The sequence below is a fragment of the Podarcis gaigeae genome (assembly GCF_964106915.1).
Source record: "Podarcis gaigeae genome assembly, chromosome: 7".
Lineage (NCBI taxonomy): Eukaryota > Metazoa > Chordata > Lepidosauria > Squamata > Lacertidae > Podarcis > Podarcis gaigeae.
In genome coordinates, this window is record NC_139683.1 from 63758762 (window position 1) to 63880313 (window position 121552).

The 121552-nt window shown below is 43.3% G+C and overlaps 3 protein-coding genes and 2 long non-coding RNA genes across 10 annotated transcripts; 2 read left to right on the top strand and 3 right to left on the bottom strand.

Moving 5' to 3' along the window:
• Positions 1 to 10588: 10588 nt before the first annotated feature.
• LOC310848459 lies at positions 10589 to 15655 on the bottom strand. Of its 2 annotated transcripts, none has more exons than XR_014566418.1 (3): positions 15202 to 15655; positions 13624 to 13700; positions 10589 to 11494 (listed from the first exon to the last, which is right to left on the bottom strand). It is a non-coding gene; the product is annotated as an uncharacterized lncRNA (long non-coding RNA). The 2 variants fall into 2 exon arrangements; XR_014566419.1 differs by lacking the exon at positions 10589 to 11494 and adding an exon at positions 12317 to 12761 and having other exon boundaries at positions 13620 to 13700.
• A 1594-nt stretch (positions 15656 to 17249) lies between these two features.
• On the bottom strand, positions 17250 to 36975 carry RIOK1 (RIO kinase 1). The gene is made up of 18 exons (XM_083747321.1): positions 36838 to 36975; positions 35497 to 35613; positions 33702 to 33900; positions 33134 to 33224; positions 31151 to 31220; positions 31024 to 31066; positions 30469 to 30561; positions 28840 to 28952; positions 28639 to 28719; positions 28103 to 28189; positions 26598 to 26735; positions 25648 to 25751; positions 24914 to 25020; positions 23797 to 23862; positions 22895 to 23014; positions 21263 to 21316; positions 19591 to 19740; positions 17250 to 19310 (listed from the first exon to the last, which is right to left on the bottom strand). The coding sequence occupies exons 2-18, from the start codon at positions 35565 to 35567 to the stop codon at positions 19200 to 19202; spliced, it is 1698 nt and encodes a 565-aa protein (XP_083603447.1). The 5' UTR covers positions 35568 to 35613; positions 36838 to 36975; the 3' UTR covers positions 17250 to 19199.
• A 174-nt stretch (positions 36976 to 37149) lies between these two features.
• Positions 37150 to 58389, top strand: CAGE1 (cancer antigen 1). Of its 4 annotated transcripts, none has more exons than XM_083747168.1 (16): positions 37150 to 37287; positions 38685 to 38822; positions 40031 to 40127; positions 41481 to 41929; positions 42450 to 42653; positions 43698 to 44909; positions 46568 to 46690; positions 47491 to 47640; positions 50488 to 50598; positions 51662 to 51742; positions 52055 to 52162; positions 52987 to 53091; positions 53950 to 54020; positions 56318 to 56386; positions 57526 to 57568; positions 58256 to 58389. In XM_083747168.1, exons 2-16 carry the CDS (start codon positions 38739 to 38741, stop codon positions 58367 to 58369), a joined length of 3021 nt encoding a protein of 1006 aa, XP_083603294.1. In that variant the 5' UTR covers positions 37150 to 37287; positions 38685 to 38738; the 3' UTR covers positions 58370 to 58389. The 4 variants fall into 4 exon arrangements, with proteins under 4 accessions (XP_083603294.1, XP_083603293.1, XP_083603296.1 ...); XM_083747167.1 differs by lacking the exon at positions 37150 to 37287 and adding an exon at positions 37801 to 37923; XM_083747169.1 differs by lacking the exon at positions 37150 to 37287 and adding an exon at positions 37817 to 37923 and having other exon boundaries at positions 38685 to 38847; positions 39988 to 40127.
• A 2475-nt stretch (positions 58390 to 60864) lies between these two features.
• Positions 60865 to 75528, top strand: SSR1 (signal sequence receptor subunit 1). Of its 2 annotated transcripts, XM_083747424.1 has the most exons (9): positions 60865 to 61263; positions 65839 to 65957; positions 67802 to 67889; positions 68008 to 68270; positions 69305 to 69381; positions 70306 to 70384; positions 71332 to 71425; positions 72082 to 72096; positions 74112 to 75528. In XM_083747424.1, the coding sequence occupies exons 1-9, from the start codon at positions 61176 to 61178 to the stop codon at positions 74177 to 74179; spliced, it is 891 nt and encodes a 296-aa protein (XP_083603550.1). In that variant the 5' UTR covers positions 60865 to 61175; the 3' UTR covers positions 74180 to 75528. The 2 variants fall into 2 exon arrangements, with proteins under 2 accessions (XP_083603550.1, XP_083603551.1); XM_083747425.1 differs by lacking the exon at positions 72082 to 72096.
• A 1632-nt stretch (positions 75529 to 77160) lies between these two features.
• LOC310848434 lies at positions 77161 to 81062 on the bottom strand. The gene is made up of 2 exons (XR_014566377.1): positions 79603 to 81062; positions 77161 to 78903 (listed from the first exon to the last, which is right to left on the bottom strand). It is a non-coding gene; the product is annotated as an uncharacterized lncRNA (long non-coding RNA).
• Positions 81063 to 121552: the final 40490 nt, after the last annotated feature.

Sequence of the window (121552 nt, forward strand, 5' to 3'; positions counted from 1 at the left end):
AAAAAAAAAATCCCTACCAATTTTGGGGAACACAAATGAAAAGGAAGAAATGAGATAACACCAAACAATTAAGCAGGGTGGAGTTGTGAGTGGATCCCCAAATGCCTTGGAGATCAGCCTCTGCAATTAAAAGTGGAAGGTGCGAAAAAGCTAATAAAGGTACAAGCAGAATGGGAGAGGCATGATTTACAGTGACACCAGGGTTCCAGCAAAAATGTGGAGGGTAAATTTATGGGATTAGGCTAAATAGGAGATCACCAAAATAAAACAAAAATTTGCTTCCCCCTGAAGGTTTGAGGCAGGGTGTTGCCATCGTGACAAAGGTGCGTACATGCTATATACTTTTCAGCAGTGGCGCTTCTGTGAGGGTTGCACTCCTTACATTTGCCATCTTCTCCTCAGGACTGAGCTTGGGGAAAACCATTCCACATCTTTGGGGCTGAAACCAGCTGTGCATTGTACTGATTGGCCAGAGACCTTTGATGTCATGATGCATGAAGCTTTGATGCCCTCAACTCATTCCCCAAAAGCAGGTTTTTTGTTTTTTTACATTGTTCAAAAATGGAGGCTGAATGCGCAGTCTTGTTTACTCTGCAGACATCACATCGCCACTGCTCGTTTGGGAAGCAGGGTACACACAACACTACAACCCACATCTATCCTGTAATTTCTTTATCAAATACTGTGCTTTGATGCATTTCCCCCCCAAACCAGCCTCAATCCAAATTAAGAAAAATAACATCTTAGGTGCATTTTCAGCTATATAGTATGCACATAGCCTTTCAGTTGTTGTTGTTGTTGTTGTTGTTGTTGTTGTTGTTGTTGTTGTTGTTAATGTTATAACGATGATGTACCCAAACCATTAAATGGCATTAAGGTGCAAGCAGTACTTTGAGAAGTTATCTTTCAGACAACTCCGCCTGAAGGATGGCAGGAGGCTGGATACATATGCTTTCTGTCAGTGCCAATAATTATGTCTGCCAAATAATTGTGTAGACATTAAGAAGCCAGGTGAAAAAGACATTAAGAAGCCAGGTTAGCCCCACTGGGGTGAGGGGAACTTCACTGAGTCCTCTCTTTAAGATATGACTGTATGCACAATATATAGTCACCCTTTTCAGCACCGACAGTTAAAATAAATTTGGTTACAGCTCAGCATGATCTGCACTTGTGGGAACTGTTCAGAAACACATCCCTCATCCATCACCTGTTGTCTGGTCCAAACACAGATCTTGGCCATGCACTTATTGTAGTAATGTTATATATTTGATGGTGCTGTGGGTTAAACCACAGAGCCTAGGACTTGCCGATCAGAAGGTTGGCGGTTTGAATCCCCACGACGGGGTGAGCTCCCGTTGCTCGGTCCCAGCTCCTGCCAACCTAGCAGTTTGAAAGCACGTCAAAGTGCAAGTAGATAAATAGGTACTGCTCCGGCGGGAAGGTAAACGGCGTTTCCGTGCGCTGCTCTGGTTCGCCAGAAGTGGCTAAGTCATGCTAGCCACATGACCCGGAAGCTGTGGACAAACGCTGGCTCCCTCGGCCAATAAAGCGAGATGAGCGCCACAACCCCAGAGTCGGTCACGACTGGACCTAATGGTCAGGGGTCCCTTTACCTTTACCTATATATTGGATGTTAGCCATCCTGAGCCTGGTTTCGGCCAGGGAGGGCAGGATACAAATAAAAGTTTATTAATTATTATTTTTATTATTTCCTGTTTGGTTTACCAGAGAGTAACAAAGCCAGGAACGCTCATTCATGAGCTTCAGACAGTCTAGATTCAGCAGACACTGAGATCAGCATATGTCATTTTATCTGTGCTGACATCATAAAACAAACATTCGCCCTTGATGACAGCATGACTCTCTGTGAGCAACAGAACCTCTAAATAATAAGTGCAAATACAGTTTATGCCCTATGGGTCCAGCTTTGTCCTATATTCCATCAGTTGCATTACTCAGAAATGTGCAAGCACATGTGGCTCAGTAGCACAGACAAAATAAACATGGATGTGCATGATCAATAAATGATTTGCCTCTCATTTCAGGCAGATGCATGCTCTACATTTAAAGCATATTCAACGCACATTTAAAGGGCGTGAGTTTCTCCAAAGAATCCTGGGACCTGTAACTTGTTAAGGGCACTACACATAGTAGTTTTGTGAATGGGGGAACTATAGTTCCCAGGATTATTGGGGGAGGGGGGAGTAATGCACTTTGAATACAGTTTAAATGTATGGTGTGCATCTGCCCATAGGAAGCCAACATAGACAGGGTGACTGTACTTAAGTGTTGCATCAAAAAGAAGGTATCTATTTCTGCTTCTGTACTGGGGATCTCCATGAAAATCAAAAGGGTCTTAATAACAGAGCCTTAAGGATAAAACCACCTGCTTGCAAAGTCCTGACTGGCTTGCGCCTGATCCTGTTTTTTGGGTTTGAGCTCAGCTCTAAAGTGTGCACATATTGATTAAAAAAGCGAAATATATCTGAGCACATGTGGCTTCTTTTTTCCAGCACTACTGTGTAAACACAGCAGCCATTCCACACTGAAAAAGAATAGCTACGCTAGCAGACATCCTTCATTCCAGGAAAACTTGAGCCTTCTTCCCCCATCAGCACCTCTGATTTTGGAAATTAAGCAGCAGGCCCCACCCTAGCCTCAAATTCAACACCGGTAGTACAGCAGCTGCAGTTGGTACAGCTGCTTTTCTTTCCCACTGCCCTTTGGCCCTCTCTGGGGCAGAAGATGTGCCATGAAAGGCTTAAGGGCCAACCACACAAGATGATCAGATATTTGGGAGTTTTCTTTCCCATTTTAAAGCAGCTGTGCTGGATTTTGATCAGAGCAATGATGCCCTTTGCCATTTCCCATATCAAAACCTCCCACTCTGAAATATTTATTTTAAAAATGGGGGGGTACCATACAGACATGGTATAGGTACCTGCATTCCCCCCTCTGTTTCAGAGCAAATCATAATTTTTGGGAGTGTAATTTACATCAGGGAAATGGGTTAAGTACTCCTCAGAGCCACTTCTTCAGTCAAAACTGAAGTCCCTTGAAGCGGCTTTAAATTAAGCAAATGAAAAACAACATCACTGAAGATCTAATCGTGGATCTTCCGTGTCTGGTGAGGTTTGGCCACCAGGAAGTTTTGCTGGAACAGGGTAAGGGTTCCTCAGTCACTTAGATGAATTTCACACTGAAATTCCACACCTGGATTCACTGACTTTCCAGAGGTGCTTTCTGAGTTCAGTCAGCCTGCGAGAGCAGCCACACCCAAGGAATGGCTTCGAGTTGCCTGCTATCTTCTGGAGAAGAAAAGGCTAAAGAGTAAAACCTACATAAATCCAGAATGCCTTGCATGCCTTCTTCCAGCAGCTCCTGCAGCCAAGCCGGTGCCAAGCATATTGTTCTGCTTTCCTTTGGACTACATCAGCGAGGTCGAGAAAGGATTCTTGTCTCCTGGGCAGCCCAGGACCTCCATACACGTTGCCCAGGTTTGCGCCCCTGGGAAGTCACTTTGGTGCTGCTAACACAGTGGTTTGACTTGCCCCCAGGAGGGCACTCCTTTTTCTCTTGAGATAGATGGATGCTAACAACAAAAAGTCTGTTTATGTTGGTGAGATCCTGGCCGAGCAGGATATAAAATTAAGCATTTAATAAAGGACCTTGTATATTGTGACCTTGTATACTGTTCATTCTTTCATGTAATTTAAAGTGAGAGGAATTGCTCGGGAAAGTATGGGGTAGGTAAATGTAAAATTAAACCAATCGGTGCTTGTTCACTTGTACCTTTCATCTTCCTTCTCCCTGAGGGTGTCTGAATAGTCACTCCGACTCATCTTGCAGGTTTCCAAGTTATAGTATGTGTTGATGCTCAGCCTGAAGCAGAGGCAAGGCAGATGATCCCTGCATTCCATAGAGATGTGCCAACTTTTTTGACCACAAGGTACTCCTGTATCCTTAATAGCTGCATCGCAGGGAGACGTTTGATGGCTCCACCTCTGTGGATCACAGATTGGGAACTCTGATTTTTACATCATAGGAAGCTGGATTCCAACAGGTCAAGCTATTAGGGTGCAACCCCAACCCCTGGCTGGCAGCAGTGGAGCTTGATGGAGCAGTGTAGGCAATGCCACACCTATAGCCCCGGCACTTGTACAGGTCAAGGCAGACTGTGGAGGGACAGGAAAAAATGCCCTGTTGCTGCACTAACTCCCAGGCTGACACAGTGAGGAGACTGTCATTGTAGGACAGCATCAGGATCTGTCAAGGATCCAGCAAGTCCTTTGGTGCCTGAACTGCCAGCAAGAATGCCACTGGCAGTAGTTTCTCCCCACTGTTAGGGCAGGCTCATTGGGGTGCTCCTTGGTGTCAGGGCTTCCCTACCTATGGTAGAGCTCCCCTGCCACCAAAGGCTTGTGGGGCTGGAGAAAATTGAGCAGAGGCACCTCCTCTCCATCCAAATCCCTTTGGCACAACAGATCAGGGGTCTGGATTGCTCTGTTAGGCCATGTAGTTCAATATTGTCTACTCTCCAGGGTTTCAGGCAGTGTTTTTTCCACATCAAATCACCTTCCCTATCCAGTCCTTTTAACAAGATATGGCGAGATAGAACCCAGGACGTTTTGCATGCAAAGTACGTACCCTCCCATGCTCCCCCTTTGTCTTGCTTCAATGCTTCCTGGTTGTTGTATGAAGAGCATTGCTCCCATTTCCTCTGCTCATCCTCAATGTGCTCATTCTTAACTATTCCCCAGACCCTGGATAGTGTCTGTCCAATAAACAAGGTTGCTAAAGTTTCATTTATTTGGGGGGGGGGGTGATTTAAAATTAAAATTAATCCGAGAGTGGAGTACAATATAATGCATTAATAAAAAAGCAATCTTTTAAAAATAAACTCAAACCACAGTGACAACAATAAATCAAAGTTGCATCGCAGCACCAGAGAGCAACCAAACATCTCCTCCAGCCAACTTAGCCAAAAGCCTCAGTAAATGACAGTAGCTTTTTCAGACAGTTAAAACCCATCAATGTTGGCGTCAACCAAATCAGTGAAGGTGTTACACAACTGGAGTGCCATTGCAGAGAATTCCGTCTCGCGTGTCACCACCATCCACAAATGCAACACAGCTAAGAGGGAGTTTTCCCTTTATCTCAAGGATGAGGCTGATGCAAAGGGGAGTAGGTGGCGGCAGCCTAGCAAATACCTAGGTCCTAAGCCTTTAGTTGTGCCTTTAGTGAGAGACCAACATGCATAGACTGAATATCCGAGCAAAGTTGTTGGTAGCATGGAGATAAGTGGTGGGGAGAGTTTCACCTGCTAATTGTGGGTGTGTCGAGCTGTTGCTAAAAGCAAAAGGGCAGGGCCATGCGGGGAAATTGCAACCCTCACAGTGTCATTTGTGTGTCCTGTTCAGCACCTGCAAACACTGGTACTGGTAAGAGGCTGGGGAAAGGTGGCACCAGTAGGTGCCTGCTTGCTGATGCTATCACATCTCATCTTTAAAATGAAATCTTCCCAAGGCACTTGGCTCAGGCCCTTGGCATTCCAGGTTGGTGAGGTGAGGATCTCATAACCAACTCACATTCAGATGATTTCATGGAGAGGCCCATGGCAGCAATGATCCTACCTGACAACACATATTGTGAGCAGAGCACCCAGCAGGGTTTGGAGGGAAGAAAGATGGGAGAGAGCAGTTTTTTATATGGTCGACAATAAAATCAAACCATTGGTCCTAATATTCTGTGCTCATGCAAAAGGACCAAAAGTCCCATGGGCACTCTTGCATATTGACCACCAGACAGAATAGTACAGAGAATTTATATTTTTTTGAAAATGAAGTGTTTGCAATTAGTTCCATTCTTTGAAAAATGTGTTTAAAGACCCAGGCTTTCTCTGGTCAATAGTGGGAGTAGCTGTAATCCAAATGAGTAATATAGATGTCAGTCTGCAAACAGAAAGATGTGTTAGGGATTCCTTTGATGCATGAAGTAGTCTGCTTAATCTCTTCTGCCTCAGCACTGCTTGTTCTCTGTGACCTTTCCTACATAAACACAGGAGAGCCTGAGAATGAGATTAAAACCATAGCCCATTCTAGTTAACAGTCTCAAATCAAGACACGGTGGCTACTCAGAAACCTGAAATTTAGGGTGATGTTTCATGGGGTGAATTGGGGATCAGTTTCTGCTGTCAAAATGAAAAATAGGGGTTGGGGAATCAGAGCATGACCGGACCTAGACCTAGACACAGTTTTCACAGACTGAAAGGAGCAATTAGCTATACAAATAGATAGCTGGTAAAAAGACAAGAGTTTTGTGCCACTTTAAAGACTAAAATATTTATTATGGCTTAGGTTTTCAGATGCTAGAGTCCACTTTATCTAGACCACCTGCCGGTTAAGCTTCACTAAAGACAACTGGACTTACTTCTGAGTAGACATGTCCAGGACTGCATTGCAGATCTGTTAGTCATTAAGGTGACAGAACACACCCTTTTATTCTCTGCCTTTAGTTTCTTCTAAGCTCTCCTCTTAGGGATGCTCCATAACATAATTTAAAAAAACACCCAACATATATTTAAAGCACAAAGACGTCTTCCAAAGAATCCTGGGAACTGTAGTTCCCCCTCAGAGAGCAACAATTTCCAGTACCCTTAACAAACTACAGTTCCCAGTTGGTTTTATACATTTTTATTCAAGAAGTTTGCCATCGTCTAGGCCTAATCCACACCATATTTTTAAAGCACTCTTATCGCACTAACAGACATGACTTCTCTATAGAATCCTGTGAACGGTGAGCTAGGATGGGATGGGGGGGAAGGTTGCAATTTTGTAAAGCTGACAGTCTGTAAAACGCACAAGCTAGAGAGCTATGGCTGATTAAAAAAATAAGAATAAAATCCAGGGCTGCAGCTATGGGAGAAGCAGGATGCTCTTGGAGTGCTAATGCTGTGAGCACCTCCATCGTGGGCTCAGGTTGCATATCTGTGTAAATAAACCAGCTATCATAACAACACCACAGTCTCCTCATTTTCCAAGAGGAAACATGAAAACTGGATAAGCGTACCTAGAACCCCTGTAACATCACCCCGACAGCTCGAAGATTGGGGTAGCAAGCAACAGCATACACTAATCTCACAGCAGCCTTTTGATAGCAGCACCCAGCTTTTGACAAAACGGGTTGCTGCAATCTATTTAGCATAATGTGACTTGTGCAGAACTAACTTCCTAGTTTGCTCCAGTTGTTTTAGAACAATGACAAACACTGATTGTGCCCATACTTCATTCTTGACAAATGACACTTTTTAAAATTTGATGCATTTGGGCTTGCAAAAGACCTTGCTGCTGTTTCCTACGCCTGCCTCACTTACTGGGCTCTGTGTCAGTGTGGGAGTAGCATCCCACACGCCCATATTTACTGCAGTCACCAATGTTCCCCAACACAGATTAAGGTCTTATTGTGTCGGCCTCAGCCACTTTACAAACAAGTACACAAAAGCTAGCTGTTGCTGCACTCTCAAGGAAACAGCTTTTGCTGTCATTGGCTCCCCTGTCGAGAAATGAGCAGGCATCCATTTAGATGTGTGATAAAAAACCTAATGTGTAGATTTCCTGCTATAATAGGCTTGTTTATTACTTATGGAGAACTATAAACTTTATTTATGGGGACAACATGTTCATGTAGCAAACATCAAGAATGGTGGTTGTTCACGGAAAGCCCACACTTTCAAATCTCTCTCCTAGGACTGCTTGACATGTTGCACGTCAAACAGCATGTGCTTTTGTCACCAGTAGGGAACGGAAGCCAAATCCAGATGCCTGGTAGGTGCACTTGTTAGAAACATAGGTATGGAAACAGGCCTGCTGGCATTTTATAGAAACAAGTAAAATGGCTTACTTTTTAGAAATGTTATTTTTACAGTTCTATACATTTAAATCAGGAAGATCGTAAGAAAAACAAGCATGTTAGCTATATTTGGTGGCAATCTGCATTAAGAATACGGACTAACTGTTTAGTAACTCAGTTCTTTACATATGTCTAAGGTGCAGAAAATGTCTGGGGAATAAAAATATTCCCAGAAGTGGCACCCCATCTGTGGAATAATCTGCCCTAAGGAAGAACCCACTTGGCAGTCTTTGGGTGCTATGCGCAGACCTTTATATTTTCCCCAAACCTCCTTAAACCTTAGTTTTAAATCGAAGACCTGTTCAATCTATTTCTTGCTGTTGTTGAAAGGTTTTGTTCTTGCTATACAGTCATACCTTGGATCCTGAACGCCTTGCGAGTCAAACATTTTGGCTCCCGAATGTCACAAACCCGGAAGTAAGTGTTCTGGTTTGTGAACGTTTTTTGGAACCTGAACATCCAACGCGACTTGTGTGGCTTCCAATTGGCTGCAGGAGGCCACGCTTTGGTTTCCAAATGTTTTGAAACCCAGACTTCCAGAATGGATTCCGTTCCACTTCCAAGGTACCACTGTACTTATTTTCTGCTTGATATATATTTGTGTATTCTTTTATGGTTAAGTCACTCAGATAATTTTGTTATTGGGCAGCATATATTGTTATGTGCAATAACTTCATAAGTACCCAGTGGTTTCCAAACCTAGCTATGGTACATTTGAGGGCTTTTCATAAATCAAAGTCTTTGCAAGCCACATAAGGAGTGTGGTGTGGGATACACCTTCCACAGGTACTCAGGCTGCCTTACCTGCTCATCCAGTGTTGCCCAAAAGCAGTTAGGCGGCAACTTTCATTTCAGCAATTAACATAGCTGGGGGCACGCCTAGGCCTGGAGCTCTGCACAGTTTTGGGTTATTCTGATGAGTATGTGGCTAAAGCATTGCAGAGGGGAAACCTATTGCTAACATGATATTCCTGCAAGCTCACGTTATGGTGACTTTTGCAACCCAGGAGTTTGAAACAGCCTCTTTAAGCCTGGGATGGTGACTATAAAACAAGGAGGAGGAGCCTATGGCTTTGCAGATGCCTGTTGAAATACAGATCCCATCATCCTTGTTCATTGGCCATGGTGGCTGGGAGATGGAATCCAGCAACACAAATGTTAATAATAAGAATGCATTGTATTATGCAACATTGCTTACAAATACGTTAGTCAAAACTGCATGCGTTAGTCAAAACTGCATGCAAAAAAAAAGTGTATAATAGACATCTGCACTAAAACGCTGTCAAGTTTTGATAAGGGTTTTTATTATTATCACAAATTGTTGTGAAACTGCAGAGGACTGAATTCAAGGCAGGGGAAACCAGAAACTCGGAGAAACAAACTTTGGCAGATCCATCCATCCCTATTAAGAGCTGTATTGCACCAGCTCCTTCTGTTGCAATCAGAAAAGTCAATGAATAAATGAACAGAGACTGTCAGGTATCTTTTCACAACAAATGGAGTGTGTGTGTTTGTGTATTCTTTGTAGAACTGACAGGTCTTGGCAAATCTCAAAACACTGAACAGTTGGATCCCAAATACATTCCAGTAGATGCTTCCATACTGGGGGTTGTAGTCACCTAATACTGTAACATGAATGGACTTGTTAATTTTAATGAGTCTACTCTGAGTAAAAAATTGTTTGAATAGAATTCCTAGGTGGAATTCTTCCACTTATGGTTATATATTTGGGATGAAATTTGCCAGATTAGTGTAAAGCCACCTTTGCAAATTATGAAAACGTTCAGTTCATATCACCCAAGTACGGAGCTACACCAAAGCGTTGATGGAAAAATAGGTTTCACTTTATATAGGAATACATTTCCCTCCCTCAGACTTGCCTGTGCCTGTCTGAAGAAACTAACAACCTGCTGGGAACACGAAGATCTGGAAAGCGGTCCAAGATCGTAGCTCACACCCAGATCTGAGGGAGTCAGAAAACATTTCGGAATACTCGCTGGTTCCAGTGGACCACCTACAGTCTACTGGTTGCTGGGGGTATTGCGAACCAATACTGGACCCTGGGCTGATCCAGCAAAGCACTTACATCCTTCAGGAAGAGTTCATACTCAGGGTGACTTAGTCCCACTTAGTTACCAGTATACTTTTAGGTATTGATGCTTTTGAATTATGGTGCTGGAGGAGACTCTTGAGAGTCCCATGGACTGCAAGAAGATCAAACCTATCCATTCTTAAGGAAATCAGCCCTGAGTGCTCATTGGAAGTACAGAATGTGAAGCTGAGGCTCCAATACTTTGGCCACCTCATGAGAAGAGAAGACTCCCTAGAAAAGACCCTGATGTTGGGAAAGATGGAGGGCACAAGGAGCATGAGTTTGACCAAACTGCGGGAGACAGTGGAAGACAGGAGTGCCTGGCGTGCTCTGGTCCATGGGGTCATGAAGAGTCGGACACGACTAAATGACTAAACAACAACAACAAATGCTTTTAGGTATTGAAACTGGTAGGGCACAAAACGGAGGGGCCAATTGTAGGTGCAGCCAGAGCCAGTGACAGGCAAAGCTGTCTAATGCTAGTTTTGCCCAGTCCTCTCTACTGAGTTCTATAGTGGCAAAGGCTGAGACTTAGAAGGAGGAAGCTGATAACCAGTGCCACCTCCTGGATGGAAGGCAGGTAAGAAGGCAGAAATGTGGAGGCCACTAAGGGCAGACTGGGGCTTGTTGGAGCACTATTTCACTTGCCAGAGCAGGCTAGTCTCTACTGTTTGCTCTTGTGTAATCCTGAGTGCGCTATGTCAGCTAAAGAGGAAAACACCTTAGCCTCCATTTCTAACTTTCAGAATGGAGCTGAGCAAAGACAAGCTTTTAATACACACACAGCCAAACAGGATATCGCTAGATGTTGTTTAATCACAAAAGGAGTGTGGCAAAGGTGAAGCATGTCTCTCTCTTTTTTTTTTTACAAGTCCACTTTTTCTACACTTGCGGCTACAGAGTCCACTCCATGTGAGAAAAAGAGGAGGGAGGTACACTTAATCTTACTATCTCGGCAGATACGCCTGCTAGTTGAGACAAGAGATCTAATTCCTCTGATTCAGTTCCAACTTCCTCTCTTGCCTATCGTGTAAGGAATGTGATGATTCTTCAGTTTCTCACATGGAGGGAACAGTTTAATAGACAATCTCAGTGTTCCACCAGAGTACCGTGGTACCTCGGGTTAAGAACTTAATTCGTTCTGGAGGTCCGTTCTTAACCTGAAACTGTTCTTAACCTGAGGTACCACTTTAGCTAATGGGGCCTCCCGTTGCCACCACACAATTTCTGTTCTCATCCTGAAGCAAAGTTCTTAACTCAAGGTACTATTTCTGGGTTAGCTGAAGCATCTGTAGCCTGAAGTGTCTGTAACCTGAGGTACCACTGTATTCCTTTGAAAGAAATATGAGGAGGGAAATTACTGAACAGCTTAACTGGTGCTATTTTTCTAGGAAAAGAGGTGCCAGGGCTCACCATGAACGTCTCCCTTGTTCTCCTAAAGTGGCACTGACTCCCACCTGAGAGGTGCCAGAGCTGAGCTCCTGTGAGCTCCGGCTGAAGAAAGGAAAAAGCCCTCAGCTTAACAACGACTCCCCACTAATAATGCAATCCTATGAATATCTACTCAGAAATCAGTTACACCAAGTTCAGTGGCTCTTACTCCCATATAAGGTATACAGTGGGGATCCAGGGCTCTCTGTCTGAGTGGTTGATGGAGTGGGGCATTTGAGTGTATGTAGAACAGAGGCAGACAACATGGTAGCCTTCCAGATTTTGTGGCCTACACCTCCCATCAGCCTCAGCCAGCATGGCCAGTAGCCAGAGATGGTTGGAGTTGTAGCCCAAAACATCTGGAAGGCACCATGTTGGCTAAACATGGTGTAGAAACTAGTGTATTGTACAAAGGTCAATTTTGCATTTGTTGCTCTGTCCACCTTTGCCTCTGACTATGCTCACCCCTGGCATGTGGCCCTTGGAAAGGAAATACAACCCTTGGGCTGAAAAATATTTCCCAACTGTAGTGTACAAGATCACAGCCTAACACTGTATTTATATGCTTCTAAGCCCCACTGCAAGGGATGCGGGTGGCGCTGTGGATTAAACCACAGATCCTAGGACTTGCTGATCAGAAGGTCGGCGGTTTGAATCCCCGCGACGGGGTGTGCTCCCGTTGCTCGGTCCCTGCTCCTGCCAACCTAGCAGTTCGAAAGCACGTCCAAGTAGATAAATAAGTACCACTCCGGCGGGAAGGTAAACGGCGTTTCCGTGTGCTGCTCTGGTTCGCCAGAAGTGGCTTAGTCATGCTGGCCACATGATCCGGCTGTACGCCGGCTCCCTCGGCCAATAAAGCAAGATGAGCGCCGCAACCCCAGTCGGCCACGACTGGACCTAATGGTCAGGGGTCCCTTTTAAGCCCCACTGCATTGGCTGTGGGTCTTGCAGTCCCAGGTCAAGTGAGTAGAGGACTGCAACCTGGATACCCACACACATCCCCCCACCACAACACAGGGTTAGGGCTGTCATCTTTGGCACCGTTTCTGCTCCTTGGGGTTCAACATCAGGTCTAACAAACAGAAATGTAGAGATGCCACCTGCTATGTTTCTGTGCTCCTGGCTGCTATTAAAGGTGCAGCAGCCATAAAGAAAGAGATGACAAACAAATGAAGTGGTCTTATATCCAGTCTACAAACCTGGACTTTGTATTGTGTTTGGCAGAAGTTGAATGAAGAAAGGAAGTCATAAAGGGTATGTGTCCTCTGGTGAGAGTTGCCACCTTTTCCTGGCAGGGCCCCTGAGCACAACAAACACAAATTGAGCAGTTCTCCCCGACAAGAGAAATTAGGTAGGTGAAAGTTTTCTTGTCCTAGAGATACTAGCGGCAGTGCCCGGTGCTGGCTGGGAATTCATAGAAATCAACAAATATTGTGATTTTTAAATGGATAATGCAGTTTGTGAGTTTGGATCTGTCACACCAAAGTCATGTTTCGATCCACCATCTTGATTTGAAATGACAGCCGGTGTCCAAATGCCATTGAAGACTACTGCCCCTAGCTTAGGAACCATCGTGCTGAGTTTGGTGATGATATTCCAATAGGCGTCTAAACTTATAGAGTACAGATGGGCAGACAAACCAATTCTCAAAATAAATAGTTCAGAGCAAAGAGATAAATCTACCTGCTGAAGCTATGCCACCCATACAAATGTTGTAGGCATAAGAGCAATGCTGGGAGCAAAAATATCACAACATTTCCTCAGGCTTGGGAGAGGCACATGTAGCTCAGAGGCTGCAGCTTCTCAAATTGCTCCAACATCACTAATTTTAGAAATGAACCAATGATCTGCTCACACTTTCATTTTTATTCTCTTCCTCCAGAGAGAGGTATCGTCTGAAAATATTAACCTATCTTGACATTCAACAGTATTCGTTTCTACTCTTTACTGTTATTTAAACTGCAAAAGTCAGGTCTTCTTAAAACCAGCCCTTTTCATAAACCAAAAGAAACAGGACAGAAGACCTGAGACAGAGAGAAAGGAGAAGACAGAAGACCTGGGAGAGAGAAATGAGAGGAGCAAACAGATGTTCATCACATATGCATAGATCAATGGAAAAAATAACTCAGCCAAAGCATGTGCTGTCATTGCTGTGGGGCAACAGCTTTTTCATATGCCAACAAATAACTTACTTTTTGTTTGGTTTTTATAATCTCTGAAGTTAGTTGCCAACTGTCATGGGATGGTGTGAGTCTTGCAATGTCTTAGGCTAAACAAAAAAAAAAGGGATGAGGAATTAACACATTATATATATGAAATATCCAACAGGTATCAGTACCATTGCAAAAAAAGGGATGAGGAATTAACGCATTATATATATGAAATATCTAATGGTATCAGTACCATTGCAACTCTGCTTATTTTTGAGTATTGCTTTGCTTCTCAGGCCTGCTTCCTCTATAAGTAAAAAGTGGCTTTAAATCAGTCTATAGGTATTAAAATGCGGCCTTCCAGAAACCAGGTAACCAATTTCAAGCAGCACATCCTAATACATTCATTTAGAAAGTATAAAGTAATTGGTTTACAATGTCCAGGAGGTCACCAACCTTTCTGGGCAATGGGCGCATTAGGGATTTTGAGGACACCAGTCCCAAATGGGCTGGTGCGAGGATATGCTATAACATAAAATGGCTGCTTTGGGGATGTGGAATAACACCAAGCGGCTGCCACATAAGAGCAGAGAGAGAGAGAGGGCCACAAAACTGTGCAAGCATCCCCAGCCAGCCAGCCAGCCAGAGTAGCAGAGAACCTCTCCTCGTTCCAAACAGACGGGATGGTGGGTGCTGAATTCTGGCATCCATTGAAATGTGGGCCTGTTTACAGGGCCATGTTCAATGTTGAGCCAGCGCAAACAGGAACCAAGCAGAAAAAGCAAACAGTCTCCCATACGTTGTGAGTGACTAAGGGGCTGTTTAGTGAGACCTTTTTGTAGGCACTTTTGGGCACACTGTTGCTTGCATGGTGCTGCACTGGCAACCCGTCATGAAGAAATACGTGAACCGGCCTAAGTTTTTAAAGTTGCCTTCAACCTTTTTGGAACTGGGCCACGTGACACAATATCTGTTGCAGGACCCCAGACTCTCATGCTGGAAGGAAGGTGTTGAAACTTTTGTCTGATTTAAAGTCAGGCCTACCCAGTAAACAATGGAGAATCATGTCAGCCACATCAGGAGAGCAAAGAAATGCAGGCAAGGGGATTAGCGAAGATGCAGAGCATGAGGCAACACAGCCGCCATCTTGTTATGGTACCTCAGGGCTCTCGCAAGTAGAGGCAACAATTCTGGGCGAAGGCCGAATAAAATAGCTATTGAATCCTGCCGTTAGATTAGTAGTAGCGGATACTGTACTAATTAACAAGGAAACTGTAATCAAGACAGTTGTAGTCTTTCCCATTAAATATTGCCACGTAGGCTCTTCCAAGTAGGAACCAAAGTGTCGCAGCAGAAGTTGCAGCTTGGGAGGGTGTTGTGGAGACTCCAAGTACAGGATACAAGGCCAATTTTAAAAAATAAAATGAAATACTAAGCCTGAAATCTTAAAAACACACTAGGGACTAAGCACTATTAAATACTGTGGGGCAAATGGTTATATTTTCTTTTCCTTTCTTTCTACAAAGGACGTGCCACGTCAAATGTTTTTTACATTAAAAGTAAGCATCTTTTTATGCCCTCTTTATTTGGTACCTTTTTATATATTAGTTTTCAAAAAACTTACTAATCTCAGTATCTATTTCTAGTCCTTTTTGTCCTATGAGGATGAAATTGAGGCTCCCTCTAGAGGCTGTGAAATGTATAGCTGATAATTAAAATGCCTTCTCCCAAGCATGGCTTGTAGGGGTGGGTCACTTTCCCCCTCATTTGGTAGCCCAGTTTTTGTGCTTGGCTGCAGCAAAGGAACAGATCGCTCTGTCCCTCCTCCTGCAGCAGCAGCAGCAGGCTTGGTTTCTGTGCCGGCAGCTGAGGAAAGTTTATGTTTCTCCTCTGCCAGTGCAGAAACGCAAAGCAGGCTGGCAGAGAAAAACAGCAAACCACCCCTCTTTTCTTTGCCCACAGTATTTCCATGCCAGCCTGGTTGGTGGGAGCTTTATACTCCCTTCATGGCCAATATACAAATCAGGCAGTTTTCCTGAAGTGGGATAGAGAGAACTATTCCTCTTCCACCAGACCTACTTATCTAGAGGACATTCCATATACAGTGTGGTACAGTGGTACCTCGGGTTATAGACGCTTCAGGTTACAGACTCCGCTAACCCAAAAATAGTACAGTACCTCGGGTTAAGAACTTTACCTCAGGATGGGAACAGAAATTGAACAGCGGTGGCGCGGTGGCAGCAGGAGGCCCCATTAGCTAAAGTGGTACCTCAGGTTAAGAAGAGTTTCAGGTTAAGAACAGACCTCCAGAACAAATTAAGTTCTTAACCCGAGGTACCACTGTACTCCTCTGCAATTCATTCCCTGTAGCCTACGACAACCAGGTAAATTGTTAAAAAGTTGTGGTTGCTGAGGTGAAGAGGAAGAGTGAATAAAAACCTAGTTTAATTCTAAGAGGGGGCTGAACATTCAAATGATGCAAACTGGTTGCAACGCTGTGTACAATTAAGTGCACACATCGCATCAAATGAAGTGAGGCTTAGCAACGCGGAAGTACAGTGGTACTTTGGGTTAAGAACTTAATTAGTTCTGGAGGTCCATTCTTAACCTGAACCTGTTCTTAACCTGAAGACCACTTTAGCTAATGGGGTCTCCCGCTGCCGCTGCGCGATTTCTGTTCTCATCCTGAAGCAAAGTTCTTAACCCAAGGTACTATTTCTGGGTTAGCGGAGTCTCTAACCTGAAGTGTCTGTAACCTGAAGCGTCTGTAACCCGAGGTACCACTGTATATAGGATCAATGGCACTCCGCAAAACACAAGTTAGAACACGGAACCGGTGGATTCCAGGAACATGACCTGAGCTTTGTTTTCTACCCACAGTTCTGCGAGTATTCAAAAGAACCGAGTGAGAGATGCTCCTGACATTTTTATCTCCGCTCTCTGAAATTAATAGTGCTTTTCCTCCAAAAGCCTGATTTAGAAGGGCAATAAACAGTCCTGTCACCATCTATTACTGGCTCAGAAGGCAAGTCTCTGCTGATTGCAGGTGAATTGCATACCAATTGTCAGCTGTACATCATACAGAGGCACATTTCTCTGAAAAGGCTCAGTACACCCAAGACTAAAATAGTATGTGTGTGTCTATCTCCAGGTTTGAGAAATACTGATTTAAGACCACTGACACATGTGTGAACACCTTGCTTCCAATTAAGGATTAAAGCAAACGCTAGATTTTTATTCAAAAGCCAGCAAAGCCAGCTTTGTGTGCGGAAGCTGGTGACGATGCAATATTTTGATGAATGAATGCTACATTAAAAAGGATAAACTTCTTTTACTGTTGGGAAATGACTGCAAGTTTGCTTCTGGCACCTATGAATTGAAACATCACACCAAATATGCATGAAACTGTAGACTGTAATACAATCCATTTTACTTCAGGACAGTCTCATTGAAAACACTGCAACTGTTCTGGAATATGTGAACAATCTAGTCCATGATGGTACTGGCATTATTCAAAGGTTTTTAGGCTATCTGTTCTATAATTTATTTTTTATTTTAAAAGTGGTGTAAACTAATGTTATTGGGCTCAGCCCTCATCTCAGAAGCAATTATTTTGTTTGACTTCACAACTGCAGTGTTATTCATATTTTACAGCAAAACAAAGAGGGTTTTTTTTTTAAAAAAATGAACATTTATTGGGATTGAATTCGTTATTGGAATCCACAGTGCAACTGGTAGCCCATGAATTTATTTAGCCCTCTAATTATAGACTCAGTACCCATACAGAGAATATTTTCAGGTTTATTTTAAAACAGAAGGGCACCATCGGTAAGGTATACAAAACATTATTGTGTGCAGCTGTCTGAGCACTCTGGCTCCTTAAAAGGCCGAACCAGATAAATATACCACTGTAGTTATAGTTTGCATTGCATTTGTTTAGCCTAAACACTGTAGGCACATCTGCAGAATTTTGCCCCAAACAACACAGCAGTGCTTGTTCTCTGAACTCTGATTTCAAATATTTTGAAAACAAATGGTAACACTTGCACAACGAGATCCAAATAGATTATTGCTCTTACGTATCACAGATCTTCAGTCTGCACGTATCCACTCTCACTGAAGATGGGAAAAGCTGCTCTTCCAAGTTTTACAGTGGTACCTTGGAAGTCAAATGGAATCCATTCTGGAAGTCTGTTCGACTTCCAAAATGTTCAGGAACCAAAGTGCAGCTTTCAATTGGCTGCAGGAAGCTCCTGCAGCCAATCGGAAGCCGTGGAAGTTGTGTTGGACATACGGGTTCCAAAGAACTTTCGAAAACCAGAACAACCACTTCTGGTTTTCGATCGTTTGGGAGTCAATACGTTCGACTCCCAAGGCGTTTGAAAACCAAAGTACGGCTGTACTTCTAACAACCAGGAAGCCGAAGGAACAAAAATTTATCACAGAAGAATTAAACACAAAAGCAAGTATCACTGGCCCAGTTTGTACATAATGCTAAACCAGATTAGCACAAATGCTTCACCATGAATGATCAAGTCAGAAAATGCTGGCCATTCCATTTGGCCTCCTGTACAGCTGCCATGCTATCAGAAGCAAAGCCATGGTTTGCCATAGCATTATATTCAAGCCTGAACTCATGGTAGTTTCTCAAACAAACCAAAAGTTCCTATGTAACACTAAGCCAAACCATGGCTTACTTCCTGGTAGTGCAGCAGGAGCATGGAAGATGTCATGATTTTCTCATTGCATCAGCACACCTTATTTGCTTATGCTACTGTAAGCTATAATTTGGCTTACTGTTATGTCCGAATAAGGTCACTGAAGTGTCACAAGCCGATCGAGAAATAAATGACACATTTCCAAAAGAGAAGGCGAGGATTTAATTTAGCTGTCCAGTTAGTAGAGCTTTGCTGGTTTTCTCCCATCAGGCAGGAGGAGGATCCCACTCTTTAACCCTTCACTTGCTGATGAACGACAGGAACAAGGTACTGCAATAAGCACTGCTATTCCTTCCCATAGTCCATCCCATTCTAGGCCAACACAAATCCAGACACAGCCAAGAGTGAGGATGATCAACCACCTTTCCAAGCTTGGCTGTTTTCCTTCCCTACCCTCTTCCAGCACACCATCAATACTGTGGATTATGATGAATGGGTAGACAATTTTCATCGCTGTGCATGAGACAAACTGCAGCAGTTCCAATGTAACGGTTAGTTTTAATTAATGAGTATGCATATTCCTCCCTATACACATTATTATTTACATATGCATGTGAATCTGCTTTGGAGCATGAAAAAAGAATCTGGCATCCTTCTGGCTGTTCACACTACTAAACTGCAAAATATAACTTGCATAAATTTTTCTGGACTGGCCAACTGCCTTAAAAGGATTCCATTTGTTTTTATTTATCCACCAAGAAGACTTTCCTGGTGTGAGCTATAGACTATATGTATGGGTACACAAGCAAATCTCGGTGACTGGTAACATTATGTCCCTTTCACATTGTTCCTTTGGTGGCCACCACAATAAATGGCCCATGGGGTTTATTTTACTATCGAAACAGCGACCCATTAAATCACGAATGGCTAAGGCTGCCCATTAGAAATGGCAGCCATGATTTATTTGCCCTTTTTCATCTTCGCAGTCTTCTCTTTCCGTTTCTTCACATGCTTTGGGGTCTTGTTTTTCCTCTTCTCTCTCTGAGCCTCTTTGGCTATCTTCTTCCGTTCCTGGAAAAAGAGAGTATTGTGAATAATAGGCCTAAGTGACCAAGTGGACTCATAGAACATTACTGGTTTTATTTATAAATGTTTATGTTTTAATGCTGCGTAATTGGGTTTTTAATGCCACTGGCCCCATCAAGCCCGGTATTGTCTCAGCAATGGCTCTCCAGGCATTGAGATGAGGTTTCTCCCTCGCCCTAGCTACAAATCCCAAAGACTGAACATGAAATCTTTAGCACGCACAAAGCACACACTCCGCCACAGAAGATGCATCTGAACAACTAACCTTTTTATCCACGCTGGTTTCAGCAGGTCGATCTTTAGGATGCACATATTCTTCTTCCTGCTCTTTGCAGCCCAACTCTGAATGGTCAGAACTGTCATTGTCCTCTGAATCAGATTCTGCCTCCTCTCTGTTTTCAAGGAGAGCAGGCACCTAAAAGGAAGACAACATAATTGTGTCGTTCTAGTTCTGGACTTCAAAGTGTCAAGAAAAGCTCCATAGGAAATAACGCTGGACGCACTACAATTCTAGAAAATTCTTCTTTGTTCTCACTTAAATCTAGTTGTTTTTGTAAGTTCACAAAGGAGTCAACGTACGTTGCTGAACTCTCTCTTTCTTCACATACCTATTTATACAATTGCTGTACTTTTCCCTCAGAGAATATATATATATATATATATATATACAGTCATAATGACCTGGAGCCCTCCAGATATTTTGGACCAAAACACTCATTATCCCTAGCCATGCTAGCAGGGGGCTGATGGGAACTGTAATCTAAAATATCTGGAGAGTATTACATTGGGGAAGGGTACTCTAAGCCAGGGTTTCCCAAACTTGGGTCTCCAGCTGCAAGCTAGGATTGATGGGAGTTGTATTTCAAAACTAGCTGAAGACCCAATATTGGGAAACCCTGCTCTAAGCTAACTCTTAAGCCAGGAATGAAGAATCTGTGGCCCTCCAAGCGCTTGTTGGGCTACGATTCCCATAAGCCCCAGCCATCATGGCCAATGGTCAGGGATGATGGGAACTGGGAGTCCCAACAACATCTGGAGAGCCTCAGGTTTCCTATTCTTGCCTCAACAGCTGGCTGAACACATGGAGCATCAATGAACCATCACAAATCTACCCTCACAGCCAAGTTTTTGTATCTGCTCACATTGCCTCAAACACAGTGATTTTTTTTCCTGTGAAGTCAGTTGCGTCATCAAGCATAAAGTAATCAAGTAATGAACGTGAACAAGCAAACTAGGTATTATATATCATCACAAGAAGAACTGTTCTAGTACTTAAAAGGTCACTGTAAAGACAATATACAATTTTATTCTAGTGACAGCAAAGCAGCCTTAGGATGGAGACGACGTAACCATTTCTAAACTTGGAGATTAATTAGGCAAGGGTACAACCTGCTCAGGAAAAGCTGGAGATTTGGAAGAACAATTCCAATATCAAACTAGGGAATCCTGCTTTTTACGGAGGAAGAGGCTAGATAACTCACAAGGCTTCTTCCAGTTCTACAATGGCATGCCAATTCATGGTGAAAGGGAGGTTTGCTATGGTTTGGAAATATGTCTGAATTTACAAACTACGGCTTGAAATGGGTTTGTAAACCATTGCTAGTCAGTGTCACTCATTTGTGACAAATCACAAACCACAGCCCTACCTCCAGAGGTTGCTGCACTATGGAGAGGAAAGTATGGATTTATGAAGCCGAGGGCTGGGAAAATGAAGGCAGACAAACAGATCTAAGCCATCATCTGCTGATTGTGTATTGTTTGGTATGATGTTTGACATGAGCTTATGATTCCATAGACTAGGATATTTCAGCTAACAGAAACAAAACATTCCATATTTCCATATTTACCTAATACATACATACAATGCAAATTTAATCTTCTGAGAAGCTTCAGACAAAGTGATCTTTACACACGGAAGAATACAATCTCAGACTTACCTTCTGGACACCTGATAAATCCTTCTTTAACCCTGTCACAGTCTGGTAGAGAATCTGCATAGGAAATAAATATAAGAAACATGGAATAAACGTTTGCATTTATATAGTACGTTTCAAATGTCCAAGGGCTTCATATATATTATCCTGGTAATCCGTCTCAATGAGCCTTTTGGGGAAGCAGCAATATGAAGCTGGGTGTCTCCAGTCTATGTCCCTCAGCCTACCCATTACATTACATTGGCTCAGTTGACACAAAGCACTGATCACTGTGTCAAGTACAGTGGTGCCTCGCAAGACGAAATTAATCCGTTCCGTGAGGCTCTTCGTATAGCGGTTTTTTCGTCTTGCGAAGCAAGCCCATTGACAGCTTAGCGGATTAGCGCTACAGCTGTCAAGCGGCTTCCAGCGATCAGCTGTTAAGCGGCTTATCAGCGGAACAGCTGATAAGCAGCTTAGCGGCTTAAGAAAAGGGCGAAAAAAGTGAAAAAAACCCACGGGGGGGATGCAAGATTTTTTTCGTCTTGCGAAGCAACCCCATAGGGGAATTCGTTTTGCGAAGCGCCTCCAAAACGGAAAACCCTTTCGTCTAGCGGGTTTTTCATCTTGCGAGGCGTTCGTCTTGCGGGGCACCACTGTACTCAGTGTGCCCATTAACACCCTGCTGTTCTGTGAATACAGGCAGGCATACAGATTTATAAACTGATTCATAGCCTCAAGCCATTGAAGCAGTGTCCAAATGAGATAAAACAGACACAAAAATCACAAAGTCTTTATGAAAACTAAAGCAATTTCTACAAACAACGAAAAACCTTTTTACAAGATAAACAAATAATATTGTGAGTGTGTCACCCCTTCAGGGAATGCTTTCATAGACAAAAAACACACACGTTTGCAGTAGATATCTGAAGGTAAAGATGCTAGGCGCTTGTCCGATTTCAATTGGTAACTTTTTTTTTTTATTCCCCACTTCCCCTTATCTCCCCCCTTCACTCGCTCTCCGAGACGCAGATCCGCCTGCGCTCTACAATGCAACACCGGAAGGACGATTTCAATTGGTAACTTATTCCAGAGGGAATGCATTCCCAGAGGGAATGCAGCGGGAATGCTAAAAGCCCGTTTCTAGTACAAACAAAGCATAACTCTGGGGCACTCACTACTCTCAGCAGTGCGTTATCTGAGTAGCAATTACCGTATTTTTCGCTCTATAAGACACACCAGACCACAAGACGCACCTAGTTTTTGGAGGAGGAAAACAAGAAAAAAAATATTCTGAATCCCAGAAGCCAGAACAGCAAGAGGGATCGCTGCGCAGTGAAAGCAGCGATCCCTCTTGCTGTTCTGGCTTCTGTGATAGCTGCGCAGCCTAAATTCGCTCCATAAGACGCACACACATTTCCCCTTACTTTTTAGGAGGGAAAAAGTGAGTCTTATAAAGCAAAAAATATGATAACAGGCAGGGATATATAGGATGAAGCTGTCCCTTAGGTAACCTGCCCCAGTATTTACATCATGACCATCCCTTTTATAGTAATAATCTACCATTTCTGAGACCAACTGAGGCTGTAATTGTGGAACGAATTAAGTACTTAACCCAAGGCAACCTCAAATTCCACATAGTCCAAGAATACTTACATTATCTTGCTGCACATTTAAGGCCGTCTCTTCCTCCTTCAGCTTCATCATTATGTCAACATCCCTCTCGTAGTTCTTAACGTCAGTCAGAGTTCTTGGGATATACGCTTTCTTGAACACCTAACAAGATGAAATAACCACAAGCATTCATTCAGTTCTGCAATGCCGAAGTTTTAATAAAGAGTATATGACTAGATCAGCAAAAATCGTCGACCTCTGATATTATGTCTAGTTTGGTTCTCAGGAATATGTTTACGTGGACAAGTAACATGGAAATCAGATGGCCTAGATTTGGCCAGTAGCAATTGTTGTAATTATGTCAACACATTTAGCAGCTGGCGTGATTAGAAACCTTATTTGTGATCATTGTGTTCCTACACTGGTCACATTACCACATCATGCTAAGCCATGGTTTACCACAAGCTTCAGCAAACCCTGGACTCGTGTGCCCCATTCCCTCTCCTTCTCCTGGGGGAGTTAAGAAGCTTTCACCTCCAGTTAATGACAGCTTGTAGTGTTATCTGGACCCAGAACTGTGAGTAACACAAAGTATGGTTCATTTTGATGACCCAACCTGTGGTTAATGCTGGCTTTTGTGAAACCAGCCATGGTTAGTGTTAACCACTTTGCCATACAGACAACAACAGGAGAAACCATGGTTTGGCATGATGCGGGAACACTGCCATCGTGTAGTCCACATGAGGGGCCACTTAGGAACAGGTGGAAACACTCAAGTATAGAAAGAGAAAGACTGCAAGGCCAATAATCTCACGGGCATTTAGATACTGTAAAAACATTTATAATAAAGACACTGCAGAACATTGTCAAATTACTGAGGAACATTTCACAGAAGAGACACAACAGATACAGAAGCCAGGGAGGAAATCCAAGCTCTGGCTTACCTCTTCATCCACATTATCCTGATTGGACCTTTCCTCCTCTGTCCTCTCACATGATATTTCCATTGCCTACAGGATATAATGCAAGACTTTTAACAGTGACTCAAAGGCCGCCAAGACCTAAATGCTCTCCATGTAGCCCTCAGAAATAGCTCTTCCTATTTCAGTGACCGCTACCTCTCCCAGAGGGGCTGCCCCTCTCCCAGAATAGGCTTTCTACAAGGGACTTCCTTTAAGAACAGATGGGAAATTTGAATTGGTCCAAAACGTGCAGGCCAGACTTTTGTCCAGAGCATGTAAACTCCTTATTCTTTCTCAAATTCACTGGATGCCTGTTTCGTCTGGGCTCAATTAAAACTGCTAATTTTGCCCTTCAAAGCTCTAAATTGTCCAGGTTCTGGTTACCTTAACAACTCTCACATCTGATACAGAACTTCCCATGCTTTAAAATCAGCTTTGGATGTCTTAATACATGTCCTGTGGAAACACATTCTCTGTGCCTTCTTTTCATTGCCTCTTAAAACCTATTCTAATTAAAGAATTATAATCCTTTAAAGGTTTGACTATTGCTGTCTTCATATTACATTTGTGTTTTTTTAAAACTTTATTATTAGCATTTTTAATGTACATGCTGTACTTCTGTTGTGCATTTTATGTTGTACAGCCACTCCATATGCCATATGAGTAGAAGAATACAGTACAAATAAGCAACTGACTGAATCGAGTGGTTAAGTCTTCAACCTTATATAGCTCCAACCAATAGCAGCCAGGTCAGAGATAATTGGAGCTGTAGTCCAAAATAACAGGAGGGCACCAGGTTGGGGAAGGTTAACTCTGAGAATTAGTGTAGAGTACTAGACCAAGAATGCAGGCATTGTGAGTTTGTGGGAAAGGACCAAAACGGACACACTTTTTTTCACCTTTCATATTTGATTAGCAGTGCATGTGTATCATACTTCCGTATCTATAGCAGGATGCAGAAACCTTTGCAAAAACAACATCGTTGCTATTCACAGTAGCTAAATCAGCTTTCATTTATAAAAAGAGAATTGTAAGAAAGCTGAACCTCTATCTTCCCTCCTAATGCTTTCCCATAGAGGCAAAATCTCTAAAGCTTTACCTTTTCAAGGTAAGCATCCATGTTCTCGTTTGTAATAGATGGATCTGTAACGAATTCAAAGAGTTCTCTCACCGTCATCACCGCAACATTGTACTTCCGGAAAAAATCTGCCAGAAAGGACCAAAGGCAACATAAGATATTAGTACCTATGCAAACCAAATGCAGTGTGGAATATCTGAACTCTTGTAAAATAAAAAAAATTACATCTTTCTGCAGGGCCTGCAAGACAAAGCTGTTCCACCAGGCCTTTGGCCAGGGCAAAGCCTGACTCCCTCCTTTGGCAATCCTCACAGAACTTCTAGCCCAATGGTTGCCATTAATTTGATTGGAATTAATTTTAGAATGAAATGATTTTAGAATGTTTTATCGTTTTACTGTTGTTAGACGCTTTGAGCCCGGCTTCGGCTGGGGAGGGTGGGATATAAATAAAATTTATTATTTTTTATTACTAGAATAACTCTGTTATTTGGTGGAGTCCTCAAGAGTTATCCTGGGCAGTTGATGTTGAAGCAACCAATCTTCAAAGCATATCTGAGTCAAAATATCGTTCGAGATAACTCAATAACATTTTTAATTTGCAGGAAAATTTACACCAGCGCCCATTCAACATTTTATGTATGAGCAATCGGGATCAGATCCATGCATGCAAATCTGTCAAGTGACAGGGGATTAAATCATGCACACAAAAATATTCAAGATATTCAGGATGTTGATGTTCCTTAGCTGGAACTCACCATTGATGTTAGAGCAATCTTTCCTCAGGAATTCTAAAGCATGTGGGTGGTCGTGTTCCACAGACTGGGACACGTCTATGATGTATACCTCACCACTGTGATACCTGGAGAAGTGGGAATAAGCAACATGCTATCGTTAGTACTGCTGTTTCTGAAAGTTTACTAGAGACTTTTTACGGAACGTTCTACCACTTAGGGTGAAAGAGGGAGGTCATTAGAATTTCAGCTAATGTAAAGCACAAGTCATTTCTGCAAAATAAGGCCACTGTATGCCCTACGACTGTTATGTTTACTTAAATTAAAATGCATTTAATGATTATTATTTTATTATTTTTTTCTACTTGAAAGCTGAGGGCAGATCAGAAGATACAAGGCTGATCAATGTGTTTTAGTTATTTTCTTAATCTCATTTCTTATTTCTCGCCATAAGCCTGCGTACCAAGGAAGGAGAGGCGGGAGAATCTAAGCGCAGATGCCAGAGGTGTCTTTAAGATCCATGAAAAGCTGGATATAGACTTATGAAAGATACTTGACCAAGGTTTTAACTTTAGGGAAACCTTGGAAACAGAGACGAAGGAGCATGTCAAACACCTGAATCTTAGGATGGCAAAAGATGCTTGATCTAAGTCCAATTGCATCTCTTGCTCTACATATTTATTTTTATACTGCAGAAAGATAGCCAACCTTCACTGAACCCCCAAAATGGAGAATAGAAGCTCATTTACATTTGACACCATATTGTAGGATAAATTCAGCTTTTCATTTTTTATTTTGTTTCTTGGAAACGGCACCAATTTTTAAAGAGCTCTTGTGTAACAATGACACAAATCATCTTTCAAATTCACAGGCTGTGGAGCCAGGAGGACAACACCCTAGCTCCAGGGCAGAGTTGTGCAAGGTAACATATACGGATGAAAGATGTATCAACGCTCAGCTTCTTTAAAACGTACAGCATGTTAAATTCACTGAGATCTGCATGAACGAGCTTGGCATCTTGGTACATTCTTCTCATGTATTGGATGACTTGCAGATACAACTCCCGAGCTTTGGATTCCGAAAACTGGGCATTTTTCAACAATGGAGCAGGCCTTGGATCAAAAGGAAAGGGGGAGAGAGAACAAAAAACACCAGAATATAATCAACAGCTGTCCTCCTCCTTCTCCAATACCATACCCACTTTGGCTAACAGAATGCGAGCTCTGCTGAGTCAGGCCAAAGGCCCATCGAGTCCAATGTCCCATTTCCCACAATGGTCAACCAAATGTCCATGGGAAGCTCATAAGCAGGGCCAGAGTGTTACAGCACTCTCCCCAATTGCAGTTCTCAGAGACTGCTATTCGGAGGCATAAGCTATTGGAAGAAAGGGTCAAAGACAACACCTCCCCTTGTAACCTATTTTCAAATACAGTGGTACCTCAGGTTACATACGCTTCAGGTTACAGACTCCGCTAACCCAGAAATAGTGCTTCAGGTTAAGAACTTTGCTTCAGGATAAGAACAGAAATCAGGCTCCGGTGGCGCGGCAGCAGCAGGAGGCCCCATTAGCTAAAGTGGTGCTTCAGGTTAAGAACAGTTTCAGGTTAAGTACGGACCTCTGGAACGAATTAAGTACTTAACCCAAGGTACCACTGCACCTGACTTCTGAATAACTCTCCACTGCATTATACACACATGCACACACAAACACACACCTATTCCCCTCCCTTCCTCTATTTTTTTCTTCTTCTTTCCTTTTCCCCCTTCTATGGCATCTTCTATCTATCTATCACAGTTACTATTATTATCACTATTTGTTTTATTTCAGTAGACATCTCTCTCATTTTCTTTGCACATGTGTTTTTTGTATTTGCTTATACTAATGTAATTTCTAACGGGTGGGGTAAGCTAATCAAGTATGTATAGTAGTACCTAGGTTTTCGAACGTCTCTGTTGACAAACGTTTCGGTTTTCGAACGCCGTAAACCCAGAAGTAAACGCTTTGGTTTTCTAACCCACCTCGGAAGTCGAACATGCCACGCGGCTCCCACTGAGTGCATATGTTATTTTTCTCATATTTGTTTATTAAATTTGCAGACTACCCGTTGCGCCTCGGTATTTGAACATTTCAGAACTTGAACGGTCTTGCGGAACAGATTACATTAGAAAACCAAGGTACCACTGTATTCACATCTAATAAATTGTATCAGTTATTTGCATCTAACAAATTATATTATTTTTCTCCCCGTTTGCTTTCAGATTTTTATTATTTAGGCTCCCCCCCCCCAACAATGATGAGACAGCCCTGTCTGAACTACATGACAATACAAGAGCATTTTTTTGAGATAGACAGATGAGAAAACTCAGCAACAGAGCTATGGACTTGCTTTTGACTAGATACAGGACTGAATTGCTAATAAAGTGATTTCTTTATATAAAGAAATACACAAACACGGACAAAGTTTCTGAGTATACTTACATGTCATTTTTGCCAATAAAGCTCATAACAAGAACGTGACTTCTGAGCATAATAGGTTCTGGGCATGGAATTTGGGCTGTATGTAACCTACAAAAAAAAGCCCCCCCCAAAATGATATTATCCAGCATGAAGGGTTTTTTAAAAAAACACTTGTAACACTTACTAAAATGTTCTAAGTGTAAAAAAATAAAGGCCCATTAATAGTTATAGCACAAAAAAGACTCCATTTATCTGTCAGAAAGGTAAGCATGACTTTTGGGGAAATGGGAATGTTCATCTATGGGAGAAGGGACTGGGGTTAGCAAAATTCTCGTCTCTTCAAATCCTAGGATTCTATTTTAATTTCCCAAGGGAGCCCATTAAAATGTTCATTTGATCCACTACAAAATGGAGCATAGCAGCCTTTGCAAAGGTGTTCTGGACTACAACTCTGTGTGCCTGATGGCTGTTGTAGGCTGGAACAGATGGAGGGCACCAGGTTGATGAAAGCTGGCGTATGGGAACAAAGTCTTGGCCAAATGTTTGAAAAAGGTCACCTTGTTAAATTCCTCATTTCTTTTTCTGCCCACGTCTTGACCATTTTTCTTGGGTTTCCTTTACAGTAGCCATGGCGAAACCTTGAGATAACAAGAACAGGCAAATGCAATGATAAAAAAAAACCCAGCATGGAAATTATTGTTATGGAAAATGTCAAGTAAGCCTGTACACATAAGTAAAAATTAAAATCTCAGACTCACCTGAACTCTCCACTCACATACTTATCCCGATCTTTAAACATCAGTATAGACGTTTTATAAATCTTTATGGCTCTGTTCTCTCCATTTGCTGTGTTGGCATGATATACATTAGCCTAGCAAATTGCAAATGGGCAAAACAAAAATGTATCAAGGTATGTATCATCTGATCTTTATTCAAGGATAAAGACCCTGTTGCTAAAAAAAAAGTCCCATAGTTTTAAGATTACAATCCAAGGAGATCCTATACTACAAAAGTCTACTTAATCCACCAAGCTAAAGGCAGCCCAAGAAACCAATAGGTTCTACTGCCTACCTGGTCTACAAAAAACAGGTTATTACGGACTAAGCAGACTAAAATACAAGGCTAACAGGTCAATACAGTGGTACCTCCGGTTATGAACGTAATTCGTTTCGGGGTCCGTTCCCAAGCCGAAAACGTTCTTAAAGTGAGGTGCACTTTTGCTAATGGCACCTCCCGCTGCCGCCGCCATACAACTTGCGCTCGCATCCCGGGGCAAAGTTTGCAACCTGGAGCATCTACTTCCAGGTTAGCGGAGCTCATAACCCGAAGTGTTCGCAAGGAGGACGGTACATAACACGAGGTTCCACTGTACCTGTGCAGCCCTATTCCAGAAGGCACCTGCGTAGAACCACATTTCTGTTTACATTTGCAGTCCCCAAACATGAACAGAAGAGGCAGGTGGGGGCATACCTGCATACTTCTGCATGCATGTGCAAACCATGGCGCCAATGATGCACACAATTTGCATGAAGCACACAGAACAAGATTCCTTTCATGAAAATAATAAAGATGGATGTAAAGTTCTCACGAAATGAATCCTGTTCTGCTACACTGCTGTACATACCAAACCCACTTTTTACCATATTTTTCCACCTATAAGATGCCCCCATGTATATTTTGGGGGACTCAGATTTAAGAAAATGGGGGGAGATGGCCCCGTGTATAAGACACCCAGTGGCGTAGCGTGGGTTGTCAGCACCCGGGGCAAGGCAAGTAATTTGCGCCCCCTAACCCGTGGATTTGCACCACCTAACCCTAACCCCCAGATGTTGCGCCCGGTGCGGCTGGTCCCCCCTGCACCCCCCCACACTACGCCACTGAAGACACCCCCTAATTTTTGACATTTTTTTAAAGGAAAAAAACCTAGTCTTACACACGGAAAAATACGGTAAATAAGATCAATCATCTAGCACTGGGACTTCTAACTGGCAGCTTGCAAGCTGGATCTGACCCTCCAAAAGGTAATTATTTTTAAAGCTCAGAATTCATAGGCTGGATTACATTATGTTCTGTATTACAATTACCAGGATTCAGCTTCTAATCTTCTCACAGCATTGATTGAAAGTAGAAGGAAGAAATCACACAACTGCAGCTCACCATCGTAACACTAAAACATTGTTTAGTGTAGTGTACAACCTCTCCATCGTTTTTGCATGCTTATACTGTATAATTGTCTGCTGCTTATATAATAACTTGAGTTTGAACTAATTTGGTTTTTATTTATATTTTGAAAATGTGTAGTGTGTTTAATTGGGACCCTCTTTTTGGTCTAAAACCATGAGACTAAACAGCTTACTACAGCTGGCTCTTTTTGCTGTGAAACCAACCTCTTTTCCTGTGCTGATGCAGCCATTGATCTCCGATATGACACCTCTGGTTAGCATCTTGAACAGAATCATTCTAGTCCTTGGATCCAGAACCTCAGGAAAGCAACAAAACAGCCCTATGAAATGGCATTACTTGGAACTGCTGTCCAGAAACTTTTCTCTTGCATTTATTGGTCCCGTCTATATTCTTGCATAAAAGAGATTATATAAAATAATAAAAACACAAAGAGAGCTAAGAGCATGGGGGGGTGGAGTTAGGAGCTAAGTGTTAGATTAGTCCAAGCCAAGAACCAATTAGAACAATAAATCACAGTAAAATGGTTGATTAAAATGGTGTAAGTAAATACCAAGATTAAGCAAAAGTGGAAGATAATAGCACAGTAAAAACTACAGAGCTATGGACACCCACCAAAGAATTCTTCAGGACTTACTTCTGAGTAAATGTGGTTGAATCATTTTATTACATCAGTTCACTTTTTTAAAAAGGTGAGGACTCTTTAATTTTTATTTAAATGGGGATTTTTTTGCAACTGTCTGATAATTTGCGTGACTTACTTGTTCCACTGTCGCTCGGTCTGACTTGTCTTTCACCCGGTACCTAGTGGAAACAAAGGAATTTCATGGTCCACTATGCTTCATTTGGATAATACTGAAATACAAATGGGTCATCCTCACTACTTACATTTCTGCGTCTCTCTGCCTGGACTTCTCAGTAACTTTATTTATAACAGAGTCAGCAAAGTGTAGCCTGTCTTGAAGAGGGGAAAACACACAAATATAAGGAAATTAACACCAATACATTCCTCTTCCGCCTACCTGCACCTCTCAATTTAAAACTAGCTTCTGACTTTGCAGCCTGAAAATGCGTCACACTCCTTATTCAAGACACATCAAGAAAAATGTCCTTGTTGCAATGTTTGTAAAATAAAGCCATTACCCACAACAAAGGTACTACGTCTGGCTTCTTTTTAGTCCAAAAATCATTTAAACACAAGTACAGTGGTACCTCGGGTTACAAACACTTCAGGTTACAGACTCCACTAACCCGGAAGTAGTACCTCGGGTTAAGAACTTTACCTCAAGATGAGAACAGAAATTGCGTGCCAGCAACGTGGTGGCAGCCGAAGGCCCCATTAGCTAAAGTGGTACCTCAGGTTAAGAACGGTTTCAAGTTAAGAACGGATCTCTGAAACAAATTAAGTACGTAACCAGAGGTACCACTGTAGTTTCAGGTCTGCTATTTCGGCAGAAAGTGAACAATACAGAGAACTAGGCCAGACTGTCAGAGACTCCTCCAACACTCTTCTAAGGTTTCAGACAATGGCACACAAAAGGGAAGTCTATTACATTGCTCTCACATAGGTATGGATATACTGGGGTGTTGAAGAAGAAATCTGGTACGAATAATGTCCTTCTCTCTCCCTGTGGCCAAAGGAACTTAAGGTTAGCTCCAGAAGTAACTAAGGGTGTGCTGTGGGATGCAGGACCTCCAAATGGAGGAGGGTTCAGTGATACCTGCCATCATGCAGACAGAGGAGAACGAGCTGTATCAGAATGAGAGAACTTGCAGCTCTCCCAATGTTGTTGGACTCACAACACTGATCTACCCTATCCAGTATTACCAATCATCAGGGATGACAGGAGTTGTAGTCAAGCAACATCTGGAGGGCCACAGCATCCCTGTCCTGTGACAGCCATAGTGTGCCATGTGCTACACAGAAAAAATGATTAAAAAAGAATAGCTTAAAAAGAAAATTTCAAGTTATTCCCCCCCCCCCCCAATGATTACATAGCACATGATATACAGGGGGGAAATATGGTAAAAAGATAGTTTGATCATTAATTCTTCATCCGTTAGAAGGTAGTGGGTGGTGTAACAGGTGAAACAAGAGTATGGAGCTTTCTAGATGTACTATGGAAATTTGTACTATGGAAAGCACAGGGTAGTTTAGATTGAAGTAACCAGTGGCAATTAGTATTTATATAACACTTATCTAATTGCTCAGAGCAGTTCACACCTGATATCATAGTAACTAGGCTAGGCTAACAATGAGGCATGTCTGAGGAGGCACAGATTTGACAAGCCACCCATGCAATTCCTAACAAATACCATATCAGTAACTGTGTGCCCATGGCTCCTCCAGTGCAGCTAAAAAGACAAGTTCAGAAGCCTCTGTTTTTGACCAACCGCAACTCACTGTGACATTCAAATCTAGATACAATATGATTAGACTTAACTATTGCTAGTGAGGAAAAATTCAATCAAACCATTGTGGTATAGTCTTCCCAAGTAGGGCTGGTTTTCAGCATCATGGTATATCAGCAGCTAAATACCATGATATGCTGATATATTTCTGACTCTGGAATGTGTCTTGACCGTTTCTGCCTCCCCACCAAGACACATCAGCCAGCCCTACAGCTGATCAAGCCCTGTGCCCCCTTGCGTGAGCTGGAGGCAGGGTGTCCTCAAAGGTGCAGCCACAGAGCCTGAGAAACATATTTTCAGGCTGTGTGTGCCTCTCTGCAGTTCTTAAACTCATGCTGATGAGTTACATTAGGGAGTGTGACACACGTGGATTCACCAACTTCAACCCAGCAAATATGGCTGTACGGCACGGTCCTTAGCAAATACCTATTTCTAGAAAACAAGAATGACTGCTCTTACCTAGATTGATTTTATTCTCAAACTTTCTTAGGGCCTTATCTGTAGGAGTGGACATTTTGGCCGCGTTGCAGCTAGGAATTTGCTTATTGGCCTGAAACAAAAACAAAAAAAGAAACCCTGTCACACAATCGTACTCCCGATCTCATAACCAGAGCTATACAATCCGGACTCCATGCTTGCACAACCCATCCCTTCTCATGCAGATTTCACAGACCATCCACCTGGGTACAAAAGCCCAATCAGCATGTGAAGTCAAGCTCTGATAAACACTTTAACTATGGTTATGCCTGGGAGGGAGGGGTATATTTGCACCAGAGGAAGAGGGAGCGTGCGATGCTGCAACTCACTCCAGATCCCTCATTAAAGAGTTACAGAAAATGGGGTTGAAAGGAACCTTGGAGGTTATCCAGTCCAGGCATAGGAAACCTGCTTCCCTCCAAAGGTTGTTGGACTACAATTCCTATCATCCCTCCAGGTGTAGCTAGGATCTAAACCTGAGGCCATCTAAAAATTCACTTAAGAGCAACAACAAGTTGACACCCTCAAGCCACACATTCCTTGAACATACCTGAGGGTTTCTGCCTGCAGATAACGGATTTCGCTTCGTGAGCTTCCCCATGGCATCATCCCAGTCCCAATCACTGTCGTCCTCCTCCTCGCCACTGTCATCCAATTCACCCTCGTCTGCTTCCTCACACAAACGTGGCTGCTGCGTTATAAAGACCGCCTTCTCCTCTTCAGCTGCTTTCGAAGCCTGTGTGCGTTCGCTAACATATGTATTTTAAAAGCACGTATTTAGTAAAATCATGGTAAACTCATCAAGTTGCGCAAAGCCAGCAACACAGTACAACTAGCTCCCTGTCGTCATCATAATCATCAGTATTATTATTATACTGAAATAGTACCTTGGAGCACAGATTAATTGCTGCTTTGCTGTTAGCCGTCCCAGGTAAGTCCACTGACTATCTTCCAAGCTTCCTTGAGGCTCAGTTTCACACCTGGGAGATTCCCCCTTGCCCCTCTTGTGTACAAGAAGGGGGACAAGTATCAAGGGGACCTGCAAGCCTTTCCAAGGTTCATGCTCAGCAAACCCTGCCCCTGGAAGACTGTGAGGGAATGCCTCTGCAAGGACTGTAAGGCTCAGTGGTACAGCATCCGCTTTGCGGTTCAATCCCAGACATCTCCAGAAAACGTCCCAGTTTAAAACCCTGGAGATCTGCTGCTGTTAAGTGTAGAAAATACTGTGATAGAGGAATGAATGATCCTGTTCAGTATGTGGCAGCTTCCTATGTCCATGCCTCCAATGCCCACATCTGTAAAAGATGGGCTTAGGCACATCAACTATGTGAATACGCTTTCACACAACTGGAAACCTTACGTGAAGAGGATTCTCAGTCTTGCAGCAATGTGTCCATGGTTTTCTTTTGCAGACACCCACACTGAGCACATGGGTGTCAAGGGGCAGGCAGGATGACCCAGCAGCCTCTTCTGCATGCTGTATGTGCACAACAATTTCTGAAGAAGGCTATTGGTGGTGTTGAAACCGATGAAATTTTGAAGTAGGGTGTATTAGTTCTGAACTTTTACTATAACTCAATTTAGTTTGCAAGTAGGCAGAAACAAAATAGATTTATCCTGTATATTATTATTACAGATATCGTAGACAATAAAAAAGAGAAATACAGCTTTGCAACCTTTTTTTTTACTGTAGTAAGATTCAGTGTTTCTTTGGTTGCTGGATTCCATCCCCTCCCTTCCTTTCATTTGATCTGCATTTTAAAAGAAAGTAGCTACTGTGAAGGTTGGCACTTGACTACTGGGAAGAACAGCATTGGTGGCAGTTACGTTTTTCGGCTATTTATCCACACCGGTCTAAATTTCTGTGCATCTTCCTTATTGATAAGTGAATTAGCTGAAAGTCTTATAAATAACATTATCGGATCATAGATACCCCTCTCTGTATGAATGGAGATGCACGAGAAATCCAGCAAGAGGAATTGGGAACAAAAGTACAAGCACGATTGATTATTAGGCCTTGGATACTGTAAACAGGATACGGCAGCTTTTGTAAAAACTGCCTATAACTGAAGGCAACCCAGGAAGTCCATACCAGAAACATACCCTTGACAAAATCACATTTCATAATGTGGTACATTATGGAAACTGGGCCTAACCTACGACGGGTTAGGAAAAGGAAGGAAAAAATACCCCCAAATGTTCTGCTGCTCTTCTGTGTCAACATCACATTGCTACTGTCTTTTTCTCCCCATACTTCAAACAGCCTCTCCAGAAAGATGACTCTGTGGAGCTCTGTTCTTTCACACCACCTGAAAATCACTTTGACAATTCTATTGTTCCATTACCTGTCTGAAGATTCAGCATCATCAAATTGCCCTGGAACTATCTTGCTCATAATTTTCACCCTGTAATTCATTGCGGCTAGTAGAAGATCTGCAATGCACGCAACCCTGATCCACTTCCTGTAAAATATTTATGGTACAATAAGACAATGTTTTACACACTATATATTGCGAATGGGTGGGTGGTGTGCATGCTGTACTCATCCATGTAGTAGGCTCAACCTGTTACAATATTCCATAACAGATTGTTGTCCGATTGTTGTGTTAAGGCTGTTTTATTATGATTTTAGTATTGTTAGCTTTTTATTCTTGTTGTAAGCCATCCTCCCTATGAGAGGAAGGGTTGGTTATAAGAATGATGAAATAGTAAATAAATGAAATAAAAACAATTGTTCTTGTTCTGGAAGGAAGGATTCAAGCACATACTGGGAATTTAGGCTTGAACAATTAAAGCGGATTGAAGTGCTCTGTCCAACCCCTTAAAAACAAAAACAAGATTTTCTGAGATTAGGAAAAGGATGGTGAAATTACACTGGGAAGTGTGAGACGAACCAATTCAATGGGAAGATGTGTAAATACTCCAGAAGCAAATTAGAGCGAATGCTCATCGTTGCAGAACTGTTAAGAAGCCAGAGCAAATACTCCATAACTCGGAATAATATTTGCGCAAGCAAATCAGTATAAACAGGTCATCTGGAGGTGGTGCCATTAAGAAGCTTGACCATTATTTGACCATAACCCTTTTTAACCAGTCAAATACCCATCTCCAGGGTTTGGCAGGCTGAAGATTAGAACCCTTACCCACCATCCAACAACTGCTAGGAACCCAAGTTTGAGAAACACTGCTCAACTAAGTCTATAGAGCACAGAACCAGGAGTGCAACTATTCCGGATCATTTCACACAGCACACTTGACTACAACCCCGCCTGGGGACTCGCACGAAGCGTGGAAATTATACGTCTCAACAGAGCAACATCCTGCGTGTACATCCTACAGAAGATCGCGCCAGGCTGGACTTCAACTCCGGCTACTCAGGAGGTAGCACAAACTATAGCAGGCGGCCTGCCTTTTAACCAAGTCCGAAACTGTACGCTCCTACCCCTATAGGCTCTGCTCCGGGGTCCCCAACGCGGCGCCCGCAGAAGCCAGCAAGGGAAGAAGCGCAAAAGCGCACTGGCTGCCCAGGCCTCTTGCAAGGTGCGCTGCTTTCGGACAAAGGTCCACGCCAAGCCCCGCTCCGGTTTTGCGTCTCCCCTTTGGCCAGGCCTCCTCTCCCTTTCCCCCGGCGCCCTAGCCGCTGTTTCTTCCCACCCCGCCGCCCGTTTCCTGGTGCCCGGGCCTACCTTTCCTTCCGCCGACACGCTGCCCGGCTCCTCAGGGCTCAGGCCAGCCCTCTTTCTCCTCCTCCCCTTCTCCCTCGCGCCAATCCGGGCGCCCGTCGCTGCCGGCGCCTGCCCAATCGAGGGGAAGGGGAGGATCGCGAAGAGGATCGGAGCCGGCGCCGGAGCAACGGAGGGAGGGAAGGAGTTTAGCTTCGGCGCGGAGAAGGGTGGATGCAGAGCCGGGCGGACGCGCGCATCGCATAGCATTGCGCCCCCGGCCCCTGAACCATTTGTGCGAGATGCACTTCGATGCATTAAACGCATCCGGAGTTAGGAAGATGCGCACTCTGATCAGACCCAGTCCGGCTCCGGGTTGAATCTTTTAATTTCTTTTCTGAACTCAAGAATTTTTCTGCACGTGTCTGCTTGGAATCCGTCAGCCAGGGCGAATTCAGTGGGGCTTACTCCCTGGTAAGTGGAGTTGGGATTGCAAATCAACAACGACAACAACCTTAGACTGGTGGCGCACTGCTTGCACGTTTGCCGCAGGCATCCGGTTGGCCACTGTGAGACTTAGATGCGCCATTGGCCTGATCCGGCAGGCTCGCTTGTTCTTATTATTCCACTATATGGTCGGTCTCTATCCTTTATCGGCACCCAAAGCCCTGTGTCGATCCTAGGCGGCTCGTCTGAGCGCAGGGACTGGCAAGGGATCCCATCCTTCGTTATTTTTCCGCAACTGACAGCTTGTTCCGTTCCACGTTTTCTCGGAGTTCAGTAGGTCCGTTTGCACACTTTACACATGGGGGGGGGGGAGCCTAACTTGAGGACTTCCATGTAGGATCGAGTTGCGCTTGCATACATTATGCCCGGCGAGAGAAATGCCGTGTTTATTCTTAAAACTGCGCGCTCTCCTCTCCTCTTTGCAAATGGAGCGGCTGCGGGGGCTTAAGATTCTTTGTGACGTTGGCGCGCCTTTGGCCACGTGCGCTTTCACGAACAAGAAACTGTCAACAGCCCCTTCAGAGGAGATCGGGGCATCGAGGAAGCAAGTTGCAGCCTCCTCTCGGGCGAAACTTGGGGCGATCTCCATGGATCCGGAAAACTGTGAGCAATTTGGCATTTAAACCTCCCTCGATAAGACGACTAAAAGGGAGAGGGAAAGTTATGGAAAGGCTAGATTCCACGCACACACCCTGCGCTCAATGATAAATAAAAAATAAATAGTAAGAAAAGTAATAGAATCCTTGTGGTGGCAAAATATAGCGGAAATCTATCACTCCTCTTGTCAGAAACTCTGCAGGCATAAGAGATAGAAAAGAGATTTATTTTCAGAACATTTCTACACTGCCAGCACTAATGCCCTGCTAAATTCAAGCTTCGCATAAGAGGAATCATTGTAATTGGTGTTTATTTTCTTGTCAGATAACATAACTATTCCATGGCTTGAATGTTGAACTATGTAGGCATGCTTTTGGACCTGCACATTTTTCTCTGAACTGCACATTTCGTGTCTGTGTTGTTTTCCTTATTTCACTTCTCTTACATAATATATGCTATCTATCTGTTATTTACTTTGCAAACTTTAGTCTAAATACATCAAAGATTTTGTTTGAGAACAATGTTTTTCCAGGTACTCTTTAAAACAGTCCCACTCCTTTTTAAACCTTTCCTTTGGTTGATTTCTGATTACTTCAGTCTGTCCTCCATTGTTGTGGTGGCGCAGCCCAGTGCGAATGAACCGGTTGTGCAATCGTAAAATTGCCTTTGCTTTGTTTTATGCCTTAGTAGACATGCATAGGTTTTAGGTTGCGTATGATGCTTTAGCCATGTCTAAGGGTACTGAAAATAATCTTATGTTTCTTTAGGAATCGGCACATCAGAGGAGGATTTCTTTTTGCACCTGGGAGCCTTTAACTATCATGAGTGAAGTAGTAAACCCTGTTTCCACCAGCAACATTTATTTGGACCTAGAAAGCTGCAGCACAGCTTCAGAGATCTCCCAAGTATGTGCTCTTTGAATCATCGCTTGTACCCTCTCTTGGCAGCTTAGGAATGTAGTTGTTTGGGCTGTAGCCACCATTATTGCTGTTGATATGCTAGAAGTCTATGAGGAGAGGAGACGGGGGTGGCACACGTACGAAAACCAACTGAGTAGGTCCCAAGTTTGAGTAAAGCGGGGTGAAGGCCAGTGGCGTTGCAATGGGGGGCGGTGCGCCCTGGGTGCCATGTCTGTGGGGGTGACAGGAAGGCACCCCGCGGGGGCTCGCAGTGGCGCAAGCAGCCGTCGCATGTGGAGGACCCTCCGTTCGTGACTGCAGCTGCGAGCAGAGGATCCCAGCACTGGCGGCAAACCGTTATGTACAGCGCATATGTGGTGTCACACACATGCGCTGTACATAGCAACGCCGTACATGTGCTGTACATAGCGGTTTGCCATCGCCACTTGAGTGCTGTACGGACAGCGGTGGGAACCCTCCTGCTACAGAGGATCCTGGCACCGTCTGTACGGTGCTGGAGTGCTGCCGTCGGCAAACTGCTATGTACAGCGCATATGCAGCGTCGCTACGTACGGCGCATGCGTCGTACGTAGCGACGCCCCACCTGGGTGTCACGACGCCTTCGTTCGCCCCTGGTGAAGGTTCACTGAGATGAAAATGGTGGTTTTAAACAACAACAGAGGTTTGAGTAAAGCAGGGATGGAACGCTGGGTTTGGTTTGGTTTGAAAAACAAATAACTTTTAACCAGTAGAAATAGCAGAGACGAGTACAACTCAGAAGCTGACATCAAAAGGATAATGCAGCACGGCATCTTCTTTCTTCTGTACTCAAACTCTGTTTCAAGCTTCCACACTTCCCTCAGTGTCACACCCCTGCTCACTCCACCCAAACCTCTGCCATTGTTCAAAAGTGCCACTGTTTTTCCTCTCAGTGACTCTTCACATCCTCTTTACTCTCAACTTCTGCCGTTGTTTCTTTAGTATATATATTTATTATGTATGCATTATGCTATTTTATGTAAGTGTGTATGCGTGTGTATAATTTAATAATTTTTTTTTAAAAAAACAATCTGGTCAGTGCATTATGAACTAGTTGGAAGATTCTGAACAGTTTTCAAGGGCAGCTCATTTTACTGCTGTTGAGGTCCTGATGTCCTAAACCTGGTGTCAGTTGCAAAGGTTATTAACGACTCTTAAAAAAATAATTATTCCAGAATGAAGTGCAGGATTCAATGAGGAAAAGTGGACTTGACTGCACACTCTACAAAGAAGACCATCATTCTGAGCTGATGTTTGAAGATTTCACATATGGTATGTGCCTCTTCTTAACTATATCAAACGAAGCAATAGGTGCTTGAACTCTTGAATGACTAGCCTGATCCCTTCTTTCACATGACGCAGCAGGTACATGAGCACTTTGGTTATGGAAATATTCTCTTATACATGACAGTGATTATTAGCATGTCTAATACAAGAGGTAAGGCTTGATCATGTAAAAATTCCTGATATGTACCACAGTGCTGAACTGTACTGTCTCAAAAATGATTGCAAAGCATTGCTCTGTTAAGATAGTCCTCCTGTTGGCAAGAGCAGCTCGAGCATCTCATGTAAGATTGCTGTTGGCAACCCAAATAATACCACCGTCTTACTTGGCAATATATCTCCTCACAACCAAGATCCTACTATAGTGTTGTAATGGGAATTGGGGTTGCTCGTGTGTAAGTTGCCTCTACTCTTGGCAAAGTTGCCTGGTTAAACCTTTCCCTGGCTGCACAGCCCTTACTCCGCGGCTGTGTCAGTCACTGGCAGAATCCGTCAGTGGGCATTTCCTGAACTTCTTCCAGCATAAAAGTTCTTTGACGCCAAGTCTCCGCCTAGCCTCCCTGCGCGGAAGTCTTCTGCGCAGGGTGGGCGTGGGCAGCGGAGGACCTGTGCTCTCCCCGCTAGTTTCTGTGGAAGAGTCCTGGCGACATCTCTCCGAAGCCCTCCCCTGCTCCCCTTTCTTCCTGGTGTCACGCTGATTTTCTTCCCCAGTAGATGAGTTCCCTCTCTCCCTGCTGGGCCCTTCTCCGGCATCGCTGGAGAGCCTTCCCTCCACTCCTGGCTCCGATGGCAGTTCCCTGACAAGTGTCCTATATTTTAGAAGTCTTCCAGTGTAGTCTCTAAATTGCCCATCAGTTTAGCTCATAAAAAGTTGAATTTAAAAAAGCAAAAAGCAATTGTTTTGGCTCCAAAGAGAAAACCAATAATTATCCTTCTTCAGCAGGGAAAGCAAATAGAGCAATTAAAGGCCAATTAAGGTCAATTCAGTAATGCTGCCTCCTTTCCTGGAAAGGAATCACTTACTATTGTACAAGCTGTGAAAAAGCTTCTAATTAAAGAGGCACTAGCACTGCAAAGCCTCAGTAGTTTGTTACTAGTCCACATTGCTCAACCTAGCACTATTCTTTTAAAAAAAATAAAAATAAAAATCACAAATGCGGTCCCCCAAAAAGATGAGAGGCAATATTGGATTAAATCACTGGATTGAGAATTTCAAACTGCTGTCTCACTTTAGAACCTGCCTTACAGAGAGCAGGAGAACCACCTTTAATCCTGCACACCTGAAAAGTACCACCTGTTCTCTCAGTGAATTTGACGGTATTTTTTGTTGTAATCGTGCAGATTTTGAAGATGCTTCAGAGAAACAAATGTCGCCATTGAGGACGCTAAGAACTTGCCCTATAATGAAAGATTCCTCCTTTATCACTGAGTGGAAGGAATCCAACGAGGGATTATTGGACCAAGGAGAATCAGAGCAACAGTGCAGGATGCAGGGTTGGCCGGAGGAATGGTACAGAACGGGGGAAGAATCTGATCCAGAAGATTCACAGGAAGTCACAGCCGAAAATGCCATGCAAGCGGAGGAGTTACTGGTGGAAACATCAGATGTGCCTATCATGGGAGAGTCCTTATTGGACTGCATTGTTAAGGAATCGCCCATTGTGTCAAGTTTTCTCACACAACCCACAGGTTCTTTATTGAAGACAGATGTGTGTGCGGCTAATGAAGACTTAATTGTCCAATGGAATGGCTCAAATGCGATTGAAAAAGCATCAGATGACGGAAATATGGTATGCCTTCCTTTAGCTGTGCTGTAGATGGGAAGGATAGTGGTCTCAATTCTTAAGTCCAAAAAAGTAGACACCCTAATTACCCTTTTCAAAGAATGCTGTCAGATTTCACCCCTTTCCAGGATGTACAAGCTCTGTACTCTTTCTATGATCTTTTATAATGAGAAATACGGGATGTACATACAGTGGAACCTCGGTTTTCGAACGAAATCCATTCCGGAAGTCCATTCAACTTCTGAAACGTTCAAAAATCAAAGGGCTGCCGGCAAAGGGAATGGGGAAAATGAAAAAATGTGCTGCGGAAGCCGTTTGACTTCCGAGGTACATTTGAAAACAGAAGCATTCACTTCTGGGTTTTCAGCGTTCAGCTTCCGAATTGTTCGGCAGCCAAGACGTTTTAAAACCGAGGTTGGACTGTAAATTTTTTGACTTGGAGCTTTGTGTCTGGCAAAGATATGGTTGTAGTAGTATATTTTCATTCCGATACAATGAACCAGCTTTGAATCCCTCTTGTTGACAGATGGAGACTGGGCACCACAACGAATCAACGAAAGATTTCCAGGACTCTGAGCTCACGGTTTTGCCAAATGCTGTGGATGAAAACCTAGATTACATTCGCACTCTGGTGCAGTCAAATAGACATTTAAAAGAACGTCTCAAGAGCAATATAGCGTGTTGTATCAGCGAAGAGAAAGTGGACGATAGCATACTTCTACCAGAAAATGTAAGATTTTTAAATTTATAGCGTAATAAATATTGTAGAATTGATCATAGAAAAAGCAACCATGAGAGGTGGCAGTACTATCATAATGCATCAATTAGCTTCATCAGTTAAAAAAAAAAAACAGATCTAATTTAAATGAGAATTGGTTCTATATTGACGTTCATCACTTGATGACTTGGAAGTACTAGTGAGCAATAGCTGATGTGACCTCACAGATGATCACATCAAATATTATGGCTTTCGGTGGAGTCATGTACAGTGGTACCTCAGGTTACAGACGCTTCAGGTTACAGACGCTTCAGGTTACAGACTCCGCTAACCCAGAAATAGTACCTTGGGTTAAGAACTTTGCTTCAGGATGAGAACAGAAATTGTGCAGCAGCGGGAGGCCCCATTAGCTAAAGTGGTGCTTCAAGTTAAGAACTGTTTCAGGTTAAGAACGGACCTCTGGAACGAATTAAGTTCTTAACCCGAGGTACCACTGTACACATGATTGGGTTGTGGCCGTAGTTTAATAGGGGAGGGCATGATTTGCATTCAGAAAGTCTCAGTTTCGATCCCACTTAAAATCTCCCCTGCAAAAGGATGTCAGGAAGCAGGGCTCAGAAATAACTACGTTTGAAACCTTGATGAGCCATTGACAGTCAGAGTAGATAATACTGCGCTAAATGGATTCATAGACTGACCCTGCAAAACACCTTCATGTTTTTGTAAGTCAAGGCAGCAATCACCCAGGGGGAGAAACATTCCCCATCCTAGGTCTAAATTATGATATGTAAAACATGTGTGAAGCACCTTTTAGTACTAAGGCACTGCCAAGAAATTAAGTATGAATCTGTTGGTGGACTTTAGATCATGTCCACCACAAAAAATCTGTACAATTGCCCAGCTTGCATACCTTGGTAGACGAAACTAAGTAGCATCTACAACAGTTTAAAGTATGTCAGTCCGCTTGTTATAGAAAGCAGATCTCATAGAAATTACTTTTCACCCATGACGTTTTGACTTAAATCTTTGCTTATCACGTGATCTGTTTTAATACAGGTTGAAAATGTGTCCGACGGAGAACATAACACTGAGCCTTCACCTCTCCATTCAGAGAAGTCCTCCTTCATGGCAGAAGAAGTTACACAAGGGGACAGAGGCGACAAAGCTCTTTCCCCATCCCATTCAACAAAGAGCTGCTGCTTGAGTCCTTATGGAGCTTCAGACAAACTCTGGAACAAACCGGAATTTAGTCCAAAGCAGTTGCTGCTTCAAGAAGGCGATATGGACTTCAGCAAGGTCATGAAGGACTTAGAACTGGACCAGCAGAAGCACCTGCCCCATATCTTGGGTCTTCAGTATGGCAGTATATTTTCCGAGAAGACCAAAGAAATTGAGAAACTCCTTCTTGAGGAAGGAGATACGGATTTGAACAAAATCATCCAGGCAGTAGAGCAAGGCCAAAAGAGGCAACAGATCCAAGTAATGGACCTTTATCGTTGTGATGTTTCTTTGGCGAAAAGGTTTAAAGAGCAGGAGGTGGACTTTTTCATGAAGCATGACTTTATTGACACCATCAGGAAGCTGAAGGAGAACACTGCTGATCTCATGGAAGCAATGGGCAAAGTCACAGGGAAGAAGGAAGAGGCAGAGGGATGCCCAAAGTGCAGGATGGGAGCTTCAGGAAAGACTAAGGATGATCTCCAGGACTTTGAGTCTGAGAAGAAAGCTCTGGTGCTGCAGTTGGAAAAGCTCAGTGCAGACTACAGAGTTCTTCAAGAAAAGCACCAGGCAGAAGTAGAAGAGAAGGTCAAATATATGGCTCAGTGTAAGGAGCTGGACTGCACTCTCCTCAAGAAAGAGCAAGAGATACAAGAACTGAATCGCGTCGTACAAAAAATGGAGCGTGAAGCCAGCAGCACCACGTCGGCTCTGCACAAACTGAGGGGAGAAAGCGAGGATGCTCAGAAGCGTTCCTTGTCCTTGGAGACAGAACTGCAGAGGCAGAAGGACGAGAGGCTGGCGGAAAGGGAAGGGCTGGGCTGCAGATACAATACGCTGCTTGCTCAGATTAAACTCCTGCAGGCGGAATTTGAGAAGGAGAGGGCCGAGATGGAGAAAATGCAACAGCAGATCTGTGCATTCAGAACAGAGATGAACAGGCTGCAGGAGGAGATGGCAAAGAACAGAGAGGAGAATGGCTTCTTGCAGATGGAGTCTGCCAGGTGGAAAGAGCAGTGCAGACAAATTAGAGAGCCACAAACACTGAAGGTATACATGGCTATCTCAAAATTCTTGAGTAGCACATAGTTTGTGTGTGTGTGTGTGTGTGTGTGTGTGTGTGTGTGTGTGTGTGTGTGTTTAAAGGTTTGCACATACTTTTAAAGGAGCAAACAGGCTTTCTCTTTCTCACTCCATTCCCTGTGGCAAGGTTCCCTGCTCCATCCTGTTCCTGTTACAGGATCAGGGTTAGTGGAAGTACACTGCTAATATGAGAAGTAGGTATTCTAAAATGTTGATGAAGGGGGAAGGAATGGGTTTCTGTGCAGTCAGTCTGAAACGGGACCCAAAATCCTCATTTTCCTCCTCCAAGGGAGCATTTCTAAAATGCATTAGCTTGAGCTCTTGAATCAATGTATAAACAGAAAGCCAGCTGTATAAACAAGTCCTCAAAGTCCTCTCCTTTATCAGTCCGTGACGGCAATGGATGACCTTGCCAGTTCCGTGGAGCATCCTGACCACAAAGACGCACAGACCTTGTTGGTGACCTCCTGCCCCAAGATAAGAGTATAGGAACAGGAACAACCTTTTATGGTCAAGAGTACTGGAACAGGAATATCTGTTTATGGTCATGGATGTCAACTTACGTGTATAAGCTGACATGGTTGAATTCCTGGGGAAGGGGGGTAGAGGGTGCCTGGAGGATATATATATACTGCATGAAATATCTCATTTCTTTGGACGTGCTGTGAACTGGCCACGCAAGTGCCTTCTGCTATCCGGAGAGCAGAATAAACTCTTTCTCTGAATCAACCTCGGTGTCATTTGACTCCTTCCTCCCTGTTCTGGGAGCAACGCTCACCCTACCATCGGTAAAGTCTAGTAAGGCTACATTGATGGTCTTGATTTGCTCTTAGCTCAAAATTACAGATGCTTCCACACCAGCCCTTTCCTATGGAATTATCATCCTTTGTTCACTCACAGAGATCCAATTAATGTTGCTATTATTATCCAGCTATGATTGCAGGCCAGTGTTTTCCGCACTGTCCTTGGTTTTCCTTCCCAGATCTGATCTTTTGGGTTTTTAAATCAAATGCAATTGCAGCGTTAATGTGGGCAATTGGTCAAAGCATACTAAAAAAAAATTCTTCAGAGTTCTTGTACCTTAAGTTAACAGTTTTGTATCTGTTTGTTGTACTTAATTGCTTCCTGTTAATTGCCGAGGTCAGTAATGAATCGCCCCCTTTAACATGTCTGAATGGCCACAGTGTCACAAGAGAAAGGTTAATTAGTGATTTCCTCTCATTATTCCAGTGCAGGGGAATTAAAGCCTTCCCCACTCCAGGATCAGAAACTAACATTAGAGTAGTCAAGAGACTATTTATAACTTAATTCCCTGAGTGTCACCAACAAAAGGCAATGGGGCTAGAAAACAGGAAATGTATAAATAACGTTGGAAAGGAACCTTTACAGAATGGGACTTAGTTGTGAGTAAACATTATAGAAGGATGTTGGCCATAGGGAAAATTCAGGTACAACACAAACCTGCTTTGATTCTCCTCTGTATTGAAGAGGTTTTTCCCCCCAGGTCACATCTAGTTTGGTTCCTAACAGTAACTCTGAATGTGAAGATTGATAAATTATGAGTGTTTATTTTCAGGGATATTCAAATAACCTAAGCTGATGTTCTCGCACTCTCTTCATATTAGGAGCAGCTGCATTCCCAAATGATCCAGATTCTCAGATATGAACTTGGGTTAAAGAGGGAAGAGTTGAGAAAGAAAGAAGAAATAATTGAGTGGAGCATGCACATTCTGGGAAGGTTTCTTTTGGTATGCTCAGTTTTATACCATTAAGGGCAACACCCATGAGCTTTATCATTACTATTTTGAATTCTTGTCTGAGTACATGTGTGGGTGCTTTCAGCCTTCAGTTTCTGTCAAAATTGCACCCTTTTCCAAATGGAAGTAGTAAGAAGTGCATTCCATTTTAAAAGAAAGCCAAAAAAAAAAAAAAAAGGGAAGAAGGATGACATATTAGCCTATTTTCTCTTTTAAAAAATCACAAACATGCATTTAAACTGGTATGTGTTTTTAAGCTCCTGGAATGTTTACTTTTAAGCAAAACATACTTTTGGAAATGTTCATACAATTATGAACAGTAAGTGGCAGTTGGACAAAAGATGGCAATGATTTTGGAGTAGCTTGTTATGTTAAAAATACTTGTTGCAGAGATCTTTATATATATTTTTCTTGTTCTGGTGTTTGTTTTAAATAAAATATTGAACTTAGGGTAGGAGGAAACTCAAGTTTTAAGCTTAAGTCCCCGTCCCCCCATCCATAGCTGTAAGGCAGGCTTCCTCAACCTTAGCCCTCCAGATGTTTTTGGCCTACAACTCCCAAGATCCCTAGCTAGCAGGACCAGTGGTCAGGGATGATGGGAATTGTACTCTCAAAACATCTGGAGGGCTGAGGTTGAGGAAGCCTACTGTAGGCAATCAAAACCCCATAATATATTTTGCTTCCATAATGCTTTTTAATAGGTTTACAGTGCTGATATTCTATGTTCAACCTGTTTTCTTATTTCTTTTATTATAATCTAATGTACCTCACTGCATCCTCTGTCAAAACAGAACATGAAGTCGATGCATTCAGCTTTGTCCATCAGAGATCTCCACAGTGAAGAAGACCATTTCAATTCTCCTTATGTCCAGAGAGCATCTCACCTCTTGTCAAAAATCTGCAGTCTTCTGGCTCTTGCAGAAGGATTACTTACCTGCCAGGTAATGCAAAATACCACAGCCCTTTTCAATAGCCACATTGATAGCACCTAAAACATGAATTCTATGGTCCATCCAGAACGGCCCGTCACCCAGTATACACTGTACTGTATATTTCCAACAAGATTGAAATAAAGGATCTTTCAACTCTGCCAGTAAAACAAATCAGTCTTTATTATATTTCCCTTCCCTTCAGCTTTTCTTCCGTCACCATTATGCAGGCAGATCACATGGATGTTACTATTTAGGAAGCAGCACTTCTCTGGCTCCTAAATCATTAACTATCAGACATGACACAAATGCAGCATTCTCTGTCTGGGTTTTTGGTTGTTTTTGTTGTTTTGTTTTGTTGCAGGGGTTCAGAGAGGGTGGGAAACTGAGCAGTGGCCTGCAAGGGTAGCCTGCCCAAACCAACCATGATTTTGTTCACACCAGTACATCAGACAGAAACAGTACTGACCACATTTGTATTTTATTGTGTGCTCTTCCTTGAGTCCTTGTGTACGCAGTGATTGTGGTACTTTTAAATGTGCCTCCCAGTTTTAAAAAGTTGGACACCTATGGATCACATAGAAAACACCTGGTTATGTCCTCCTGCTCTCTGTGTGGCTAGTGGTGCACTTTGAACAAATAACTAGCAAGGTATACACTTAAGTTTTAATTAAATGTCTGCATGTGTACTTGCGAGTTTCCCCATCCTTTTTGTTTACTACCCACTAACTTTTTGTGCTTTGTAAATGCCAAGGTTCCATCTCTCATTATTATGAAAATACCTTTGCAGGCAAAGGGCTGGTTCAGGCAATCATGACAAGATATCTTTGTTAGTGCAGTGTATGGTACTTTCTTCAAATGTGTAGCGTAATCTCGTGTGGACTGGGCATGGGTGTGCTTTTATATTTTGCCTGCAACGGTAAAAGCAAAGTTATATAGTACACAAATCAATAGCTTGCGTTAAAATTACATTAAATTTCCATGAGCATCGAAGTCAAGTGTATGGGAAAGTCTTTACAATTCACATTTCCCACAGGACTAAACAAGGGGAAGTATTTAATGCAGAGCATCAGTTGCTTATTAGCGTCTTTGGTGACATATTCAAATAGCAGGGTGCATCCTGACATTTTGCCACCGTTTTATAAAAAAACTTCAGAAAACATCAAGTCCCTGTTCTAAACCAGCTGAGTAAGATTTTTTCCCAGCTCTGAAAAGAATGGAATCACAGCTCGAAGCAAACTGAGTAACAGCTCTTGAGTTCTGTTGGAGATACTTGGATAAGAAGAGTGCCATGCTGTACCGTGTTGTAATGTTCAGTAGCATTTCTCTATAGGAAATAGTGTTCCTTACATGGTAGACCACCCATGCCTCAGCAGTCAATGAATCTGATTCCTTCCAAGGAATTATACACCCTGATTCACATGTGGCTACATTCTTCAGTCTCACGTAGGAACCAGTGGAAAATAGGAAGTGCTTTTCCATCGGGTTATGTGGATTTATGTAACTCCTCGGGAGTGCTTCTAGAGAGTCGCCTCCCCTTGCACTGGTAGAACTGAACAGGAAGTGAGAGAAGAAGTACTTCTACAAAGAGGTGCACTCTCACCTGTTGCCATTGCTGGTCATGTATAATGGTTGGTGTGTCCGTTGTGTATATCTTGCTAGTTGGTTTGGATTGCCAGTCGTCAGAATGGGGATCACCATAATCCACATGTGGATTGCCAGGTCAAGTACATCTGGAAGTATGCTAAGGAAACAAACAACTGATGAGTGAGCAACTCTGAAAAGCAGTGGGGAAAGAACGACCGCCTTCCTTCTAAAGACAAGGCCGCTCGCTGCTTCTCCCTGATGGAAATGGCTACCCAGTCTTGCCTTGGTTTTGTGTGTTAGCCATCCTAAGAACGTTTGCTACAGAGCAAATTCACTACTCAATAAAACTTCTATTGAAACCAATGGCTGAAATGTGTCTCCTTTTCTCTGAATCTCACCCTTTTATTTCCCTGCTGTCTTCAGTGATGTTTACAAGGTTTCCCCTGTGTTTTTTTTACCTATTACCTAAACTTCTGATAGCTGAGGCACACTTCAACTCTGATTCAGACTGTGAACTGCGCTTCATCCTTGCCCACAAAAGGGCTTCTTTTTTTAAAGGGGTGTCACTACGAAATCCTTCAGGGGACTACAAGGAAGGCCCTCACTGGCTATCCTCCCCTGAAATTAACATGTCTGCTGGCCATGCCTCTCCAGCAGCTGTGTCTTCTGCATTACGAAAAAGGGACCCTGTGCAGGACCAATTGTGTCGGGCTTCTCTGTGCAATTTTGAGCCATGATTGTCCAAGACAGCTGGTCAGTTGAACATGCATACAGGTGTACACTTGTATGTCCTGCTTCTGGTTAATGTAAATGCTCAATGATTTGGGAGCGATGTGGCCGGTAGTTGCATTCCCACTACTCCTTCATGTCTCCAGTAAATGCAGGAGCGGGTTCATATGGGCATCCCTTTAGTTTGTCTATAAGTAAGAATCACTTTACTCAAAAGAGTCCATTTTGTCTGTTTCTGCATGAGCATCTAGCCATGTCTCCTACCAGGAAGAAGGCAAGACCAGGGGAGCGATTTGTGTGCAGAACAGCTTCCTGTGGGGTCAAACTTGAATTATTTGGATTGACTTATTTCTTGAAACATGCAAACCGTTTTCTCACAGTCCAATGGCTTCCTCTCCAGCACACAATCAGGGAATTGCTGCTCTACAACCATCATGTTTAGAAATTCACTTTATTACAAGTGATGCATTAATTCTTAGGAAACTAATTGGTGTCCATTTGGAGTTTAAACAATGTTTGTTTTATGTCACTGTTGTTTGATAGGACACAGATAATCAGGCAATTGCTGAATGTTCCACAGAAAGTGAAACTGTTATTGAAGTGAGGGGGAAAATGCAGCGCCTGTTATTTAAAAAGAAAAGCTTGGAGAAAGAGGTAGGGGCACTGCTTGTTTTCCCTCCCAGTTACACCCTGCTTTTGTGTTTGCATATGTAAGAACACTCCTGTCGTCCTTAACTCTCATGTCAAAATAGCTAATTATCTTCTAAACGTGCTGTGTTGTGAGACTTTGTATTTTTGCTTTGTGAACCGCCCTGAGATCTTTTGATGAAGGGTATATAAATCTAATAATAAAACCATAAGACAGCTTGGAAACTACAGCTGGGGCAGAATATAGCGGCAAGACTACTGACAGGAGCAAAGTGTTATTTTTAACCTGCAAAGCTCTATATGGCTCAGGACCCTGATATCTAACTGTATGCTTCTCCTAACTTGAATATATCCGGACCCTGTGTCCATCACTCGAGGCCCTTCACCAGATGCCCCCTCTGCAGGGCCGGCCCATTCATGAGGTAATGTGAGGCAACCACCTCAGGCAGCAGGATCCACCAGGGCAGCAGATTCAGCTTCCGAGGAATAAATCACCTGCTGCTGCTGCCACTGTAGCAATGGCAGCGACGGCTGTGGTGTGCTCCTTGGAGCCACTCTGAGATTGATAGTTATGTTCTGAGGAAAAGCTCTGTGGTCTGCATACGATAGAGAATATATACGGTAAATCCATAAAGTACCACTTATGAATTCAGGGCACATACAGCTATTCTCGATGGGAGGTTGGTCTGTACGTCTGAGTCTTGTTCATGAGAATGCTGTGCAATGGCAGGTGAACTTCATAAGGATCCTACGCATTCTGTCATACGGACAAAAACAACACATTTCAACCATCAATCCCCATATTTCTTACAAAATAAGCGATAAACTGAACTACATGCCCTGCCACAAGTACAGGAGCAGTCTGCTGGGATCAATTAATGTGCCATTGCAAGATGGATAGTGATTTAACATGAATAAAATTTACCACTTCTTGAATATGTCAGTTTTGCTTTGGGATATATGTATAGCATATAAGAAAGTCTGGGGAGAAGCAAAACACAACTGAATGAAATATGTTCAATTTTCCCTTTCCCTCTCTTGCCTATAATTCATCACTATAAATATTTAGTTGAGGAAACACAAGGAAAACATAGCAGCCATGAGGGAGTTGATAATTAATGAGAAAGCGTCTGAAGACCCTGATACTGAGGTGAGTTCAGTATTATGAAAAAGAACAGAAATTAAAAGAAAATCAGAAGGAGAATTGGATTTCGTGTATTGTGGAGCATTAATTTAAAACAATAAGTTCCATTAATATGGCTGCAGTCCTATATACTCACTTGCTATGTCTACAGTCTACATAATAGACTTGCTATGTCTACATAATAAAGGCCTGCTATTGCTAAGAAAAGTAACACATATGGGCCAAATGGAAGTAAGCAGGACTTACGTCCAAGTAAACATACTAGGGTTACGCTGTTAAAAGGCTAACGCCTTGTTCTGAATGCATATTTATTCACAGGCTACAGAAGCTGGCAAAGAGGAATCAGAAAATGGCGGAGACCTGCCTGATCTTCTGAGAACAAAACTGAGTGAATACCACAAGCAAACTGATGAGCTCCAAGCTGAGGTGAGTAGATATGAGAGAAAGAGGGTTCAGGAATCATTTCCATGAAATGCTTCCATTTCCAGAAAACCAGGATTCCTGTTCTCGTTGGCAAGACTTAAATCCTTGGAAGGTTTTCAGAAATCTGTGGGAATTCTGTTCCCGATTCTGTTACATGCCTGATGGTTGCTGCCTCATGGTTGTCCAAAGGGATCAGTTTTAGCCCAAAACAGCACCAAAGGAATTAGCCCTCATAATGGATAGTTCCGTTGGTTAGAGTGTGAAGCTGATAACACCACGGTCATGGGTTCAATCCCCATGTGGGACAGCTGTATATTCCTGCATTGCAGGAGATTGGACTAGATGATCCTCAGGGTCCCTTTCAACTCTACAGTTCTATGATTCTGTAAGCAAAGAGCCAAGAGAATCTTGCTTTGAATAGCTCCTGGGTGCACTTCTAGAGGCACTTCCACACAAAATAGTTTCTGGATGAAACAAATTGCCCTATAAGCACATATTTGTATGGGGCAATTGTCTTTCCTGCCTTAGTCCATTACGTCATTGAAGAAGCATTCATTTCCCAAGGGGAAAAAATGGGCACACTCCTGGGATGATGTGTTGATTGTATCAGCTGCTCCCAGGATGTATCCCAGGAAAAATAGTTGGTGTTGACAGGCTTAATCTATGGCTGAACATGACTAGCCCTAGTAATGTGCTAGGCACTTTGGAGAATACAAAAATAATGGGTGGTATTCAATGACCTTTTACTCAGACTAGACCCATTAAAATGAGTCAGCCTGGCCTAGTTATATCCATTAATTTTAATGAGACATTCTTTCTTTGGAAAGATTAAAGCACTGGAAGGTAATCTGGCATCCAAGGAAGAAGTATGCAAGAAGCTCACTGGAGAAATTGTCGAGCTTCAGAAGGACTTGGGCAGCTTGACATGCAAGGTATGAGCATGAGCTGATGTTACTCTGACAAGGTTGAAAAACTCAATTCACTTTCAAAACATACTAACTGTAATCTGGAGTTGTACTCATTGCTAGATCAGTTGCAGGTTTATCTTGTCCAGCATTCTGCTCCCAACCATGGCCAGATGTGTCTGGAAGCTCTTTACTGAGCTATTGACATCCCTGAAACAAAGCTCCAAGAAACTTGGTTAGATTTACACCTAGGCTTCATCCACCTTTGAACAAACATTCCCCACAAAAAGGGCTTAGGCTAGAATAAATCACAGACACTTAACTTGGCAAAGATTTTACTCACAGAGTTTTCAGAAGTAAGAGCAAGCAACTCTCCATCTATTGGCAGTAAAATAAAGAATAAAATGTTGCAAATGACTTAAAAGGAAAGAACTTGTTTTCATTACCAAAAGAATGGAAAGATGCAAGCTGTAAAAATCTCTTTTTGGAGAGTTGCAGTTCACTTGCAGGATCAGATGTGTGCCACCCTTGTCATAGTGCAGAGTGATAGTGTAAACATACCAGTAAGATCCACCTCCAGCCCATTTAACACATTTAATTACCCCAGTGGATTCACTGGGATTATATGCAGTGATTTTAAAAAATGGATTTCTGTATGCAGTGTTCATGTGGATGATGTTCCATAGATCAGTCATAATGCTGATATTTATGTATTGCTATAATGTTGCAAAAAGGCAGGATTTTCAAGTGTACTCAAGGCAGATCACAATTAATAAAATATCATATACAATCAAAGATGTGATAATATTATGCTTTAACTGAGATTTCACTGGCTGTTTTCTCTTTTGTACTATGCTAAATCATTTTCTGATTTTATTTTAAAAGGTGACATCATATGAGGAAATTATTGAATGCGCTGACAAAAGGCTTGAACAAGCCAATTCAGAAATATCTGAGTAGGTATAGCACTGCTTCTGGATTCTTTTCTGTTGTATATGTTCCAGAAACACATAGTAAGAGACAATTCCTGCACTTGGAAAACTGAGTGAAACCTAAATGAAATTTTGTAATCAGGTGTTTTAGCACTGCAGTATTTCATAGAGCCACTTCAGATTAGGAACTCTTTAACCAAATGCTGGGCTGATATTAAAGCACATGGCTGCACCCATTAGATACAGTTTTGGCGGCCACTAGAGAGATGTGTGGAGTCACTGCTCTCTAGCTAAATCAAATAGCTGCTCTGCTTCTTGAGGAGAAAGTGTGTTCAGCTCAATGTTCTCTGGGGTTGCAAATTAACTTGGGCTGTTTTGGTGTGAAAGCAGCCTAAAGATGCGATCTCAGGGCTTAGTTTGTTCCAGGTTCACACCTGACCACACCGCTATTTTCAGTGGCAAATGATGCATGGCACACCATCCATGTGTAAGGAAGCCTCAGTAAGAAGGGGGTGTTTTTCACCAAAGTAGAGTCACAGATAGATCAACACTTCCTTTCTCCCCACCCCTTTTTTAATTCTGCCACTGTTTTGGAATTTTATTAACCTCTCAAATGGGGGGTCTGAAATCCCACAGGGATGAAAACAAGTGTTGGCTAGTTTCAGGGGAAAACAAAATGGAAGAAGCAGCATTAAGCAGGCCATTTCCCCATATTGGAGGGTTGGAAACCTCAGGCCTGAGGGCCAAAGGTCGCTCTCCAGGCCCCTCTGTCTGCAGTCACATTAGCAATGGCCAGGGATTGATTTTGGGATTGAGTGACAGGAAGAAAAATAACGGACAGAATAATTGTCCCTCAGGACTTTCCCTTAGCCGCATTGTCCTGGGTCACACTTCACGTCATCCTCAAGTGCTTTTGTGTGACAAAAAGATCCTTGCCCTGTTCCTTCTCTCACACAAAAGTGCCCCACACTAAGGGTGCTTTATGACAGAGGAAAAACCAGAGAAGACAGAGAAAGAGCCTCTCAGTTTTTTAATCTGTGTTTTAACTTTGAGGATGTGATTTTATTTCTGTTTTCTTTATGCTGCTTTTGATTTTGTGGCTTTGTGCCTTATTTTGCCTTTACGTGGCTTCCATATTTATTTATTTGTTAAACTGCCAGAGAAGTTTATGTTATATGAAGACATACAAATGCTGACTGATAAATAAATAAATAAATAGTAAATGGGAGTTATTCGTTAATTTCAGTATAAAGGGTAAAGTATAAAGGTAAAGGGACTCCTGACCATTAGGTCCAGTCGTGGCCGACTCTGGGGTTGCAGCGCTCATCTCGCCTTATTGGCCGAGGGAGCCAGCGTACAGCTTCCGGGTCATGTGGCCAGCATGACTAAGCCACTTCTGGCGAACCAGAGCAGTGCACGGAAATGCCGTTTACCTTCCCGCTGCACTTTGACGTGGTTTCGAATTTATCTACTTGCACTGGATGTGCTTTCGAACTGCTAGGTTGGCAGGAGCAGGGACCGAACAACGGGAGCTCACCCCGTCGTGGGGATTCAAACCGCCGACCTTCTGATTAGCAAGTCCTAGGCTCTGTGGTTTAACCCACATTTCTTCCTACCCAGACTTGGCAAAGTCAAGTATTTTGTGAATGGTCACAGGCAAATTAAGAGTCTTGGGGGGTGGGAAGTGAACTTTATACATGTACAATCCACAGCATTAAATCGAAACAGCGAAGGCATGTAGAGGTGATCTTATGACTGTCCCAAATTCACTTCTCTTGGCGAATCTTTGAAACTTGAACCTAAAGGACTTTCAGGAAGTGTTGCAACACCTTCTTCTGTAGACGGGCTTTCAAGGCACGCATTTGGAGTTTTCACACATTTAGTGCAGTAGTTTATATTTTCTATTGGGGTTTGCTGGGTGATCATTTTTTAAATGTGATGTTGCTTTCAGCCCTTAGGAAAGGGCGGGTAAGAAATCAAAATTATGACAATTCCATTACTATTTCAGACACATATGAAGAAATTCTTTTTGGATTGAAAAAGTGAAATTGCAAATCTATCTACAAACCAAGAACTTTAGCTGCCTGCTTTTTAAAAAGTGTATTTGTATCCCGAGTCTCAAAACATTTTTTTATTTTTCTTGGACGCAAACTGCATTGACATCAATTGGACTTATTTCCAAGTAAATGTGTTTCAGACTGGAATAGCAGTTTGCAAGTCGTCATTGCAGTAACAGCCTATATCTTGATAAATTCTATGAGAACATACTGCATATAACTGAAACAAATGTACCAATTGGTTAAATTGTCTCTTACTGGCAGTTTAGAGAAAAGAAACCAGGATTTGGAAGATTTAATTAAGAAGTTCAAAATGAATACCAGAAAGCTGAGGTAAACTTCATATATATTTCACGTTCAAGAAGAGGAGGGTTCTGAAAGTGCTCACATTATTATCAAACTTACGAATGTCTTCCTTTACATACAACTTGCATAGACAGGTAAACATAATCTTGAAGTGCTTCTTATAAAATAATAAAATGTGGCCACCACCTAATTATAGCTCCCATCTGCTAATATTGGGGGGCCCTCCAGAGCACAAAAAAAAAGGAATTCTCATAATTTTTGCTCACGAGGGTATTGGGACAGTTACACATACCTTCCAACATGTTGAGTCCCAGTACCATCACATAAATTTCAGGCTTCAACTATCAGGTGGATAATATGCCTGCATTTGTTCTGTTGTTATCATCATCATCATCATCATACATTTATTATTTATATCCCGCCCATCTGGCTGGGTTTCCCCAGCCACTCTGGGTGGCTTCCAACAAAATATTAAAATACAATACTCTGTTAAACATTAAAAGCTTCCCTAGACAGGGCTGCCTTCAGATGTCTTCTAAAAGTCTGGTAGTTGTTTTTCTCTTTGACATCTGGTGGGAGGGTGTTCCACAGGGTGGGTGCCACCACCCAGAAGGCCCTCTGCCTGGTTCCCTGTAACTTGGCTTCCCGTAGCCAAGAAGACCCTTGGCGCTGGACCTCAGTGTCCAGGCAGAATGATGGAGGAGGCGACGCTCCTTCAGGTATATATATACTGGACCGAGACCGTTACTGTTACTGTGCATATGTATTTCATGAAAAATGCACCTACGATTATGTTGCCTGAAGTTGCCTATTAAACCCATAATGGCCATATACTTGCACATAGCAGTACCATGACAGCCGTTTTAAACAGGAAAAGATGCTGCCAGGAGGACAATCGGACTAGGGAAATAGAGCAAGGGGGACTGAACCTTCTGCACTTGCTGTTTCCTGTTAAGAAAAAGAATATTTGAGATTATATTGCCTTCATTTGCCTGTAACATCTAGTCTAGTCCTCAGTGCTGTTAGCCCTGTGTACTTGTGGGTATTGATTCAATCTTGGGCAGTAACTTTACTCTCTGCTGTCTCACTCCCCAAACTTACATGGCCAGAAGTTACATTTTCAAGTGGGGAAGCATTAAGTGAGCACTTTCTTTATGTTTCCACAGGCAAGGGTGGTCTTCATTTTTCCCAAAAATGTGGATTCAGGGGGTAAGTCAAGATATATTGCCCTAAATAAGGATCAGCAACTGGAGTCCAAATTTTGCTCCTGAAAGGGTAATGCTGGTCCCTTATCAGGCCAACTAAGGTTTTTAATGCCATCTGTTCCCCAAACAGCACTGTCATAAACTACTTTGCTTTAGTGTAAGGCAGACTGCAAATGTTTAAATAAAGAATTATCATTTTTATTCAGATGTTTTAAGAAAATATAGCATATTATGTGTGGTTGTATTATATTGGACACCGTCCAAAGTTAAGCACTTATCTTTCACTGATTTCCACAGAAGAGTCAAAAACATACTTAATTCTGCTAACGGCATAAGACAAAACAAAGCACTTTAAGTTCCTTTGGATCATTATCTGTAATCTCATGTTGCAATTTTCAGCATTACATATCAAAATTATATAAACAGAGAGAGATATAACGTTAAATCTGTAATCCTGTGTAATTTTCCTGGGAGTAAGTTCCATTGAAAACAGTGGGGCTCTCTCTTTTGAGTAAGCTTGGACGATTGCACTGTTAGGCCTTCTCAGAGTATACCCACTGAAATAACCAGTGTTAAGTTACTCCATTAATTTCACTGGGTCTACTCTGCATGCAGCATAGTTGGATATTACCTTTAGTGACTTAAAATTGAAGGAAAATCTGAACTGTAATATTTTTCCTTCCATTTTCAGGATTTTCAAAAACTGAGTGGAACCCATTTAGTTACTAAAGGACAAACAATTAAATATGCCAAGTATGATTGTCATTGTCACTGCAGCAAAGTAGGTTTACAAATGACATATTAAAGTTGATTAAAAAATAGAAACCTTCATTTTTTTCTTGGTTTGTGAGTATAATGTTATTTTCTTATTATTAGGAGACAACAGTTTGAAGTGTGTTTGAATACAGTGAATTCTTTTCCAAAGATGCTGCTAAGTGAATTAAAGAATGAAACCTTTTTCATGTCTTAACACATAATTCTGGTTGAGATACTTAACCTTGTTTGATCCCAAAATTTCTGATTCTTAGCCTACCCAAGTACATTGAAGTTTTACACCTTCTACTTCCCAGACACCAAGATCTGCTTCCCAATATGCAGTATTATATCCACATAGATTCTGCTGTCCAATAAGTTCCAGTGCTAGAAATAATACCTAGTTAGAAAAACAAGTAATGCATTTACTGAAATGTAATCTTATGCATACACAGAGGAATGATTCACTGAGTTCAACAGAATTTACACCCAATTGGGGTTGAGGCAAGTACTGTGCAGTTATTTATTTATTTAAAGATTTTAAAAGCCCAGTCTTCAGCCAAAAAAGGCTCCTAGAGCTTACAGTTCACTAAAAAGGTTTTGCAATCGAGTTTGCAATTGCAAAAGTCAGACCCATTCAAGTTAAACAGGACCACCCCCAAGTAAGTACTCTAAAGCTGCAATTGTGTGCACACTTAATCCACTGCTTGCATTTCAGGGACCTCTGGTTGGGAAGCTCTATTTAGTTGCCCCACTGAATTTTTATCCCACAACAATGTGTGTGGTACTTGTTCAGGAATGCATTTGAAATAGTCTTCAGCTTCTTATGAGTTATCAAGGGCGCCATCTCCAAGCACCCACAATTTTTGTTGTTTTGGGTGCACTGCAGGGTTGCCGACGCAACTTTTGGTGCCTCACAAAACACCAGAAGTCATGTTCAAGGCATCGCAAGAGCACAGAGATGCTGTCTGAGGCACCCATAATAACCTGGGGCCCAAGTCTGCACCCCTGCGAGTAATACCTTTCCAGGGACTTGTTGGGAAACCATGCAAAATTTTAGTGATTGGTTCCTGACCGGACCAATTTGTAAGACAAAGATTAAAGGTTGAAGAATGCAACTCTCCGTACTACTTCTGAAAAAACCCTTGTCATTTTACTATACAGTGGTACCTCGCAAGACGAATGCCACGTAAGACGAAAAACTCGCAAGACGAAAGAGTTTTTCGTTTTTTGAGTTGCTTCACAAGATGGATTTCCCTATGGGCTTGCTTCGCAAGACGGAACATCTTGCAAGTTTGTTTCCTTTTTCTTGAAACCGTGCATTCAGGGGGTGCAGTTGCGACTTGACTTCGAGGAGCAACTCATAGCACGCGGTGTGGTAGCCTTTTTTGAGGTTTTTGAAGACTTTGGTGATTTTTGAAGCTTTTCCAAAATCCGTGCTTCGCAAGACGAAAAAACTTGCAGAACGAATTAATTTCGTCTTGCGAGGTACCACTGTACTTTACTCTAATTTCAGAAGCAGCCGGACAGAGTATGCCAATGTTGGTTTGGGGTTGTTTTAAAAGGCAATCTTTTCTAAAATGGGCCAATGTGAAAACAAGGAAGATACTTTGTTGCCATAATAATAATAATAATAGTCTGAGCCCCACAACCTGTTTAAGGGATTCTCACTTCGTAAGAGGCATGTGTGTGGAGTGGGGGAGATGCTTCTGTGTCCTGTCATACTGAAGAGGATTGTGTGATGGCAGTAGTGGATATTTTCCTCATTCCCGGGTGTAATAAAACACTCGGTTTACTGGGGGGAAAGGGGGGGATCTCTTTCCTGCTCATATGGGAGCTTCTTTGAGGTAAAGGGGCACCCACTGGAGCAACCCCATTATCTCACTCCCGAGACTGGAAGGAGTTTGTTTTCCTGCTTGTCCCATATGCATTGCTCACCTCCACAACAGGGAAATTTAAATGCTGACAGGGGTCACGGGTCTCTCTTTTTTAAGACTGCTCAAGTGAAACAGTGGGAGTAGAGAACGGACAAAGAAACCTGTAACTGTGATCAACCAATTAAAAGTATTACTGCAATCGAACCAAGCAGGGGCCATGAGTCTTGCTTAATCCCAAAATCCATCCTTTGCCATTGCTAATGTGGTTGCTGGGAAAGATCCACGACTGAAACCCTAAGGAGCATGATTTTTTATTTATTTTTTTGCGTGGGAGGGAATCTTCCAAATATTATTTTGGGGTGTATACATCCAATGCATTGTGTCATCGGGGCATCGCGTATCAAAACGTTGCGGAAGAACAATGGTTTTGATTATTGCGGATCTTGAAAGAGGCAATTCCACGGCAGTGTCTTAAAAAGGTCGCCGGTTGAGGCCCTTATCCCTTTCGTACTGACACGCAACGAGACACGCTAGCGTCCGCATGTAGTCAAAGGTACTGCACGATTCCGCTCGTCTGTAGCGAGCTATAGGATTCCACGCATGCGCTCCAGAGAGCCCGTGGTTGAGGCGCTCCACGCGGTAAAAAGTTTTCGCGCCTGCGCTCTGGAAAGCAAGTCTGACGAGGAAAAGGAGCTGTTGGTCGCGCGGAGCATGCGCGCTTGAAACCAGCCAAGTTGCAGTCACGTGCCCCTCCTTCCTCCTTCCAGGGGAAGACACGTCCTCCGCGCAAAGCTGGGCGGTGGGGAGGGGGCGGGGCAGGAGAGGGGCGGAGTCCGCGGGCCTTGCGTGACAGGGCGGTGACGTGAGGGCGCCGCGGGGTTACGGTGGGCGGGACCTGGGCCGGATGAGCTCCTTTCGCCATTGCGTCGCGGCAGGAAAAAGTAGTAACTGCCGCCGAGGGCGTTTAGTCGGCCCGCTACCATGAGGAGGTCCGTTCCCCAACTGCTGCTGCTCGTGCTCCTGGCTTTCCCCGCCGCCTTGCTTCTGGGCGGCGCCCGCAGCGGCCCAGGTGAGGCGGACCGACAGAGAACGAGCGGGGGCTCCGCTATATCTCCGCCTCGCGCGCGTACGCGAGGCGGCGGTTGAGGGGCCGGGGTGGGGAGGAACGTTGCTGTGCTTTTTTGAAATGGAAGCAGCGCGTGAGGCGGCTTCGCGCGTGCCGTTTCGGCTGGTGAATTCTGAAAGGCGGGGGCGGAGGCTTCTGAGTGGGGCGGGGGGCTCCGTTTCCTCTGCTCTCTCCCCCCTCCCCTATTCGCTAGGCTGACGTGTCAGTCCAGACCTCCGACAGCCACATGGTGCTGGCTGGTCGTAGCTTCGTTTACTTCTACATTTCTCGTTAACCTCCTTTTTGAGGGACTCGAAAGCTGACACGTGTCAGCAGCCCGAGGTTGTGCGAGGATTTTCGCTTTTTCACCCTGCAAACTCTACCTTCGGTGGGAATGAAGCACGTTGCTCATGTGTCTCCTTCGGTGCAGCTGTGATTCCTTCTGGCTGCTGCTGAAGGGGAAGAAAGAGAGGAAAATCACACATAGTTCCTCTTGCTTTCAGCACATTGTTCAGGTTCGGCCTCTGACCCCACCTGGAGACGTGCGAGCCGAAAAGCTCGGTACGCTTTGGCAACCTTTGCCAAATGGACACCTATCGGGAAACCAGTTTCTCTTGTTCCCTTTAAAAGAGGGAGAGTTGAAGTGCAGGCAACTCACACGGAAGCATCATAACATTTCAGGTTCTCGTGATCAACTTGTTGCACTAGTGTACAAGCTGCAGCTTTGAGATCCTTGCTTTGAATGGGAAAGAAAGTGCAAACTCGTGCCCAGAGGAAACTTGTGCCGGATTCATAGGGGCTCAGCCAAGTTTCCTTGAAGGAACCTTGGGAGTCTGTAACTGAAGACAGTTTTTCCCAAATCTGTTGGGTTCTGTTGAGTAGTGATTTCACAGCTAATAAAATTGTGGAGAGCTTGGAGATTACTGATCTCAAAAGTTGGGTGTCTGAACTGGTAGAGGTCTGCTGAACTGTATGAATTGAATCAAATTACTTTCCTGAGTTTATTTGACAACTTAGAACATATCCCTGTGGTTGTCCATGGTCAGGGTTGAGACCTTCATGTTTTTGCTGAGTAAATCCAATAACAGCATTTAAATTGCATTATCATACAAATTACTTGCAATTTCTTGGATGTTTCTGCAGCAGTACAAGCCAAAGTCAAGTATTTTTTGGGAGGGCCTTGCTCAAGAAGCTTGTCAGTATAAATTGAGACCAGCATAGATTTGATTTTGTGTATCATACCAGCAAATGAGTTCAATTAATGTTTAATTAAGTAATTAATCAACATATTCTAAACTCAACCAGATGGTGTAAATGTAGATTGTTTTCGATTTTGAAACAATGTTTGTGGTTGGGGTTGTAGAGTACAAAACGAAAGAATACAGGGGCAGCTAGTGTAGAATACAAGTTTGTGATCTTATGTAGGGCAATTATTGATATGCAGGTGTGATCAAGGTTATGGGGTAGGTATACTTCACAGAAAATATTGCACGTGCTTTCCAAGGTTAATTATACAGGGTGCGGTAACACAGCTGGAGGTCTAGGTGAGGGTTATGTGTTTAAAAGGCATGCTGTATTTGCCAGTAACACTTGTCTCTTCAAACCTCCCAGCACGAAGCCTACTTCTGGCAGACCACTGGCATTATTTCCATTTAAAACATAAATCCAGAAATGTTGTGTATTTGAATTGTTAAACATTCTGGAACAAAAATCACATAAATTATAAAGCTCAAACATGAAATAAAACATTGCTGGTATTATATGCAGATACCATAAAGGATGGGTGATATATATGCCTTGTGCATATATATGCATTCTGATATATGCCTTGTGCATTAACCACAAGGTGAATCCACCTTAAAACAGCATGAACTTGCATATCAGAACTGGGGGAGGGGGTAGATTGATTCCACACATATACAGTGGTACCTCGGGTTAAGTACTTAATTCGTTCCGGAGGTCCGTTCTTAACCTGAAACTGTTCTTACCCTGAAGCACCACTTTAGCTAATGGGGCGTCCTGCTGCTGCCGTGCCGCCAGAGCACAATTTCTGTTCTCATCCTGAAGCAAAGTTCTTAACCCAAGGTAATATTTCTGGGTTAGCGGAGTCTGTAACCTGAAGCGTATGTAACCCGAGGTAGCACTGTAATGTATAATGCCACATTACAATGCTGCCAGTTATTTTCATTTATTTCCCCAGTGGTCCCTCACATGCCAAGTACCTTCCACAGCTGTCATACATTGGGTCAGCATTTTCATTGAGCTGTCCACCACAGACCCAATATGTTTCCTTCTTAGTAACTGCTAGTTCAGACCCCACCAGTGTTCATTTGAAAGGGTGGGGGGTTGCCTCATTGTGCATCACTTTACACTTTGAATTATATTTGCCTCAATTGGAAAGATCCTTATAGTTTTATGGATGACCCTTCTCATAGTAACAACACAGATATCATTTGGGCTTACTGGCATAGGCTTATTAGTTTCAGATTAAAACTAGCACTCTTTTAATTTCATTTGCAGTGATTTTGTATTACCATTTTTTCTTGTACAGTGGTGCCTCGCAAGACGAAATTAATCCGTTCCGTGAGGCTCTTCGTATAGCGGTTTTTTCGTCTTGCGAAGCAAGCCCATTGACAGCTTAGCAGATTAGCACTATTAGCGGTTTAGCGGCTTTTAGCGGATCCGCTGATAAGCCGCTTATTAGCGGATCCGCTGATAAGCCGCTTATTAGCGGATCCGCTGATAAGCCGCTTATCAGCGGATCAGCTGATAAGCGGCTTAGGGCTTAGGAAAGGGGGGGGAAGGGGGGAAAACCCGCAGAAACTCGCAAGACATTTTCGTCTTGCAAAGCAAGCCCATAGGGAAATTCGTTTTGCGAAGCGCCTCCAAAACGGAAAACCCTTTCGTCTAGCGGGTTTTCCGTCTTGCGAGGCGTTCGTCTTGCGGGGCACCACTGTACAATGTCATAGATACATGTGTGTTTTCTCTTTGGTTTTGTGACCTAATCAGTTATAACATAGCTCTTCTGGAGATTTTGCATGTCTCTTCTCTTGGCTCCAATTCAGTTTTCTTGAACCTCTAGTTAGTGTTCTTTGTTCTGGAACAAAGTCAAATACAGTACCTACATTCCTTGTTGAATGGGAGAGAATTTATGCAGTTGCAGTAGCATGTGCTTAGTGTTTTTAGCAAAGTGTTCTGATTGAGAGCTGGTTCCACAAATTAATTGCTGTGCATTTCCACTTTTGTCCCCCATTCAAAATATTTAGATAAATTCAGGGTAGCTCTCTTTCAGCATTAGTAGTTTAAGATAACTGGAAAATTACACTTCTCAGTTCTTGGTAGTTAGTTCCTGGCTGCGATAACAGATGTTGACTACACTCCCTCCTCTCCACTATAATGCCACATCATCATTCTTTCTCAAATATATAGGAGAGATCATGAAATCTTGAAAGCATGCTACTGCTTGGAAAAGTTTGTGTGGTCTGCCATAGTGCTTTTAGCATAATGAACATTTCAAGGAAATCACTAAAGAATCCTAGTGATGAAAGTCTACTATCACAATTTAAGAGATTTAGTTTAACGCTTCTGCTCAACAGACAGCTAAATTAAACCAGTATGTTGATCTTAACCTCTCTTGAAGTCACTTGAACTGAGTTGTAATGAAACTTTTGAGCTGTGGTTGCTTGATGGCACTAAGACCTTTCCTTTTGTAACATTCTGAAAGGAAGGGAAATTTTATTTGGAGTCTTCCCCGTGACCAAAAAAAGAGGGGTTGCTTTTGCCATACATTTGGAGGAGGTGTCCTAAAATCCTTTATTTCAAGCTCTTTCATGCATTGTCATGCTCTATTTTAGCAAATAGCTCTTTATGGGCTGTGATTGTGTAACTTGGTGTGGGCTGATACAAACTAGCATACCTCCACATTCCAGAGTTCTTAACCTTAATAAATCAAAGTTGCTAGCTTGCCATAGTGCAACTTCAGTTGTAGCTTCTGCTAAGATATACCCCACTGTGAGGTAGAAAATATTCTGCATGATCCTAACCTGCTCACTAGAGGTCCTTTTCCTTGCCAAGTAGATACTTGCTACTTTTTAGCTGAATTAACATGCCCATACTTTAAAGTTCTGTTCAGGGTGTTAGTCTTGCGATGACTTCTGTGTGTTTGCAATAATAGTTTTTTTTAAAAGACCTTTGTGAGGAAATCTTTATTTTAATTATTTCTGTCCCTTCTATAATGTATTTTGGTAGGATTTAAGCCACTGTCATTGGCCTTTACGTTTCTAATCTGTATGGTGCCTAGTGCAATATTAGGTGGTATTGAAAATTAATATTGACAACTGCTTTATAAATATCAGAGTAAACTCTGGATCTTCTTACACTGAACTTCTAGTGATGCTTTTCACTAGAGACATGAATGCAACTCACAACTTATCTAAACTGATAACTTAGTAAGTGTAATGAAAGCTTTCATAAACAAAGTTAAACACGAGAATAACTTTGCCTACATTTAAAATAATTTTTCATTTACCTTGTCTCTAGGTTCTAGTTTGCTGGTGGCTGCCCAAGATGCCACAGAAGATGAAGAAGCTATTGAAGATACAGTCGTTGAAGATGAAGATGATGAAGCTGAAGTTGAAGAAGATGAACCCACAGAATTGGTACATCTACAAGTATTTGTTTCTGTTTCACAAGCTTATGTTGTCCATTATTACAATTTTTACAGCAGATAACCTGTTACCAAGAGTACTCAATTGTCAGAGTCTACCCAGGATGTTTTGCTCTTGAGGTAAAGCATAAAATGCCACTCCTCTCTCTCCTCATCTGCATACCTGCCATAGCCCACTCACAGGGGGTGGGATGGAAAGGAGGCTGGGAAGAGGGGGACAGGTGGCATGCTCCTTGGAGGCCAGTTCTACTGCTCCTCCAAGCTGCCCTTAGGCTGCCACGCTGAGAAATTGGGCTGGCCCTGTTAACTGCCATAGTGAACATCCACAAATCATAATGCCTGAGTTGCTCCAACTGTAAGTAGGATATAGTAAAAATGGACCTTTGCTAAACCCAAGGAGCTGTACTGCTGGTCAAAAAAATGTGTAGCAGGGATAGAAATGCAGCAGTATATTGGGGAGGGGAATATTTTTTGAGTGGTTGGAATGACCACATGGGCAGTTGTGGAGGGAAGAGTCACACTTTGAAATAACTGCATTAGGCTTATGGTGTTCTCTTTCCTAAGCCTGCCACTACAGGTCTCCCTCCTCCAGAATGGTTCCCTCTTGTATATCAAAAGCCCCAAAGGGAAGTAGAGTGGTGCCTCGCAAGACGAAAAGAATCCGTTCCGCGATTCTCTTCGTCTAGCGGTTTTTTCGTCTTGCGAAGCAAGCCCATTGTCGGCTTAGCAGATTAGCGCTATTAGCGGCTTAGTGGATCAGCTGATAAGCGGCTTAGCGGCTTAGAAAAGGGGGGGAGGGGGAAAAACCTCGCAGGAACTCGCAAGACATTTTCGTCTTGCGAAGCAAGCCCATAGGGAAATTCGTTTTGCGAAGCTCCTCCAAAACGGAAAACCCTTTCGTCTAGCAGATTTTCCGTCTTGCGAGGCACCACTGTACAATGCTTGATGGCCACAGTTTGTATTACTGCCACCAAGTTGTATGCAAATCTTACTGATGGCTGTATTGCCATCAGTACACCAATCCTAGTGAATATTACAACAGCAGAAGGCTGGTTTTGATTATGTATAATATCACTGCCTAGACACAATTATCAAATGTGTATTTGATAATTTACTTAGTAAATCTAAGCTTTTCTATACTTTGTACATTTGACCACTTCTGCTTTTCATGCAGCTGGCTGTTCTTAGTTGTGGTTTGGTGTACAAGCACCTATTTTGGTGTTTTGGTAGCTGTTTTGTAAGGTTGTGTATTGGCCTCCTCTTGTTACATGATAATATGAACATTAGCTTTCTGATACCTACTATATTTACAAAAGGTAAGTTGCTCACCTCTGATTTGTTCACCTTCCCCACCCTCTTCCCTCTCCATTCCTGGAGTACATAATACATGCATACATAATTTTATTTGTATGTCGCACTTCCATATTTCACACCATACTCAAGGCAGCTCACAACATGAAAAAATACATAATTGTCATGGACAAAGATGGAGAACCCAAGTCTAAGCAGTCATGTTGCATTGAGTGGTTGCACTTCTTTCTGCTTCTCTCAACTAAACGGAAAGAAACATGAATCCGGCTTGCAAGCAAACATCCTTCCAAAGGAGCCCTTTTAGACATAGGCAGCACATGGGGTTTTTGCTTTCTTGTGGGACTTGCTTCCAAACAGACACACAAAGGATTGTGCTCTTAATAATTGTTTTCAAGAAATTCCAAATATTTATTGCAACATTAATGTTTTTGCATGGAAATGGGATTTTGCAATAGTGGTCCTACTTCAGATATTCATTGCTTCACTGTTCGTCATAGGCTTTTCAAAAACATTCTCTTGTATTAGACAGAAGAGAAAGAGGAAGAAGATCTATCGGGAGAACCGAAAGCATCCCCTAGCGCTGATACAACCATCTTGTTTGTAAAAGGAGAAGGTAAAAAATGGCCTCCTTTTTACCTCAGACCAGTTTAGTCTAATTATAGTGCAACATTATGCAAGTTTTGAGTTGTGCACACAATTTCAGCTTAACCAGTTTTCTAATTTCCTCCTAGATTTTCCAGCAAACAACATTGTGAAGTTTTTAGTTGGCTTTACTAACAAGGGTACAGAAGACTTCATTGTGGAGTCTCTAGATGCTTCATTCCGGTACCCTCAAGATTACCAGTTTTTCATTCAGAATTTCACTGCTCTTCCTCTGAACACGGTTGTTCCACCACAGAGACAGGCCACATTTGAATACTCCTTCATTCCTGCAGAGCCTATGGGTGGTCGCCCCTTTGGACTGGTTATCAATCTGAACTACAAAGACCAAAATGTGAGTGACAGCCTGGAAGCTTGGCAAGGTTTCCTTAGTGTTAAACTAGGCATTTGCTGATGTTATCCAGGAGTATTAAGTGATGTTTATCCAAGTGTGCCATTTTTATCTTGCTTAGGCTTGGGTATCTATTGTGCAAGTTCTTGTATAGCCAAATCCTTGATAGTATTCCAATATGATAGTCTAAGGTTTGTGATGAGTGGTTTTGGAAGGAGACCTTAGAGTTCATGTCTTGGACCCTGATTTGAACAGGTGCAGTCTTGCTTTTTAAAACACTGCCTTTACTTTTTGTAACTCTTCACAACAACATTATACACTCCTCAATATCTGAATGTTCTGACACTCTTTGAATCTGAGTTGGTCTTTTTTGTTCTTGTTGTTTTGGTCAACATATACTATCTTTATGATTTTGCCGCCTCCTCTCTCTCCCCTCACCTTGCCAAACCCAGGTAAAAAGCTTCATCAATCTCCAAATGTAACTTTATTTGTCCTTTTCAAAGGTTCTAGACAAACTCCACTTTGAGTGGTCGCTTTTCATCCCTTTGTTGTGGACATTTTCTCCTAGTAAAGCTTTGAAAATGTGTGTTGACAACCTGAGGCCTACAAGACACTGAGTCCTGTAAGCTAGCTTTCTGATTATTGTGATTTGCAATGTGAGTGGAAATTATAGACAAGAACGAAGCGTTGAGAAGCAGTTCATCCCTGGAGGTATATACAGTGAAACCTTGGTTCTTGAACTTAATCCGTTCTGGAAGTGCGTTCGACTCCCGAAACGTTTGAAAACCAATGTGTTTCTTCCGATTGGTGCAGGCGCCCCGGAAACAATAGCCGACAGCCGCATCAGACGTTTGGCTTCTGAAAAGCATTCAAAAACCGGAACAGTTACTTAGGGGTTTTCAGATTTTTGGAGCCGATTTGTTTGTCAACTAAGCCATTCAATAACCAAGGTTCCACTGTATTAACATTACTGCCACATACTGGCTTGAATCTGTTATCTTGGGCAGCCTTTAACGTTGCTGAATTTTTCATTTTAGGGAAACTTCTTTCAAGATGCTGTTTTCAACCAGACTGTTACCATTATTGAAAAGGAAGATGGATTAGATGGTGAAACGTAAGACTTAATTTCAATAACCTATTTATTTATTAATTCTTTCATAGGCTTTTATTGCCCCCCTTCATCATGCAGTCCTAGAACAGGTTATCTACTGTTAATCTTAAATTAAACTGTGTAGCATCTTCCACCCCCAAGGGCCTGTGGAAGGTATGTCTTGACCTAAAAACAAAACATGTATAGTAATGAGGGTGGGCAAACCTCAGAGGATAAGGCACAATCTAGAAGGCACCAAAGAAAATGCTCTCTCAAGCACCACCATCCCACTAACTTCTAATAGAATCATAGAGTTGGAAGGATCCCTGAGGATCATCTAGTTGAACCCTCTGCAATGCAGGAATATGCAGCTGTCCCGCACAGGGATTGAACATGCAACCTTGGCATTATCAGCACCATGCTGTAACCAGCAAGGCATCTTCTGCTGATCTCAACACCGAGGCAGGTCTATATTATCTCCTTTGTTGATTTTAGAGTAGTAACTCATAAGTGCTTTGCAGTGCTATGAAAGACGAGGATTTTTTTGTTTCCCACACATAGCTCCATTAGGTACATGTTTTATTTGCAGGATTTAAGATTTAGCAGTAATTTGGATCATTCTTAATTTCTTTTTGTCATCTTGGCTTGGGGTGGGGAGAATTTATCTAGATGAGAACTTAGCTGTCCCACCAAAGTTATTGAGTTGAAACTGGTGTCCCTTGGTTGGTTAATCTAACTCCTCCTTATCAAGAGATGAGTCCTTCATAAAGTGTTCTACAAAGTATAGTTGGGGTTGATGTTGGGATGGGTATATGAGTGTGTGTTCATTTTTAGGACAGCAACTGTCTACTTAATCTGGTAAAGGTATTCAGGGATGATTTGTTTAGCTTTCTTCTATTTAAAGAAATGAAAGCTTACTAGACCTCTCTTCTCCTTTTTCTAAACAAGGATTTTTATGTATATGTTCCTTGGTGGACTTAGCCTGCTTGTCATTGTTGGTCTACACCAGCTGTTGGAATCTAGGAAGGTAAGAAATTCTGCAGGTCATCTTTCCGGTTATAGATGCTACTCTGGACCCAGACTGTGGTCTCAAGACACTGTGTTAAACTAACTGGCTCTCTTTAATATGTGGGTGGGCTGGTGACTGAAACCTGTACACACTGCTATAGGCTACCTGGAAGGAAAGATCATGTCATATATTAGAACATTGCTTTCCTTGAGGCAAGCCTTAATCCAAGGCAATTTTACACAACGATCAAACTACCATGCAGTAGAAGTGTAGCTAATATTTGCTTTAGAGACCGTAGGCCAATTCCTGTTTATCTAAATGATTTTTTTCATGCAGTGGTATTCTCTTTGCACCTGGAGGTAACTGGATTGCATCTGCACACACTTCCTTATAAACAGAATGTTGTAAAATGTGATCAGATGTTGAGTTGCTGTAATAGAAGACTACATAAGCAAATCGTAGCCATAGTTGAGAGTGAAAAGTGGCTAAAGTGCCATTTTTCATTTCATCAAAAAGATCAGATACAAGCACAGCATGTGATGATTGACGTCTTGCAAGAGTTCCACATGTCAGACCTATATTTGATCCTCCCAACATGCGTTTTTCATACTGACTTGGCTTAACCAACTATATTTGCCACGAATACAGGAATATAACTTCAAAAATGGTTCATAGATTATGGCTCACCCTAATACTGATTCAATCAATTAAGTTGAAATTATCTGTGTTATGTTGAGATTTATCACAAATTAGGATTTTTACCTTTAAATATTTGTAAAATATGCACACTGTTTTAAGAAATTATTGATGCTCATGCCACCATATATTAGAACTGCTGCTAGAATGTAAAGACAGCAGCTTTGGGTTTGAAGTTAACCGCTGTTGTGATCACAAAAACATGCTGCAAGTTGAATGGCTTAAGTGGAGTTCTTTCCCTTATTAAATCTTGTGCTTAATGTTTCCAGAGAAAAAGACCAGCTCAAAAAGTAGAGATGGGGACGTCGAATCAGAATGATGTTGACATGAGTTGGATTCCTCAAGAAACTTTAAACCAGATAAGTAAGTATCCATATTACCATAGGTTGTTGGTCCATTAATGAATTTCTTATAAAAGGATAACCAATATCTTCCAGATGTTTGGATTCCAACTCCCATCAGCACTAGTCAGAATGTCAGTGGTCAGAAATATGGGAGTTGTAGTCCACAACATCTGGGGGAACAATGTTAACGGCAGTGTTGAATATGCCTGCCTCTGTTTAGAAAAGGGATTGTTCTAAATGTTCCTTTTTTTACTCTGCCAGATTCACTTGAAATTATTTCCAGAAAGAATTATTCCTTTACTATTAGATTGTTTTATAAACTTCAATGAGACTCCAACCAAAAATTGAGAAAACATATGAATTTGAAGAAGATAATAGTATTCAATAATATTAAAATCAGTGGTGAAGTCAATAGTGAAATCACTGACTGTTTCTTATACTGGTTAAAAGCATACTTGCTGAATCTATACAGCATTAGGTGAGGACAAAACTGTAATTCTGTGACTAGTGTACAGGGTTTTTTGTTGGGTTGGGAGCTGTGGAGCTTTAGCTGTACATTTTGGTGACTTCTGATTTCAAAAATTAGTCCAAATATGTTCTTAGATCTTTTAAATGCTTGTGGACTTTTCTAATATCTTTACTATCTCTTCTGTTTTGCTTTTCCTGTGGCTTCAGTGCAAAGTAGAAGAGGTGAGACACTTTATTGGGTTGAGGCTTCTGAAATGTATATTGTGCACTAATTAGGTTCTTATACATTGAACCCATTTCTGCTTAGTTGGTACACTTCACATAATTGCATGTGGTGTTAAAGTGATAAGGTTTGGAGGATTTCACCAGTATCTTGAAGATGCAACAGAAATCTGGAGTTAATCCCACTTGGTACATTTACTGTTGCATATCTTGGGGGAGCAGATGTTCAGATACTAACTCAGTTACACTGTTAACATGGTTCAGTCACCAGAACTCAGTGGTATCTGCACTTACTGGGATGTCATCTACTTTACATGCCTGATTTCCCAAAGGAAACCGTGGCTACATTCTTCAGATTGCCAGAAACAAAATAGACCACCAACAATTTTCAGAACACGTGATAGAAAAGTTTAATTGTCACATCACTTGTTCCATAGCATAGGATACTAACTATTGATGCTAAACAGCAATTTGCATAGAAAATAAGTATTAACACATTAGAGGGCTTTTAAAATACATTAAGATTGCTGCTTGCTTGGACTTCATGATCATGATGCTTTAACTGATAAAGGGGCAAATAGTTACTAATATATATTGTACTGTGTTTGTGGCAGTGAAGCCTCTGACATTGACTGAGTTGATGTGGTGGAGTGCAATATCCAGCTGCTGTAGGAGCTAAAACGTTAGGCCAACCTCTGTGAGTGCCAAGGAAGTTGCAAGTGTGCATGGGAAATAAAAGTCCACACAGGGACAGGCTATATTCTGGGAAGATAGGTGACGGATTGCTGAGAAAGAAGGATGCTCAAGAAAGATTGCAGAGTAGGGAGCTGACTGAGAAGCAGAACCAAAATGTCTGAAGAATGAGGCTTAGAGGATAAAGGTGACAGGGAACCGAGCCAAGCTAGCTAGATGGAGAAGGGGATCTTTTTTATATATATAAAAAAAAGAAACGTTATACTACTTAAAGTGCAGAAGGGCTGCCTGCTATGGGGGTGAGGGAAGGGGGCAGAGGGAGGCTCAACAAGAAACTAGCTAGAGGAAATGTTGCAAAGTGGGCAGAGGCCTGAAAAACGGGAATGTGAGAAAACAATAGATGGTGGAGACATCGAGTTCAAGAAATGAGCCCAGGGGAAAGTAGGACTCAGACAAAACAAAGGTTGTATACGTGGAAGGGGCTGTGCGAATAGATAGGAATTCATTAGAGAAGCAAGGGAGGTTTAGAGGATGGCCAGGGAGCTGAGAAAAGATGTAAGGCTACTAGGTCTAGAGTTGGAACCCCACAATTACATTCATTCACTTCTGCTTTGCCCCATTAAGGTTGTCTGTATGCAATCAAGACCAAAAGGTGGTTCGAATCAGTGTGCAAAATTCAGTCACCACAACTAATCAGCCAATTACTTGTAAACCATCTAGAAAACTGAATACTAATTAAATATTGAAGATTAACACATTTATTGTGGCTTATTACTTATTGTGGCTTTTGCTAAAATGTTAGTGTAAGGTGCCATAGTTCTCTTTTTGTTTGCCCATAAGAGACTGATATCGTTACCTTTTGGGGGATTTACTGCCTGAATACTTAGCATTCTTTCTACTTTGTATGATTTAGAATTCTACAGATACTGAAACTTGAGCTTGTGAATGTAAAGATTAGTTTTTGATTTGGCTGTCCTTGAGCCTAGAGGGCATGATGTTTCCTTCATCCTTAGAACAGATACACACCTGTTCTATATTTAGAAACTGAAATAGAGCAAAATACTCTTGCTCAAGCCACCCATTGTCATCACAGAGCTGAGATTGAATGCTTTGATCCTGCATTGTTTTAGGAACATCTTTATTAATAGGCTACTAGTTGCATGTCCATAACTGAAGAATGTATATAAGATGCTTCTCAGATCTGCCTTTTGCATGATCGTTCTTTGAGGGAATAAATTAGAAAATAATTTTCTCCCCCTGGCCCCCAAAATATTTCATTTAACTTATCCCATTGAGTAACCTTTCTTCTTCTTTTCCTTCAGACAAAGCTTCCCCAAGACGGCTGCCCCGGAAGAGGGCGCAGAAGAGATCAGTAGGATCTGATGAGTAAATACTGTTAGTACAGTCAGCCTTTATTAACCCAGCCATCCAACCCCCTCCCTTTTGTTTTTGCTTGAATTGGGAGTTGTGCTGAGAAGCCATATCGACTGAGGAGAATACTATGAAAAACATTTGGACTATAAGCATTTGGCTGTGTTCAGAGAACACTGCTTACAATGCACTTCTTATTCCTTTTAAAGAAACAATTAAGAATCATTGTGCTATCTGAAATGTGCCTTTAGAGTCTCTTCATTATGCTGATCTGTCATCTGCACACCTTTTGTTTCTGACGTCGTCAGAAATGCAAATGTGTCGTTTCCTACCCTGTTCTGATTGTATCCTGTCATAAAAGAAGGTCTTTATGCATTTTCCTATCTGTTACTCAGAGACATCTATCATATTCTTTGCTACATGTATGCAGCTCCTTTTTGGTACGCATGTTGGAACCTCTCATGAAGCACTGAGTCGCATTTTTGTGTAGCTAGTATTCTAAAGGCACAAGCCGGTGTAACTGCTTTTAGCAGTATAGTGTTTGTTTTTTTACAATATTGCTGCTGCTGTTTGACATAAAGCGCACACTGAGTCTGAGATCCCAAATGTTCTTATATATGTGTCAAATAAGGGATTTCTACAGCAGCTGCACTTGTGAAATATGAATTGTGTGCTCACTTTGGCATTCATCACCCCCTTTTTTGATTGCAATATAACTGTACATCTGTATAAATTGTTAGTAGTTTGACTTGGTCAGCAGATCTGGTGAATATAGCAAGTTGGGTAACTTTTGAATGCCTAGTTCAAATGGTTGCAAATTGGTCCTCACCATTGGCCTGGTTTGCATGACACTCTTAAGTCAAAATATGGCTTACTAGGAGCAGTGGAACAGGCAGGCTCCTAGAAAGTAACTTGTAGCACACACACACACCCCACGGGCAGGTATGTTCTTGGCCATAGTTTGAGTTGGCAGGAAGAAAGCTTACCCACAAGGCTTGGTTCAGACAATAAGCTAAGCCTAGCTGAGCGCAATATGTGAGTGAAAAAGATGCAGGAGGAGCAAAGAGTCTGTAAGCTCCTCTCCAGGAGCCTGCATGTTCCTCCAGTCCCATTAAGCTATAATTTGGCTTGGCGTGTCATGCAGACCAGGCCATTATAATTGTAGGGACTCTTCCACCATTTGAAACCCAATCATGGATAGAAAAATGCATTGAATTTCTTAGATAAAGCTGGATACAAGGTTTGACTTTCATGAACATGTCTTTGGGCAACAACTTACAACCTGTACAGTGGAATTGTGCTCTTCTGTTCCCATATTTGATTGTATACAAAAGAATAAGTTCTAAAATGACAGTAAAAACATTAATTCAGTTTGTTTTTTAGTCTTGTGCCTTTTTCCCTTTTTGAACTCTTATTGATGTCTTACCTGTTTAAAGAAATGACTAGCGATAAATTCAGCTCTGCATTTTGCTCAGAAGGGAACCCTCCAACTAGGATCAATTCCATTATTAACCTCAGTAAGTTTGACTTGAAACTAAAAGTATGTTAATTTCCTAATTTAAAGTCATGTTGATCTCTTTGGCTTAACTTGCAATTGTTAATAATGTACATCCAGTGGTAGCCTGAAATGCAGCAGCTGAAAGTGGACTGGAAGATTGGAAACAAAGGTGTTGTATACCTTCAAAGGCCTCATTCGTACATGAAATTCAGTTGTCATTTTCAGTTGTCTTTTCTCCTTGCATCAGAAAATAATTATAGCTTGATCGCCTATGATGCATATCTAAGCCAAAGTCATTGGAATACTTGCACGTCACCTTACTGCTTAAGTTTAAAGTTTTTTTTATATATTTTTTTTAAAAAAAGGAAAAGTCATGTGCTGCCATTTACATTTAGGGTTCCCCTTCACTGAAATAGTCCACATGGAAGGGATAACTTTTAAATACTCGGTGTTTACATTTGGCAGTATCATTTTGCTCCTCTTTCAGCTTATTAAATGAAGCTCTGAACAGGAAACCATTATGTTTTAATTATTATGCGTTAGTAATTAATATGGTATTTCCCCCCCCCACAAAAAAAAATACATGTGGCCCAAATATCCTGTTACAAAGTTTTATTAAACATTGAAAACATCAATTAGCAATCTTCTAATTTGGATTATTCATGCTTGTCACATTCAGCAAACAGGTAATGGAGGGTATAAAGAGTTAAGGATGTATTTAATCTCTCAACTTTGGGATGGGGGAAGAGAGGAATCTGTGACTGGATTAATAGCTACACACGTCACCTTTGCATTCTGACTTGGGCCTTATGACAGGTATTTTACTATATTGTTGTTGATTACACTCTAATTGTCTATAGTATTTGACTTCATGTTTTCCTTCCTACCCAAGAGATTGGAATCCTAGGAAGCTTTATTCTGGTTTTGTACATTACCCTGCTACTGCAAGTGGGAATGTTGTTCAGAACTCTGAAAGTCAGTTTGACATTCTGTCCAAATGAGTCTTGCTGCAGTTGCTCAGAACTACTTCTGTTGTCTTCCATCCATTCAGTGAATAAGCCGCATGTCACGCAAAAAAGCTGGTAACTTTTTTCCATATTAACTTTTTAAAGCACAATCGCCCCACTGCAAGGCAAATCAAATAAATGTGTGAACAGCACAATTCCTGTTAATAGTATGGTGACTCAGAATTGTAGATGTGGCCTAAACTTGCATGGACTTATCTAAAGCACAAATGACAATTATTTCAAACTAACTTTATTGTAGCTTGAGTATTTACCTCAATTTTGTTTCCCCCATTGATTTTGGATCCTCTTTTTTAAAAAAAGAAAAAAGAGATCTGCACATAAAAAACAAGTTGGGAAGATTGTAACAGAGCCTTTTTCCTTGATGTGCTTGCTTTCTATTTATAGAAATTTTGAGGGGTGAAGAAGAAAACACTCAGCCTTCATTGCACTCAGAAGTAATACATGCAGACACAGGTTTACTTCATCTACTGTTTTGAGGAAAAACTCCACAAAGTTTAAGAGAATAAAAACAACATTCTGAGAGAACTTGAGTTGAAGTACCTTGCAACTTGCAGGAATGTCAAAAAGCGCATTATTAAAAGTACTTTTGCCAAAGTGAAAATGAAGTCTAATCTATTTTGTTCTGTTACTCCTTTTAAGAAAGAAAGAAAGCCTGATGCTGAACCAGCAAAAAGCTATGTTCAGCCACAGTATTTTAATACCCTCAGGGCAGAACTCACATCTATACTAACATAGAACCTTTGCATATAATAGCTATATTGTCAAACATCAAATATCAAGAGATTGGGTTCCTTGTGAAGAAGATTGCAGCTCCTCTTGCCTTAGAGTACTAGGAACATGTGCAAAGTTGTAAGATTCCTGGAACGTTGTTGGCTGTTAAAAACGAGGGCTGAAACTCAGGATTTGCTCCATTACTAGTAATGTATTTTGTTAATAACTGACAAAAAGTGTCAATCTCTACTTTTGGAGAGTAGAGGGAAGAAATGAAAAATTCCTATTTCACAAACAATTCACATCAAAATCTAGTTTGGGGGAGTGATTTGTCTGTGCCATCTGTTCTCTATAGGTTTCGCTGCTCTCAAGATATCCTCGCTAAATTTTGCACAAGGGGGTGGCAGTCAAGATTTGGATGGTAGCTGCCATTTTGAATCAAGATGTTACTTTCACACATCTTTTGGCATCAGTTCTGCTACCTCTTGAGATATTGTTGGCAAACCTCGCATGAAGAATCCTGAGGTGGGGGCATCAGACTTCATCACAATTTGAATTCTGAGTTCTTCCATCTTATATCAAGGTTGTGGATCGAAACACAACTTCATCGTCACTTTTTAAGAACAGGTTTGGTCACTTCTCAAGATGTTGCCAAACCTGGCATGAGGGACAGTGGTCTTCATCAATGTAACCCAATTTCCAGGTGTACTGATAATTGAAATTCCACTTCTGTTGACACAAATTAGCCATTTACTAATGTGTGCTGCACTGAAGTAGAATACATTATTCACAGCAATCTTGATGTCAGTAACATTGTAAAACTTGGTTTGATGAGGTAGACCCACCTTCCCTGTCATTTACTAAGCTATGATACTCTGTGTTAAACTGTCTTCTAGCTCTTGCTAGTAGCATCCTATGGTAATTTATAATGACAGGTTGGTGGGATTTCTTGCCAGAAGTGCAAAAGGTGCTCTCATTAGTTTGGATATCTGATAACCTGAATTCTGCTGCAACTGATACATAACTACATCTTTCTATCTTAATATTACAGTACTATGAAAACCATGCCCTGTTCAGTTAAGTTTGTGTAGTCTTTTTCCAATAAAGCATTGGTATATAATTAGAATGCTCTGTTACTGTGCCAGTTATGTTGTAAGTCACAGTAAATGCTTAAGTTTTTGTGGCGACGTTGAAGTTGAAAGTATTACGATTCATAATTGCATGTGAAGCTAACCTCTCAGCTAGGAATATATGTAAACTGCAGGGGGAGAGGAGCAATACTGTTCAAAAGACCATTTATATATAATGAGCTTTTGGGATAGTTTTTATACCCCTATATCATCAAATCTGGGTAGCATGGTGACTGGCTAATTAAAAATAAAAGTTTAAACAGCTGCATAGGTCTATTGCCATGAAAAAGTCTTCAAGAGACAACTGAAAGTCAGAAGCAAGGATGTCTGTCAAATCTGTGCTGGAAGAGTTTTCCACAGCATGGGATCATGGACACTAAATACCTGGCTTCTAGTTGAGGCCAGTTGGGCCTCTGTGGCACGGGAGACAACTTACAGCACTCCTGGATAATTTCAATGACAGAGATGCGATAGAAAGGCTCAGGTGGCGCTTGAAACAACTTGGGCCCAAGTTCAGGGCTTTGTATATCAGCTCAAGAACCTTGAGCTTGACCTAGTATAATGGGCAGTCAGTGTTGATGTTTTAGCAAAGTGGTTGCATGCCCTTTTAGCAGTCTCACCACTGTTTTGGTGCTTCTGGTCCAAGCCCAAGGGCAGTACCACACAGAGCGTAGAGCAGTCATCCAGGCTTGAGGTTAACCAGTGCACGGACTGTAGTTGCCGAATGACCCCAATCCAGATGCCACCATGGCTGGAGTACCAGACAGAGCTGGTAAACGGCACTCCTAGTAACAGAGACCATTTGGTCCTCCACTGACTGGTATATCCAGGAGTACTCCCCCCTCCTCTAAGTGTTAGAGGGTGTGTCCCATTCAGAACAGGCAACTAGCCTGTCTTCCAAACATGGGAACCACCTAGCCTCAAGAATCAACATCTTCCAAGGATTCCAGTTTACTGGTCCATCCATCTGGTCAACCAGGCCTAAACTAAGATGTAGAAAACCAGTGTCCTCTAGTAATGGTTCTGCCACCACCTCCCCCCCCAAAAAAGGGTGTTTGCAGCTGGCTGATGGCACACCAAAAGTGGGCTTTTTAAGCAGCAGCCTCACCACCGCCTCTTTTAAGTGTGGCTGGCACCATACCCTCACACAATGAAGTGTTTACTGGTCACCTCATTTCAGCTGATTTTCGAACTAGTCAGGAAGGGCAGGGCTCCAGGGGAGCACATCTTGTCCGCAACTTCAGGCTGCATCAACTGCAAATGGCCCCAGAACACATTAAAAGTAGATTCTGAAGTTCTTGTCAGTAATAGAAATCCTAGACTCCAGTAAATCTTAGTAAACAAAGAGCTTGACATTGGAAAAAAAATAATACAAATCCCTGAACCAGACCACTCGAAAGGCCAGCCAAATATATATAAAGGAAAAGCTTCTATATACACTGCAGGTCAAATGGCGACCTGCTTATTTGGAGAGAAAAATACTACACAACGGTAGTGTTGAACCCACAGAATAATTGTAATTTTGATGGTTAGTGCTGGTTTTAAAAACAGCCTTTCTGTACCACTGCTGTACTTTGGAACTATTTATTTTAATTGCGGGGGGAACAATCTCTTGGTACTTTACGTTTTAATGAGCCACAGGTCTGTCGCCTCTGTTAGAAATTAACACCACTATTCCTGTGGAATCCCTCACTTTTATATTCACCATGGTAGTATGTGATGATGACGATTTGCTCAAATCCTGGAAATAATCCGCTCCATATGAATTCTAATAAACATTGGACAAGCACTGGGAAAAGCAGAGACTTCATTTTTTTATTTTGATGCTTTTGCATTTGTGAAGATTTCCCCAGTAATTCTGAAAACATTGACCTGTGAGTCAGGTCTACAGTAAGTAGTGTAGGTGTGGAAAAGTGTAAGGCTTCCTGGTGACTTCAAGGGACGTTCTGGCTCACATTTCACTTGAAATCTATAGAAGGTAAACTGGAGTACGTAACAATAGTGCAAGTATATTTAAGCTGGAGGCACAAATGCTGGTTTGACTTGCAAGCCTGACTTGCTTCATTTTGCAATGCCTCTTTTGCAACATACATCCTCTGGCCGTTGTTGCATATGAGCTACTGGCCAGCTGGGTCTTTTGATCTGCTGACACTTGCCATCTAATTCCCTTAAATGTAGAGACCTTTTCCAGATGATTTTTCTCCCCCACCCTGCCGTAATTGCACAGATGCTATGCCATTGTTTTCACAAGATCCAGATGTCCTTCCTTCAAGGCCATGCTTTTCCTGGAAAGAAACTAATCCTTCCCAATACTGCAGCATGGATTCTTACGAATCCCCCCCAAATGCACCATCAAATCGCAGATCACCTGTACTCATGAGTGCTTTCTGTAATTTGTTGGCAGTTTTGTTGTTGGCCTATGTGAAAATCACAAGGATCTGTGCTTTGAATCAGTGTTTTTGTGGTGTTAGCATGCACTGAATCTGCGATTTTTATTATGCAGTCTACCACTGCAAGTGTTAATCTGCAGGTGGTTGGGGGGGGGGGGAGAGACGCTGTGTAAAATGATGCAAATTCAAGAGGATCCATTTTAATTCTGCTGGATCTGGCTCAGATCCCTTGGAAGTGTGTGTGTATCCAGACAACTTTTAATACCAAGGTTGTGGGGTATTAAATTCAGGGTACAGTGGTACCTTGGGTTACAGACGCTTCAGGTTACAGACTCTGCTAACCCAGAAATAGTACCTCGGGTTAAGAACTTTACCTCAGGCTGGGAACAGAAATTGCACGGCGGCGGCAGCAGAAGGCCCCATTAGCTAAAGTGGTACCTCAGGTTAAGAACAGTTTCAGGTTAAGAACGGACCTCCAGAACGAATTAAGTTCTTAACCCGAGGTACCACTGTACAAGGAGAGCAGCTGGTGGTTGTTCACTCATCACATTTTTATATGTGCACACATACCCAAAAAGTTGGTGACCTCTGCTGTAGAGAAAGGGCAAAAAAGAAGACACCTATTCACTGTGCAAATACTCCTGAGAGGGTTCAGGATCAGGAAAAAAATACACTGTTTTGTAACTGTAGCAGTAAGGCAGAAATGGAGAGGAGAAGTTCCCCTAATACAGTGGTACCTCGGGTTAAGTACTTAATTCGTTCCGGAGGTCCGTTCTTAACCTGAAACTGTTCTTAACCTGAAGCACCACTTTAGCTAATGGGGCCTCCTGCTGCTGCTGCGCCGCCGCTGCACGATTTCTGTTCTCATCCTGAAGCAAAGTTCTTAACCCGAGGTACTATTTCTGGGTTAGTGGAGTCTGTACTTGAAGCGTATGTAACCTGAAGCGTATGTAACCCGAGGTACCACTGTACTGATTAAAAGGTAAAGGTAAAGGGACCCCTAACCGTTAGGTCCAGTTGCGGATTAGGTTTTCTCAATATTGGCTATAGAAATTAAGCAGTGGGATCGACAGCATTGTGTTTCCCCGAGTGGAGAGGAACAGCTCTACTAGCAGAATAGAAATAGCGCCTCCAACAATAAAAAGAGGCCACAGGAAGTGGCAAAAAGGCTTGCGAACAGCATTTTGCAGAAGCAATTGGAAAACAGTAAATTACACTGGTCAACAACAAATTTATTGTCTGCGTTTTTTCAGTTGATTTAGGATGAATCTGTTGTGCTGAATCCAAAAATCACATTGGTTTTGCTCAATCATGTCCGGTTTTTGAGCTATGGCCACATGTCTTTTTTTAACGTTTTTGTTCACATGTGTGCTTGTGTGGAGCATTTTAGAAGAAGTTGGTGGGGGTAAAATGCCATGTCGAATAATTGTTTTGATTGGAAATGATTATTTTAATGACAAGAAGTATTCAGGTCCGATAGTTCTGGGTGATTATGTCGAAAAGGGATCAGTTTGAAGTCATAAAACCTCGAAATCTTCCATAAATAGGTGTGGCAAAGCATAAAGTTGGGGGATCAAAACTAAGTTAATGGGGCAGCTGCCCCACGAAGAATTGTCAAAGGGCTCTGCCGAACTGTTGGCATGCAGATTGAAGGAAAAAAACCTCCTCTCTGACAGTGCTCGCATCAGCTTCTTCCGCAACAGGCATCAAGAGTACCTCCGTTTTTTCTCGGAAGAGAAGGACTTGGTGTACTGTGTAAATATTGCGCAGCTTCTGCTCAATCTTGGAGTGCCACAGTACGAACCCAAAGATTGGAGACTGTTCATTGACAGCAGCAAATGATCACTGAAATGTGTTCTCCTACACAACGGCAACCAGATTGCCTCTATACCCCTGGCTCACTCGACTACACTGAAGGAGATCTATGAAGCGGTGAAGGATGTGCTGGAGAAAATTGGTTATGATCAGCATAAGTGGTTTATTTGTGTTGACCTGAAGATGGTGAACTTTTTGTTGGGACAACAGTCTGGCTTCACCAAGTACCCATGTTTTCTGTGCATGTGGGATAGTAGGGACCATGCTCAGCATTACACGAAGAAGGACTGGCCTGTGTGGGAGGAATTGGTGCCTTGCAAAAAAAGGAACGTCATCAATGACCCTCTGGTGGACAGAGACAGAATACTCTTCCCACCGCTGCACATCAAGCTCAGCTTAATCAAGCAGTTCACCAAGGCTCTGGACAAGGGTGGTGACTGCTTCACTTACTTGTGCCAGGCTTTTCCAGGATTGACCATGGAGAAGTTGAAAGCTGGTATCTTTGACGGTCCTCAGATCCGTCAGAGATCCAGAGTTCGGAAACTCAATGAACGAAGTGGAACTGGAAGCATGGAAGGCATTTGTTCTGGTAGTGAAGAACTTTCTTGGCAACAATAAGGCCAGAAATTACGCAGAACTTGTCAAAGCATGACTGCTTTCATAAACCTGGGCTGCAACATGAGCGTCAAGATGCACTACCTATTTTCACATATGGACCGGTTTCCTGAGAACCTGGGTTCAATGAGTGACGAGCAGGGGGAGAGATTCCACCAGGACATGAAAGAGATGGAGACCAGGTATCAGGGTCGCTGGGACGCAGTCATGATGGCTGACTACTGTTGGACTCTGAAGAGAGACCTCCCTGCCGCTGAGCATTCCTGGAGTTCCAAGAAACGGAAGTTCAAGCCCTGAAGTTTGAAAAATGGTGAAACAACATGCAATTTACGTGTACTTACCTTTGTCAATGCCCACTATTCAGTTTACAGTAATCGATGTTTCTATCAGGTAATCAATATATGTTGTTGGAAAAACATTTTTTTCTCTTAAAAACATATTTAGGATGATATGTGTTGACAAAAATCAGCTGATAATGCCACAAAAATGTAATCCATTTTGTCACAAGATCTGATTTTTTTCAAATCAACATAGCACAAAAACCTGACCTGATGGAGAGAAACGGATGCCATTTCCTGATTCAGCAGTGCAAAAATACCCTAAATCAGTTGTAGAAATCTAGACAACATTCAAAAAGTAAAAAATTGTTGCCCAGTGTTATCAGAGGTTGCCACACAGTGGCGCCATCTGGAAGCAAATTACACTTCAGGAAAGGGGCAAATTCAGAAAGAGCACCTGCAGTAGCAAAATAGAATCAAACAAACTATGCCACCCTAAAAACACACTGAGCTGCTTAACCTGTAGAAACTTTGGGCAGCACTTCAAAGCCGCCTGACCCTAAGAAGATCCAGCCTAAGCACTCAAGCCTACACTGGTCTCAGGTTCTTAATAAACCAGAAAGCCTAAACTTGAAGGCATGATCTCGAACTTTCTCCTGGAGGTTCTGCCTGTGGCCATGATAAAAGTGGCGTGGCAGGAGTGTGTCTTCCCAGAATCAGATTGGTTAGGATTGCAGGACACGTATTACTAATGACTAAAAATACTAATTTTAGCATATTTTTCTGTTTTAGACAAGTGCATATTTAGATCCACAACATGGACTAAGATGGTGAAGATGGGTATTTCAAAGAGTTGTGACATTTATACCTAGATCTAAGCTTTTTATAGAGTCGGGGTTAAAGCACCAACTAATCCTGCAGCCTTAAACTCCCAGTACTTTATATCTTCAAAGGTTCTTAAAGTTTTATTAGGCACACTTCTTCTTCAGTTTCCTACTCCTACACAGGGGCATAAGCAACCCTTGGTACCAGCACTAAAACAGGGTGTTAAGAAAAATCACACACGGACTCTGCTGCTGCAGCTGTTTGTCAAAACTCTGCCACAACGAGCCATTGTTAAGTACTCTCCAAGTGGCAGCTTGAGAAATGCTGCCAGCCTGAGCCTTCACAACAGAGAAGCTGCTGGTTCAAAAGAATTAACTTCATTTTCCTCCACAAGTAGCTGCATTTTCCAGATGACAGCTGGTTGCAGATTTTGGCAGAAGTGGACTGGAGGAGGGGGATGGACACACATGCCTAGGCCTCAATGAAAGTATCTACAGACCCAGACAGAGGCTCAATTCAGATGTAGTATTATGAATGATGTCCATAAATGTCCCTTTGCTCTGTTTCTGTAGATGCATCCCTGATAAATTGCAATAGTTCTTCATGGGACTGTTGCTCTGGTACTTGGATATTCTGGTGTAGAGGGTTGAATCGGCTCAGATACATATGAGGGAGTGGTTCAAAACTCCTGCCACACATTTAGTAAGTAGGTAAGTAAGTAAGTAAGTAAGTAAGTAAGGGATGTGGGTGGTGCTGTGGGTTAAACCACAGAGCCTAGAGCTTGCCGATCAGAAGGTCGGCGGTTTGAATCTCTGCGACGGGGTGAGCTCCCGTTGCACAAGTAGATAAATAGGTACCACTCCAGCGGGAAGGTAAACTGTGTTTCCATGCACTGCTCTGGTTTGCCAGAAGTGGCTTAGTCATGCTGGCCACATGACCCGGAAGCTGTCGGCGGACAAACGCCGGCTCCCTTGGCCTATAGAGCGAGATGAGCACCGCAACCCCAGAGTCGTCCACAACTCAACCTAATGGTCAGGGGTCCCTTTACAAAAGAAAGAAAGAAAGAAAGAAAGAAAGAAAGAAAGAAAGAAAGAAAGAAAGAAAGAAAAGGACAAAGACTCAGCCCTCATCTGCAACATAGAAATCCTAATTCCAACAATGTGGGTTAATATTCGTGTTCAGGTTTACTGTAAGGATTATAACTCCATAAATCAATGTGAAGAGCTTTGACCACTTGAAAGTACTATGATGATGCAATCCATCATCACTAATAGCTCAGATGCCGAGTACCAGCAACGTTGAAGCCAAAACTGGGTTAATCCTAAACATGAGATGGAGCTCAGTCTCAACCTTCAGGAAACCCTAAAGTTTGCAGAAGTGAAAAAAATATTGGAGGGTAAAACCCAAAGGAGACCCTCTGCCCCCCCAAAACCACCCCAGCCCAATGAGGACCCGAACATGGTCTGTGACCAGCAAATCCTGTATGTTGGGAAAGGGGATCCATGTAAGAAGGGAAGGCTGGCCAGTTGCAACCTTGAACCTTGCAGCAGAATCTGCCATTCAGAAGTGAAAGGAAACAAGCCTGTTTGTGCAGGAGCAGAGAGCAAGGTCTCACATACTTAAGAAAGAGGGCCATACAAAGTGACAAAGGGAGGGAAAAGGAGTGGGTGCCCACAGAAGGCACAATAAAAAATTTTATTCAGTATAGTGCAGCACTGTGATAAAGTTGCCTCACTGGGATCATGGCGGTCGGTGGGGGGTGTGAGAAAATCAAATGCCCTCAGGGGCCTAGCATCATTTTTTCAGACCAGCACAAACTTGTAACATGGGCTTCCCCTCTGCATCAAGTTCCTATCTCTCACACACAATACGGTGAAGAATGTCAGAAAAGTTTCTATTCTAATTCCGGATTTGCATTTTCTACATTTCTGAAATTACATCATAGCCCACATTGGGGGCTTTCTACTATGTCAGTTTTTTTTCTTTTTTCCTCCTGCTTTTATTTAACGTACATCCAACCCTGGAGAAGAGCTCTCTAAAGCTTGCTGGTCATTTTGCACCTTTTTTTTTGGTCCTAATAAAGGCATTATCTTGTCAGTATTCTGATTATTTTTATTCTAATGTTTCCAACACAGCTGCAAGCATTTCATAAACAAACCCATTCAAATTAAAACTTTCTTTCCTTCCCTCATTCAATACAAAATAATCAATTACTTCCAGAAAGTCAATTTCTCTTGCAAGGTGACACTGGATACCCAAAACAAATGGATAGCTTGTCCATTCTTGCCCATAAGAGGATGCTTGCAGATTCTGATGAGCACTTGTTTGCTGAATAGCCTCTGCCAGATGCACTGGAAGTGTGGTAAGCATCCATAGAGTTATGCACACTTAATTGAAAATTAAGTGGTCAGCCGGGGTTATTAGTTTTCTTTGTCCATCTCGTATAATAAAATAAGTGAAGGCAGAGCACACACATTTCCCAAAGTAGCCTTGAATGTTTTTTGGGGGTTTTTCAGATCCAACATTTCGTGGAGAAAATTCTTTGAAGGGTCTGCCCCACCAAACCTCAGTCTCCTACTCCTCTCTTTCCCTCACTCACATTCAGACTATTACTATTTCACTCTTTTGATCAATAGCTCTGCAAGGAAGGCAAGAGAAATGGGAAATCTCTACTTCTGTTACTCAGCAAGGGAAGTTTGCTTCAGGTTCATAGGTATTCATCACTGACAGAGACATGTTTAGACAATCCTGCCACCCAGGAAACATAGTGGGACTTACTTCTGAGTGAAAAAACTAAACGTGTAGAGCTGGGCTTTCAGAGAGTCAAAGTTACATGCGACCAAAACAGCATTTTGTGTCCAATTCTCTGCTACAAGTCTCCAAAAGCTTGGCCAATCACCTCAAACCATCTCATGTCTGATTCACATGCTCCCAACCCATATTATCTGGTAATAACCAGAAACTCAGTCATTGTGGCTCATCTCCCCTCCGCATGCTACCACTTCCCCAGCACTGATGTTCTTTGTCTTTATTAGCAGAGTGTATTTCTTTAACGATGAGACCGTCAGACAAAGCTTAAATTGTATTGAGAAGCTTTCCTGCCAACTTCCCTGCCATCCCAGAAACAGCTAGAGGGACACACAGCACCGTTTGTCTCCAATCCAAAAGCTGTTGCTTTTTAAAAGGACACTCTTGATTCATTGCCCTGCTTAAGTGACACAAGTTTCTTCAGCAGAGACCTGACCTGTTTAGCAGCTCTTAGCTGACATCAGCTGCTATGTACAAGGAGAGGGAAATGAGAAACACGGTGAAAAGAGGGAAGGGGCTGGAACAGGAATCTTATGGTCTAGTAACAACCAAATTCCTTCTCTTTCTCTCTGGCCAAGATTCCATCTAATTACCTTGTTTCCTCTGAGCTGATTGGAAAGTGGCCTTGTCTGGACCAAAGCGCTAAGCATCTTACATGCATCTGTTCTATCTAATCCCCAATAACTGGGGCCTGTGTTTCAGAAGGATTGCAAGGAGGGGAGGCGGAAAACACTGGCGGAATTTCCCTGTGTGCTGCCTTGTGACCAAAGCAGGAATATCATGCACATATCTGCAATTATGAGATGGGTGGGGTGCATAGGATTGCACAGAAGTAGCAAACCGGGAGCCCTTCCCATGGATTTTGCCTGGTCCAATAATATTCTTATAAGGAACAGTAGCTCTATGGTTTTGGATCTGTTTTCTCATTTTCTTTCTGAGAATCTTTTGCTTTTGCGTTATACAGAGAATTCTCTCTGTAGGTGCTGGGAGCATTGGGGTTAAGCCGAAACTTCAAATAGGAGGTCAGGTACGAATCAGGTGCTTTGGATGGTAACCATGACAGACATTCAGCTACTTGGATGAGACCATTCAAATCCAGTTAGCTTCATTCCACACTTGGCTGAGTTCTTGGGTGAGCTGAGAAAGGATGACTCCTCTCTTGCTCAATGACTTTCACCCTCTCTTCAGTGCTGGGCATGGTCTTCTGAAGCCTGCCCACAAGACTCTTCAGTGTATCCTGGTTCATCCCAGAGGCTGTCTTTGAAGGAGAAGTTGCCTGCAGCTCCTTCAATGGTGGCAGTAGCTGTGACAGAGCTTGCAGCTGACTTTGCTGTGCTCCTTCATCAGGGACCCATTGAGGGCGGCCTTGATGCTCAGGGTCTTTCAAAAATTCATGCTCCAGGTCAGCTTGCAAGTCTTCTCCCAGGGCGCGCCAGGATCCTCGCCCCCATCTCCTCCATCCTCCTGACTCGCCCCTTCCATGTCAGCCACCTTGCAGAAACCTTGCTTCACCGTTTTGTGTCTGTTAGGTCCTGGAACTCTGAAATAAGAAACAACTCTTTAAATAAGGACAACTTAGCCTGCAATCCTACGCATGTCCACTCAGAAGCAATTCCCATTTCATTCAGTGGGATTTTTTATCAGGTCAAAGCATGTCGGATCAAAGTGATACGCAAGAACAGAATGCAAAAGCTGCTCTATGCTAGCGCTAGCAAAATCGTGGGAAGAACTGTTCCTAAACATTATGTCTGTTCAGACTTTGTTGTAATCCTGACTTAAATCTTTTCATAGCAACAACCAAGTTCTGAAAGCAAATGTTCCAGTCTCTGCTGTGTGTTATATAGAAAGTGCATTTTAGATACAGCAGCAGGGCGGTTAAGGAGTTGGGGAATGAATGGAGGTGGAAAAAGCTTATTTTATACACATCTGGCTACATGGGGTGGAAGGAAGTTTCAGCTTGTTTTAGTAGCAGGGGCTAATTTAGTGCATGGGGATAAACAGGTCTGTTTGCCAGCAGAGGGATTGCCACATCTGGAGTTTCTACACAAGATTGGGAGCCATTATTTTGTTTTGCTCACACCAGGTAATAAAACATGTTAACCTTTTCAATAGAAAGTGTCACATGTCTGATCCTGCTGGTTCCACACAAAAGAGGGTTGCTTCTCATATTCACTCACTAACACAATGAGTGGGGACATGGGGGGCATAACTCAGTGTCAAGGCACTTAAAGGTAAAGGTAAAGGGACCCCTGACAGTTCAGTCTAGTTACAAATGACTCTGGGGTTGCGGCGCTCATCTCACTTTATTGGCCGAGGGAGCCAGCGTACAGCTTCCAGGTCATGTGGCCAGCATGACTAAGCCGCTTCTGGTGAACCAGAGCAGTGCACAGAAACGCCGTTTACCTTCCCACCAGAGCGGTACCTATTTATCTACTTGCACTTTGACGTGCTTTCGAGCTGCTAGGTTGGCAGGAGCAGGGACCGAGGAACAGGAGCTCACCCCATCGTGGGGATTCGAACTGCCGACCTTCTGATCGGCAAGCCCTAGCCTCTGTGGTTTAACCCACAGCGCCAGTCTTGCTTGCATGCAAAAGGTGCCAGGTTCAATCCCTGCCATCTCCAGCTGGCTTGTCTGAAACCCTGGAGAGCTGCTGCCAGTCAGTGCAGAATAAGGTAAAGGACACCTGGATGGTTAAGTCCAGTCAAAGATGACTATGGGGTTGTAGCACTCATCTTGCTTTCAGGCCAAGGGAGCTGGTGTTTGTCCACAAACAGCTTTCCAGGTCATGTGACCAGCATGACTAAACTACTTCTGGTGCAATGAAACACCGTGATGGAAACCAGAGCACACGGAAACGCTGTTTACCTTCCCACTGCAGTGGTACCTATTTATCTACTTGCACTGCCGTGCTTTTGAATTTCTAGGTTGGCAGAAGCTGGGACAGAGTAATGGGAGCTCACCCCATTGTGGGGATTTGAACTGCCAACCTTCTGATCGGCAAGCCCAAGAGGCTGAGTGGTTTAGACCACAGTGCCACCTGCGCTGAGTAGATAATACTGAATGAAATGCACATAAAGCAGCTCCCTATGAGCTGACATGTGTGGCAACCTGAGCCTGCCATCACTTTCCAGTGTGCTGTTTGCCATGTAAGCACTTTCAGGCAGGGAAGGATCTAGTAGGAAAATAATGACGCTTAAGCTTCGGGGCCTCTAATCCTGGAAGGGCCTCAGAAGTGACTTTAGTCCACATTGTTTAACAAATTTGGGTCTAGCAAGCAGACCTAATTTGAGTCAAACAACTCAAATCAATTGATTTGTGGTTGTTGGATATATTTCAGCAATCCCAAAGTTTGAGAATCAGTAGCACAGGTATAATAAAATTGTGGCCATCTGTTGTGGAAGGACTCTGTTGAAGAAGATAACAGACTCCGTGGCTCGATGCAAAGGGGGGCCCATGACAGTTGAAGCTTCAGGACCCCCCAAATGTAGGTCCACCACTTTTTGCAGGGGAGCTCCACACTTTGGTGATGGGCGCTTCCAGGCAGCTTGTTGACCGAGCATTCGTCCTGATTTGATTGTGGGGAGGTTAGATGACATCAAAGCCACTGTTATCCCTCTCTTGTTGCAAAAGTTCAGCCGGGATCTTAAACCAAATTCCTTCTCACTCTCTTCCCTTCCACCCCCAGTCTCCACAGAATTACTTTGTTTCCTCTGAGCTGATTGGAAAGCCCAATCTTTGGGAAAGTATCTGAAGAAGTGTGCGTGCACACGAAAGCTTATACCCAGAACAAACTTAGTTGGTCTCTAAGGTGCTACTGGACATTTTTTTTAATTTTTAATTTATTTTGGGAAGTGAGTCCATCATACAAGGCCTCCCAGTCAGCAACAATTGTGCAACCTGAATTTGCCAGGATGTGATTGAATCCCAGATGGAAATAGCAACAGTCTGGAAGTGCCCTGGGTGCTAGTCTGCATCTACCCAGTAATCTGAGGTGTGTCTTTACATTCCCTGGCAGAGCAGAAGACGGCGCAGCAGCTGCTCTTGGTCATGTGTCCCAAAGCATTTGCAAACATACTGTGCTATACAGCGGCACATGAGCAAAAACCTGAGAAGCCCTAAGGCATCTGCATTGCCTTGCTTGATGTGAAATGGCTCCCATGGACCCATTCCCATCCCAGCAATTCCAATCCTGAAATCACAAATACTCTAGTTAACTAATTCTCTAACACATGGGTAAGCAAACTAAGGCCTGGGGGCTGGATCCAGCCCAATCACCTTCTAAATCTGGCCCGCGGTCGGTCTGGGAATCAGCATGTTTTTACATGAGTAGAATGTGTCCTTTTATTTAAAATGCATCTCTGGGTTATTTGTGGGGCATAGGAATTCGATCATTCCCCCCCCTCAAATAAATATAGTCCAGCCCTAACCTGATCCAAAACACCCACCCACCCCACTCACACATGAAAACAAAGATCACCACAGCCAATCACAAACAAACAACCACACCCTAGGCCAACCCCAACCTTCCTCACCAGCAAAGGAACACAAGTGAACAGCAGAGAAGCTGCACAAGCAACGGTGACACCAAACCTTACATACATTAAGCAAAATAGAAACATTGTCCCCACCCATCTTCCCCCCTCCACCCCTCTCCCCCTTTTCTTCCTAATGTCTCAACAAATGAAACTGGTTTATAAAAATGTTACATGGAAAAAATACAAGAAAATCTTTAATAAAAATACAAAAATACAAATACAAATATATATAGTCCAGCCCCCCACCAAGGACTGAGGGACAGTGGACTGGCCCCCTGCTGAAAAAGTGTGCTGACCCCTGCTCTAACAAAACACCCAATGCCACAAAGCCTTCTTCCGTTACTAGAGCAAACGCATGGGGTGTAGCCACTATTGGTACACACCGGGACAAGCTGAAGATGCAGAAAGGGAAGCTGGGGATTTAAGAGGTTCTCAATGGACATCAGAGGACATCAAAGTCGCAACTGACAGTTCGCAGGAACCAAGGGAAGTTGACTCATCACCAGAACCAGAGGTGCTCCCCCCCTCAATGAACACAATGGGCTCTGGGGTGTTTGGCGCAGCAGCAAGTACGCTTTAAGAGATTGAGGCAGCCGAGAGAACACAGCCCAGCTTACTAGCCGATCAGGTGGAGATCACGAGACTTGTTGGGTCTGGGAGGAGGTTTGCGGTCACTCAGCTTTTTTAAGCTGGGGGGGGGGCAGGTGACGATAACATACTTTGTTAAGGGGCGAGACACAGCTACTCAGCTGGAGCAAGCTCAGGTGCGTCAAACAAGATTGGGGGGGGGGGGATAAAAAGAGGCAAAGGCCCTGAACATTGTCCAGTAGTGAATGTGGTCCTCAGGCTATAAAAAGATACCCCTTACCCCCTGCGCTAATGCAAAGCCGGGCCTTCTGCCCATTCCTCCTTTCCCGCCCAGAGCAGAAATTCCAATAGCTTGTCCTGACTGGGTTCAAGGGAATCCTCATAAACAAAGAGCAACACTTTTCAAGGTCTTTGCTTTCCAGGTTCCTTAAAGGAGTCCGAGCAAAATAAGACTGTTGAAACCACAGAGGTTGTGAATTGCAGAGCCTGTACCCAGAGAGGTGAGAATAGAGAGTGCAGCAGCAGCAGCAGCAATAGCTGGGTGGGGAAGGTGGGGGCAGGAAGTCTTTGCTCCTGAGGTCTTAAAGGTAGAGAGAGAGAGAGAGAGAGAGAGAGAGAGAGAGAGAGAGAGAGAGAGAGAGAGAGAGAGGCCCCTTCTAGCCTGGCATCTGTCAACTCCAGTTATCACATCAAAACACACATAATTCCCATTCCTTTCAACAGCAATTGCATATATGGGGTTGATAAGCATGATCAGACACAGCACTGCTGGCTCCTGTGATACACACAGTCCCCATAGCCCACCACAAGCAAAAAGGAGAGAGGATAACTGGATTCCCCTCTGCCCACCAGCCGGCTTAGGGAATTCCATCAAAAGTGCCTTTACACATGTTTTGTATTCAGCTGAGATCAAGCAAAAACACTGGACTGCAGCTCAGAAAGGTAAAATACCTGAGAGCCATTCAAAATTAGTTCCTGAAGGAGTATATTCTAGCCCAGGGATCAGCAACCTTTTTCAGCCATGGGCTGGTCCACTGTCCCTCAGACCTTGTTGGGGGGCTGGACTATATTTTTTTGGGGGGGGGGGATGAACGAATTCCTATGCCCCACAAATAACCCAGAGATGCATTTTAAATAAAAGCACACATTCTACTATTTTGCAACAGAGGTAGGATTGCAGCTGTAATCGCTGTGCCTGATCTGCGTTTATCAGAGGTTTGTTAGGACACAACACAACTTGGGTAACAAATTTCCCCTCCATTACTCTAGAGCTGGCAGAGGAAATTATCAGCAACCTTACTCCTCCAATACTAACAAAAAGATTTTGCTACAGAAATAGTAGTTAGAGCGAGTGCAGATGACAACCTGGAGAACCTGCGGTGTCTTAAAACAGGGGGCTGTAGAAGAGGATAAAGCTATGGCTTCTTCTGTCTCACCCAAATTTTCATTTATCTCATCACACCCCCACACCTCCCCACCACTTTCCTAGGTCAGGGTTGGGCCCTTCAGATGTTGCTGAGCTGCAATGATCATCAACGCTGACCATTGCAGACCCTCCATGTGTCCCTATTTTCCTTAGGATGTCCCTATTTTCACTGGAGAAATGTTGGAGGGTGTGGAGTTATCCGACCCCCAAGCCATCTGAAGGCAGCCCTGTATAGGGAAAGTTTTTTTTAAAAAATGTTGAATGTTTTTAATGTTTTTTTATATGTTGGAAGCTGCCCAGAGTGGCCAGAGCAACCCAATAAGATATGTGGGGTTTAGATAGTAAAATTATCATTATGGAATGGGACGTCCCTATTTTAATTGGAGAATTGTTGGAAGGTGTGCCATTGGCCTCTGCTGTCTGGGGATGGTGGGAGTTTGGTGTCCTTCAGCTTCTTGAGGACCTTTCCACGCTGTGCTAGAGCATGGAAGACTCTTGTTGTTTTAGCCTTCACAAGGATGAGAGGGAGAAGCAGGACTGCAGAAGCTGTATCTTTCTCAGCAGCTGAGGACTTGGAAAGTGACAAGAATCTTTGGATTGTGTGACCTGGCAACTTCTGTAGCCTGAACACTTCCCACATCTCTCTTGATTCCCATATATTTTCTTGACAGTCTTTGGTCTCCAAGTCCATCTTTCTAGGCTAACTCTACCCACACACACAAATCTAAAAACAACAACATCAAAAACCCATTGTTTTAAATTAAATAAAAATTGGAGCATTTTATTAATTTGCATTAGTCATCTTGAAAGCACAATTGGGGAGTTCTTGGTGTTGGTGCTTCGAAAGAGTTCTTCTTTCCATTCATCACTCCTTCAGATATATTGACTGGTAAAGAAAAAGTCATTTACAGTGGTACCTCAGGTTGCATACGCTTCAGGTTACAGACGCCACTAACCCAGAAATAGTGCTTCAGGTTAAGAACTTTGCTTCAGGATGAGAACAGAAATCGTGCTCTGGCGGCGTGGCGGCAGCAGGAGGCCCCATTAGCTAAAGTGGTGCTTCAGGTTAAGAACAGTTTCAGATTAAGTACGGACCTCCGGAACAAATTAAGTTCTGGAACAAATGGTACTTAATTTGGACCTCCGGAACAAATTAAGTACCATTAAGTGGTACCTGAGGTACCACTGTATTTCCTTTTGTTTATCCTGAATTAACCTGAGGTACCACTGTATATGCGTTGCATGTGCAATATAATATTGTGCCACCAGATGGCAACATGAAGCCCTGTTTTTCTCCACCTGTTTTCCCTGTTTAAATTTACAACACTTTAAACTGAAACACTTCTTTGATGTGTCTAGATCAGTGTTTCCCAACCTTGTGCCTCCAGCTGTTTTTGGACTACAATTCCCATCATCCCTTGCCACTGGTCTTGCTAGTCAGGGATGATGGGAGTTGTAGTTCAAAAACAGCTGGAGGCACAAGGTTGGGAAACACTGGTCTAGATCCAGCCCTAATCCTGTATAATATTATACAGCCTCTATGTAGTTAGGGTGCCAACTCTTAAAGCTGTCCCTGTCATTTGATCTACGCCTTCTATTGGTGGGTGATCATCCTCTGGTCTGGGAAAAGCTTCACCTGCTCATTTCTGCATATCAAAACTCTGTTCACTGGGCTCAGAAGCAGACCAGGTTGCAGTGGGTTTCTTTTTCCTTCTGGCCAATTATTGGCAAGAGCAGCCCGAAATCAGATCCCAATATCTGACCAATAATTTAGCCAGCATTTTAAGTTACTAAGCAATCAGATGAATTATAAAGATACCATTCAAAAGAAAGCTGTTGAATGGCCAGAAAACTCCTTGCGCTGCATATGAAGACATGTGATGCCTTTTTAAGATCTGCTACAGGAAGCAAGCAAGCAATGTCCCAATTCATGTTTGCTTTATGGAGAAAGGCCCCCTAGATGAGGAGGAAGCAAAACAATAACTTTATTGTATGCCATAGCAAATCAGCCAAGAGCCCTCTGTTTCTTATTCTGTTTTCATTAAAAAGCCATTATTTTATAGGATGAAACGCTCACTAATGAATGTTCAGTCTTGGAAGCAGCTGCTTTATATTTCAAGAGACGAATTCCTCACTTTGCATAATTTAATCTGTTTTAGCTAATCATGGAAAGAGGCATTGCTCGTTCACTTCCATGCATATTCTTCTAGTCTTGAGTGCTGGAAACCTACTTTTAAAAAAGCAAAAAAGAGGCTAAAATTCTCAGGAAGAATTCGGTAGCTCATTCAACATTCTGCACTTCCCCATGTGTTCTAGCAGGTGACATCGCTGCTCATAAAGAGCCAGTGTGGTGTAGTGGTTAAGAGAGGTAGACTCGTAATCTGGTGAACCGGGTTCGAGTCTCTGCTCCTCCACATGCAGCTGCTGGGTTAGTCCTTGGGCTAGTCACACTTCTTTGAAGTCTCTCAGCCCCACTCACCTCACAGAGTGTTTGTTGTGGGGGAGGAAGGGAAAGGAGAATGTTAGCCGCTTTGAGACTCCTTCAGCGGGATATCAAATCCAAACTCTTCTTCTTCTTCTTCATAGAAAGAGGCAGCAATGCTCAGCTACATCCCTGACGGAGTATATTTTGTGGAGCAGGAATTCCCATTGAGATACAACTTGCACCTACTACATGTATTTTTTGGAAACAATTTGGGAGGGATTTTGTTTCAACAAGCTGTTCCAGCTGCTTTGGGTATGGATCTGTAATTCATATCTTTAACTGTTCCTTGTTTTTTTCTTAAATTGTTCTTATCGCAAATTGCCTTGAAATTTATATATAAAGCGATTCATTGGAAATTGTAAATATCCATCTACGTATGTTCACTGTCTAGTAGCTGTTAAAAACATTGATTAAGTTGTGGCTGAAGCTCCAATCCATGCATTTACCAGTCCGAAATACACAGGCCTACCATGGTATGTATGCTGAAGTATTAGGGTTGGCATACGTCTGGAATTTCCTGGACAAATCCAGAATATGGCAGTTGGAAACAAATCCAGAATATGGCAGTTGGAAACAGTGTCTGGCAAAATCCGGATGTATGGCTAATCCATGTCAGAAGTCTAGATTTTGGCGATTTCCCTTAAAAATAGCTCAAGTACTTCTTCTTCTTCTTCTTCTTCTTCTTCTTCTTCTTCTTCTTCTTCTTCTTCTTCTTCTTCTTCTTTTGAGATTTGCCAGGGGAATAAAGCTCAACAATTTTATGTGACCTGATTTTCACTTTTTGAAATATGGCAACTCTGTATTTGATGCATATCCACAATCCCTGTTCCCGGAAGCCAGTGCAATGAGTCCCGCTAGTGCAATGGGACTTTCCCCCTACACCCACCTCCCCCCCCCCGCCCTCTCCAATTCTGCTTGGGAAGGTCAGGAAAACCCCGAAAACATGGCATAGAGTGGAGGAGAGGAGAGATTATCCTGTCTGACAACCAGAAAGGCTTGTGCTGACAGACCGGCCATCTTAGCTGATGTTCAGGGGTCGGCAAGGTTTACCTTGCCTGGGCCAGTTCACTGCCACGGAGCCCCCTCTGTGAGCTGAATCGTGTGTGTGAGTGCATGCACCCGCGATTTACAGCGTTTGTGTCTGCACAGATACGATTTCCGGCACTGCAGAAGTGAGTCCCGGTGCTGCGCTGCACCGGTTTAGCGCAGCATGTGAGAACTCGCCGAGCAGGCAGCTCTGTTTGGGCGCGGCTCATGGGCCGGTTAAACAACCCCTGTGGGCCACTTGTGGCCCATGGGCGTTAGGTTGCCTACCCCTGGTGATGTTGAATTACACCCCACAATCCTTTTTTTTTAAAAAAAAGAAATTGGATGGTGTGTGTTGGGAGCAGCATGCATGCATCTGTATGCGCATACTTTCCATGTCACACTGAAGTCCCCAGAGATGAAGCCCGCCGACATTAGGCTACAAAGCTGGCTGTTTTTAGAGCATTCTTCAGGCAGATGTGTTTGGGTAAATATTTATATGCTGAGGTTCAGGTGTTCAGACCCTTAAAGGGCCCTTATTGCTTTGAAATACCAGGTAACAATTTAAACCAAGACCCATTTCATTCAAGAGGAAATGCACGGTATTTCAAGGCACTGGTTATTGCCTTAAGACCTCAACTACTGTACTTGGGACCAGGCTTATCCAATGGGCCATCTTCTTCCTTCCAAGTTGACACACACGGCAATAAGCAGGAGATGTACCTTCCTCTTTGTAGCCTTCATGGTAGCTGTGACCGGGTTATGAGATTCACCACATTGGGAAGTCCCCAGGTCCCCTCACTCAACATGTCTAAGGAGGAAGTTACAACGGTGTATATTTCAAGTCTTTTCCTCCCTGCTTGCTTTATGGAGATGGCCAGTTGGATGCCACAAGGGCTATCAGATCTGTCACATGGAAGGGGGCAAAGAGTTGACCTCTGCTGCCCCCAGAGGGCAGGAGGACTAGATCTAATGGAGGGTAAATTTTGGTGAAACTTTAGGAGAGACATATTGATAGTAAGAGCAGTTTGACAATGGAACTATTACCCAGAAACAGAGTGGACTGTCCATCTTTAAGCAGAAGCTGGAGAGCACATCTGTTGTGGGTGCTGAACTGAACTGCTTTCTAGGGCCTCTCTGAGTCTAGAATTTTGGGAATGGTTTGAATGCCGACCTGCTTTAATTTGTCACCTGGTTTTCCAAAGGTGAATTGCTTTTTGCATCATCACCACTATTATTTTAATATGATTTGCTATTTCAAATATGCTGTGTTAGCTACTCTGGACCAAATGTGTAGGATATAAATATAAGTATTGAAAATCAGCCAGTAAGCTATGTTTGCTGTCAAATATTTTTCCCTAAAGGTGCATTGACCTTGTTGTTGTTATTCCTCGGGAATTTTACTTATGAGCTAAGAATGCTACATTTATTCTTAAAGTCGTGAGCCTCCACAGAGCTCTCAGGCAGGCTTGTGACATCAATTAATGATTTAGCCTGGATTTTTCAAAGAAGACAACTAGCTTGATGTTTGTTTTCCCCAATCCTAAACACCCTTGCTTTGGGTTCCAGATCAAACCTATAATAACAATTAATTATAATTAAGCAATTAGTGTCTTTGTCATGAATATATAATATAATTAGACCCAGAGGGCAAATCATAGGATCCCTGCCTGCTGCTCTTATCTTTCCAAGGGTGTCATAGGCACCTGCAAAATGTAAACCTCTTTGCTTCTGCAAAAAACATGCTTTCTTTCAGTTCAACGAAATTAGTTTGCCCTGGTGCTCTTCTGGAGCAGAACAGTAAGAGATAATTCAAGAAATCTAGAGGCTTGCTGCCTTTAAGTTACCCTCCCCACCTTTATATTTTTCTTTCCTGTGCATCAGGCAAAGATCTGTACTTCTAAAAGTTGTCCAGAAGGAGGAATCTTGTCAAAAGCTGTTTGTCATTCAGCCTGTCTCAAATGGCAGATATTGTGATAACATTAGAGGACCATTTGTCAGCTGTTTAATGGGATTGTATCATTGCTGGAGGCCACTTGGACTTTCTGCCTCAGGCACAGAAATATATTAGTTCTCCTCTGGCTGAAATTTCCTCTTCTGTGCAACCGTGGAAGATATAGGAACTCCCTCCTCCATTGCTTCCGTTCAACCCAGTTCACCATAATGACAATGATGAAATTAACTGCTTCAGATAAGCATTTAAAGGGAGTCCTTTAAGGAAATACTTTTCTGCAAAAACAGCACTTTTTGTGTGGTCTCAGTTTCGCCTTTTGAACTGATCACTGTTCAGGAACTGTGATCTAAACTGAACATGCCAACCGCAGTGAGGCCATTTGTCCTAATTTATAAATGGGCAGTCCTCTTATCTGAAGGAGGCATCTATTGAAGGTCTAATCCAGTTTAAAGATAACTACAGGAAAGCACAGCAGGGGCCTTGGAGTTGACAGCATCTGAACAGCAGATTGGAAAAACCCACAGCTTCACCGTCTCCCCCACTACCTCTACTACCATTTAAATAGAAATACAATACAGGTATGTCTCCCCTTAATGCATATCTGACTTGTACAAAAAGTTGGTGGTGGGGAATGGCCCAAAAAGAGTAGGAAAACTACAAAAAAAAAAAATGGTGTGGAAAAAGCAGAGAAATGGCTAGCAATCCCAGGAGCCCTTGCACCAAGGTTAGAGGGTGTTCATAGGCTTCTTAGATGGTGTTCCCCACTATATGCGATTTCACATATATGCACGGTACCCAGAAATGTAACCTCCGCCTACATGGGGAGTTGCCTGTAATCATTTCTAAATAGGCATAAATTAGCATGTGCGCATTTTATGCAAATCTGTGCCCTATTTTGTCCAATTTTGGGGGAAATTGTATTTCTTCTTTAGCAAATGCATAACTGGCCATGCTACTGATAAATCTAGCTGAAATCCTGTTGCACATAACACAGGCACAACCCAAATCTACATCTGGTTTGCATTTGCAAAAGCAAGACTAGACAGAAGAAGCTTACAGCTGTTCTGAAAGACTATTTGTAACTTCATTTTTGTTTGTTTGTTTGTTTGTTTATTATCAGAGGTAGAGCATACAGTTCTCCTTCCTCATTTTAGTCAAAAAACAACCCTGTGATGTAGGTTGCTCTGAACAGTTATTTCGAACCTAGGCATACTTGGTCCTTCTCTAATGCTATAACAAGAAACTTACACAGTTGCCAGCTCCAGAGCCTTGGAAGACTCCTATACCTCTAAATAGTTGCATGGAAGCAAGAATTTCACCAGTCTCCCTTTTCTCATGACAGTACAATGCTTCAGTGAAGGGGAAGCCTCCATGTTGGGAGAAATATTCTGCTGCTTATTTTCTGCAGATCAATGTACTGTTCAAGGGACACAAGAAAGCCAGGCCACTTTCCCAGTCAGTTTTATAAGCCTAGCTGTGCCAATTTTTCAATCCGGGCTTTACATGCATGCTTTTAGGAGCAGCTAAATAAATAGATTGGTGCTTTTCACATTATGGAGATAAAAGGTATCATGCGCTTATGTCTGCTGTTGTGAAAGGCTTGACTTCAGAGACTAACTGAAAAGTTGGCAACCCTCGCTAAATGTCACCACGGGCCAGGGGTCCACAGTCTTTGGCGCATTTGGAAATCTGTTGCAGGAACCGCAAAATTATAAAAGGAAGAAGAAGAAGAAGAAGAAGAAGAAGAAGAAGAAGAAGAAGAGGAGGAGGAGGAGGAGGAGGAGGAGGAGTAGTTTGGATTTGATATCCCGCCTTTCACTCCCTTTAAGGAGTCTCAAAGCAGCTAACAATCTCCTTTCCCTTCCTCCCCCACAACAAACACTCTGTGAGGTGAGTGGGGCTGAGAGACTTCAAAGAAGTGTGACTAGCCCAAGGTCACCCAGCAGCTGCATGTGGAGGAGCGGAGACGCGAACCCGGTTCCCCAGATTACGAGTCCACCGCTCTTAACCACTACACCACACTGGCTCTAAAAGGAATGTTCCCCGATAGGGAATGAACTCAAACTTTCATTTTAAAAAAATTACCGTATTTTTCGCCCTATAGGACGCACTTTTCCCCCTCCAAAAATGAAGGGGAAATGTGTGTGCGTCCTATGGGGTGAATGCAGGCTTTCGTTGAAGCCTGGAGATCGAGAGGGGTCGGTGCGCACCGACCCCTCTCGCTCTCCAGGCTTCAGGAAGCTCTCAGTAAGCCTTGGGAGCCCACGCCGGGCTCCCTAGGCTTGCGAATAGCAGCCTGCACCTCGAAGCCTGGGGCTTCGGTTCCCTGACCTGGTTTGGAGGCTGGTGGTGGGGAGAAGCGCACTTCTCCCTGCCGCCAGCCCCACAAACTCGAGGGACAACGGGGAGGCACAGCGCCGCCACCCCGCTGTTCCCCGACCTGGTTTGGGCTTCAGGCAGATATCCGCAAGCAGTGGGAGCCCGACGGGAAGTCGCGACGGTCTCCCAAGGCTTGTGGAGAGCTGCCTGTTCTGTGGGCTGGGGTCGGGGGAAGCTCGGGCTTACCCCGCTCCAGCCCCATGCCTGGGGGGGAAATAATTTTTTTTCTTTATTTCCCCCCTCCAAAACTAGGTGCGTCCTATGGGCTGGTGCATCCTATAGGGCGAAAAATATGGTAATCATTTTATGTAATAAAGAAGTACTATGATATATTTTGACATCAAATGTGATTTGGAGAAAAATTAGCACTTGAACTTAACAACAGTTTTCTCTATTGACCAGGGGAGAGAGACAGCGGAAGAAGATTGGAAGAAATTTAAGGACTATCCTAAGAAACATTGTAAAATTAATGAATGTTAGAATGACGTTGGTTTAGAAATTACATGGTTTCCAGCGGTAATGGATAAGTAAAATGAAAAGAAAGGTTAAAAATTAAATGAAAAACAAGGGAAAGGATTTGCTGAATTAATAAATTAGAAATTGGAATACAGAAAGGGGAGGTATGAGGAAGTCGGGGAAGTAAGTTATAAGAAAATAAGGGATTGAAATTATACTTGTTTTTTTGTTATTTTTGTCTGTTTGTATTTTGGTTTGGTTTTGTTTTTTATATAAATCTTTGAAACTTCAATAAAAATCTTTTTTAAAAAAACAAAACAGTTTTCTCTATTGCCTCTCACACCACCGGCTATTAGACGATTCTCTGATTTTTCCATCCTTGCTTCCAGGCATGCAGAAGTTCAGGGACGCATTCCAGCCAGGCAATGCAATCAAGGCTGCGTATAGCCTTGGGGCAGGGTGGGGGGCAGCTGTGGTATGGGAAAGGGCACAGCCTTTGGAAGAGTCCATTTCTATATGCCTCCCTTTTTGCATTTCTTTTAGCATTTGGCATCACCGTGCCTGCACCTAGCTCTCGCAGGGCTGCTTGGCTACAGATTCGCAGTGCCATCCCTAACCACAGCTCCGCAGAAGCAAGTTACGTCCTGCTGAAATCAATGGGGTTTACTCCCAAGTATGCGTTGCCAGGACTGCAGCTGTAATCTCACAACTTCATCTCACTCCCTGCTCTCGCATAGAGGAAAAGAAGCACAGACAGAGTTGCTTGCAATCTGGTTGGCTCGTGTATTGCAGTAAAAACTCCCTGTTAGCTTTTAGGGCAGCCTGAGGTAGAGCAAGACCAGTTTGCAGGGTGTCAGAGAGCTACAGACACACTGGACCGCTTCATAATCTGTAGACTGGGGGTGGGGAGAGGAGAGGGGCTTGACAAAGGATTCAAGGAACGCAGACCGTGTGAGAACCCCCAAAGTAGATGAAAGCAAACTGCCTCTCTCCTCCTTTTCCCCTTGATCTCCAAAGTACGCTCTTATTTATTATGCATTTAGCAAGGCAGGGCTGGATTCTTCTCCCCCCCTCTGCCCCATCCCCTTGCAGAACCAGGAACACTACAAAAACCTGGGCATGAAGAAATTTCCCATTCTTTTTCTGCCCCCTTCCTTCCTTGTTGTAAAACAAAAGTTATTCAAGTGGGCAGCTTAATAACCCTTCCAAGGTTTCACCATGTTTTAACATTCAAGCTTACACAGAAAGCAACAACCTCTGCAATGCAAAAAATCATTATTATTATATTTATATTTATTTATCCCTGGAAAAGACCCTGATGTTGGGAAAGATGGAGGGCACAAGGAGAAGGGGACGACAGGACGAGATGGTTGGACAGCATTCTTGAAGCTACCATCATGAGTCTGACCAAACTGCGGGAGGCAGTGGAAGACAGGAGTGCCTGGTGTGCTTTGGTCCATGGGGTCACAAAGAGTTGGACACGACTAAACGACTAAACAACAAAAACATACCCCACTACTGATGGGACAGACTCCTGTAACGCAGCAGAGGAAACAGGCTAGTGTAAGAGGTGCAACGAGTTGGTGTGTTTTGGTGGTGGGTAGCTGAAATTCAAAGAATAATTCCCAGCTCCCAGGCCCCACTTGCACTATAAATGTAAAGCAATGTTACAGCACTTTAAACCGCAGTCTGGGAACTGTAGTTTAAAGGTAGCAAGAATTGCTGGGTGACCCCCATTCCCCTCTCTTCCCAAGGAGCTCTGGGAATAGTAGCTCTGTGAGGGGAGTGGGGTATGTGTGTCTCTCAGCATCATTAATGAGCTACAGTTCCCAAGATTATTTGGGGAAGCCATTAAACGTGTATGATACTGTTTTATAATGCAGGTGGGGTCTCAGGTGTTGTCTTTGATTGCATTAGGGTGGGGGACGCTGCACATCTGAAAGCTACTTGGCCTGAGGCACAGAGTGTCAGGGTTTTCTCTTTTCCATGTCAATAGTGGGTGGTGACTGGGCAGCTAGCCCTTGCATAGCTTCTTGCACTAGTCAGCCCTTGCCTGCTGCCTGTCATGTGTGTATGCGAGGACAAAATGAAGGGGAGCGGATGCTCTTTAGAGTTCCCCTACTTCTTGCAATTTTCCATCCCCTCAAGCGATGCTTTTCACAACAAACGAAATAAGGAATAAATGAATAACGAGAATTGAGAAAATGAGAACGCAGGTTTCGCAGTACTGATGAGAACCCTTGCAAGATATGATTTAGCTGAGATTCCTGCATTGTAGGAATGGCCCTGGGGTGGTGGTTTCCCTTCCAACTTTGCAATTATATGAAGATGCGGGAGGGGGGGTCTGCTACAGTCCCGCACACACAGCAGTGTTGCCAGTCACAAAAGATGGCATAGTTTCTTGTGTGGGAGCTGAAATCATAGATGCTTCTGCCTTTGAGTCAAAGGGGAGTATATCTTGGGTGCTGATAACACCTTCCAACATGAATGAGTCTTCTGGTGCGTGCTCACTCAGTCACCCCGGCCTTGACTATCGATGGTCAGTAAACTGGATCTATTTTGGGATCATGACCATAGATGACCCAGGCCCTTGTGAAGTTTGAGCCTGAGCCTGCCAGCCAAGTTGCAGCTTCTCTCTCTGTAGCTGCAGCATCCCCCGATGGGTATTCTCAGCTCAGTGCGCCGCAAACTGCTTACATGGTGGTTTGTGTTTTTTTAGAGCCCTGGAAGAATGGCAGCAGCAGGTGCCCAGTTAATTCAGTAATAGCCTTTCGCATGCTGCACTCCCTTCCCTCCCTGGAACCTTTCCATTCGGGTGGGGGAAGAGAAAGCCGGGGGAACTCCGCCCTGCCTGCCTGCTTTGCTAGAACATCCCAATCAGAGCGACTCAGACACGTTGCACAATTTAATTACCACTTCACAAGCCCTGTGATTATAAGTGACAGGCCAGCTCACGCTGTGGGAGTTTGCAGAGGGATTCTCTGCTAAACGCTTCCCCACTGAAAGGACAATAAAGACTCCCCTCTTACTCACAAAGCAGCCTGGAGGATGAGCTGGTCCAGCTTTTTTGTCTGCCTGTTTGTTTTCGCCGCAGAGATGGAGAACCACTAAGCTCATCAGGGCTCTGTCACCGTTTCCTGTCAGGCAGGAAGCGGCTTGGATCATGTCTCCTCCTCCGAGGGGGCCCTTTCACACATCTCAGCACTTCCAAGGACAGAGTTCCCTCAAACTGTAAAGTTTGAGCCACAGATGTGCTCTTTTAAGACCTTGCATTCTTTGTGGAAATGAGGGTCAAGGAGCCAGAGCAAAGCTGCGTTCTCTTGGCAGTGTGCTTTCGTGGGATGTATTTATTACTAGAGCAGTCAAGTACAACATTTTCCTGTTGTCTGGAATGGGCACATAGAGGAATGTGGCTCCAGACAGGGAGGACTTCATTTCATACCTGCTCTGGAGTTTCCTCCCCTTGTGTGTGACCAGGTAGATAGGTGTGACCCACACTGACCAGGTAAAAGGGCACAGAGAGACAATTAAAGGATTCTAACGAATCATCAACTTGCTTCCAATGTGTTGCAAAGGGAATGTGCTCTGCTGTTCACTCACTAGCATGAGTGAGCAGGGATAGTATCAAAACAATATATCCTCTTCTACCTTCCTTAGCATTCCCACTGTCAGAGTGCATGCAGGAGCCAGGCCCTGTGACCAGTAGAGCTTTGCAGGACTGGGGCCTTCCTAAGTTTGCTCTGGAGAGGCAAGGTGTGGCCACACAGGTGAGGCTGCTTCGTAACTCACTGCACCTGGTGGCAAGAGCTGGGAAGGGATATAAGGTCAGCATTTCCCTTCGGCTCTTTGCCACAGCAATACTTTTCCTGCCTTGCTGCGTTTGGCTTCTTGCTTCTTGATCCTCGGACCTCAGCTTCTTGACTCCTTGCTTCTTGATCTTTGCACCCTTGACTTTGTGACTCCTTGCTTCTCGACCCTTGGACCCTTGACTTCGTGACTCCCTGCTTTCTGACCCTCGGACTCCTGGCTTCTGGACTCTTGTTCCTGCTCCCACCCCACCATCTTGCCCCCGGTCCCGACGTCCTCAGCTGGGACTTCGATCGCCTGTAGACTGGACCGTGACACCCACAGTTTTCAGGGTGTTTGAGACCCATCCAGTGGGAGAGCAGTGTATGAAAGACCTTGCTTTGGGGAGAAGGGTTGGAACGGGCAACTTTCTGTTTTCTTTCTGTCCTTGCCACCCTGCTCTACTATGACCTTCTGTGCCCTGCGCAACATGCCATCCCTTTGGCCAGAGTCCATGCATGTAATAACAACCCACAGTCCCTGGAATGTATGGAGCCACAGGCTTCATGGGAACTGTCACTAAGCACCACGCTTGTCGGACAAATTTGGTCTCTTGTCTCTCTGTGCACGCTGTCGTTGCTTGCTTTATTTATATTTGTTGTTAGAGGTGTAATGCAAGGATCCGGTAGCCACACAATAGCCTCTCTCTGTCGTGTGAGCCAATGCTATGGCTGCGCCATGATGCTCATGTGCATCTTGCTTTTATTCCAGCCATCTGGGAGGCTGTCTAGATAAACTCCAAGCAACTGTTGGAGAATTATAAAATGAGAGGCCAGTGGCAAGTCACACATTCTGACCTCAAATGTGGGTGATTTCTAGTAAATCAGTGAGAGGAGCACTCTGCACATGCTTCATGCGCAAGGGCATGCTCGCATCATGGCAAATGATGCACAGAATAACTCAGGCTAACAAATTGAGTAAGGCAGATAGCGTAAAAGGGGAAGAGAAAGCTTGATAAAGAAGCCGTTTTGCAGACGTGTTCTTGGGAATTCTTGGATGTTTTTTCAGTGGCAGCCAGTTGAAAAGCACCCCAGAAAGTAAGTTTGCTTGTCCACTGCTCCCCTTGCCCTGCAATGTGCAGCTGCAAAGGCATGATGGGTGTGTGATTTAGGGAACATTGCCAAGAGTGCAGAAACATGAATCAACCAGTGGAGAAAACGAACAGGCCCAGCACTGACTATTGTATACAAAGGGAGAGAGAATCTGGACAGTTTATTCATGCTTAGTAAAGGCGGAAGGGTACTTCTGTTGCTAGGTTGGGAATCTAAATATTAGCCATGCACATGTCACAAGGGCTTTCGACAATCCATTCCAGAACTGATAAACTTTAATCCATTGGGTGGGTTTTACATTGCAAATACAAGCATGTATATTGGGGCCAGGGAACTTTTGGGCATGCAGATGCTGTTGTCCTAACCATACGCTGTGGTTGCTGGGAGTGATGGGATTCCAGCATTTGGAGGACCATGGGTTCTCCACCACCTGACACAGATGATGCTCAGATGCTTCTCTATTGTAAGCCTGCCCAAGGCCATTGGGGTGCACTTACTGTCTTAGGTGAAGTGGGTGATGAGAGGCTTACAAAGGCCTTCCTGGTGGTGGAGTGGAGTGTTCTCCTCAGTGAGGTTTCCCTTCTGCCTACTCTGATACCATTTGACCATTTGATTCATCTGTTCTGTTTTACACTGCTAATATACCTGCAGGTGGGACTTGTCAACCTGGGAAGGTAGCCCATCTATGAGAAGGACAGCTCTGATCCAAATCCTCTGCTGCCTTGTGGGACACCTTTGGGAGAAGAAAAAGCTAAGGAGTAAACCCAACCCAAATCCAGAGTGGAGTCTCTAAGATGGTTGGATGGGGCCTTGTACGCCTCCTTCTGGCAACTCCTGCAGCCAAGCTGGTGCCTAGCCTATTGCTCAGCTTTCCTTTGGAGCACATCAGTGAGGCTGAGAGGGGGGTCTTGTCGTCTGGGCAGACCAGGACCTCCATGCACACTGCCCAGAGAGGTCACTTTGGTGCTGCTAACTCAGCAGTTTGACTTCACCCCTAGAGGTGGACTCCATTGTCTCTCGAGACAGATGGAGGCCAATGACAATATCTGCTGTCTTCTGACCTTGTTCTACTTTATTATATATTTTATTCCAGTGTTTGTTGTTTTACTGATAAGCTACCCTAGATTTTTTTTAAAAAAAACACCTTGAAAGATGACCTACACATCTTTAGAAATAAATAAATAAAGTACGCAAACCTCCTGTCACTCCTATTTATTCAAAAGCTTTGCTGCAGGCCCACACAGGTGTTTGATTGGGAAACAGGTATCTTGAGGCAGCTGCCTGTTTAAAAGGTCTCCGGCATGCCCTTTCTCGTTTTAAAGTCTTTCCCAGCTACGGATTTGTACAAACCACACAGTACAGTGATGAAATAAGAGTTGGCCAAGTCTCTGTAGTTCAAACCCCAAAATGGGGTGGGAGGTGGGGATGGAGCAGGAAGGCCTGGGGCAGAGGTAGCCAACGTGGTCCCTGTGTTGAAGCAGCGGCGGGTTGTGGGGAAGAGAGCTTTCCTCACTCCCTTAGTTGCCCGACTGCAACACAACAGCCCTGCAGTGCTGCCAGTGGGTGGTTGCTGCTGCTGCCACTCTCCCACTTACTCCTGCTGCCCCAGCTCATCCTACACCTTTGCGGTTTACTCGGCGTAGTGTTGGATTTAGGGCAGTGTGAGCAGTTCTCCCACATAGGGCACCAAGCTGAGGGTTACCCAGCCGCTCTGGGCAGCTTCCAACAAATGAAAGCCCAATACAGTGTTTAGGCAGTGCAACCCTAAACACAGCTCCCATCTATGCCATACATGTAAAGCACATGACTTTCCCCCCAAAGAATCCTGGGAACTGAGAGTCCCATTGACTGCAAGAAGATCAAACCTATCCATTCTGAAGGAAATCAGCCCTGAGTGCTCACTGGAAGGACAGATCCTGAAGCTGAGGCTCCAATACTTTGGCCACCTCATGAGAAGAGAAGACTCCCTGGAAAAGACCCTGGTGTTGGGAAAGATGGAGGGCACAAGGAGAAGGGGATGACAGAGGGCGAGATGGTTGGACAGTGTTGTCGAAGCTACCAGCATGAGTTTGACCAAACTGCGGGAGACAGTGGAAGACAGGAGTGCCTGGCATGCTCTGGTCCATGGGGTCACGAAGAGTCGGACACAACTAAACGACTAAACAACAAGGGTACCTGGAATTGTAACCCTGTAAGAAATAAACTAGAGTTCCGAAGACTGACTGGGGGAAGCCATACACTTTAAATATCTGGTGTTACTAAGAAAAAGCCCCACTGAGTTCAGCTGAACTTACTCCTGCATAAACAGTTATAGCCTTGCACTGTGTATACTTATTGCATTGTAGCATTTAATCATATTTTCACACTTTTTTCTCCTTTTTCTTTTTCTCTCTTTTTTCTTTTACCACTTTAGTTTTGCAGCTGAAATCCTTCTAATTTTTTTTAATTTTTTTTTTAAAAAAGAGTAAATCGAGAGCGAAGAAGTGAGAGATGCACACCCAGAGGGATTTAGAGGGAACAAGAAAAGGGGGGGGGGGCTTCTAATCTTCTTGAAGATATAAAGTACTCTGCTCACATGTCTGTCTGTCCTATATACTAACAGTAAACTCCATCTCTGAATGTTGATCCGTATGTAGCCAAAACAGCCCGCACAAAAGGGAGTATCAGCAGCAATTCTTTATGGGGGTGGAATCCTCAGGGGGAGGAATTGCAAAAATAGCCCAGTGAAGACCAAACACTCTCAGTGGGTGGTGGAACAGGGGAAAAACCAATGGTGAAGTAGGATAGAACAGAGTATTCTAGAAGGTGTGGCTGATTAGTTGGAATCTGGAACAGGAGGACTTCAGTTAAAATGCTGAAAAAGGATAAGGATGGACTGTGAGGATAATCATCTGCCCCTTTTTATTCTGGATCCCATCATGAGATTTTACTGTTTTGCTTTGAGATTCTGAAGGTACAGCAGTAGGTCCAGAGATTTGGCAAACTTAGTCCAAAATGAAGGGCTGTGCCTGAAGTAACGGGCACTGCTAGTTATAACAACACAAGCAGTTGACATTATATCATCTTTCAGCAATGGCTTAACAATTCCATAACACACAGACACACTGAAATAATAGGTCATAGTGCCAACTCTCCTTGCAGAGTCTGCAACAACGGTTTACAGATGACAGTGTGAAAATGAAATTAAGATCGCTTCCAGTGTTTCTCCAAGGTTTCCCTGTTCCAATCTTGTTCTCTTCACAGAGATATTTCATTCGAGAAGTCAGCATTTGATATTACTATGGTAATGTCATCGACCTCAAGATATGCTGACTCCTGCTTTCATAGCCGTGCCCATTTTGTAATCCAGGATTTACAATAAAGCAATTTATTTACACCACTGTAATCGCTTTTTGCTAAAACATCCAAATTGTGTTCGCAAAATGCGAACCAGAGCCATGTGGAACATATTAAAATGCCAATACAATCAAAGCCATAAAATTATACTTAAAATGCTAATAACAGCCATTAAAACACTGCAATTAAAACGTCCATAAAAGCATCCACAACTTCAGCAGTAGAAAAACGAACGAGATCCAGACATCTACAGTCAGTACTATGTGCCTTCCCAAAAAGTCAGGTTTTAACCATTGAAATGCTACATTGCTGGGTGGGGGAGTGATATTGCCTGTTTAGCCTGGGTTTTATTTGTTTGAGGGTACGTAGATAGTTTGCCTGACTTTTTTGGGTATAGGGTGGGGTTCAGATCATCACCAGCTTTTCTTCTGCAAAACGGGATTTTGTCTTGGCCATTGCAGTTTCTTTGCTTTCTTTTCATCCAGGTCTACCTGCAAACGCCAAGGTGTTAGCTCAGGTAGCTAAGCAGCTGAAAAGTCAGGAAGACTTGGTGGAGTTATATCCTGCTTTGGCCACCTCCAGCAACTAGAAATATGCTTCCATGGCAATATAAAGCCTGAAACCTTGACTGATGTGGATCCATCTTTAATGTCGAATTCCTTGACTTGCCCTGCTGTTTCCCTCTACCAGTATAGATATTTATACTAGCAGAGATTGTAGATGAGACAGAAACAAATGAAAGGGGTGAGATGCCTTTCATTGCTGAGTCCTCAAATTGCTTCATGTCATTAGAAAGGTAAAGGGACCCCTGACAGTTCAGTCCAGTTACAAACGACTCTGGGGTTGCAGAGCTCATCTCGCTTTACAGACCAAGGGAGCCGGCGTTTGTCCGCTCCGCAGACAGTTTTTCCGGGTCATGGGGCCAGCATGACTAAGCCGCATCTGGCGCAACAGAACACCGACACCAGAGCAGCACAAGGAAACGTTTACTTTCCCGCCGGAGTGGTACCTATTAATCTACTTGCGCTTTTTGGGGTGCTTTCAAACTGCTAGGTTCGCAGGAGCTGGGACCAAGCAATGGGAACTCCCCCACTGCAGGGGTTTGAACCGCCAACCTTTTGATTGGCAAGCCCAAGGCTCAGTGGTTTAGGCCACAGTGCCACCCACATCATTATGATGGTGCAAAGGCTGAAAATTGGGACATGAGGAGCTGCAGGTCTGAACCGCTGCGGTGGTAGTGGCAGCAATTCCTGCACACCCCTCATAGCATCTTAATGCATGATTGAGTTGGACACTTGAAACAAAACAAAAAATCATTAAGCGCGTATTTATCCATGCCATTAAAATGCTTGCATTGGTCTGCCTTGTGCCTTTAACGTGCAGTTCCGCCTCCCTTTCCCCCCACCTAAACCCTCGTGTGAGATGGTTTGAGACAGGTGGTCAGGCTATTAGATATTCAGAAACTCACTGGGTCACCCACATGGCTCTATGACCCCCATGCATCCTATCTAACAACATTCCTGTATATTCAAACTGGCTTTTCCAGATAGTGTAGATGTCTGGCCAGGACCGTGCAATACTTTAGAGGTGCCGTTAAAAAAAGAAATTTTAAAAGGAGGAGCGGAACGAAGCAAGTGGTCGAAGAAATAGAAAGTGGGGGGGGGGGAGGAAAAGCAAACCCTCCAGGTATCACTCATTCTGTTTTCCTAGAAAACAAGTCAAAATTCATCAGGCTTGCAAAAAATTCAAGAGAATTTGTCCTTGTGTATTTAGAGGGGTTTTATTTTCCATTAAAAAGGGGAAAAAAGCCCATGAGTTCTGTAGCCCCTGGGGCACTGCTGGCAACTATAGCCTTCAAGACCTTTCACACACTGACAGTGAAATGGGAAGAATGTGCCCATGAAACCGATACTTGCCCAACTTGTCTATGTGTTATCTTCCTTCCCCTAAGCCAATGGTGCTACGAGGGCCAGGGCACTGGGCTGCCAGGAGCCACTCGATATCCTTGTGTGCTTGTTGTCTTCCCAGAGTTCCACCATCTTCACAAAGCTATTCCTATCCATCCTGGTTGGTATTCGCAAACTTTGCCTACCCCTTTCATCTCACTGTGTTTGGCTATTTCCGTGCCCTCTATTCATCCCTCAAGTCCACCCAGTAAATCAGTCTACATGAGGTGCCTTGGATAACACCTGCTTTTCACTTTTCACCCCAGCACACAGGGCCCCCACCGCGGGTCACGTAAGGGCAGCAGCAATTTACCACAGGTTTTTAAGGACCATCCTAACCTTACACTGGCCCAGTGTCCACGCTTTATTGCGTGGCATTGATGGGGCGATGGAGGGAGGGGTGGAATGGCTAATGTTGCGTGCGTAAGCAGTACCGTGCGCAATAAAAAAATGCATCTTGCAATAAAATGCTAATAACAAAAAATATAAATATAAAAAGCAGCACCTGTAACACACCCATTTCACTTTCAGAAGAGGAGGGCAAAGCTATTTCAGTGGGGAAGAACAATTCACAGCAATACAAACAAAAACCTGTTCTTGGATATACGGTAAAAGGTAAAGGTAAAGGGACCCCTGACCATTAGGTCCAGTCGTGACCGACTCTGGGGTTGCGGCACTCATCTCGCTTTATTGGCCAAGGGAGTCAGCGTACATGTAGCCAGCCTGACTAAGCCACTTCTGGCAAACCAGAGTAGCGCATGGAAACACCGTTTACCTTCCCGCTGGAGTGGTACCTATTTATCTATTTGCACTTTGATGTGCTTTTGAACTGCTAGGCTGGCAGGAGCAGGGACCGAGCAACGGGAGCTCACCCCGTTGCGGGGATTCAAACCGCCAACCTTCTGATCAGCAAGTCCTAGGCTCTGTGGTTTAACCCACAGCGCCACCTGCGTCCCTTCTGGATATACAGTAGCTAACATTAAATTTCAAAAAGAAAAACACACACATATTTTGTGAGCTTGGATTGTGCCTGTGAATTTTTAAAGCTTTGTTAGATGAAAAATAATACTAGTGACTTTATGTAGCCCGTTTCAGATACTTTTCCATGCACAATCTCAGTAAATTCTTACAACAGCCCTGCAAGGTAGGCCAGTGGAAATTATTATTATCCCCACTCTACCAATGACATGCTCAGCTTGAGGAAATGACTTGTCTAAGGGCTCATGCACACTTACCTTTGCTCTGCATTTCTAGGTACAGGTCTGGGCTTTCCCCCTGCAAAAACCTGCTCTAGAACCTAGAAAGCCCAGGGCAAAAGTGAAGTATAGGTAAAGGTAACGGGACCCCTGACCATTAGGTCCAGTTGTGGCCAACTCTGGGGTTGCGGTGCTCATCTTGCTTTATTGGCCATGGGAGCCGGCATACAGCTTCCGGGTCATGTGGCCAGCATGACTAAGCCGCTTCTGGCAAACCAGAGCAGCGCACGGAAATGCCATTTACCTTCCCGCTGGAGCGGTACCTATTTATCTACTTGCACTTTGACGTGCTTTTGAACTGCTAGGTTGGCCGGAGCAGGGACCGAGCAACAGGAGCTCACCCCGTCGCAGGGATTCGAACCCCCAGCCTTCTGATTGGCAAGCCCTAGGCTCTGTGGTTTAACCCACAGCACCACCCACGTCCCGATAAGCCTAAATTCACAGGGGTTTTTATAAGAAGCAAGATTTGGACAAGGGTCTTCCCGACTTATTGCTCACCTTTTTAGCTGCTATACAGCACCTTCTGTCACCCTTCTTTCCTTCACAAAGGGATTTGTAATCCTATTAGGGCACAGGCCCACTTAGGTGGTCGCTTTACTTTTTCTTTTTTTTTGAGACATTCTAGTGGGAAATATAAATAAACAAAACCAGCAAGTGGATATTGGCCAAAATCAGACTGGTGCTTTGTCCAATGATGCTTAGGCACCTACTGAATACAGTGGTACCTCAGGTTAATTCGTTCTGGAGGTCCATTCTTAACCTGAAACTGTTCTTAACCTGAGGTACCATTTTAGCTAATGGGGCCTCCCGCTGCTGCCGCCGCACGATTTCTGTTCTCATCCTGAAGCAAAGTTCTTAACCCGAGGTACTATTTCTGGGTTAGCGGAGTCTGTAACCTGAAGCATCTGTAACCTGAAGCGTCTGTAACCCGAGGTACCACTGTAGCTATCTGTTTAGGAAAAATTCCCCTGTAATTTATGGAAGTTCGGGGGGGGGGGGATCGTATTTGGTGAAATGCTGTCATTGTTTACAGAGCTGCAGTGTTTTAGAGATCACTGAATTCAATTTCTTTTTCTTGATGCTTGTGCTTCTTCTCTTTATTCTGGCTTTACCTTGTACACCATCATCTCGATGCCTTTATGCTGCCGACCGGTCTACAGATTTGCTTGACAAATAAGTGAATAATGAATATTGTGGCGCTTCTGAGAAATGACCATGCACGGTCTGAAACTCAGATATCCTCCCTGGGCTTCTCTAAATGACAGCCCCGGCCAACTCCTGCCCATCTATGTTGAGGTCCTTAAGAAGCTAAATAATGTCATGACTAAGGTTACCAGACGTCCCTGTTTCCCAGGGACAGTCCCCGGATTTACAAATCAGTCCCCATACAAAATCCATTGACGTTGAAAAGTGTCCCCGGATTCATTGAAAAAAATCTGGTAACCTTAGTCATGACATTATTACAGAATAGTAGTAGCAGTGGGTCAGCCAATGCCCAACAGGATGCAAGTACATAGTGTGTGCATGATAGCAAATCCTGTACATTTATTGCATTCACTTCTGGGTTCAGCCCAAGATGTTACAAATGCTGCTTAAGGCCCCACATTGTTTTGAAGTGCAGCTCCTCCTGAGATGCTAATTCCCCTCTGTGCCCAGCCAGGCAGCTCAGATCAGACAGAAGGCATGTCCTGCCAGTAGCTAAGTTTCTCACCCTCCACATTTAACAGTGAGGATTTCCTTAGATGACTGACAGTGCTTGTGCCTTTTGGGTGTCCTTTCTTGGCAGCTGGTCACTCTGTGCATCTCAGCGACCTTAAAGCACACCGCATGAGCCTCGTTCATTTACCTCTGGTTCACTTTTCCTGGTTTGATTTAATCACTAGTACCGCCTAGGGCTTGCCGTTCAGAAAGTCGGTGGTTCGAATCCCTGCAATGGGGTGAGCTCCCGTTGCTCAGTCCCTGCTCCTGCCAACCTAGCAGTTCGAAAGCACCTCAAAGTGCAAGTAGATAAATAGGTACCACTGCAGCGGGAAGGTAAACGGCGTTTCTGTGCACTGCTCTGGTTTCGCCAGAAGCGGCTTTGCCATGCTGGCCACATGACCCAGAAAAACTCTGTGGACAAACATTGGCTCCCTCGGCCAGTAAAGCGAGATGAGTGCCGCAACCTCAGAGTCATCCCCGACTGGACCTAACAGCCCTTTACCTTTACTTCCTTGCTGCAGAAGTATAGCACACCCTCTCTATTGCAGCTATTTAAGAGGTACAGAATCTGTTTTTTTTTTTTTATTCCATGTACCTGCTGCTACTTAGAATACTTCATACCTAAGAGTTTTTCCTGGTGATCAATCAAAACATGACACCATGACAGTTTAGCCTTTGCGGGATGGTTTATGCATAGTGAAAAAACAAGAGAAAATAAGGAAATGTGTTTTAAGAATGCAGGTTAAAAAAGTACTGAAGATAATCAGGTTGAACCAGAGCTCCTTTTGAAAGCAGGGCTGACTCCAGGCGACAGAGGGGGAAACCACAGTTACAAAAACTTCCAGAGGGTAGCAGTATTAAACCTGCTGCAACAAAAGCAACAAAATTATTTTAAAGACTAACCGGAATAAGCTTTTTGTGGAGCAGCGCCAACCACTTTTATCAGATGCACAGAATGTCAGTTGGTGTCTGCTATACATATTTGTGCCAAGGGCTGGAAAACTAGAAAAGGTCGGGTGAAATGGTAACAGCATGCAAACAGGACAGCCTGTGACAATTCAGTGGGAGCTTAGATGTCTGCAAAATAAGTACAAGTGACCGTTTGCAAAAGCAATACAGTGATTGGTTACAGCAGTATCGTCTTAGCAGTGCTGAATCAATCAACATCTGTGGAAGGTCCAAAAGCTATTGCCCCAAAGGAACAGAATCAGATTTCATTATTAGTTCAAAGAATTATAATACACAAAGTGCCTCTCCCCCCCCCCCCCCGCCGAAGGTTTATGATGCTCGGCCGGTATAAGATGCCGGACAGATTGTTCTGGGAAGGCCAGCAGGGTGGCAACCAGCATCAGGAAGGCCCAGGAACTGAAGGCAGGAAGCAGATAAGCAGACAAGACTGGAAGCAGAGCAATAACTTAACTCAGGCAGCAGGCAGAAGGAGGAATTCCAGATAGGGGACCAGGAATGCAGGATGGACTGAAAGAACGAGGGGGTCAAACTGAACGCAGCTTAGAGAGGGGTTTCCCCCCTAGTGAACCGCAACCACAATCTCATGGTTGCCTTTCTGCTGAAATGGAACCAAAGTTGAAAAAAAAATGGTGGGGGGGGGTGGAACTGTTCAAAATAAGTGGTTTTAATGAACTAAAAGCTCAGGAGATTTACTTTTTTTGTAGAGTGCTGGGAAAGCACATCTCTCTCTCTTTCTCTCTCTCTCTCTCTCTCTCTTCTCCAATCTTAGGAAAGTAGACAAAAGAGACCATGTAATTATGGAAAAGAAAAGACATGCAGGAGAAAGAATTGGTAGTTTTCCAGTCCCAGTTGCTCTGTTTCTGAGCCTGTTTGAGGGGCTGTCTGGTCCAATCCTGGGTTAAACCATAAGAAAGGATAGCAACAGCCTTGAAGGTGCCCATCAACAGCACCTGAAGAGCAGACTGAACAGGAACACAGGTCAGCTTGACATGGCCTTCCTCATTATAGTGAAATGTCTTATATTTAGATTTCACTGTGACTTTTCTTGTATTTACTGTATTTTAATGTTCTGTTGTGTAAACCGTCCTGGGGTTTTCCCCTCTTTAAGGGCAGTATAAAAATAAAAATAATAATATCTGAATTATAGTATTTTCTTTTTTGGTAAATTACTGGGCATACAAATTAACACCTGCATGTGTTATGGAAATCTGTTCTCTTTTGCCTGTGTGTGATGCAAAACTGCCTACCCTACTGCAAATCTTCTGCATTTACTTTGGCCCCAACATATGAATTGCTTCATTCAGATGAATGAAAAGGGCCTTTTCGGTGAAGGCTCCTCGTGTGTGGAATGCTTTCCTCTTGACTGCTTTGAAGTGGTAGGCAAAAACATTTTTATTCACCCAGGTCCTCAGTCCTTCATTTGAACTGTAATTAGTTATATTTTTGTAGCCTATTTTTTGTGCTCATCCTTTTAGTGGGGTGAAGTTGTCCTTTATATATATATTTATGGATGAGCATTTTACATTATTGTTCTATTGGTGCTTTTATGTTTGCTTTTAATGCTTGTTATTTCTGTTCTCTGAAAGTCGCTTTAAGACAGTTAATAATAATCAGACTAAACTAGTTTGAAATGCCTAGAGCTCTATGTTTTCAATTGAATAATGGAATGCAACAGGTTCTGGCTAATTCAAATTATAGCTTTGAGCTACTCCTCAGATGGGTTCAGAATGCCAATAAAGCAAAGAGACACTTTGTGGGAGAAAGGCATCCAAGCATCTTGGTTCTTTCACCAGCAAACGTTATATTAGCGAAAATAAAAATAAGAACGTTGCAATCGCCTTGCACGGTCTGGCAGGTTCTGCTTACTGTATCTATCAATTCCAAGTTAAATGCCTCTAGACGCTCACAAACAAAGCATTGTATGATAGCCATTCTCTGTTGTTTTGTCCTCAGCATGTATGCACACACACAGGTATATTGTTCCTGAATGTGGAGGCCCTAATTTGCTGCCGCGACTAATAGCCATTGACAGATCTGTCTTCTTTCAGTTGCTTTAATCCTTTTAAAAAGTCACTTACGCTGGCGTCCTGGGAGGCAAGGGAAGGAAAAACCAAATGCCAGTGAGATGCAGGAGAAAGATTTGAATAAAAAGGATTTGTTTATCGCTTCTATTATGAGTAGAGAATGAAAAAGCAAATATAAAAATGAGGACAATGTTCCAGATGAGCTTAAGTGCTAAGGTATTGGCTGCTACAACAAATAACTCTGATCAGATGATGATGGCTGAATCCTGAAGATTGGGCTGGTCCTGTGCTTCAGGCAGCGAAATTCGGCCAGCACTGTGGGTTGGTGTAACTAGAGGCAAAGGAGGACATAGTTCTTGATCTTTAATAGATGTAAATTCCAGAGAAACAGCTGTGTTAATGCGCTTTACGAAGAACAACAGAGAATCCTTAAAAACTAACACATTTATAGTGTGGTAAGCATCTCTGAATGAGATATATGACAAAGTGGGCATTCTCTCATGAAAGTTTCTGTCACAATAAACGGGCGAGTTTGTGAGGTGCTGTGGGAGTCAGTGTTGTTTTTAATTGTCAAGTAGAAGAGGAGATTTCAGCAGGTGCAGCTTGTCACAGAGACTGAGGAAAATTGCACCTCACCTGCCAAAATTCACTGAAAGGCACACACTCAAAAATTGCCCCCCCTTTTTTTGTACCTGGTCACTCCAGTTTCCAGCCCACAAACTCAAATCGTTCTGATTTCCAATTCATTTGTACTCCCCTGCCCCAAACAAGATTTTAGTAACTTTAAATATAGTCCAAACAATAGTGCAATAAAATCTGAGAGTGTAAACTGTGTGGCTGACTCTTATATTTACACCTGAAAGGGCTGCTACTGTCTGCTGCTCTCGCACACCAAAGGTGTTGCCCACAGGGCCTGCTGCCAAAAGCCAATAGCTGTTAAATTTCAACAGTCAATTTATTAGAATATAATTAAAGCCCTGGGAAAATACTGCAGAAATAATAAAATATGGATGTGTGTTTTATGGGAGCATTAACAGAGTTGCTTAAACGGCAGAAGGGAACAGGTGATTCGGAGCATTAAAATTGGGCCCATCTTGATTCACTTAAAAATAAATTGAGCACAGCGATGGAAAACAGACTGCAGGCAACAACCTTGCACTTTATATATGGGGGAAGGGAGATTAGAGACTGTAACGCAGTAAGGCAATGATATTCCCCCCTCATAAATTCTGAAGAAAGTGACGGCAGCTGAAGGTTTTATAATGGATGCTTTCAGGGTGAAAAGTAATTATCCGCCATTTTCCTTTCTCTGTTGGATTCACAGCAGCATGATAACTCTTGAGAATTTATACCAAACTCGCTAAAGTCCTCGAAATGTTTTAGCACCTCAGTCGGGTACAAAATCCATAATCATTTAAACACCTGTTTGGCCATTCTGTCCCCCAGGTCTAGCCAAGGCATCTCATTGCCTGAAGCAATGGTGCTTCCCCCCATCCCATGCACCAGCCAACAAGACTGAAACTTACTTGTTGTTGTTGTTTAGTCATTTAGTCATGTCCAACTCTTCGTGACCCCATGAACCAGAGCATGCCAGGCACTCCTGTCTTCCACTGCCTCCCGCAGTTTGGTCAAACTCATGTTTGTAGCTTCGAGAACACTATCCAACCATCTCGTCCTCTGTCGTCCCCTTCTCTTGTGCCCTCCATCTTTCCCTTCATCAGGGTCTTTTCCAGAGAGTCTTCTCTTCTCATGAGGTGGCCAAAGTATTGGAGCCTGAGCTTCACGATCTGTCCTTCCAGTGAGCGCTCAGGGCTGATTTCCTTAAGAATGGAGAGGTTTGATCTTCTTGTAGTCCATGGGACTCTCAAGAGTCTCCTTCAGCACCATAATTCAAAAGCATCCATTATTTGATGATCAGCCTTCTTTATGGTCCAGCTCTCACGTCCATACATCACTACTGGGAAAACCATAGCTTTAACTATATGAAACTTACTTAAACCCTGGCAATTCCACTGTACCTGAGGGCAGTAGGCTGGCTTAGGGGGTGGAGGGCAGGCACACACAGTCTATTGACTAACGGTAGGGGCCATTGACATTGGGTTGTTTTGAGAGTCCTTTCCTCTGCCAAAATATGATTTGTAGTTCTACAAGCCTTGGGATTCCCTAAGCCTGCTGATACCTCCCTCTTAAGCGTGAATGCTCCCATTTTTTTGGCTACCTAAAGATTCGCACTTAAAAATGAATTCACTGTTAGAATACATCAGGAATGGAGAACCTGTGGCCCTTGGGATCTTGTTGGTGTAATGTTTTATTATATTTTTATACGTGTTGGAAGCTGCCAAGAGTGGCTGGGGCCACCCAGTCAGATGGGCAAGGTACAAATAATAAAATCCTCATCGTCATTTGACTTCAGGAAGACATCAGTCCCAGTTAGCATGGCTCATTGCCAGAGATACTGGAAGGCATTCCAACTCTGATATATAAAATTGCAGAGGTGAAGTCAACAAATTGCCTAATGCTACCTACGGAATTTGTGGTCGAGATTTCACAAGGGACTTCTCAACACGTAATTTATGCTTATCTAATTTCTATATAAGCTCCAGCAGCCAAAATTCATTATCTAGGCAGGTGCCAGCTATAAATTTAATAATAAATTAAATAAATATCCCACCCCACTTTGTGATAAAAATGTAAACCCAGGATGTAGATAAGATTCTTAGCAGCTGGTGTTACCAAGGTCAGGGGCAGTTTAATTTCATGCCAGTAGCATCCCCAAGAACACCCTTTTTTAAGGTAAAGGTACCCCTGCCCGTACGGGCCAGTCTTGACAGACTCTGGGGTTGTGCGCCCATCTCACTTAAGAGGCCGGGGGCCAGCGCTGTCCGGAGACACTTCCGGGTCACGTGGCCAGCGTGACATCGCTGCTCTGGCGAGCCAGAGCTGCACACGGAAACGCCGTTTACCTTCCCGCTGGTAAGCGGTCCCTATTTATCTACTTGCACCCGGAGGTGCTTTCGAACTGCTAGGTTGGCAGGCGCTGGGACCGAGCAGCGGGAGCGCACCCCGCCGCAGGGATTCGAACCGCCGACCTTTCGATCGGCAAGTCCTAGGCGCTGAGGCTTTAACCCACAGCGCTACCTTCACCCATATTTAAGTGAAATGCTGCCATCCATTCTTGGGGGGAGGGGGAATTGAAAACTGTACCAAACGGGAAATTAAAAGGATGGCAGTGGAATGTTGATAGTGACAGGGCAATTGAATTATATACATGTCTACTCGGAAGTACCACCCCTTGGGTTCAGTGTGTTTACTCT

What these genes read in the sequence shown, in the direction of transcription:
- RIOK1 (XM_083747321.1), bottom strand. Translation starts at nt 35,567, where the DNA reads ATGAATTACAGGGTGAAAATTATGAGCAAGATAGTTCCAGGGCAATTT. An exon ending in GATGCTGAATCTTCAGACAG is followed by an intron (nt 33,901 to 35,496) that starts GTAATGGAACAA and finishes TACATATGTTAG; the next exon opens with CGAACGCACACAGGCTTCGA. An exon ending in AAACCAGCGTGGATAAAAAG is followed by an intron (nt 19,311 to 19,590) that starts GTTAGTTGTTCA and finishes CTCTTTTTCCAG; the next exon opens with GAACGGAAGAAGATAGCCAA.
- CAGE1 (XM_083747168.1), top strand. Translation starts at nt 38,739, where the DNA reads ATGAGTGAAGTAGTAAACCCTGTTTCCACCAGCAACATTTATTTGGAC. An exon ending in GTTTGAAGATTTCACATATG is followed by an intron (nt 40,128 to 41,480) that starts GTATGTGCCTCT and finishes GTAATCGTGCAG; the next exon opens with ATTTTGAAGATGCTTCAGAG. An exon ending in CTGATGAGCTCCAAGCTGAG is followed by an intron (nt 52,163 to 52,986) that starts GTGAGTAGATAT and finishes TTCTTTGGAAAG; the next exon opens with ATTAAAGCACTGGAAGGTAA.
- SSR1 (XM_083747424.1), top strand. Translation starts at nt 61,176, where the DNA reads ATGAGGAGGTCCGTTCCCCAACTGCTGCTGCTCGTGCTCCTGGCTTTC. An exon ending in CGGCGCCCGCAGCGGCCCAG is followed by an intron (nt 61,264 to 65,838) that starts GTGAGGCGGACC and finishes CCTTGTCTCTAG; the next exon opens with GTTCTAGTTTGCTGGTGGCT. An exon ending in AGCTGTTGGAATCTAGGAAG is followed by an intron (nt 70,385 to 71,331) that starts GTAAGAAATTCT and finishes TAATGTTTCCAG; the next exon opens with AGAAAAAGACCAGCTCAAAA.